The 107,729-nt window shown below is 39.8% G+C and overlaps 1 protein-coding gene across 9 annotated transcripts; it reads right to left on the bottom strand.

Moving 5' to 3' along the window:
• Nucleotides 1-216: 216 nt before the first annotated feature.
• CDON (cell adhesion associated, oncogene regulated) lies at nucleotides 217-102,125 on the bottom strand. 9 transcript variants are annotated; one of them, XM_024255004.3, is made up of 20 exons: nucleotides 101,841-102,125; nucleotides 62,888-63,024; nucleotides 60,734-61,006; nucleotides 59,097-59,243; nucleotides 57,800-57,943; nucleotides 56,554-56,841; nucleotides 54,730-54,999; nucleotides 51,053-51,406; nucleotides 46,477-46,775; nucleotides 44,641-44,815; nucleotides 42,446-42,577; nucleotides 37,905-38,108; nucleotides 35,573-35,754; nucleotides 34,985-35,090; nucleotides 30,270-30,392; nucleotides 24,581-24,802; nucleotides 21,922-22,202; nucleotides 19,155-19,234; nucleotides 2,400-2,743; nucleotides 217-1,857 (listed from the first exon to the last, which is right to left on the bottom strand). In XM_024255004.3, the coding sequence occupies exons 2-20, from the start codon at nucleotides 62,961-62,963 to the stop codon at nucleotides 1,694-1,696; spliced, it is 3,864 nt and encodes a 1,287-aa protein (XP_024110772.1). In that variant the 5' UTR covers nucleotides 62,964-63,024; nucleotides 101,841-102,125; the 3' UTR covers nucleotides 217-1,693. The 9 variants fall into 9 exon arrangements, with proteins under 9 accessions (XP_024110772.1, XP_024110774.1, XP_054381372.1 ...); XM_024255006.3 differs by having other exon boundaries at nucleotides 2,469-2,743; nucleotides 101,841-102,122; XM_054525397.2 differs by having other exon boundaries at nucleotides 2,410-2,743; nucleotides 101,841-102,122.
• Nucleotides 102,126-107,729: the final 5,604 nt, after the last annotated feature.

Genomic DNA, 107,729 nt, shown 5'->3' on the forward strand with positions numbered 1-107,729 from the left:
GTAAGGGAATACTGATGCATTTATACAGAAAGTTAGTTAACATAGTATTATATTCTATTCCACTGCGATTTCTGGGAAACTAACATTTCTTCACTTCTGCTGGAATTGCTTGACTCTATAGAAAGAGAATAATTTTCTGTTTCTTTCCCCAAAGGGATGCATAATGCAAAAAGGAGCAGTGATCCTTGAAAGCTTGACTCAAGCTATGAAACACACTTATATAATTATTATTTTTTAATGTGAAGAGCCTTCCAAAGGCAGCTGCAAACGTCCTTGTCATGCAGAGGCAGCTGTGGTCAGGAGCTCTGCTGACCAACACTTTAGGTGCCTGTTTACAAGGGTGACATTCTGAAAAAGATATCAGGAAATTTCAGAAGAAAAAAAAAACAAAACCCTTTTCTTCCAAAGTAAGTCTTTCTGACACTCAGCCCTGCAGGCCGCTGCCTGTGTTGGAGCTGGGGGATGACTAGTTTCAGCGTCATGGCACCATGAGCATGTCCCTGTGCTAATCCAACAGACTGGAGAGCTCCCGCCAAGACGGGCTCCCTGCAGCCCTCCCCTTTCTTTCTTCTGAAAGTGTGTATCTTTCTCTTCAAGCCACCATTTAATGTCTTATTTTGTTCCTACTCCGAGAAGCAGTCAAAAAGAGCCCATAGTGGCCATTTTATAAATTAATATAATTTTAAAGCAGTGGGACATTAGGCATTATTTGTCTCTCTGGCCTTGGTTCCTTTTCTGCATACTGCCGTAATTCATCAAGACCTCACACTCCACCACGTCCATAACACTATGACTAGTGCCAGGCAAACTGAACATCACCTGTGCCCACGTGCAGATAGAAAGTCAACAGGTCACATTACCACTTTTGTGGAAGGCACTCTTGTAAAATCCGTCAGCCAGGTCTGCTATTATAAACATGGGTCACAACTGCAGTTGATTTCAAAGTGTTCTCAGAAAGTCTGATAATACAGGCTGGGCGTGGTGGCTCACGCCTGTAATCCTCGCACTTTGGGAGGCGGAGGCGGGTGGATCACTTGAGGTCAGGAGTTCAAAACCAGCCTGAAACCTTGTCTCTAATAAAAATACAAGACAATTAGCTGGATGTGGTGGCAGGTGCCTGTAGTCCCAGCTACTCGGGAGGCCGAGGTGGGAGAATTGCTTGAACCTGGGAGGCAGATGTTGCAGTGAGCCGAGATCGAGCCATTGCACTCCAGCCTGGATGACAGCAAGACTCCATCTCAAAAAAAAAAAAAAAAAAAAATCTGAGAATACACTATTGAAAGACCATTTTCCACCTGAAGACCCAGCTGGTGGCAACCTTCAATTGGCCCCTGCATTCCCTCCTAGCCGAAGCAGCCAAGAGATGGGATCCTTTGCATGAGGAGCTCTTGCTGTCACTATGGCTGTTAGAAAACATGGAAGGACCCCTCTGCCCTCCAGGTGACTGAGTACTATGCAAAACAAGGTTGTTTCCTACCGAGGGGGAGGAAGGAATGGGGAAGAAAACATTTAAGGCATAAATAATATAAAAGGGAACACGTTTTAAGATACATTCATATGACATTACTACTACAAAAAAATAAATAATGATTTTCTCTGATTTGAATTAAGGTCCTTCACACAGTTCGCTCCCAGGCCTGTTGTGGGCAGTTACTGGCTTGAAGTTGGAACATGACTGGTTGTTTGCATGTCCTCAGGTTTCCTGGGGCTGCTGAAGGACCTCTGTCGGGCTGTCTAAAGGAATGCCAGGCGGAGACCACGTTGTCTTTTCAGCACAGCCCTCTGGGACAGGTGGCAAAATAAGAGCATTCCAACTTACAATGTTGTTCTCTGTTTCTGAATGGGCACAGCTGTCTCCTGAAACACAGAAAGGTTTGGGAGCATTATCAAATGATAAAGGCTGATTTTTACGAAGCAGTCTAAAAACTTTTTCACACTTTGAGCCAAGAAGAAAGAAAAACGAGCATAAATAGAACCTGGTTTGTGTTTGGTTTGAATTTGAGGGCGACAGAAGGTTTAAAAGGTTTAAAATAAAGTTGAGCTCTCATGAGAAGCTATACAATTCACCTGAGGAATAAAGCAACCCCTTAAAAGCCCTAAAATAACCACCTGAAAGAAAGGTTACAACTCCAGAACCAACTCAAATCAAAAAGGGGCTCATGTTCACAAAATGCATTCTTCCAGCAAGTCTTCTGTTACCCTACGAATGAAATCAAAGCCTATTTCCAAATAGATTTTCCAAAGTGTGATGGGATTGACAGCCTGAGATGAAGGACATGAGTAATGAACAAAGAATCCTTTATCTTGAGTCCTATCTTTTCTTGAAGGACCCAGCACCCCACCCAGTCTCCCAAGAAATATGTAAACTAATCATAGAGGGGAAACTCTAAAAGCATCACCTTCCCATACACAGCTCTTAGCTAACTGAAGATGGTCTGGAATCCTAAGGTTGATCACGCCTTCCTGACCTCTGCTGAACTCTGCTGGATCTTCTGCGCCATCAGAACTGACGTCATTTACAATGTCCTGACAGCAGGTACGCTGAGTAGGGACTGGTTCCACATTGTCCTTGACGCTCTCCTCCGGCAACTGGCCACAATCAGGGACTGCGGAAGTCAGGCATACAGGCACCTTCATGTGACTGAGGGGCTTCATTTCCAAACCATCCTGAGGGTAAGGTGCTACCACAGGGACCACAGGACGAGGGCTGCTGCTGAAAGTGCTGTTGGTTTTGGTGAAACACCTGCAGAGTTTAAACCAAAAGAAACAGACTTGTGTCTAGAGGAACCAATAATTAAAATAAGCCTATTCTGAAATATCATTTGGTATTCTGTATTCACAGACTCTTAAGAAAGACTGACGCTTAAAAACAACTAAATGATTCACTATGATCTGAAATACTGAGAATTTCAAAATCATAGTGAAAATGCCATACAACAGGAGAATACACCAAAAGAATACTTAAGAATGCATCTTTATTCAGTGTCCCGGCACACAGGCTTCCTTTGTCTTAGTCCACTGTCAGAAATCATCTACTTCATTATTAACTGGCTCCCAAAAGTAGCACCCAGAAGGAAAAGGCCATTAGCTACTGGGAAGAATGAAAGAATAAAAGAGGAAGAGGAGGACAGGAAGCTAAGAAATGTATGGCCACATGAAAGAAACAACCTTAGGAAAGTTAACCAAAAACACACTGCTTTGAAATCAGATGATATGTTCCCCCTCATTCTTGGAGGAAATGCTGTAAGGATTAGACATTCAAAATCCAGGAATTTTAAATTTTTCAACTTTTTTCTTCACAGAATTGCTGGAATTTGTTACCACTGAGCATTTCACATCAATTCTGTTCTATTTTTACTTCCTGCCTTTACCTACAATGTGTGTTTTAATTTTTTTCTTTCTGTTCTTCAGACTGGACAATTTCTCCTGATCTATCTTCTTGTCCGTTAACTTGTGGTCTCCAACAGCTGTTAAGCTCATCTAGTAAATTTTCCATTTTAGTTATTGAGCTCTTTAGCTCTAGAATTTCCATTTAGTCTTTCGTACCAGCTCTGTTTATCAGTTGAAATTTCCTATATGTTCATTTATTACATGTATACCTTCCTTTAAATCCTTGAACATATTTATAATGGCTGCTTAAAGTCATTATCTGCTAATTGTGACATCTGGGTCATCTCAGAGTCTGTTTCTATTGACTTTTTTTCCCTTAAGTAATTATCACATTTTCCTGTTTCTTCACATGTATAATAATTTTTTTAAAACTAGATTTTTCTTTTAATTTTCTGGTTGCCCTGTTGGCATCAAACTCAGTTCTCTGATAGCTTCTGCTTGCATCCTTGCCCCAAGATTAGAGAATGCTTTCAGACAAAAACCCATAAACTCATAAATCTCACACATTTTATTTCAAGGGTAGACTCTTATTCAGTTTCTGCCTGCTTCTGCTTATTCTCCAATACTTTCAAATTATCCAGATTTTATCATTATTATCTGTTGATGATCAAGCTATTTCACCATTACTGGAAGTTGGAGCCTCAGAGACACTTTTTTTCCCCCTAAAATTGGGAGTAAGAAAAGTCTGGAGATGACATTGCACTGGGCTTTGATTTGGACATGTTAGGTAGGAAACACGTAGGACTGACCAGTAGTATCCTGGAGCTAGATAATGTTAGGCAATGAAGATAAGAATTATTTGGATTTGCATCCTTTAAACATGGGCTGATATGTTTCTGGGGCAAAGAAAAATCAGTAAAAGTCTAATCAACTGTTGCTAGCAGTTACACTCGTTCAAGTTATTGGAAATACCAAATCTTAAGCATGAAGACAGATATAAACTTGAAAGAGAATAAGATCTCTGTCAGCAAACCAAATCTTTAATTTAAATAACTCCAACTTTAATTTCAAATAGAGAAATATACTCACTATATAGATAATTAAATTCAGAGACCAGTCACCTGGTAAGTAAAGTGTGACAAGTATTCATCTGTGCAGAATAATTTGAGTATGGTATTTTCTAATATGACTCTAATTTTAATGTTTAATTCTATAGCAAAAAAATGCCTGATTCAGATATAACCTATGTGTTTCCACGCATGTCTTCAGTGAATAAATAGTGAAGAAAGCCCTGGTGCAGAAGGACGTTAACTGGAGCCACAATCAGAGCACTGGTCTAGACGTGTCATGACTGCAGAAGAGTACAGCATTCCCAACTTACTCTCTTGTCTATTTTATTCGACCCTGAACTTATAAAAAATGTTCTGGATGCTGGCAAAGGTGAGCACTAATCTGAAACCCACTTAAAAATGTCCATGTGATCAGTGTCTTCGTTTCCTGCATTTTGCTCTTAGTCTCCCAACACTCAGGGAACCCCCAAGTCCCCCTGAATGTATTCAATGCATGGAATCTGCAGACTCTAAACAGGGTGAAATGTGGGGCAAGGTCGGGGGGAGAAAAGCCTTTGTGAATTCAAACTACTACTACTGAGAATTTAATGATTATCCATCTATATAACTAACCTTATCTGAAAGAACCCTTTATTGAGAAAGCATTTGCTAAATATCTTCCTTAGGTCAGACATCGTGGTAAGCAGTGAAAGAGTGAAGAGTGAAGAGTGAAGCAGGAAGAGAGCAGAGAGGGCTTTTACAAAGACTGCAACTCAGGAGCAAATCATTTCAATCCCAGAATGACTTAAAGTGATCTGGCCTTTGTCCAGCTGCCTGCTAAAGGCAGAAGTAAATCCTTTCTAGAGGGGAAAACATCTTCCAGAAACTCTGCAAGTTTGTATATCTGATGTCTAAAATTCAAAGGTAAGTAAAGCAGAGTTCCTGCTCCCAGTCTAGCAAAGGACACAGACCAAAAAAAAAAAAAAAGGTTACAATATAATCAATATAATGTAGTGTTATCTAAGAAAAGATAAAAGACACTGGGAGCAATTAATTTTGAGATAAGTCATAGATGCATGGCTGACAAGAATAGGGCACTTCGCATGTTCTAGCCAGAGACCAGTCCCAGTGTATTCTTCCATATTGCATCAGACTCAATCATCTCATAATCAGGAAAATTACATTAGATAACAATTATGGAATTAGAGAGGAAGAAGGACCCTAATATCAAAAGATCAGAAATATCTTTCGTCGGGGCAACCTATATGGCTGCCACGTTTTGTTGAAAATAATTCTTTTTTTTTTTTTGAGAAGGAGTCTCGCTCCGTTGCCCAGGCTGGAGTGCAATGCAGTGATCTCGGTTCACTGCAACCTCACTGCCTCGGGTTCACTGAATTGGGTTCAAGCAATTCTCCTGCCTCAGCCTCCCAAGTAACTGGGATTATAGGTGCATGCCACCATGCCCAGCTAATTTTTTGTGTGTATTTTAGTAGAGACGGGGTTTCACCGTGTTGCCCAGGCTGGTCTCAAACTCCTGAGTTCAGGCAATCCACTCGTCTCTGCCTCCCAAAGTGCTAGGATTATAGGTGTGAGCCATCACGCCTGGCCAAAAATAATTCTTAAAAATTAAATTCCTGACTTCTGGCTATGGCTGATAAGCTTGTATCAGAACAACTCTGTTCCTGCTAAGAACAACTAGAAAAAATATGGAGGAATTTTGTCTTAAATCTGTTAAAGGCATGTGAGGGCTACCAAAGCACTCGAGGGGCTGAGATTCTGCAGGAAAGGTACAAGTGGCCCTGAGCATCAGCACCACTTTTCTTCTGGAGGCATCTGCCCGATTCAGTGCAGGAGGAAACAAGGAGGTGTCAAGAAGAAAGAGACAGATAAGAAGCTGAGCAGAGCTTTTGGCTGTTTCATGGCACTGGGAGGACAAAAATTGGAGTTCAGAGTCTGCCAAAGAGAAAAGGCCCAGTAAACACCCCAGGCTTTTAAGTGGGACCCTTGAAGGGCTACACCCTAAAAATAAGAGTGAAGCAGAAAGAGAGCAGAGAGGGCTTTTACAAAGACTGCAACTCAGGAGCAAATCATGTCAATCCCAGAATGACTTAAAGTGATCTGGCCTTTGTCCAACTGCCTGCCAAAGGCAGAAGTAAATCCTTTCTAGAGGGGAAAACATCTTCCAGAAACTCTGCAAGTTTGTGTATCTGATATGTAAAATTCAATAAAAAGGCTGGTTGCGGTGGCTCACTTTGGGAGGCCGAGGTGGGCGGATCACCTGAGGTTGGGAGTTAGAGACAAGCCTGACTGACATGGAGAAACCCCGTCTCTACCAAAAAATACAAAAAATTAGCCAGGCGTGGTGGCGCATGCCTGTAATCCCACCTACTCAGGAGGCTGAGGCAGGAGAATCACTTGAACCTGAGAGGCAGAGGTTGTGGTGAGCCAAGATCACACCACTGCACGCCAGCCTGGGCAAGAAGCGCGAAACTCATCTCAAAAAAAATAAAATAAAATTCGATAAAAAGTACTGGGCACATCAGAAGACAAGAACAAGAGAAAAACAAGTGATGTAGATAGTGAGTGAGCAAAGACTTTAAAAACTGGATGAATACATTCAATAAAGTAGATGAGAAGAATTTTAACAGAGAACTAGAATCTAATAATAATAATCACTTAGAAATTCTGAAATTAACAGTAAAGTAACTGAACTTTAAGAACTCAGCACATGGGGATAAGAGCACGCTGGGCACAGGCGAACAGAGGATTGTCCACCACGAAGCACATCGGTTCCCATGACAAAGGATGGAAAACATGAAAGCAGCTGAAGGAACACAGGAGGCACCGTATGGCGAAAAACTCTATGTTTAACTGGAGTCTCTCTGCAGGGGGAAAAGAGAGAATGCAACAGAAGCCGCACTGGAGACACAGAAGCTAAGTTTTCTAAACCTGATGAAAGCTCAAGCCGCAGATCCAAGAAGCTCTGTGGACCCCAGGCAGAATACAAAGAAAATCACACCGATCAATGCCAATAATTAAATGGGTAGAAGCAAAATACAAAGACAAAATAAAAAAAAGCAGCCAGAAGAAAAAGACATATTACCTTAAAAGGGAACAACAATAGCTGTACAGATGATTTTTCAACAGAAATGATGGAAGCAATAAAGTAACAGAATAATGTCTTTAAAGTACAGAAAGACAGTAACTGCCAATCTAGAAGTCAATTAGCGGTTAAAAAAAAGAAAAAAAATCCTTCAAAAAAGAAGACAAATTAAAGATATTCTTAGACAAAAAAGCTGGGAAAATCTGTCACCTTCAGTCTTGTACTATAAGAAATATTAAGGGAAGTTCTTCAAGTTGAAGGAAAATGACTAGCAACAGATTTAAAAAAAAAAAGGAAATACAGAAAGGAATGAGTAGCAACAAAAAAGGAATGCAGGGAATTCTGAATAAACATGGATTGCAAAAGCAGTAATTTTAATATCTTAGAGGATTTTAAATATTTTTAGAATACAAACATATGAAGAAAATAACACAAAACACTGGAGGGGGAAATGGAGTTAAAATGTTCTAAAGTATTTGTATTGTCTGTAAAGTGGTAAAAGTCCTAATTCACATTAAACTCTAACTAATGTCATAATGTCTAGCACCAAGCACATAGAAAATGACACACAATAGGACCTCAAAAATGTTTTTTAAAAATGATAAACATTAGAACACCAGACTTTTTCCTTTTTTAATGATCAGGGAGCAACAATTAAACTAATAGTCAAAGTCCTTTATAGCAGCCCATGCCCAATAGTAAGATGAGACACGTATAGTAAAGTGAGAATGAACGGATACACCTTGAGCTTTCTGTGTCACGATAGTAGTTATTCGTGTCCTAGTTCAATATTGATTCTGTGATGTGTAAGGTCCTCTATTATCTGTCTGCTTCAAAGTTGTCTGACTTACACTTCAATCTCCTGGAGCAAAGGCAACGACAGTTCTCAGTGTCAGATACCTTAGGACACACAGCACAGTCAGGTACTCAATGAAATCCCTCAACAGTGCTGGCCTAAAATACACTAAGTGATCCTCTGCCTTGATGTCACATTGCTCTGCAAGAATCTGGAGATAATAAAAAGCTACTAGAAACCTGTATGTTCTTTACGGGTCTCACTCTGTTGCCCAGGCTGGGTGCGATCATGGCTCACTGCACCCTTGGCCTCCCTGGCTCATGCGATCCTCCCACCTCAGCCTCCAGAGTAGCTGAGGCTATGAGAATAGGGCACTTCCCACATTCTAGGTAGAGACTAGTCCCGGTATATTCTTCCATATTGCATCAGACTCAATCAGACTACAGTCATGTGCTACCATTCCTGAAAAATTTTTACATTTTTTTTTGTAGAGAAGGGGTCTCATTATGTTGCCCAGGCTGGTCTTGAACTCCTAGGCTCAGGCAATCCTCCTACCTCAGCCTCCTAAAGTGCTAGAATTACAGGTGTGGGCCACCACGCCTGGCTAAAACCTATACTTTAAAGATGAAGAAGTATCAGATCAGAAAGAAAAGTTTTCATTTAAAAGAAGTAAAATTAAGATGTAGGAAAAAAAAACACACATACACATATTTGCCAGAATTTGAAAACCTAGGACAGTTCCCTACAAAATATTAGAAATTAATAACTTGTTTATATAGCTCGAACTTGAATGAACTCATAATGTTGATATAACAAAACAATGATGACTCGCCAGACAACGAGATGCCCTTAAAGCCTTCTGCTTCCTTCTGTTTAATTTCTTTTTTTCTGCTCTTGTCTTTAATTTAAAGCCAAGTTACAGAATGAGATTTTTTAATGAAGTCTAAAGGCAGACTAATAGTTTGTAAAGTACTTTTGTCAGAGTGACAGTGAAGCTTTACGTGTGGGGCAGGACTGGAGGAGCGGGCGAGACAGAGGCGCAAGGGCCAACCACAAGTGTGGTCATCAGCATGTCGACACAGGTTTTATGTGCTGGGAGCCAACAGGCGTATGAAATACACACACTTCTTAAAGAAATTACAGATATTTAGCAAGAGAGAAGTACAATTTCCTATTACCTACTCTTTAGCATCTGTTTTTCAGATAAGTAAAACAGGAGATCATAGCAGTGTTTACTTGATTCAACTATGACCCTCAGTCACTAGAGTGGTGTTGACAGCAACATACTTGGGAGTTAGATCTGTAAAGCAACTGTAACCTGAATTTCAGCATAAACCACATTGATTTAAAATTTTCTAGTACACTGAATCTTAACTCATAATCATCAGTAATTAACCAATTAGCTAACCAAATGTAAATGATTCAGTTATATTACTTTTAGTTCAATTCCAGATGTCTACATGTGTCAGCATAAAAATGGCTTTAACTTAGGGGTTTACATGTTGAGATACAGGCATAAAGAACATCGTCTGCTAAAAAGGAATATAGTCTGTTCTGAATATAACCAGATATGACATATGAAAACTATTATTATTATTATTATTATTATTATTATTATTATTGAGATGAAGTTTTGCTCTCATTGCCCAGGCTGGAGTGCAATGGCATGATCTCAGCTCACTGCAACCTCCGCCTCCCAGGTTCAAGTGATTCTCCTGCCTCAGCCTCCCGAGTAGCTGGGATTACAGGCATGCGCCACCACGCTCAGCTAATTTTGTATTTTTAGTAGAGACAGGGTTTCTCCATGTTGGTCAGGCTGGTCTTGAACTCCCGACCTCAGGTGATCTGCCCGCCTTAGTCTCCCAAAATGCTGGGATTACAGGGGTGAGCCACCACTCCCAGCCTGTGAAAACAAATATTTTACTAATAATGCTTTAGTTAAAATTTCCAAAGCAATTAGATGATCACAAAAATCATATCTGTACATATGTAAACTTAAGAGACAAATCTAAGGTAGCAAATAAGAAAACAGGACAAATGTCTGCAAACATATGACATTCAATAAAATGCTCTCACAATGCATATTTTACAGTTTATATAATGCAAATAGTTCGTAACTTCACTATCTTAGGCTTCTCAAATAGTCTTTCAAATGCAGTTATTACTGGCTTAAGGTGGAATAAAAGTTTTTACTGAGTTTTCTCTAGCTCAGTAAAACTCCTTTGTTTAATCTTAAGTTTAAAAACATTGAGTAAATGGAGCTCTCTGCATCTTGCTTAATACAAAAATCTAAGCTGTTCTGTAAAACCTCAGGCGGTCTGGGACCTGTTAGTTTACTAAGATACCTTTCAGTAACACAGGAAAGGCCCGTCTGACCAATCTGAAAGATAGGAAAATGACTCTATTGTGGTATCACAAAAAATAATAAAATATTCTTTAAGCAACACTCTGAATAGCACAGACTAGGAAACAGAAGATTGGAAGAGTAGTGTAGGATTGTGCTTGGAAGAATATTCTTGTAAAACTATACAGCACCTCTGAAATATTTTCTAGAATGTATTCCAAATATTCCACTTCTGATTACACAGTTGAATATTTGTTAAGCATGATTATGTACAGAATTACTCTGATTAGATGATTATATAATTTTTGCATTAAGTTTCCTCTTTTGATTATGCCTAGAGGGAAAAAACTATCTGTGAATTTCTTGGATGTGTGATACTTATTCTCATGCATATATTCTTGAGACTTCTGAAACAGTTACATCTTGGTGGTAGTTTATGTTTGTTTTTTTTTTTTGAGACAGTCTTGCTCTGTCGCCAGGCTGGAGCACAGTGGCACGATCTTGCCTCACCGCAACCTCTGCCTCCCAGATTCAAGCAATTCTCCTGCCTCAGCCTCCAGAGTAGCTGAGATTACAGGTGCGCGCCACCATGCCTGGCTGATTTTTCTATTCTTAGTAGAGATGGGGTTTCACCATGTTGGTCAGGTTGGTCTCGAACTTCTGACCTCGTGATCTGCCTGCTTCAGTCTCCCAAAGTGCTGGGATTACGGACGTGAGCCACCATACCTGGCCGGTAGTTTATCTTAAAATTCCACTCACGTCTGCTGTTTCCACTTGTCACTGTGTCATTTTGCTGACCCAGCTCTTATTTTTGGGAGCTTGTCAGTTACTAACTCAGGAACCCTGATAGCATCGCACCAGGGCCACGGCCATCTTCCCTTCCTGATGTCCGCTCTGTTGGATGCCGCGATGACCGCAGCATTAGCTGGGAGTTTCCTTTCAGGAATAAATTTATCAGCTGCTGTCACATAAAACATGACAGTAAATGTTGAGTGACAACAAATGACTGAGTGTATTCCTGAACATGGTAAGTTGACAGACACACACGAGCTTATAAAGAAAGACAAAAAGCTGGACTCTCTGACTTCCTGACAACAGGCCCTAGGTCTCCATCTTAGAAGCAGGAGACATATAACTTCCCCAAAAGGAAAGCACTGATCAATTTTTAAAATTCAACACAGCACTCTGAATTTCTTAGGGAAATAGGGAGATTACCCTAGATGGAAGAGAAGCTGAATGCCTGTTTTCTGCTTGAAGAAAAAGCTCAGGTGAACTGGATAACTTGTTGTTTTAATACTTAGCAAACCAACCGGGTAGATCAAACCTTAGGCCTGAAAGAACTACTATTATAATTAATGTTCTCCCGTGGCTCACGCCTGTAATCCCAGCACTTTGGGAGGCCAAGGCGGGAGGATCACGAGGTCAGGAGATCGAGACCGTCCTGGCTAACATGGTGAAACCCCATCTCTACTAAAAATATAAAAAATTAGCTGGGTGTGGTGGCGGGCACCGGTAGTCCCAGCAACTCAGGAGGCTGAGGCAGGAGAATGGCGTGAACCTGGGAGGTGGAGCTTGCAGTGAGCCAAGATCGCACCACTGCACTCCAGCCTGGGTGACAGAGCGAGACTCCATCTCAAAATAAATAAGTAAATAAATAAATAAAATAATAATGATAATTAATGTTCTCATATTCATCTCTACATGTTGTTGTCATCAGAGGACATCTGACATCCACGGAGGGTTTCAAGTTGGTGAAAGAGCATTCCCAAATCCAACACACAGACTTTTAAGGTTGTCATTACACAGAACTCTGAAGTCATTTGTAGTATCTTTGTTCTCTAAAGCACTGTTCCCAATAGTTTTACTACTTCTCTTGACTATCAGCCATGTAACTTGTACTTTTTTCCCAGATGAATTATATAATTTTTCCAAGCTGATTTTCGCTGGGAGACTTCCTGTTCATCTCCAGTCTCTCTAAGACCCTTCAGGTTAATTTCTCATTCCTTCCTGATGGGATCTCTCAGTTCGTTCATCTGTGAATTTCATCAGTGTCCTCTCTACTCTCTCTTACAAATTATCAAGGCTGATGCTAAAAAAGACCAGATTTAATGTCAATCCCTTTCCATTAAACTAGCCAAGCAACTAATAAGCCACATTTGATTACATATCCAGAACTGCATTACTGCCTTTTGAATTCAGGAGAAGGGAAGAGAAGGGTAGAAAGTTTTTGATGTTTTTTGATTAAAATCCATTTAACTCTTGAAATGCCCAAATGGCACAAGGATTTCTTGATTAGGTCTCTGGTGTAAGGAACTGGCTCTCTGCAAAGCTGCCTTAAATATGCTTCTTTCTAGGCGTTCATAGTGAGCTTTACATATTACTCTTAAAAACTGCAAAGGGGTCAGGCACGGTAGCTCGTGCCTGTAGTCTCAGAACATTGGGAGGCCGAGGCGGGCAGATCACATGAGGCCAGGAGTGCAAGACCAGCCTAGCCAACATGGCAAAACTCCGTCTCTACTAAAAATACAAAAAAATTAGCCAGCCATGGTGGCACACGCCTGTAATTCCAGCTACTCGGGAGGCTGAGGCATGAGAATCGCTTGAACCCAGGAAGCAGCCTTGCAGTGAGCCAAGACTACACCACTGCACTCCAGCCTGGGTACTGGAGTGAGACTCTGTCAAAAAAACAAAAGAAAATCAAAAGAAACTAAAAAGGATTCAAGGTAATGGAACCCAGTGAGGCAAGCGGTCATTTATAGCATGTCACAAGAGCCCCAGAATCAACTAAAACCTCCCCACAGATCTATACAGTGCACCCTCCCCTCACCTGTTCTCAACTTTTCACATCATACTCTCATTTACATAACAGAGGCAACGTTTTCTCTCCAGATGGTTATTACTAAAATAGATGGGTGATAAAAGGGGTCAAGGGTTGGCAATGTCTTGTTTCTTAAAAGCTCACTCCAAGAAATATGCTTAAGTTTACAACTAAGAAGGCAGAGAAAAAAGAACCTGGAGTGGCAGGGCACAGGGCAGGTAAGAGTCCATATGGAAAAGGCCCCACGCAAGACTTCAACAGTTCTCAGTGTCTGTGGAATAAAGAAGGCGAATTGCAGAGGCACCACCAGATCTCAGAGGACAACTCCCCAGAAGTACACTGTGGGGTAGCAGCTCCTCTTCATCTCCTGCAGTGTTTTCTGCCTCAGTGACTGCGCCCAGACACCCAGACATCATCTTCAACTGCTTCCTCCACTGGCCTCTTCAACCAATTACTTGGTCTTTTTTTTTTTTTTTAATCCCTCAGACTCATCTCTTTCTAAATCCTAAATCTTTCAAAATTCTTCTCTTTCTCTCCCTACAACTATGCTAGTCTACTATTTCTCATCTGGACTACTGCAACTGCCATCTAATTGGTCTCCAGGTATCCTCTCCTGCCCCATCCAATTTAGTCTCCAAACTGCATCCAGAGTGTTCTTTAAAAACTCGAATTCAGCTGGGCGTGGTGGCTCATGCCTGTAATCCCAGCACTTTGGGAGGCCAAGACGGGTGGATCATGAGGTCAAGAGTTCAAGATCAGCCTGACCGACATGGTGAAACCCCGTCTCTACTAAAAACACAAAAAATTAGCCGGGTGTGGTGGCGGGCACCTGTAATCCCAGCTACTTGGGAGGCTGAGGCAGAGAATTGCTTGAACCCGGGAGGTGGAGGTTGCAGTGAGCCAAGATCGTGCCACTGCACTCCAGCCTGGGCAACAGGGTGAGACTCCGTCTCAGAAAAAAAAAAAAAAAAAAGAAAAAACGAATTCCTGCTTAAAACCATCCACAGATGTGCGTGCCATGGCTCTGTGTGATCTGATTTCACTCACCTTTTAATTCCGACTCCTCCACTTACTATGTTTCTGCTATGTTGGCCTTCTTTAAGTTCTTTGAGGATTCAGGCATTTTGTTTTAGAGATTATGTATAAATGGTCCCCTTTGCCTGGAAAGCTCTAAACCTATCTCCTTCCCTTAGACCTAATTTTATAAATCTTCAGAGCTCAGCAAAATGCCACTTGCTTACAGAGGGCTTTCCTCTCTACCACATTCTTTACTTTTCCTTTAAAGCATCCAGATTTAATTACATATTCATTTTTATGATTTATGTCTTTTTTTTTTCTTTTGAGACAGAGTTTCACTCTTGTCGCCCAGCCTGGAGTGCAGTGGCATGATCTTGGCTCACTGCAACCTCCGCCTCCCGGGTTCAAGTGATTCTCCTGCTTCATCCTCCCTTGTAGCTGGGATTACAGACACTTGCCACCACGCCCAGCTAATTTTTGTATTTTTAGTAGAGACGGGGTTTCACCACATTGGCCAGGCTGGTCTCAAACTCCTGACCTCAGGTGATCCGCTTGCCATAGCCTCCCAAAGTGCTGGGATTACAGGCGTGAGCCACCACACCCAGCCGATTTACGTCATTTTCTTAAAAGATATGTCTCTCCTATTAAACTGTAAGCTCCACGCAGGCAGGAGCAATGCCTGTTATGCTCACTGCCATATCCCCAGTACCTAGTTTGGTGCTTGGCCCACTACAGACCTGCAGCAAACATTTGTAGGTAGGAAGGAAGGAAGGAAGGAAGGAAGGGAGGAAGGGAGGGAGGGAGGGAGGGAGGGAGGGAGGGAGGGAATTCTCTTTTTCTTTTTTACTCTCCTTATTTTATCATTCTCCTTTTCCCATCTCTGTTATTCTCTGAAGATGTATTAAGGCAGTAAGAAAAAATAATAAAAGATATGATGTCTTATAAAAAGAATGTCTAATCACTTTAAATACATAAGAAATAAAAGCAAATAAATGGATCAAATAATTAAATATATAAAAATAAGCAATCTGCCAAGGATATTGTCTCCTTTGGGGTCTCATCTGTTTTTAAGTTCTATTACTTGGATAGAGCTTAAAATGGTCCTAAATCTGTATCACAGTTCCATTCTACACCCTGAGCCCAAGACCAGCATTTTCATCTTCCTCCTTAAGACATCAACTCATACTTCAACTCTAAAGCCAAATTCACCACCTTTCCATGATGTGTCATTTTATTAAGCTTCTTATTACTATGACTACCACCCAGGTCGTCCATTTTTGAAACTTCTTACGCATCTGGAATCTTCTGTTTTTCTAATCCCTATCAGTCAATGGCCAAGTCCTAAAGACTCCACGTCTGCAGTCTCACTTATCCCTTCCTCTTCATCCCCATTCCCTCATGAAGGCTGAGGCCTTTGTTCTACCCGTGTCTCACTGGTCCCCTCCCTCCCTTCCCTCCTGTGCACTGCCATCTCTCATCCCGCCTGAGCGTATCTCTGAACAGATCATTCCCGTTCTTAACAAGCTTTGCAACAATTATGATGCTGCTACCCCAGTGTTTCTCAATATTTAACCCATATCCCCTTTTGATTAATATAAAAATTGCATACCCTTGAATACATAGACATTACAGACATAGAGTTTTTTTCTATTCTTTAAATATAAAATTATGAAACTCAACGTGCTTCTTCAAACTCTACTCACTATATCCCTACCTCTATCTGAGAATCACTATTGTTAGACTATGGACTCTCTGAATGCAGGGCCTAGGCCAGTACCTAGTACATGACAGGCACTCAATAAAGGGCCTTGTTTATTAAATAAACTTGCTTATTTAATAAATAGTATTTAATAGGACTTGTTTATTAAATAAACTACTAAACTTGGACGTTCAGGGTTATCCATGATATGAACTCAGTCCAGTTTTCCAATTTCAATATCCTACTATTCTCTAGTTACACTTCACAGCGGGTCAAATTATTCCAGCGGTTCTCAAAGCATGGTCCCAGGACCATGGGCATCAGTACTATCTGGGAACTCATTAGAAATGCAGATTCTCAGGCCCCACCCTAGACCTGCTGAATCGGAAACTCTGGTCTAAGAATAGGAGTAGGAGTAGAGCCTAGTAATTTGCGTTTTTATTAAGTGTTTCAAGTGATGCACGCTAAAGTTTGAGAACCACTGAAGTCGCCTATTCATTCTTATGTAAACATTATCTTTCTACGTCCACGACTGTTCTTACATTCCTTCTACAGGGAAACACCTCAGAACCTAGTCCAGAGCCTGAGTAGTGCTCAGTAAATGTGTGTTTTGTTTTGCTTGACTGAACAGCCAAAAACCCTATGAGGCCCACTTGATAGCCCTCATATAACTTAATTGAAATCATGCTTCTTTTTGTTTATACTATTTCAGCTGACATTCAGAAATGCAAACTCATTCATAGTAACAATGTCAATATTCTAAAAGCATAAATTGACTACAATTTTCTATATTTTGAGAGTAAACCACGTATCATCTACCTTTCAGCATTCACAGCTTTTTACAAATTTTGTCATTTGTAAGATCTTAAGAGGAGATACCTGTTCTCAATTCCAAAGTGAAAAGACTTAAAATCTTTAAATTTAATAATTCAAATTTTCTAGAGCTGAAGGTAGGTACTTATTGATACTTATCTGTCCAATTATTAAGTGTCAAAATCATACAGTTGCTCCTGGGAGCCAGGTGAGACACTGGCTAACCTTGAAGGCAATGCAGGCAAGTAAAGACTTGCGCTAAACAGGTAGATTCTCATGAGGAAGAAAATTTAAACCAGGAAGAAAAAGAATCTGGTGTTCCAAGCTGAAGAGAATTCATCTAAATTCCCAGATAACAGTAAAACCCACACACATGAAATGTAGTAAGTTATTAACTTGAAAATTAATAGAAATACAATTGTCCATTGTCTTAAAGGAAAAAAAAACTGTATAATAAAAACTTTCAAATACTAAAATACTACATACACACGCGCGCACACACACACACAAACACACACACACACACTACACATACAAATAGCCACTAATCCAAGATCATTTAAATGGCAGAGGTCATATAAGTCCTTCTAAGGAAATGGGATGTATTCTTGATATTAAGATGATACTTCATCAAAAAGACATGATTGGCAGGAAATTGCCAGAGACTACCGTCAGATTATGCTGGGAGCAATCTTATATTACCTAGGACAATTTTCCCCTTTTCAGTTAAGGAAATAGCTTCAGAAACATTACGTAACTTTCGCAAGATCACAGGTTTAAGCTATGTCAGAGCCCAGGTCTACTTATTCTTAGACCAGAGATCCTGTCGTTATACCATTCTGTTGTCCAGGAGAATCAAGATCTGCTGATGACCAAGAACCACAAAAGAAAACACGTTAAATTTTTAAGCAAGACCACTTGTAACTAAATCCATCTGATTACTCGCCAGGTACATAACCATCTTTACCAGGTCTTCAGCATGTTCAGCCTAACAAACTATGGTAAGGTCCATGAAAAGCTCAAGACAAAAATGTGGTTTCAATGTTATGAACATTTTCAAAACCAGGGTCATATAGAATCTAAATACGTAACAAGCAAACCTTAGTACATAAAATAAGCAGATGGCTCTTTTATAGACACCCTGAAATGGGTTAAGTAAATGATAACAATCTCCAAGCGGCTTTGTTGCTTTTGTTCTGTAACTCTCAAAACACAGGCTGAAACAATGTACTTTTAATTTGATGGTTGGCCTGATCCTTCTTCAAGTTCTGGTTTCAATAACTCCCAGAGACAACTCTTAACCTGTTAATCCATTTTAAATATATAGGTCAAACATCATTTCAATAATAAAATATCTAAACTCCAACCCATACTCCAGTTATTTTATGTACTAACTATGATATAATCTTTTTGGTTGTAGAGTTTAGGACTGACAAGGAAGGACTTTTGACACCACGTAATTCAATAACATCATTATGTAAAAAGAAAGAACTAAGATTTCTGAAACAACTTTAATACAACAAAAAGCTTGGTAATCCTTTGGGATTAATATAGAGAGAGGTTGTAGGAAAGTGTGCTGAGTATCCTACGTGTTAAATGCACATTGCTCTACATATTTCTATCTTGTTTGAAATATTGTGAGTATATATCACTTTTAAAATTAAAACACAAAATTCAAAGCAAGGGTTTGCTACTTAATCAAGATTTTAAGAATTAAAAAAAAAAACACTGGATAAGCTGGTAGGAAAATTTCAGTAATATTACTATGAAAAAAAATTACTATATACAGAGGGTTCCCCCCTCCCCCCAACACTCAGACACACTGTCATTCATCCTCATAGCATCCCATAACATAGAGTAGAAAATAAAAGGTGAGAAAAGATAGTCTTTATAACAGAGAATGACTCTAATTTAAAATTTTCAAAAACATGAAGCCTTATAATAATATTTCAGTGACAAACAGAGCCTTTAAGATTGTTTCTATATAGCTAAAGAAACCGAGGCACAAAGAGATAAAAATTGGAAAGCAGAGGCAAAAAATTAGTAACAGCTTTAAACTTAAGATTGCAAATCCTGAACTTTATATCCTAGGTAAAATTCCAAGAACTTCCTTTGCTGAAGGGAAAAATAAAAGGATGCATATGCCTTATTCACAACAGCTTGTGCAGGTACATTATTAACATACCTATTGTTGTTTCGACAATTTCGGCAGTTAACACACTCCAGAGGGTCAATCTGAGGCACGGCCGTGTACATTCCACCACCCTGGACAGGAAGGAGCGTCAGAGAAAAAGAAAAGAAGAAGGAATGCTGAAGGTGCCCGCAGACCAGCAGCCAAATAATCACAAATACACATGAGCCATGTCAACCATAAATGGGCACATGGTATATTCTAACCAACTCCCAGAGCAATGTCATTGTGAATATCACTGACCCATATTCACAAAGGAGTGAATGAGAGTCCTGCACTATGCTAAACTGTATTCCAAAAACTTCACTGCCATGTTTTCCTACGTATTTCTGTACTAGACAAAGGTAAATAAATGAAGGGAAAAGTTTAGTCACTTCCCTTCAAATCTAGTGGGCTCAAAATACATTATACGTTATAGCCTCCGTTCATTTTTCCTTTCTCGGCAGTCAGGGAAGAATTTCATGTGATGCCAGTTGGAGAAACAGGGTGTAAAACCTGTGTAGATGATGTCACATGATAAACTCCTCTTCATTTTCCTGTAATTATTTCGATGACGTCTGTTCACTTGACAACGCTAAGTTTTAAAGCATGCTATATTTTTCCAGATGGAGTAGATCTTCATCCAGCAATGACTTGGAGGGGGTGTGTTAATATTTGGATGTTGCTTTTGGCGGAAACTGCCCAGCAATTAAGAAAAATGCCCAGATTAACACATACCTCATTGTAAAATGTTCACTTGACAGATAGCAAGGTTCTTCAAAAATGAAGTTAAAAATTAAACTAGCCTGATAGTCAGAGGCAGAATTCTGCTTTCAGAAGAAAAACAGCAGAACAGCAGAACTGAATTTGATAAAAGGTGGGAGAGGCTGTCTGTCACACTGCACCCAAACCCAAAGCAGGCCTCCAAGGTTAGGAAAAGTTCAGGCAATTGTTTTTCCTAGAATACTTTCCATTTCCATTCATTTCATAACAGCAGCCAGAATCTAAGCAAACCAAAGGTGCTGAAAATTTCCTTCAGTGTTTCTGATCCAACCAGCAACAGGAATTATTCAGAACATATCGAGAGAAAGAACTCTCCTCTACTATATTCCATCTGAGGGCAAACCTGAAAGGCTCAGAAAATGAAGTTCACAACCTGCAGGGTAACGTTGTGGGTTAGGGATTCTCTGAGTCCCTCAACATGTTGAAGTCAGTGCAATGATTTTTAGGGTCACTAACACTTTAAAATTTCTCTATTTCCCCCACCCAGAAAAGTAAGAAAACGAATAGTTTAGAATCACAGATAACTTCTGACATTGTACACCAAATGGGGTGCCTATTATTTAAATACAAATTCATTGTTCAAAAAACCCAAGGTTCCGTGTTCAAACACTAGAGTAAACATTGGCCTTATGTTTTCTTCTTATGGAAACAATGTGTGCTATTCAAACGTTAATGCTCTCTCCTTCAGTTTTCTTGGACAACAGTAGTAGTTTGGACTAGGAATGGTGACCAAAAAAGTTCAGAAAGTCTGAATACATGCTGTATCTTTCCACACAAAACAATGAAATCATGATTCTCTTTTAGTAATGAGATGCATTAAAGCAAATTAATATTTCTTCCGCAACATACAAAAGCTAGGTCACATAAAAGCCATTCAATTTCTAGCTTTAAAATATGAGTATATATTAGTTTTGTTCTCCAAATAGATTTTAACAAATCTTTAATAAACTGAAGATGGGGAAAAAAATCCTCTAATCTTCTTCAAATTGTAGCACATTGTGGGTCATGGTAAATTTATTTGTAATCGGAACAATGACAAAAACTGAATGCCTAATTCCATCAATTAAACGAATTATCTATTTGATCAAAAGTAATATAGATGTGCATCCAGTGTCATAAATCAAACTTTCTAGTGCAGAGAACCCCAGCATAAGTCTAAAATATGCTAGTCATTCTACTCCCATTTCAAAAATTCAACGCTGTCAACTAGTGATCTCCAAAATAAAGTTGTCTTAAGGGTTTATCACTCTTTGTGTGGCTAAAGAATACAACATTGTAAAATGTAAAAAGCTTACCAGCCACAACAACAAAACATATTGGGCAAAACAAACAAAAGAAGCCCATGAAAGGTCAGAAGTCACAACCCGGTGGCCTGCAGAGATGTTTGGCATGGCCTACGTATGTTTTCAAAAATTTGAATTAGGTGCCAGCATGTAAAAATCTGTCAATTTCACTTGGATTTACAGAGGTTTTGAAAAATCAGAAAATTTGGCAACACTGGGCCCGCAGCCCATGACGACTGTAAATGTCAAACTGCAGCTGCTTCCTGAAGACACTGTCTGTGCTCTCCAGATGGCCATCGCCTCCAGTGCTACCATCTCACTCCCAGAATTTCCTGGTCTGCCTGACTCTTCCCGGCATTTGCATTTTCAAGACCCTGCTCTCAATAAATCAAATTTAAAGTATTTGGTCTAGTCTATGTCCAGTGGTATTTCCATTTCACCTAAAGAACTTCCAGTCTGTTCATTGCTCGTATTCCACTTTCAGTGTTAAATAATTTTAAAATGAAACTAAACTGATGAACATAACTATTACCTGGCAATAGAAAACAACTTACAAAGACTACTCTGGATCAAAGGGCTGCCAGTGATCCATGCTGCTTCCATTCAAGGAAACTTGTGAGGTTTCTGTACTGAACAAAGCCAAGCATGCTGTCCCTGTTCTGGTACTTGGCACCCTGAGGGACAGAGGGGCTTTTATTTATAGTTAGATCTCTTACATTCACTAGATGATGAGGATGTTCAAAATCCACGTGTGTCCTGGTTAGAGAGTTGGTGTGCCCGGAGTAAAGCCCTCCATTTAGGCTCCCATTCACAATTCCATTGACTCCATTGGGGACCTTATGGTGAAGGTGGGAATAGCCACTGCTGAGACCGCCATTGGTTAGGAAGCCTCCATGAACATTTCCATTTAGCTGACTTGCTCCTGAGAGAGTGGTGTAGTCCACCATCTGCCCATTAATATCTGATCCTTGGTAGAGATATCCTGGTGGGTCATATTCTGTTAAAAGAGAACAAAAAAGACACACACACACACACACACACAGTAAGACACTAAAAAGGACAATCTTCTTGCTGAGAAGGTCTTACAGGTAAAACCCCTAAGAAACTACAAATAGACTAAAATAAAAACATTTTAAAAATGTTCACTTAAAGCCTACTTGTAAGACATGCTTTAATAAAGTTACTGCTATTATTTTCCATAGAGTGTAGAGATAGCTGTGAACTCTGAGTTAATTATGATTCTGTTAACGGGAACAAAAATTAACTAGGGAGAAATTACTCAAAAGAGAATGAATATATTGGGCAAGCTGAAACTATCAGAGTACTGGCAATACTAGGAAAAAGTGCTTAAACTCCTATATATTATACTTCAAAGTGCTGGAAAAAACTGCATAAAATGACAACAAAAGACTAGCTTTAGGTGGCATATTTTAAGTGCAATAAACAACTCTGTTAAGTAAAAGGATGGAGTTGTATATACAGTCACTGATCATTCATATAGCTCCTTAGGCATTACAGCCAACTTGGAAGGTGTGGAGTACCAAAGGCAAAACGCGATTCTGTTTTCTTTCCTTTTCTTTTTTTTTTTTTTTTTTTTGAGACGGAGTTTCACTCTTGTTGCCCAGGCTGGAGTGCAATGGCACGATCTTGGCTCACTGCAACCTCTGCCTCCCGGGTTCAAGCAATTCTCCTGCTTCAGCCTCCCAAGTAGCTGGCGCGTGCCACCACATCCGGCTAATTTTTTGTATTTTTAGTAGAGACAGGGTTTCACCATGCCAGCCAGGCTGGTTTCGATCTCCTGACCTCGTGATCCACCCACCTGGGTCTCCCAAAGTGCTATGATTACAGGCGTGAGCCACTCTGCCCAGCCTTCTATTTTCTTCTATTAAAAGCATATAAATGACTGCCTCAAAACTCTGATTTCCAGAGGCACATCTACCAGACATATTTAGAAAAAGTAAAATATCTCTGAGAAACTAGAGTGTCCAAACTGTACAGGATTTGTTGTTGGAGTCTGGATAAATTCTTCGAAGGTAGGAGAGCTTGCCAAGGCTGGATTAGGTGTCCCTCCTTTCCTTAGCTGCCTGCGTTACTGTGCGCTCTCGCCCAGGTGTGTAGTCTCAGTACACCTGCTTGTGGTCTCACTAAACTATACACTTTGAGAGGGCAGACGTGGTGTTTATTTTATTTACCATTACATCTCCACTGTCCAGAACAGTGCCTGGTGTACAGAAGACGATGATTATGTTTTGAATAAATGACTGAATGAACACCACCATGAGAATTTTCCATTTTTAAACATATTATCAGGTCACAAAGTAGGACGACTTTAATCTGATTAATATGGCTCGGACGACCAGATTAATACTTGTCTTTTAATGATTCAACACGCACTCACACAATTAAAGGCAATGGCATTAAAACCATTTAGAAAATCAAATGATCACCATCCCTTTCAGCCTGATGCAGTCACCATCTCTCCCCCTATCTCTTGGAAGGCACCATTCAATACAAACAGAGTACTTTCTTCCCCCAGAACTGGTAACTAAAAGGGGAGCGTGCGTGAGAACTGGCTAACAGCCACTGGAAGTGCCTGCTGGGGTCCTCCCTCACTTTTCTTTCATTTCCTTATTCTGGAGCCAAAGGGAAAACCAAAAAACTTCCTCCCACCAAAGACTAAACTCTTCTACTTGATTTGATTATCCTATTTTATAATAGCTGAGATAATAGGAAAAGTAGGACAGTGAGGTGAAGAGAACTGAAGGAAGAGAAAAGAGAAAGGGGGTTCTAGGTTACTTCCCTGTTATTTCAAAGCAGGGCTATCATCAATGTTCAAGCATACATATTCCTAGATACACTCCAGGAAAAGGATGCCACACTGGAGCAGGCTTGAGTCCATAAGGTACAGAAACAGAGCTGCATTATCCTCATTGGTTAAGTGTCATTCAGTGACAGTGACTTAGAGAAGTTTTCACTACCTGCTTTCCATCATGGCTTTTCTATTCCCTGTTGACAAGCTCTGTACCAGTGTAAAGGTGTTCCTACAGCAATTCCAGAGCTCAGGCTTCAAATATGCATCCTCTTTGGTGGTCCAACAAAGCTGGAGTTTCCCAGCAATAAGTCAGCTATTTACTTAGAGACCTGCTTAGTTTTGGCTTTGGTGTTTATGTCTGCTGGGCAATTTAATTTGATGCTCCACTTACTCTGGCTGACAGCTAGAACAGTTTTAAAGTCATCTCCTCTGAATGAAGAGTATCTAATGTGTTTCATACCATGACACTAATACACAACAGTGTTAGAAATCAATATTTATTCTGACAACATTTGTCTACCCATCTTTAGAAAAAGAGAAGGAAATACTTATGAGTGACTTACTTTGTATGGTATTCTGCTGGCGATTCTTCCACAGGCACATTGCAATGAAAACCATCAGAATGAGGACCATGACGCCCAGCACACAGCCAACGATCAGATATAACATGTCACTGCTTCTGGCAGGGCTGGTTGCAGGCCCCACATTTCCTCCACTTCCCAAAGAATTTGGAGGGGTACTCAAGTCTTTGACAGGATATTCAGAAGCTCCAGGAACACGTTTCACTAGTTGAAATATAAAGGAAAACATGATGTCAGAGTGAATACAGATTCCATGAAACGGTTTACTCTCTGAAGGAGGTCTGGTTAGGAATGCAAGCCAGTCTGTTTACTCTTGTTACTGAGATGATCTGACCACCAATGAGTCAGAAAGAGGGCTCCAAAGTTTAAAAACCTGATGTGCCAAAGTTTTAGTCCACAAACTTTAGAGAAATCCTAAGAGCAGAGGAACATATGCACTTGGTCTAATCCAAACTGCTATATGATTATCTGCTTAACTGTACTTGGAGAAAACTCCCAGAGTTGAAATAAAAGTGTTTCCACTTAGGCCGGGCATGGTGGCTCACGCCTGTAATCCCAGCACTCTGGGAGGCTGAGGCGAGCGGACCGTCTGAGCTCAGGAGTTTGCAACTGGCCTGAGCAACACGGGGAAACCCTGTGTCTACTAAAAATACAAAAATTAGCCGGGCGTGGTGGTGGGCGCCTGTAATCCCAGCTACTGGGGAGGATGAGGCAGGAGAATTGCTTGAAGCCGGGAGGAGGAGGTTGCAGTGAGCCCAGATCGCGCCACTGCACTTCAACCTGGACGACAGAGCAAGATTCTGACTCAAAAAAAAAAAGTATTTCTACTTATGGATGGAACAAAAACTCCTTTCTGTCAGATATATTTTGAGCTAAATAAGACTCAGAATTACATATTTTATGCTTCTACCACGTATATAAAATTCACTACCAGTATTAGAAGTTATGGCTTTGGATTACTAGAAAAATGACATTCCAAAACCTCACACATAGTATTAAGCATTCCAAAAACAAAGACTTTGGAGCCCATGTAGGTGCAGTACTTTTACCCGGTTCATCGGTATTCTGGGTAATAGCGATAACGAAAGCTAATAACAGGTGGGACTCAAACCTCATTCTCTCATCCCCAAATCGTATGTTCTTAAGTCTCTAAATATCACAGAAAAGCAGTAGAGCAAAGTGGTTGGCAGCCAGTATCTGGAAGCACACAGCCTATGTTTACACCTCACCTCCACTTATCATTAGCTGTATGATTTTTACCTCCAAAACCTCAGTTTTTATTTATTTTTTGAGACAAAGTCTTGCCCGGTCGCCCAGGCTGGAGTGCAATGGCGTGATCTCTGCTCACTGTAGCCTCCATCTCCCAGGTTCCAGCGATTCTCCTGCCTCAGCCTCCCAGGTAGCTGGGATTACACACACGTGCCCCCATGTGTGGATAATATTTTTTTATATTTTTAGTAGAGACAGGGTCTCACCATATTGGCCAGGCTGGTCTCAAACTCCTGATGACCTCAAGTGATCCGCCCTCCTTGGCCTCTCAAAGTGCTAGGATTACAGGCGTAAGCCACCGTGCCCGGCCAGTTTTTACATTTTGAAACGGGGATATTAGTAAGAGCTCTATCAATTATTTGGTGGTAACCAAGGATAAATGAGTTAAGCCATGGAAAGCACTTAGAGCCTGGCTCAGAGTGGTGGTCAATCAATTCTGCTGTTATTATTGGTTATTATACTGAATCTCCTGTTATGGTGCCAACAAACCATAGAAGCAAAGCAGCTTTTTAAAAATCTACTCAGTTGAACAGACATATGAAAATATGCTCATCATCTCTGGTCATCAAAGAAATGCAAATCAAAACCACAATGAGATACCATCTCACACCAGTTAGAATGGCGATCATTAAAAAGTCAGGAAACAACAGGTGCTGGAGAGGATGTGGAGAAATAGGAACACTTTTACACTGTTGGTGGGAGTGTAAACTAGTTCAACCATTGTGGAAGACAGTGCGGCGATTCCTCAAGGATCCAGAAATAGAAATACCATTTGACCCAGCAACCCCATTACTGGGTATATACCCAAAGGATTATAAATCATTCCACTATAAAGACACATGCACATGTATGTTTATTGTGGCACTATTCACAATAGCAAAGACTTGGAACCAACCCAAATGTCCACTAATGATAGACTGGATTAAGAAAATGTGGCACATATATACCATGGAATACTATGCAGCCATGAAAAAGGATGAGTAAATGTCACTTGTAGCGACATGGATGAAGCTGGAAACCATCATTCTGAGCAAAACCAAACACTGCATGTTCTCACTCATAGGTGGGAATTGAACAATGAGAACCCTCGGACACAGGGCGGGGAACATCCCACACTAGGGCCTGTCATGGGGTGGGGGGATGTGGGAGGGATCGCATTAGGAATGATGAGTTAATGGGTATAGCAAACCAACACGGCACATGCATATGTATGTAACAAACCTGCACGTTGTGCACATGTACCCTAGAACTTAAAAGTATAATTAAAAAAAAAAGAAGAAGAAAAACCAGGAAAGAAAATTAAAAATAAAAATCTACTCGGCTGGGTGCAGTGGCTCACGCCTGTAGTCCCAGCACTTTGGGAGGCGGAGCTGGGCAGATAACGAGGTCAGGAGATCGAGACCATCCTGGCTAACACAGTGAAACCCCGTCTCTACTAAAAATACAAAAAATTAGCCAGGCTTGGTGGCATGTGCCTGTAGTCCCAGCTACTCGGGAGGCTGAGGCCAGAGAATAACTTGAACCCGGGAGGCAGAGATTGCAGTGAGCCAAGATCACACCACTGCACTCCAGCCTGGGCGACAGAGTGAGACTCCATCTCAAAAAAAAAAAAATCTATTCAACAAACAACATTAACTTGGGGTTCAATTTTCTAGCAGCATCAACCACACAAAACAGAGCTGGGAATGAGAAAAGAAGTCATCTTTCAAGAGAAGGTGTTCTGTCTTATTGAAAGCTGGATGAATACTTGGCAGAGATGCTAAAGGAAATTTCTACTTGAGGTGGTATGTTAGATTATACAATTCTATGTCCTGGTCAACCCTAAAGAAAACAAAAGAGTTTCTGAGGCACAATGGATATTCCGTATCATATATTAAAGATCATGATTACTCATAGGGAAGTCCATTAGGTTTAATCACTCTTTCTTTATTCTTAATTCATTTGTAATTCTACCAAGCTTCATGATCTGGTTTCCAACCCCTTGCTAAAGTTAAAAACTGAGGACAGATGGCTTGCATTGAAGGGTGAGTGAGATCCATTAACACTGATAGGAAGAGACAGCTAACAGCCTGAAATAAGAAAGGTGAGATGAAAAACATAAAGAGAAGCAGTCTCTGATCTTTGGTGGGAAGGGAAAACGGCCAGGCTTCAGCACCTGTGTCATCCCTGAAAACCTTCCTCAATTACTCAAGATAAAACCATCATTGTTCACAAGAACCTACAGTCATTTTTTTAAAGGTTGAAGTACACATGAGATCTTCCATCTAAACAGGCTGGGAATTATGTAATACACAATTACGTAAAAGTCATTCAACACGAATAGTTAACATTTCAAAGAAGTTTTTTGTTTTCCACTGACCTAAAAGTCTGTAGGTAGAACCTTTTGATACCCTACTGATGTCAGAAAATGAGGTATACTATTGTAATCACAGCTATACTATTATACTATTATAAATAACAGTTACAATGTTTTATGTTTTGTCTGGCTAGATTCTTAAATGTCCTGGGGACAGAGATGATAAATTTCATTTTTATTTAACTTTACTCCAAGTATCCCATGAACACATCACAGTGTCTGGTACAAAAAGGCACTCAAATATATGCTAAACAAATGAAATTCAAGTTTAAATATGGACTTAAGATGTGAGTATTGCAGCAGAAACACACATGGTTTAGAATTTAAAAGCTGGAACTAAGCCTTGGCTTATCATTCAATCTTTTGGAGCCTCCATTTCCTCATTTTTTAAAAACGTATTTTTCATGTCCTCATTTTTAAAAAGGAATAATAAGATCACCTGTAGAGACCCTGATGGCTGCCCAGCTCACTCAACAGCCTTCTTTACCATGTTATGAGAGCTCCAATTTTGTTTGGGTGTCTACCTCAACCCCACAGAACTCTGGGATAAATGTGGTCAATGGTTTAGGGGCTGTGTGGGGCTGAATTGTGGCTAATGAGACTTGTGGGAAGATCTAGTAGAGGACTTTGGGGGAAATTCTCCTTGTTCCTGAAAATAGACACTGTCAGATGCTACAACACTTTAAAGGTGACACCCAGAACTGTGGCGAGCTATCAGCAGTGCCAGTCTTAGGGCCAAGCTGGCAATGGGAACATGACAAACAGGAAAGACAGAAAAAAATGAACTTTTTTTTTTTTTTTTTGAGACAAGGTCTCACTCTCTCGCCCAGACTGCAGTGCAGTGGCCCGATCTTGGCTCACTGCAACCTCTACCTCCCAGGCTCAAGCGATTCTCCTGTCTCAGCCTCCTGAATTAACAACATTGGAATTAGTTACCTACTTCTGGACTGCTTATTTTTGGGATAACATATTTCCTCACTGTTGAAGCCTACTGAGAGGAGATTTTCGTGTTCCTTGCAGTTGACAGTATCCTCAAAGTTGTTGTGAAGATTAACTGAGACTGTGGACGAGTGGTTTTGCTCGTAAACTTCTACATGAGCTATTTCTATTGTTCCCCTGTGGTGTCTTCTCTTCTTAAAGACGGCAACATTTAACAGTGAATCTACCTATGTAGGCAGAGTTGAGAATGTTCAATTTAGAATTAGCAACTGCTAATTCTAAACTTTACTACACTTAATTAAACAAGTAGATAGAAGTTATATATCTGTCATTCAAGAAACCACCTTAAACATATGTTGCACTTCTCCTTAATATTCTTAAACTTTTGTTAGTATTCTCATTCTCACAGCAATCTAGAAAGTAGTCAACAAATATTTCTAATATCTTTGTAAAGAAAAAGGGAAGGGTTCATGACCAGCCTGGGCAACACAGTGAGATGTCATCTCTAAAAAAAATAAAATAAAATAAAAATAAAGAAAAGGGAAGGGAGGTGATTTTACTTAGAGTCACACAGAAATTAATGAACAGGATTAATGATTATGTAAACTATTTTTTAGACAAGTATTCTAGCCCACATGTTATACATTTGTTGGGACAGTCTAAGTGTATGCACCTAGAAAATGGTCCAAAGCAGAAATTTCCTTAGGCAAATATATCAATAGTCATGTCCAGGCATGGTGGCTCATGCCTGTAATCCTAGCACTTTGGGAAGCCCAGGTGGGTAGATCACCTGAGGCCAGGAGTTCGACACCAGCTTGGCCAACATGGTGAAACCCCATCTCTACTAAAACCACAAAAATTAGCCAGGCGTGGTGGTGCGCACCTGCAGTCCCAGCTACTCAGGAGGCTGAGTCAGGAGAATCGCTTGAACCCAGGAGGTGGAGGTGGCAGTGAGCTGAAATTGTACCACTGCACTCCAGTCTGGGTGACAGTGAGACCGTGTCTCAAAACAAGACAAAACAAAACCCAGAATATATCAGTAGTCAGAAGCAGTAATCCAGGGTTGGAATTCTATCACTGCCCAGGGAAAAGCAAAAATTCTCCTACCTTTAGTCTCGCAGATCATCACATTGCTAAATTCACTTTCTCCTCCTTCATTGAAGCATTGCATTTTAATGTCATAGGAGGTTTCTGGCTGCAGGTGGCCAATCATGTGCCACTGCTTTGAACCTAAAAGGAAAAATAAAAGACTTTACACATCATACAGCCTAAATGATAATGTCAGTATAATTAGTTAATGTTTTCAGGATGAGGCTGGAGCAGCATCCACCACCATCTAGTAGTTTGTGCAATAAAAATATACTTAACAGTAAGTATTTGACTAATGCATCTCAGATAAACAGTATTTCTATTACATGGCATAAAAAAAGGTAAAGAGAGGAGATTAACTGACTTAAAACTATATCTGTATGTTGGCAATAATACCTGTTTCACTAAAAATAATTAGTGAGGAGTCTTTTAAAAATTAAAATACATGTTAATTTTACACATAGGAAAGAAATCTCAAGTCCTTTCATCCCTATCCTAACCCAGCAAGTCAATCTACTATGTTCCCCCAAAAAGCGACAGGACATTTGGGACCAGCAAAAGGTACACTACCCAGAGCAACTGACCAGTTACAAGAATGGCCTTAGCAAAGCTCTCAATTCCATTTTCATGGATGCAACATGAACTGACATATGACCAAATGCCTGAATAAACTGCTGAGAATCACCAAAAAGCAAAATCTACTCTGGGAAACTCTTGGCCACCACCCCCACTCCTGCTTTTCTTTTGAGTCAAGATCTCCAAACCACACAAGTATCTCTAGTAGAATGATTCTGTTATCCGTGGCATACAGCCAATATTTTTAGAAACACTCCTAAACTGAACACTCCAGTAGAAATCACTCTTCATGTTAACTTCCATGGACCTGTGACAATTTTTCATAAGCAGGGACACTATTGCCAGATTAAATTAACTCTTCAAGCATCCTTAATCCCTTGTGGAAACATCTCTTCAGACTGTCTCCACTGTTTCTTAGAAACTCAAGTATACCCCCAACTGATTTAAGAATTAATTAAAGGGGGAGAAAAAAAGCAAAACAAAACCACACATGCAAGTTAAATCTACTTGGCTGACAGGACCAATATCACCAGACTCCTTTCTAACTGAACACAGACAAAAATATTTCAATCTGGAAGTACACGCCTCTTTTCAGGTCAACAGTACAAAACCCTTCACTTGTACAGACCCACGTTTTCTAAGGAAGAAAATCTGCATCTGCTTGTTTTAGGATCGTCTCTGAAAGGCTCAAAAGCGAGGAGTTCTATGCCCCGTTTATAAATGTAAAAAGGACCCCCCAAAAGATGTTGACTCAAAAACTCAAAAAATGGAATAGATCTGTCTCTAAAATCCAAAGGCTTTCCAAAAAACTTCTTTTTTTGTAGCCTTGGGTCTTTCCCAACCCAGCCCTACACTCACCCTACACTTTAAACATTCCCTTGAATAATTACTACACTAGATTTGAAATTTTCCTTTCACAGTGTTCATAAAAATGGCATTAAACTAGGCTTCTGATATGTTACTAATAAGAGAAAAATAGTTAAAATGATACATATCTTGTTAGATTAATATTCCATTGTTATAGTTATTCTTCCACTGGCTAAAATTATAGGAAATATCAGCAAAGAGAAATAATTTTACTGATCATTGATGAATAAGACAAGTACATCATTAGGTTTAAAACTGACCAACCAGCACATATCCTTTGATTAAAAGGCAATTATTTTCCCAAAGGATATTTAGAAAAGGTAAGGATTTACCTCAGAGAGAAACCAACTTAAAGATCAGACTTAAAGATCAGAATGACTGATATTTTACTTGGAATTGACTTAACTTTAGAAGATAAAAATATTCAACAACAAAACACTGGTGTGCTGGAAACATTTATAGTTTATCTAAATGTGGAACCTAATTCAGAAAATAGGATAGCTTAATTGTCCTTCTCTTACTGTATTCTTTTACAATTTGACTTTTAATTTTGTTTTCAAAAGTTTAAATTTTGGGTCAATTCACAGAAGTAACCTAAAACTTAAAAAAAAAACAAAACTTTAAGTACAAAGGATGAATACTTTTGTTCCTGCGTTTTGGAGAACAGACCAATAGTTTCCAACTGCTACAAAAAGAATTTCAAATGCATAAACTTGAAAATATAGAATAAGCAAATTACACAGCATAGTGAAGTCCACTTAAACATCTAACTGCTCAGTATATTCCATTTATAAACAAGTGCTCTGTGAACCTAAGGCAAAACTCACATTTGCAGACACTACTACTAGATATAAAAGCTTCTTAATTTCCAACTTCCATGCTCAATATGCATATTACAGAAGTTTGTAAAAGCTCAAAGATTTGACTAGACAATACAGTTTTAAAACTGTTTATTAGTGGATATTTCTAGAACATAGAACCAAGAAGGGTGATGATGATGAGAGAGAGAAAAACAGAGAGACAAAGACAGATACTCATTTTATTTACATGTCTTGTTTAGAACTATTTTATGGCAAATATTTAGCCTCTGTCAAAAAATTCTTAAAATAAAATTCTGACGTCCCCACTGCCCCAAACCCAGTGAAATAAAAGGAAGACCCAGACAGGCCCCAAATGGAGGACAATCACTATTAGGTTGGTGCAAAAGTAACTGTGGTCCTTGCCATTAAAAGTAATGGCAAAGACCGCAATTACTTTTTACTTTTGCACCAACCTAAATATTATCCTTCCATTTATTTTTTAAAATAGCCTTTTTACTGGCGTAAAGTATGCATACAGAAAAGTCCACATAACTGTACAGCTCAATGAATGTTCACAAGCTGGACATGCTCATGGTACCTGTACCTAAGTCAACAAAGAGAACACAGGAAAGCCCCCCACCCCAAACATCCCCCCATGCCCCTTCCAGGCTCTGCTTTCCCACGAGACAGCTACTATCGTGAGTCCTAAGAGCACAGAATAGTTTTGGCACTAAAAGTTATGGCAGAAAAGAAACAATCATTCCCTCATTCAAAAAATATTTACTGAGCACCTACTACTATGTGCTGAGCATTAAAAACTGGATCACAAATTTCTCATTATATTACAAAAGACATTCCACTGGATAAATATGAAAAGGACTGCTACAATATTTTAAGAAATGTGATACAGCATAATGTAATTTATTATAACACAAACTATATGCAGTATTTCATGTCAAGAAGTCATATGGAAAATAACCTTGGCCTATGGCAATTTGCTGACATAATTGACTAGGACATTTCTTATTTCAAAGAATCAGAATCTTGGAGTGAAAATAAGACCTTGGAAAAAGCCTTCCTCCCAAAGCAAGAATCCCTTCCAAGATATCACTGAGAAGCGGGCATTCAGCTTCTACTGAGCACTTCCAACATTTAGGAGTCTACAACTTTGTGGGGGAACCTATGCTAGAACTGCTATGTTAGAAACTTCTTTCTTACACTGCTTTCTTGCAACTTCCCCTCCCCCAATTGACTCAGCTCCTCTTCCACATAACAGTCCTTAAATATCTGAAGACAGCTATCATGTTGCTTCTGCTAGTCTTTTTCAACCTGAATATTGTTAGAGATTCCCTTGTTCTTTGTGGACTCCATTCATACATGAATTCAATACTGGCCACCTCACCACTGTAGGGGCTGGAGACATAGCAGTGGGAGAAAAGGTCCTATGCTCACAAGGGAGTTAACATCTAGTAGAGGAGACAGACTTTAAGCAAATAGTTTCAAACACACACACAGTCTCTGTCTCTCACACACACATGCATGCATGCGCGCGCACACACACATGTATGCATGCATGCGCGCGCGCACACGCGCGCACACACACACACACACGCGCACACACACACACACACACAAACCATGTACTTAAACTTTGGTAACTGCTATGAAATAAACATAAAGGGTATGGTTAGAAACTACAGCAAGGTACCCTCTCATGCAAATGAGAGGAAGTCACCCGAGGGGAAGTTACGGGGAAGATTTGACTCCCTGTAACTTGACTGTCAAACATTTTGAAAAGTGGGACAATTTTTCTGTGCACACAGCTAGGTAAAGGCAACAGGAACTACCCTGTGCCAAGGTCCTGAGGCAAAAATGTCTTGGTGCACACAAGGAAACTGAAAGAAGGGCCAGAAAGGGAGAGATGCAAGAGACATGGTGTAGGCAGGGGCCAGCCAGGTCAGGTGGGGCCTTCAGGCCATAGGCAAAATTGTGGATTCTATTTAAATGCAGTAAAAAAAGCAGTTTCAACACCCTTCACCATCTTAGCTGTTTTCTCTCTTTTCTACATGCATTCCAATTTCTCAGCATCTCTACAAGTGAGCAAGATGCTTAAGACGTGATCTTTCTAGGACAGACTCCAGTGAAAATGAGTGAGATAATATTTTTTTAAAGTAGCTAAACATGATAATGGATTTTTATACTCAGGTTACTGTTCATTTAAATGAAACAGAAATCAAAATTTTCTTTCAGATGAACTACTACTGATTAATCATATTTCCCCCAAATGTTTGTACAAGTTTCTGCAACCAGAATATAAGGTGCTGCATATATTAAGCAGGAAAAGGTGGCTTTCTTTGGGACAAATTCAACAGCAATAACACATACACCATTCCATTTTGCTGTCTTAACTTGGGATGATGCATTTTATATTCATAAATCTTCTTTCTCCAAAGCGCCTTTACAGGGACTCCAGTGTACCAGGGGACTTACCTTCTACAACATCCCTCTTGTAATCACTGTCATTGTCACTATCTGTTGGTCGGTAATAGATATAAAATCCTTGAATGGGAGTGTTATTGTTACTTGATGGAATGTACTAAAAAACAGAAGCAAAGACTTGTCAAAGAGAAAAATAAATGTAACCTTCTCATTCATTAAGCTTTCTTTATCTACTTGATCACATTTTTCTAGTTTCATTTTGCAAACATACTAATAATGGCCATTTTTAATTTACTTCAAAGGTATTAAAAGCATTTAGCTTATTGCGAGGTTAAACACAAATAAGGCAGTACGTTTCCCTGGGTTCAAAAGCATAAAAGCACATTTGGTTCAAAATGAACCACGATGGCAATTAAGTTAACAACATTTGGATAAGAGCCAAGGAAACAACAATTTTCCTTTTAACCCTGCCCCTCCTCAAAATGTGTGCTCTTATTTAGACAAATATGGGCGCCCTTGCACTTCCCCTCAATTAAAAGTTCAAAATTTGCTCTTTACTGTATTGTGTCCTGAGAATATTAAATTGATTGTTAACATGACCAAACCACAAAATCTCATTCCAGAAGATGTTTTACTGACCGTCCACTTTAGCATGATCTGAGTATCGCTCACAGCCTCTGTGTATGCAATGTGAGGTCCAGTTATTGGACGGTTGGAAAAGCGATTGGGGAACCCAGCCACCTGATAAGGACGAGATGCTGAACTCCGAAAACTCTCACCATAATGGTTGATGGCAATAACCCTAAATTTGTATGTTGAACCTTTGAGGGAAAACAAAAACAAACAAACAACAACAACAAAAAACATAACTAAGAAAAGCTATAATAAGACAACTAAAGGCAGAATAGTCAAAATATGGCAATTGTGCTTAAGTAACTATCTATACTAAAGTATCTAAAGCCTGTATGGTAAATAGATTTCAACCCAATTGACAATCTCAATCAACTGGGAGTGGCTGCTCCGTGCATGGGGTTCAAGATCCCAAGACCTTCTTAGCAGTCACCAAGAAAGAGGGCTGCACAAGATTCATGACATCTCAGGGAAGAAGCAGGTAGAGAATAGGAAAGAGGACATTTGCTCTTTTCACCATCCTGTTCTAAGTCATACCCGTCAATGACAGTATTAGTTGAACTATCTGTTTCCAAATCTGGGTTCTTTTCACTTTAAAAGAAACAACTGAAGCACGGTTTAATACGGTGAATACACTCATAAAGAGGCACTGTGTGGGAGGCCGCAGATGTCACTCTGGTTTCACTGCTAACAGGTTAAGAGGGAGCAGGTTTAACTACTGTGGAAGGAATTATTTGAATTAGATATTAAGAACTTAAAAAAATGTAGAGGATTGTGAATTTCTGAAAATCTGAACCTAAAGAATAAATTAAATCCTAAAGCAAGTTTCCTGATAGCTCAAAAATAATTACTGAGCTTCTGAAGACAGTGTTTTCAATCTATGGAATGTTTCTTAGCTTCACCCACATTTAAAACTGATGTTTCTCCCAACTATACCTACACGATCCTATGCTGCGCATGTTGCTTGTATTGACAGCCACAGGCATTTGCTACTAATGTACATTTAAAAGTCCAGAAAAAATTGCCATGAAACCTAAACGAATGAGAGTACAGAAAGTTTATTTATGCTTTTTGTCTTTTATGGTTTAATTTCTCTCATATAGCCTCAAGATTCTTGTAGGGAGGGGAGGGTTCCTCTGCTGAAACAAAACTTAAAGAACAAACGCGTGTTCATCATTGACTCATGTCCATAACACTAAGCACTGAGTATTACAACTGTGCTGAAATTCAGCATCAGATCAAATAATTTTTGTCAAATAACAAGCAATTTTCCTTATTCAGTCACAGCAAAACACACACACACACACACACACACACACACACACATATAAGATGTACACCACAGTATTTCTAACTGTAAATAAACAGAAATAATCTAAAGCCCAGAAATAAAGAAGAGCTAACTGGATTATGGTATATTTATTTATATGAAAGGGAAATCTCTACTAAAAGTTGAGTTTGTGAAGAATTTTTAATGATACTGGAAAACATGTATGATAAAATACAGGGAACATGGGATAATAAAACAATATTTATGGCATGATCCTGTGGAGGCTCATGCCTGTAATCCCAGCACTTTGGGAGGCTGAGGCAGGCAGATCACCTGAGGCCAGGAGTTTGAGACCAGCCTGACTAGTATGGTGAAACCCCATCTCTACTAAAAAATACAAAAATTAGCTGGGCGTAGTGGCAGGTGCCTGTAATCCCAGCTACTCGGGAGGCTGAGGCAGGAGAATCGCTTGAACATGGGAGGCGGAGGTTGCAGTGAGCCGAGATCACGCCATTGCACTCCAGCCTGGGCGACAGAGGGAGACTCCAACTCAAAAAAAAACAAAAAACAAAAAACAAGAGAGAGAAAAATGGCTAAGAAAAAATACAATGAAATATAAACAATGATTATCTCTGAATGGGTGGATTTTAGGTGACTTATTCTCTTCTTTATATTTTCTTTATTTTCACATTTTTATACAATAAGCATGAATACTTTAACAATTAGAAAAAAAATAAGACTACTAAAAATATGCATCTGCCAGGTGCTATGGCTCACGCCTGTAATCCTGGCACTTTAGTAGGAGACGAAGGGTGGCAAATTCCATGAGCCCGGGAGTTCAAGATCAGCCTGGGCAACATGGCAAAACCCTGTCTGTACAAAAAACACAAAAATTAGCCAGGCACGGTGGTGAGTGCCTGTAGTCTCAGCTACTCGGGAGGCTGAGGTAAGCCACGATTATGCCACTGCACTCCAGCCTGGGCTAAAAGAGTGAGACCCCGTCTCAAAATATATAAATATATGTATCTAAAGTTCACACCGATGGTAAAAGGAAACGTTTGAATATTCTACCTGGTTCTAAACTACGAACTTCCACTGAAAGTTTGGAAGGAGGGATGTCTTCAGCTGCCACCAGCCAATTGCTGGTCCTCATCCGTTTATATTCGACTTTGAAGGCAGTGATTGGAGAACCCCCATTTGCCCGAGGAATCCAAGTGACATAGACTGACGTCTCTGATGCAGTGGAGACGGTAGGCCGATCTGGTGCCTCTGGAACTAAACACGGAAACGTTCATTTCAATAACCCACCATGTCAGAGACAAGAATAACATAGATAAATTAAAGGGATAAGTCCCAAACTTCATGTTATTAAAGGTTCTTCACCAAACTTTTTGCCAGAGTTTAGAACATTTACAGCAGTCTTCCTGTCCTCTGTGAAAAGCTAATGGGAATACAGGAAATAAAGAGAAAGTAAAATAATCTATAAATTTGATAATTAGCTCTGAAAAACTGAAAGCTAACAAGTATCATTTTGACCATGCTATTCAGATTCATGGGTAAAATAATATGTAAGTATTATTTGGTGCTTCAAGTTTGATTGTGGTTAAAATTTATAATACATTTTCATAATTATGTGTTATCTTATTTAAATGTTTTTCTTCATCTATCCAAGCTACACAATATGCACTCAGCAATCTACTAATTCTTATACTACTACTATTCCCTATTATCTTAATATACCTCAAGGCTATAGGAAGGTTACTCCAAAATACAGACTGTAAGTGGCAAATAGAGATAAAATCTGACTGATAAAATCAATACTGTTAATAAAGGGGAGAGAGAATGCTGCTCAGGATGAATACGGGAAGACAGGATATGTCATTAAATAAAAGTGCTAGCAGAAAACATGATCCACGTGAACATGTAGAAAAGGGGGTCAGGGAGCTAGGGTCTAGCAGTTTTCACTTAGCACTGCCAAGGAAAGGGGATGCCCTAACACACCAGGTAGATGGTCTAGACTCTGCAGGAGGTGAAAACATGAGGAGTAAGCTCATCAGCCATTGAGACCATGTATCTAACTCTTCTTGATGACCAAGTGATATGGCTTGGATACTTATTCCCTCCAAATCTCATGTTAAAAAGTGATCCCCAGTGTTGGAGGTGGGGCCTGCTGGGAGGTGTTTGTGTCATGGGGGCGGTTCCCTCATGATGGCCTGGTGCCCTCCCCCTGGTAGTAAGCGAGTTCTCGCTCTGTTGATTCACACGAGAGCTGGTGATTTAAAAGCATGTGGCGTCTCTCTTGCTTCCTTTCCCACCATGTGATGTGCCTGCCCTCGCTTCACTTCCCACCATGACTGTAACCTGAGGCCTCACCAGAAGCCAAGTGATGCTGGTGCCATGCCTGCATAGCCTGTAGAACTATGAGCCAAATAAATCGCTTTTCTTTATAAATTACCCAGCCTCAGGTATTCCTTTACATCAACACCAACAGACTAACACAACAAGCAATCTTGTTTGTGTTGGCTTCCCACTTGGTTCCTACCAGAAAGAATGCTGATAGAAATAATCCGGTCTGAATGACAGTGACATTGCAAACTTGTAATTGCCATTCTGGTTTGCCCTGATCATCTGTGAACTGTATAGACATGAGCCGGTTTTTGAGAGACCAGTGATCTTTTGGCATGCTGACAATCAAGTTTCTAGAGCTGGAATGTGGAGGGCCAACTCTGGGCCATGGTGACACTAGTTACTTTGAGAAAGCCACTAGGGAGCCCCATCTCTAGCCTATGCCATGCCCCTCAATTGAGCAACACCCTTCCACCTCAACATGTCTTCAACCCACCATACAAATACGTAAGAAAGAAGAAAATAAAGTTGAATGTGGTATTTGTATGGAGAAAACTGTAGCATTTAAAAAAAATAAATTGCTTAAGGGATAAAAGAGGAATATATTCAAAGCAGGCAATGCTGAGTGATACTTACTGTATTCCTTTCAAGTTAGAAAGCAATGAAAACAGAATGAATAGTATGGTTAGTGAATCTTTTTTAATACTAGAAAAACCAAACAACTTCCTTATGTTGACTCGTCTGAAATCAAAGCTCACCAAACACCACAGATCAAATAGGAAAAAGAAAGTTATTGGGGAAAATGTCTGTACAGAAAATAATATCTTCAATATCTAAAAGAAATAGCATGTGACTGTTAACAAGGTATAAAAGAAAGACGGCACTTGGAGTTAGAAACGGACTTGGATAGCAAGCGGTTTCTCCACTTTCTGGATGATCTGAGGCATCGTGCATGGTTAACTTCCTCACGTGTCAGTTTCCTATCTGTGAAACACATGTGGAAATCTGTTCCTCATTAGGTTGTTATGAATATTAAATAAATCTTTTCTTGTGGTTATCTCTTCTTGGACAACTCCAAACTCATGAGTTCCAAAACTGAATCCATAATCTTCACCTAAAAACTCTTATTACTTATCTTGGTAAATGGTCTTCTGGCACCCACACCCAATCCATCATCTTTCTCCTTTTCATTCAGTGTGGATTCCATTCCCCTAATCTCTCATACAGGTCCTCCCCCTCCTCCATCCACACTGTCACTCCCCTTATTTCTCTAGCCTTTTCTTTTGCTATTCCTCCCTTCTCCTTCTCTAAAATCCTTTAGGGTTCATTACAGCTTTCAAGGAAAGATCCAACTTTGAAGCGTATCACACAAGGCACCTACCTGCCTGCCCACTATAGCATCATTCCCCACAGTAACCAGTCACACTAAATAAAATCTCTAACCTCTCAATCTCTAAACAAAATAGAAACATGTCAGCCACTTGTTGAGATGTCTTTGCTAGAAACTCTTCTGCTGTTTCATCTGTCTGTATCGTCGTTGTCCTTTGAGGCTTAGCTTATGATGCAGAGAAGCCTCTCTTATCTACTCACCCTTGTCTACACTGAGTGACTGACTTAGATATTTCTCGTGAAACCATAACACCACGGGTATAGTCTCGAGCATAAGCAATCAAAATTGTTATTAGTTTGTCTATATTATCCACATATTGTTATGGGTTTAGCTATCTATATCATCCACTATACTGTAATTTAAAAAAAAAAAATAGAAACAGGATCTCACTCTGTCACCCAGGCTGGAGTGCAGTGGAACAATCATAGTTCACTGCAGCCTCAAATTCCTGGGCTCAAGCGATCTGCCTGCCTCAGCCTCCTGAGTAGGAGGGCTACAGGTGCACCCCACCACACATGGCTACTTTTTAAATTTTTTGTAGATACTGGGTCTCACTATGTTGCCCAAGCAGTTCTCAAACTCCTGGACTCAAGCGATCCTCCTGTCTCAGCCTCCCAAAGCACTAGCATTACAGGCGTGAGCCACCGTGCACCACCATGCTAGGCCTATATTGTAAACTTCTTAAAGGCAAAGATTATTTTATCTTTGCTGTTCCAGCATTTTATACAGTATCTGCCAGAGGGTGTGTAAAATAAATGGTAAGGTTTTTGTTTTTCAGACATTACTTTTATTCACATGAAATTAATACTCATGTACATAATCTGCTTAAGGTAGCTGAAACGTGCCTCAGAGATAAGAGCACTCAAGTAAAAGAGATCCATGATATTGAAGATACAGAGGTGCTTCGGAGGGAGTTCAAAGTGTTATAACCTGCTTTTGTCTGACATCAATTCATGGAAAACTGTAAAAATATGGAAGAGAAGTCTAAAAATTCTTAGAGCTTAGCAATGAAATTTTAAGTTTTCCCTAGATGTCCTGACGTTTTAGGACAATCACAGAAAAGCACACCTGGCCATAAGTGTAGAGTTCATATAAGTGTGAAATTTAAATACTAAAAAAGTCTTTTGAAAATTATACAGCTAAGACCTTTAAAAACCATAAGATTAACTAGATATAGCAAAAAAAAAAAAAAAAAAGTGAATGTAACATGTCATCCTTCAGTAAAATAACTTACCACAGGTACCACTATACATTTTGATGAGTCACACACACGAAAAGTGAGATTTTCAGAGTTTAAAATATAAATTTCCTTCTCGTACCAGAGAGGAAACAGAAAACTCCTTTCTTTTTTTTTTTTTTTCTGAGACCGGGTCTCACTCTGTCATCCAGGCTGGAGTGCAGTGGTGCGATCTCAGCTCACTGCAACATCTTTCCTCCCAGGCTCAAGCGATCCTCCCACCTTGGCCTCCTGAGTAGCTGGGACTACAGGTGTGTGCCACCACACCCGGCTAATTTTTTTGAAGTTTTAGTAGAGACAGGGTCTCCCCCTATGTTGCCCAGGCTAGTCTCAAACTCCTAGTCTCAAGTGATCTGCCCACCTCAGCCTCCCACAATGCCTAGCCACAAAACTCCTTTCTTGAGTTCTAAAAACTTAGTACCAGAACATTTTGAGCCAGAGTTAACGAAGTTAAGTACTAATCATGACACTGAGATGCCAAAGTTTAAATATAGGACATTAAAATGGTTGAAATAGAACCTAAAAGACCTGTATGGTAAGACATGAAAATAAACAAACACCCTATTCCACCCTATCTCCCAAAATCTGAAGCAGGTCAGTTATATTTGTAAAGAAACTATAAAATATTCTTCTTTTTACCTCCACTGTGCCTAGAAGAATCTGTAAGTACCACTCCAAAATTGTTGTTTGCAGCCTCTGAAACAACAGGATACTTAGGGATGCCCACGGGTGGCGAGGATGCCTGGGTGTTTTTTGATGATGCTGTTTTTTCTAGAAAGGTAAATAAACATATACAGTAACATAAGCTTATATGTATGTAAAGTGGGAAAAAAAAAGAGTACTGTGAAACTTACCTGGTATGTGGTTATAAATTTATGAACTTCTCTGCCACAGCATCTAAATGTAAGACCTACTTCATAAATACTTAGCTGATCTGAGGAACTGACCAAAAATTACTTTGTCTTTTTCTAGTATCTTTAAAGTAAAGCTAAAATATGTCTTTCTTCATTCTAACTTTACGTATGCAAGAAAATAGGTGAAAAAGCCAAATGACTAAGTGTTCAAACTATTAGTCCATTTTTCTTTTTACTGTATATATTTCTTAATTCTAAGCTACAAAACTCACCATTAAAGAGCTTCTGCTAAGTTTTCTAAGGAAAAGTGTCACATCGTTTTAATATTTCAAGAGGCAAAAAGTGAAACTGAGTGATCTGTTAAAAACTAAAATGCACGATTACTCAGTATTTATAGGTCAGACTCCATGAACACCTAATGACTGATTATGAAAATTAACTCAAGATACATTTAAAATAGAAAGTACTCGTTATTTTTCTGGCCAGACTTAGTAATTAGATGAAAGGGTCTTTTTCAAAAGCCACTAGTTGGTTTCTTCTCAATCTTCATACCTCCTTTTCGTTACAGTGCCATACTAAAATACTCTTCCACCCAGTTCCCTTCTCTACCCACTAACGTCTCTGTTCATTTACAGCCAAGCCACGATGGCATCTATTTTATCAAGCCTTCCCTCATAAGCTGCCCTGCAGAAAGAATATCCTTCCTTTGTGCTCTCCCAGCACTGTCCTTGGGAATCTCCTGTGGTATCTGACATATTCTGGTCTCTTTGCCTACAATCCTGCCCGCCTCCACTGTATCCAGACTCCAGCCAGCTCGAATGCTCTAGCTCTTCTCAGCTCACTCAGAGGTAAAGTCAAAGTCCTCCCAAGGTGGATGGTGTGCTGTGTGATGTGGACACCCCGTTGTTCCCTGGGATCTCTCCCCTACAGCCTCCTCACCCATCACAGCAGACCCCTCACAGCAGCCCCCTCGTGCTCCTAGTGAACACCATGCACACCCAACCTTGGGCCCAGGCACTTGCTATCTCTGCTAGGAATGTTCTTTCTCTAGAGAGACACGTGGCTTTCTACTTCCCCTCCTTCATGTCACTGCTCTGATGTCGACCGCTCATTGAGGACTTTTCTGGCCGCCTGCTTAAACTGTTAACAACTCCTATCCCATATACTTCCTATATCCACCTCCTAACTTATATCTCTGTTAACACCTTCTAATGTACTTACAACTTATGTATAAGTCTCTCTCAACTAGAATGTAAGCTCTATGAGGCCACAAGTTTTGTCTATTTTGCTTCTTGCCTAACACGTAAAAGGCATTCAATAAATATTAGCTGAACTGAATACTGTCTGGTAGTTGGTATTAAGTTACACATCTTAGCTTTCTTATCAAAGTATAAGCTCTGTCGGGATGGATCTCATCTTGACCATCTTCATTTTCCCTATATCATCTATCCTCAATGCCTTGTATAATATAAGCTTTCAAAAACATCTGTGGAATATTCTATAGAATAGGACAATACAACCACGTAAATGTGACCCCAAAATGGAAGGGGGAGGCTATAATAGGGTCGTTTAGTGAATTTATATATACGAATTTCTACTATCCAAAAGAATTCTGGTTGGGCACAGTGGCTCACACCTATAATCCCAGCACTTTGGGAGGCTGAGGTGGGCGGATCATGAGGTCAGGAGATCGAGACCATCCTGGCTAACACTGTGAAACCCTGTCTCTACTAAAAATACGAAAAATTAGCCAGGCATGGTGGCATGCGCCTGTAGTCACAGCTACTCAGGAGGCTGAGGCTGGAGAACTGCTTGAACCTGGGAGGCAGAGGTCGCAGTGAGCTGAGATTGTGCTACTGCACTCCAGCCTGCGTGACAGAGCAAGACTCCGTCTCAAAAAAATAAATACATAAATAATTCTTACTAATAAATTGACATCAGGGCAGCCGGCTCATTCCTCCAAAGGAAGCCCTCACTCACCTTTGCTGGTTCGGAAGGTAAGCATGGCAGGTTGGCCTTCACCTGCTGCGTTTCTTGCTACCATCAAGACTTCATAAAGACTAGATGGCTCCAGCTCAGCTAAATGGAGCTCATTTTCACTTCCTGGGACTCGAACCGTGTGCCAGCTTCCCACCATGCCAACCCCATCGTCCAGCTGCCCAAGAGAAAACATACCAGAAAAGAAAAGCAGGAGATGGAGGATAGGAAATCTTTCAGTCACATTTGATCAAAACTAGGGTTCATTTAATTCTAGAAGAGTTTTAAGAAGTAATACACCATGGTAAGTAAAAAAGACACAATACTTCTTCATATTAAGAAATAGAAGATCTGTTGCAAGAACGCTGCAATTCTCACTGTAGAAAGACTCCTGGCTCTGCATCTGACCACTAATGTGGGGCCTCAAGCAAGTTACTGCCCTCCCAGACTCTGTTTCCTTTACTTGTAATGGAAACAATACCTTCTTTCTTCCTGGGCTAATGAAGAATAAAATAAGTATAAAATAATAGGTATCACTGGTAATTATATAATATACATAATAGATATATGGTAAATTAAGATGATATTATGTTATAGGTATATGAATTATATAATTATGTATTCTATATTTCCAGCATTCTTGCTTCATGTCTTGACACTGTTCAATATGTGTTAGAGGAAATAAAAAGATCTAATCAGTTATTTCTTGATTAATGGAACCAAGAAACAATATTGCATGGAGGTTTTAGGGTAGATGAGATTACTAGCAAAACTTCTTCATCTAGAATCATTCATTAGGTTAGAAATAGTACATAAACCTTAAAATATCATCATATTAAAATATCATCATGTTATTTTTCCTAGTCATTAAAAACATTACCATTCAACAATGTATACTAAAATTTCTTGAACAAAGAAAATGATTTTAAATATGGAATGCATCCCTCCCATTTCATTCATTTACTGGTCTCATTAAACAGAGAGGAGCTTTTCCATTCTGCTCCAACACAAGCCCATGGGGAAAATAATATTTGAGGAGTTAACTGAGAGAGGCCCAAGGTTTACCACCAAAAATGACCAAACAATGTATGACTTTAATACAATTAAAAAGGCAACTTGAAGCTGGGCACAGTGGCTCATGCCTGTAATCCCAGCACTTTGGGAGGATTAGGTGGTGGATCACTTGAGGTCAGGAGTTCAAGACCAGTCTGGCTAATATGGCAAAACCCCACCTCTACTAAAAATACAAAAAAATTAGCCAGGTGTGGTAGTGCATGCCTGCAATCCCAGCTACTTGGGAGGCTAAGGCACAAGAATTGCTGGAACCCGGGAGGCAGCAGTTGCAGTGAGATGAGATCACACCACTGTACTCTAGCCTGAGTAAGAGCAAAACCCTGTTTCAAAAAAAAAAAACAAAAAACTTGAAATGCAAACAATTGGCATAAATTATGCCAGAGACTCTGTTCAAACAGTTGTTTTTAATAAGAAACTGCTTTATTTGCTACATAAATGGTATTCCACTACCTTAGAGAGGGAAGGAATTTGTGTTTTAAAAGTGGTTATAGAGCTTTATTTTGAAGGGTTAAAACACTTGAATAAACATGTAAAGACATCATTGGGTTCCTAGAATTCCAATTTGGGGAGAAATTATACTTCATTCTCAGTGCTTTCCTAGGATTGGTAAATCCAGCATGACTGGGATCTCTCTGACAAACTCATCAGTCTGGAAGACTCTTGTTCTGTTTCCTGCCACTCTACAAATGGAAAAGGCAACGATATGTGTCATACAAAGAATGTTCAGGTGTGAGCAGAGAAAGATGATAAACGACAAGACATTACCTTTCGATACTTCACAAAGTAAGCATTGATGGGCAGCCCACCATCCTTGCCTGCCCTCCATACCAGGTTGTACGTGTCTGGTGTGTGCGTCTGTGGGGGGCTCAGTATAATGGGGGCGTCAGGAACAGAGATGCCGCTGGCATTTTTCTCTGGTGCTGATTCTACTGCACTGGGATGGACCTTCACTGGAAATGAGCTCAGTAACCCAGTTTCTGAACCATCTCTCTTATTTCTTTCATCATTCTGAGCAGCATCAGGAAGTGTGGCTGTCTCTGCTTTTGTATTTGTTTCAAAAGGAACTGCAGGGAGAGAGAGAGGAGACAGCTTGAAGAAACTCCTCATTTCAGTGTCTTCTACTCAGTTTGTGACGTGACTGCCCTCACTTATATTGTTAGCACAATTTGAGCCCTGGAAGTTAAAACGGGTAACACTGCCATTTATAATTCATGGAAACGTTTAACCTCTAATCGCAATCTTTTCTCATGGTGGAGCAAATGAATTGCTTGAAAAATTATATGATGCAATAGTTTAGCAGTTAAATGTTTTTATTTTTTCCTTGTTCTCTAAGAGTATTCTTTTTAGTAATAATCATTTGCTAGTTTAACCTCAGAAGATTCCAAGCTGGCCGGGCATGGTGGCTCACACCTGTAATCCCAGCACTTTGGGAGGCCAAGGTGGGTGGATCACCTGAGCCCACCAGTTCGAGACCAGCCTGAGCAACATGGTGAAACCCATCTCTACAAAAAACAACAAAATTAACCAGGCGTGGTGGCGCATACCTGTAGTCCCAGCTACTTGGGAGGCTGAGGTGGGAGGATCACTTGAGCCTGGGAAGGTTGAGGCTGCAGTGAGCCATGATCATGCCACTGCACTCCAGCCTGGGCAATAGGCCAGCTAACTTCTACCTGAGGGGATCCTGCAACTACACCTGTCTTAAAAAAATTTAAAAAAGACAAAACAAGCAGGCAGCCTTAACACTTACTACTAACAGCATACAGAATATATAGAGGAAGACAAAAATAATTTATTTTCACTGAAAAAATAAATAGGTTGCATACAGTCAAAGATAATTACTGAGCACATATTATGTGCCAAGCATTGTACTAGCTATCTTATAAACATAATCTCATTTAATTCTCCAAACATTCTTAGGTAGATGGTAATACTCCTATGTTATAGATGAAGAAATTAAGGTTCAGAGAGACTAAGTGAAGGCTGCCAGAAGAATGTTAATGGTGCTGCTGTGAAAAAAAAGTAATAAGAAAGAACAATTTACGAAAACAAATATACTGCCAGCACAATAAAACCTAAGGAGTGACAGCTTGGTTTCTCTAAAGTGCTATTAATACTGGCAACAGAAAATTCTATTTTTCACTCCTTTTGTGGAGGAAGAGTGCAGAGGAAACAACATACTACTTTTATTTCCAAAATGAAGTCAGATTCCTGGTAAAAGATGGGTGTGTTTTTGGGAGAAGGGCTGCACTGCAGTAGAGAACCAACAGAAAACAGGACTAACGGTGTAAGGTTAGTTCTCTGTTAGTTTAAAAGAGAGAAAGGGTGTCCCAGAAGCATCCTCCATCAGAGAAAACAAGAAGCTAGTGAGGAAATAATGTAGAAGAAAACCAGTTAAGTTCACTGACACAACTTCAAAATATTGCTCCTGGAACAGCAGTGTTTATCTAGTGAGTCAGACTGTGGACTGATGTTCAGGGTGTGATCTGGTGCCTGCTAATGCAGAGAGACGGACTCGGCAAGTGGAGGTAATTAACTGTGGCTTGAGGTAGTGGAGAAGGACCTTTTTATCATTAGAAGTTTAGTGGATCCACCGGGCAGCTTTCCACTGGGAAGTGGGATCTGGCTGTAAAAGAGTTTAAATGCCACATGCCTCATACAGAAGCATGAGAAAAACGTTATGCTGCAGCTTCTCCACGTCTGAGTATCAAAATTCCATTTCTGTGAGACTTAAGATGCAATGAGACCTCTCCAGAACTTTTATTAAAAGGGGGATTCAATTAACTTTCTTCTTCTGTTTCAATGATATAATCTGGGCACTTCGGAGATACGCTCAATACAACTGAAAAGACCTTACCAGTACTTCCCCAGTGTTTCTGCATGTATTATCTCAACTTAAGAACTCTATGAAATGGGTAACAGGTATCTAGCATCTTTTAAGGTGGAATGTTTTTCTGAATCGGAAAAGAGATTGATGCAACTATGGCAATGTAAATAAATTTAATGACTCTAAGTGGAAACTAATTAAATAGGGAGGGAGTACAACCATATCTGTGACCGCTGCTGCCAGCAACTCACAACCCAAACTATTTAGGAAACCCACACCAACTCCCACTATAGTTTTAAACAGTACCACACACTCTACAAATATTTGTACATCCAGGACCTCAAAAACCCAAGGTCTCTGGAAAAAACAAAAGGCTGGGGAGAGAGTTCTTTCTGCAACCTAGCTTGCTCTCCCCTTTACAGTACAGCAGTCGAAGTAAATGACTTGTCAGGATGCTAGAATTTCATAAGGCTCAGATTCCTATGCAAAGAAGTGAGTTGTTATGTATTGTTTTGAGTTTTAATAAACTCAGTTGGATCTTAATAATTATACTAGAAAATTTAAAAAAGACAATGTAGGACCTCTTTGGTAGAATATAGCTGATGGGGTTACCATACATAAAAGTAGTATTTATCAAGACATAAAATCCTGGAGCACAGGGGAATCTTAAAGATCTTCTAAAGTTAGTTCACATAACCTCAAAGGGCTTCCGATTTCTCATATTTAAGGTGAGGAAGTTAGACAAAATATCTAGTTCCATCAGCCATAACTATGACATCTGTCTCTCTACGCCCTGTATTCACATAATCCCTTCAGCTAAATTCTACCCAAGGAGCTCCTGCAACTACACCTGTCATGCAGTTAACAATTTCGAGCAGAGCCACTCTTATTTTTGCCTAGAGGAATAGAAATATAAACACACACACATATTCATTCATAGGTGCAAATTTATGTAACACTGGACTACTTTCTTCATTTAAGGATTCTCAATGTTTCTACAATCAGTAACTATTTCTTCCTTCCCTTAACGCTGCCACAAGAGATCACTATAATTTAACAATAATTAGACAGTAAAAATCATAACTTTATACTTAGTATCAGTGGAGGGCTTTCTATTGCCAGACACCATTCTAAGCACTTACTATGCATTAACTCCTTGGATTCTCACATCAACCCTATGAGTGGGGCACCTTCACTATACCTGTTACACAGATGAGGAAACAGAACAGAGAAGTGCAGTGATCTGCCCTCGGGTTACAAAGCTGCTAAGTGGCAGAGCCAGGATTCTGACACAGCTCACGTGCTCAGCCTCCACATGCACAAGAGGATAAGGGGAAGTCCCTGGTCTCCACTTCTCCGCCTCCAGCTTCATTCAGAGCAAGGGCATCCTTGTTCGCATGTGACAGGAAATCATATGTGCACATACAAATTCTTTTTTATTTCAACCATCACTCCTCTGCCAAGGACCCCCCGCTGGCCACTGCTCTGGCTAAGGGTGCCCACACACTGGTCGTGCGGTCCAGACTGTGGTGGATGGGCCATGGGAAAGAAACTGTGGGGACCAGACTGTGAACTCACTAAAGCAGGAAATGATGGATCCCCAGACCTGTCTAGAAGGAGGAACGTGGGCTCTGAGCTCAGCATAAGCACTGCTCCTCGACCCTATGGGCTCTTTGACCTGTGGGACCACGGTCCCAGGCAGAAGAGTGCCACGCTAAGCCCCTTAAAGCAGAGGCCAGGGTCAGAGACCTCAGTTACCCAAGACTAAAGGCAGTACTGCCTTTGATGCTGGGCCTCTCACAAGACAAATAAGGTGACAATCTATACCCAACTGACTAGTTGTTGGGGAAAGCTGCTCTAAATGCCTACTGATGGAAGGTCTGAATTTGAATTAAGTCAAGTTTGAGTCCACTTTCATGAATATTAATAGTCTATATACCAGTACATCAAAAATCATATATAGTTTTTAAGTCATCATCACAAAAAATCAGTACAATATGAAGAATTAATATTATGCATCCCATTAGAAAATAACTTTGGATAAGATACAGGGAATATATACATACATTAGAAAATAACTTTGGCTAAGACACAGGGAATATATACATACAGGTATTACTTAATAGTACCACAACTCCACATTCTCAACGAAGGCCAGTCTTTCAGACCCAATACTGTAGTTACCAAGGGCATAAAAAATGTCTGCAATATCATTTTCGGTAGCTTAGAAAACCAAAAGCATTAATCTCAAAGACAGGTTATATTCTGGGCCTGCTCCCAAATGAGAGCTTTCTATATTGCACCTACAATCTTAACAAACACAGCAGAAACAGAGACCAAAATTCATGTGATTCACATAAGACTAAATACCAAGAAATACAGTTCTACATTTCACTGTCATCAGGAAAAAATAGAGAGAGATTGCTGGATTCATTAAAATAACATATTTCAAATCACGTTATCTTCTCTTATAAAAGGAAATTACTCAACTAAAAATAAATAATAATGGCAACTCACCAACCATGAGAGATGCTTCTGCCTGTGTGGTACCATGTTCATTTGTAGCTTCGCAGATGTATTTCCCTGCATGTTCCTGAGTCACATCCTGAATATGGAGAGAGCTTGCACCAGCTTGGGACATGATGAAGTACACAGGCTCCAGGTTCAAGCCCTCAGGTCTTGATAACTGTGATTTTCGGGATTTCGATCTCAGGACTTGAGATGGATGGCTGGTTATCAATCCATGGCTGTCATACCAACGAATGACCGGAACCGGCAGCCCACTGGCATTGCAGGACAGAGTGACAAAGTCTCCGTCTGCCACCTTTGCACTTACTGGTGCCGTAATTATAACTGGCTTGAATCCACTGTCTATTAAAAAAGTAATTCACATATGAAAAATTAAGAACATTGGAGTATCTACGATGCAAAACAATTTCATCCTATCACGTAAATGTGGGAGTAATGATTAAAACCAAGATAGCTACCTCCTTGTTAGTTCCCTTCTCAACTTTTACCAAGTAAAACTGTCAATAAATGGTAGAGTTGTTTCATAGCTGTGGGCTCCTAAACATTTCCTACGTAAATTTCCTGTCCTTCAGAAAGAAAGGAATATATATAAAGTAATCTTTTGAGAGTTTTCTGAAGGTACACTACACATATTTGACCACTGCAGATATAGAACATAGGAGGTTGAAACCTCAGACCTTAACAGGAAAAATGTGTAAATAAGTATAAAAGTAGACAATTTTCCTTCAAGAAAATGGTCAATTTTGTGGGGTAGGGTGGGAAGGGAGGCAGGAATCTGATTATAAAAAGCCTGGGAGAAAAAAACCTGTTCTGAATAAAAGTTGATACTGATGATACCTGTATTTTTTTTCCCATAGGCATGAACAGCATTTTTGTTTCTAAATTAAAGTGGCACCGAATCTTTCCTTTTGGTCCTGGTATTCTCTGGAGGTATTTTGAAGAGAGCTTACAATGGAATATTGATCAAAGTAAATGACATTTTCTCTAGCATGTCTGTCTTTTTCTCCAGTCCTCCTTCCCATGTCTGACAAAACCAACCAACAACTGATATCGGATTTCTGGATTTTTGCCAAGCTACTGAGTGTAAAATGCTATCTCACTGATCAGAACATGCATTTTCCTGAGGTCTAATGAGGCTGAACATCTTTGCATGTGATTATGTGACATTATTAATTTTCCTCCTCTGTGAAATGCCTTTGTCAGTTTTTCAAGTGGGTCGTGAATCTTCTCTGCAGTGATTCGGAGTTCTCTGTATATACTAGATTCTGTTCCTTTGTTTAGGTATGTATGTGACTAGTATCTCCTTCCTAATGTACTGCTTTTATTTTCAGTTTTTAACAGTATCTATTAGGAAGATGTTTTCATTTCAATGTGGTCATCTTTTAAAATGAGCCTTTTAAAATGTCTTATTAAAAAGTTTTACCCACAGATCATACATCCTTCAATGTTTTCTTGCAAACTTTTTTCATCTTGTCTTTCATATTTAGATCTTTAATCCACTGAGAATGTATCTTTTATACAATGTGAGTAAGACACTGAGTTTCACTTTTACCTCCATGCTGATAACAATTATCCCACATCAAAATGCGAAATGGGTCTCCTCCCTGCTGATCTGCAATGCCGGCTCAGTCAAGCCCTTACATGCAAATGTCTTTTTGAAAGTCTCTGTCTTGTTCCAAGAGTCTATCTGTTTCTGTACCAATATAATATTTTCTTAATTACTACAGATATTTTAGATGTTTAAGGAAAGTCTCCCATGTTCTTTTTCTCCTTCCTTTAGAGTGTCTTTGCCATTCTTGGGCCTTGGGTTATGCATATAAATTTTAGAATCAGTTTGTCAAGGTCCTTAAAATATTATGATGGGATTTTAATTAGAATTGCATAAATCCACAGAAAATTTTTAGAAAGACCAGATAACTATATAATACTGATTACAATATATAATATTGAGGAACTGATATATCTTCCTATATAACTGGCTGTGCTTTACTGCTGTGATATAAAAAAGGTGGTTTTTAAATTATACTTTCTGTTTGTTGCTGGTATACAGAAAGGCAACTGATTTTTTTTTTTTTTAAGAGATGTAGTCTCACTCTGTCGCCCAGGCTGGAGTGCAGTGGTGCGATCTCAGCTCACTGCAATCTCCACCTCCCGGGTTCTAGAAATTCTCCTGCCTCAGCATCCTGAGTAGCTGGGACTACAGGTTCACCCCGCCATGCCTGGCTTTTTTTTTTTTTTTTTCTTTTTGTATTTTAGTAGAGACGGGGTTTCACCGTGTTGCCCAGGCTGGTCTTGAACTCCTGAGCTCAGGCAATCCACCCACCTCGACCTCCAAAAGTGCTAGGATTACAGGCGTGAGCCACCGCACCTGGCCAAGGCAACTGATTTTTGTTCACTGGTCTTCATCCATCCACCTTGCTAAATGCTATTATTTATCATAATAGGTCATAATAGGACATACAACAGCCATCATAATGGCCAGCAAACTATTTGGGATAGTCCATGTTAACAATCATATCCGGCTGCAAATGAACAACAATCTGGGGTCTTTCCTTCTTTCTCATGTCTTTCTGTGCTGCTTAGGGTCTCTAGTATAATGATGGTCAGAAGACATTTTCAAAGGGAGTGCTTCTTATATTTCACCATTAAATGCAATGTTTCCTGTAAGTCCTTGTTAGACACTCTTTATTGAGAAAGTTCAACGCTATTTCTACTTTACTAAGTGTCTAACATGGATACTTAAATACGTCCAGTGTTTTTCCATCTCTAGTGAGATAATCATATTGTTTTTCTCCTTTATTCAGTAAATAGGGTGAATGACACTCTACATTTTCAAGTGGATTCCTGGGATAACTGTTTGGAAATGACGTATTTTCTTTTTTACACTGTCCTGGCTTGCTAATATATTATTTAGGACTTTTACACCTATGCTCATAAATGAGATTGGCCTTTGATTTTCCTTTCTTGCACTATCTTATTGTGGTTCTGGAATCAAGACGGGAGAGTTTCCATCTTTTCCTCTTCTCTGGAACAGTCTGTATAATATTTGAAATGGTCTATCACTTTGAAGTTTGGTAGAACCTCCATAAAATCATCTGGCCCCTCATTTTCTTTGCAAGTTGTGACCACTAAGCAGCAACTTTTTAAAAAGGGATGAAAATACTTTTTATGTACCATATGAGAAGATATCCCAACATGTTAAGTAAAAAATTTATGGTAAAGAATGCTACCACTATTTAGGTAAAAAAAACCAAAAACAGATATTGTTATAAAATGCACACACACTCTCTCATGTTGTGTGAAACCACTTGTATGTGCACTACATACAAGGCTGCTCAAGAAACTGACAAAACTAATTATTTCTAAAGAGAGGAACTGACTGTCTAGGAAGAAGAGTAAGACAGAGATTGTACCATATAGATTTTTAAAGTATGCAGAATCTGTTGAAAATGTTTTAAAAACTTTTTTTAATGAGCTTGATTAAATAAGATTACTTCTTCATGGAAATGCCTACCTGTCACTAGCCAGGAACATGGAAAATGAACACCGTTCTTGTACGGTGCTAGGGTTATTTTCTTTTAGTAAAAATAATTTCATTTTTGACCACAACAAAAGCCCATCTGTAAAATAAAAGTTCTTATGACTGGCATGACCTAAAAGCCTACCATTTTCAATTTCAAGTCTTCCAGTAGAGTGCATAAATCCAATCCCATTATCTGCTACACACTGATACATCCCAACATCTTCCACGGTAACCCCACTGATTTTCAGTCCGTTTCCTGCAGTTAGATGTCGTGCGGAAGGATGAATAGGCTGTGCATTGTGAAACCAGGTACAGTTGGGGGCTGGGTTCCCACGAACGTCACAGGTAAAGTGTACTGTGGCACCCAGAGACGTTATCTGATCCTGTAGTCCTTTAGAAATGGAAGCATGTTCTGAAAATAAAACACACAAATTAAACTCTAGCCCTCAAAATGTACTTCTTAAATTATCACTCAAGTGATAAAAATCTCTCTACCAATAACCAGTTGAAACAAAGTTGCATTGTTTATTCACATTCTTCTGTCTTCTGTGGTAATCAAGAAAATTAGAAATGTTCCACTAATAGGATAAACCATATGTTACTAATAAGATATAGTCTCCTTTCATAGATTACTCCACCCACTTAACTCCCCACAACATATGCCAATACACACATATATACAAATAGTTTCTAATCCTGGGCTTCTCTTAGCATTTATTTCAGGTGATTAGTTTGAAATACAATTTCCCTGGATTTCACACTAAACAGGAGCCAAAACAGAAGAATGTTTTACTCAGAGGTTAAATTATTTTTATGGTCAATTCAACTTTGAGGTTAGATGTATAATAGGCAAAAACAAAAAAACTTCATTTAGGGATCCTTAAAGTCACTTATTACCCAAAAGTAAATCATTTATCAGAATTTGTAGCCTAAGTCTGAATTATGCACATTAATCCAGTCGTAATCACTGAATTCCAAAGCCCACTTGTCATACACTTATGTTAATTCCAGTGTTGCTACCCTATAGCAGGCCACGGTTATAAATATTATAAATACATGCAAAGAGTTTACAAAATTTTATTCACTATGAAACCACTTTCCACCTTTTTTTTTCATGAAAATCTGTTTCAATAAAGGAAAACATTTTCTGCAGCTACACGATAGTGAGGTAGGTAGCTGGTTAGAAACAAAGGAATAGCTTTGAAATAAAGTATACATAGAAATGTGGGTGGAAATAATTCAATTTTATCACCCAGGCATTGGTAAGAGCATCCAAAAAAAGAAAATTAAATTAAATAGATTGATTTCTTTTTGAGATGACATTTTCCTTTTTGAGACAGGGTCTGGCTCCGTCGCCCAGACTGGAGTGCGATGGCATGATCTCAGCTCACTGCAACTTCCACCTCTGGGGTTCAAACCACCCTCCCACCTCAGCCTCCCAAGTAGCTGGGATTACAAGCCTGTGCCACCACACCCAGCTAATTTTTGTATTTTTGGTAGAGATGGGGTTTCGCCATATTGCCCAAGATAGTTTTGGACTCCTGGGCTCAAGTATTCTGCCCTCCTCAGCCTCCCAAAGTGTGAGTTACCGTGCCTGGCCTGACATTTTCTCATCAGTACTCTGTCTTAGTTACTACTACTGGATACTACACACAGATATAGGCTAGATTCTTCCATTCTCCTGATTTCCAGTTTTTTCCTCCAGGTTACAAAGAAGGGAGAATAATCTCTCTATTGTACAACGAGGTTGGGGGTGAGGTTCCTAAGAATATTCCATGTGAAATGCTCTATGCCACCCAGAAAAATGGCCTAATTCAGTAGTCCATTATAAAAATGAAACTTGTTCTGGCTAGGGTATAGATATTTCTAGATATTCCCTATTTCAATTTCACAAGTAGATTTTTCCTTCAGATATCAGACCAGAAAAATGGCTTCATTTGAAAAAAATTAAAAACTAACATCTTACCAAGTACATTAACCATGTAAGTCACATATTTAACATCTCCAGACTTGTTTCCCGCCATGCAGGAATAGTTTCCGGAGTCCGCTGGGTCAATGCTATCTGTGGCAAGATGAGAATACAACCTTCTCCAGTTGCTTCCTGGTGCAATGTCCTGCCCGTCCTTTAGCCAATACACTTGAGGAGCCGGGACCCCACTCACCACACACTCCAAGGTTACGGGGCTACGAGAAAGAACAGCTAATGCCTGTGAATGGGTGGGGTGAAGAATGTGAAAATCATCTGAAGAAGGACCTGGAAAAGGAAAGGAGACGAGAGATTATTAGTAAGTCTTCACTTCTAATCTCTTGCTTAGCAAAGCTGTGGGCATCACCATTTTCCCAAGTATTCTTTATACTACAAGGTCCTATTTCGCAGTTGAATCCTTTTTAGTTGAGGATTAAAAGATTTTTGTGGTCCTTTAGGGCTACTTCTGAATTGGCAGTTCGGAAATGCAGAATTCCCAACAAGTTCAGAAGCCATGCCTCTACTATGCTCTAACTATTGGTGCTACCTCAACTCAACTGCCATAACCTAAAAATCAACAGTGATTTTCATTACATCTGAAAGAAAGAGGACAGACATATCTCTTTTTTGTTTTTTTCAAAATTCACAGACATCAATTTAATGACCACTACTATAAAGTTGTATCTCCTCTATTTCTTCTTGTTTGAACAAAGGGCAAAATTCTCCACATGTATTCACTCTGCCACCTTGGCCAAAATTCCCTTCTGTAAGTTACATTTTTAAAGCATGTACGGTACTCTTCTATAATGCATTAATGTATTCACTTTTTTTTTTTTTTAAGACACAGTCTCATTCTGTCACCCAGGCTGGAGTGCAGTGGCGCAATCTCAGCTCACTGCAACCTCTGCCTCCCACATTCAAGCGATTCTACTGCCTCAGCCTCCCAAGTAGCTGGGATTACAGGCACTTGCTGCCACACCCGGCTAATTTTTGTATTTTTAGTAGAGACAGAGTTTCGCCATGATGGTCAGGCTGGTCTCAAACTCCTGACCTCAGGTGATCCACCTGCCTCAGCCTCCCAAAGTGCTGAGACAGGGGTGACCCACCACACCCAGCCTGTATTTACTTTTTTGGTAAGGCTTTTTATGATAAACAAACAGGATTTGAAAAAAAATGAACTATCATTGCCCAACTTTTTATGAGGACTCTTCCTCTTCCAGTTACCATTATTCTCCCAAATACTTACGACTCACAAGGAGCTTTCGGCCAATAGGTTCAACTTTTAATTGATGTGTGACAGGATTATAAGCTGCACATTTGTATGATCCCTTGTCCTCTAAGGATACATTCAAAATCTGAAGATTTCCTGATGGAAGGATTAAGTAATTCTCTGAGGAAGGAAGGGAGTGCAATTAGGCCTCTCCCTTTATGAAGGACACCACAGCACAACTAAAACTCACAAAGGTTGATCATTATGCTTTATTCCATCTTATTTTATTTTATTTTAGAGATGGGGGGTCTCATTCTGTCACCTAGGCTGTAGTACAGTGGCATAAGTACGGCTCGCTACAGCCTGGAACTCCTGGACTCAATCGGTCCTGCCACCTAAGCCTCCCGAGTAGCTGGGACTACAGGTGCACGCCACCACACCCAGTTAATTTTTAAATTTTTTGTAGAGATGGGGTCTCACTATATTGCCCAGGCTAGTCTTGAACTCCTGGCTTCAAGTGATCTTCCTGCCTCAACTTCCCAAAGTGCTGGGATTACAGGCGTGAGCCACCAGCCAGCCTGCATTACATTTAGACATGAGATTAGTGGCAAAGAAGCAATCAAGGAAAATTTCTTAAATGAAGGAAAGGGAAAGTCAAGGCAGAATAGAAAAAAAAGTCAACAGAACTAGCATAGCAAATCAAACCCAGCAGAAGCATTTCAATGACAGTGAATCTCAAAGCACAAGAAACATGCTTCGACTTTGGCAAACCTCTACCTACAGCACTGGCCACATGGTGTTCCTGCACCGTCTAGTCATTCATTTTTTTTCCACAAATACATATTAAGGGGCTACTTTCTGCCAACAATGGCCAGACACAAGTGCTACGGCAAGGAAAAGAGCAGACAAAAACCCTGCATGCATGCAGCCGGCATTCCAGTAGGGGTATGTGTGGAGGTCAGAGGAAAAGACACACAATAATAAACTAACAGAAATATGAATAACACAGTATCAGGTGTGATCAATTCTATGAAGAAAAGCAAAACTAAATAAAGGGGCCAGAGAGCACCAGGTATATTATTTTAGATAGGACCATGAGGGCTATCTTTTCCAAGGAAGTGAAATCTGATGGGGGTCTGAAGGAACTGAGGGAGTGAGGCCTCAGGGTATGGGGCCGTAATTATTTATATATTGTAACCATTTGTTTTAGTCATCTCCACTCATGCCTTCTTGTATCCACAGTTCATCCCTAGCACACAGAGCTTAGAAGCAGCTTATTTAATGAACATTTGTTCTGTGTGTGCCACCACCAGCTTTTCACAAAAGGTCTCACCTGTGGAATGTTTCAGCCATTTTCCTCGGATTTTATAGCGCACCTCAGCTTTGGGGTTACTCTCTGGTACCCTGCAGCCAATGAAACCAGCACTTTTTTCTTCTGCTGTAATAACATGCTTTGTGGATGAACCAAAATCACCAAGAACTGAAATATATAAGGAAACATAAATAAATAAATAAATAAATGCAAATTTGAATTCTTTTTCCCAAAGGAAATTTAAAAATTAGAAACAACATCTGCAGCATGGCCTTTTGTGGCAGCTGACCCCAGTCCAAAGGGCTGCATGATCTTTTCATCTCAGAAAGCAGCTGGGGCAAGCTACTCTGGAGGCTGAGGTAGGAGGATCGCTTGAGCCCAGGAGGTTCAGGCTGCAGTGAGCCAAGATCGTGCCACTGCACTCCAGCCTGGGTAACAGAGTGAGACCCTGTCTCAAGAAAAAAAAAAAAAGAAAAAAAGAAAAGAAAAGAAAAAAGAAAGCAGCTGGGGCAGATATGCATGGTTGAGGGCTAAGACCTAAGTCATGGCACCCTTTTTCATAAGTCACTGCTTCTAGGGAATAAACATAAACTGCTCCTAAGACATCTAGAACTATAAAGCATAATTATTCCCATTCAGTCAAGATAAATCCTTTTCAATCCAGTGCCCCATCAAAACTCACTTTCCCTACGGATCTTTAATCTGTTTGTAGCTATTCACACTGCAATAAAATGATTTCTGGAATGAACCTAGGACATCAGAAAAATAAGGAAGGATATCATTATTTAGATTATCTGAATCTACTAACTTGGTTTCAATTCCTCTCAGTCTCAGTTCACTACGGATGGAGCCTGCGGGGGAACTCTACGATCTCCAGGGGTCAAAGCACTCAGCAGCCTGCCACGAGGAATTCAGCCCTCCAGTGTGTGGCTTACAGCTGTCCATGGGTCACAGCTCTACAAAAACATTTACTCTTCTCAGTTATGACAAACTCACTACTCCTGGGGAATCCAGATTTGTTCTGTAAATAGGGGTGCCCTTACAAAGACGTTTTCCATTACTGGAAGCTATCACCGTTTGAAAGGCAGATGGCTCCAACTTACTAAGAAAAACCACGCATTCCAGATTTTCCGTAAGTTCCATATTCAACATTCCTTTCTTTACAGTTACTTTTTTCCTACTTTTTAACCATGGCTTCAATTAAATACATTAAAATCACTCAGTAATCAAGGCAAATAAAACGATTAGATGTGAAAGAAAGACAAAGGACTCCAGGAAATAAGTAAGTGTCAGAGTAGACAACAGCTTTTGTTGTTAATGATATCAAGTACTCACAAAGAAATTGTTCAGAATTCACATTAGAAAAGTGTCCTTCCCTGGCAAAGCTGCAGAGATTATAAAGAAAAAAAAAACTGTCCTAACTGTGTAACTTTAAAAAAATCATTTCCATATCATTGTTACTGATGAGGACATGAGGCCAGGCTCACAGAGGTCTAAGTGCACTTGCACAAGTTATACTCACAGCAAGAGTCAAGGCTGAGATAAAAACTCCTATATGCTTTACACCAAAGCCCATGGTCTTTCCCCTCTTCAGAAATGCAAGCACTAACAGTAATTTCAAGAAAACCCATACCTAACAAGGACAAAATTAAACTCACCTGCTGCAGATACTGTCGCAGGGCCACTCACAATGGCACCGATGCTATTGTTGGCAAGGCACTGGTAGTAACCCAAGAGGGAGGAGTTGAGAGAAAGAATTGTCAAAGTCCCCTGATGAATCTTAATATGTTCCAGGTTTCCATCCAATTTTTTTCCATTATGCAACCATGAGATACGAGTGGTCACAGGTTTAGCAGAACAATGTAGTACTACAGGTCCACCAAGTTTCTGGACGGCAGAGAGTGGCTCAGAAGTAAAATAAGGTGCCAAGTCTACAAGGGAATATTCCCCATATGCAAAGAAAGCAAGGGAAATAAGAGGAGAGAGAAAGAAGTTTACATTAAACACATTTCATCTGTATCTTTATAACTAAAGGGAATCTCTTATTTTATATATGTTATGGTTCTTGATGCTTGTAAAAGTTCTAGCAAAATTCTTATAAGCCTATTTGTTGGAAGTAAAAAAGAGCAACATGTTAGCCTAGGACCTAACAATTAGGGTACAAAAGACAAGAATGCTGATGATATAAATCAGATACAATACCAATCCGATTAATAAGAAATAGCAAAGTGCAGCTGGCTGGGCCCTGGGGCCCCCGCCTATAATCCCAGCACTTTGGGAGGCCAAGGCGGGTGAATCCTTGAGCTCAGGAGATCAAGACCAACCTGGGCAACATGGCAAAACCCTGTCTCTACAAAAAATATAAAAATTAGCCAATGTGGTGGTGTACACCTGTAGTTCTAACTACTCCAGAGGCTGAGGTGGGAGGATTGCTTGAGCCGAGGAGGTGGAGGCTGCAGTGAGCTATGACTGCACCACTGCACTCCAGCCTGGGTGACAGCAGGAGATCCTGTCTCAAAAAAAAAAAAAAAAAGAAAGAAAGAAGGAAATGGCAAACACCTCTTTTAATAAAGTGACTTGGAAGAATTGGAAGTTAAGAACCTGAAAAAGTGAAGATGACTTTCCAAATAAAAATAATTCTCCCCTATTTCACCAACAGGATTTGATTTACGAGAGCAAGTTTTTCTACAAATGAGGGCTGTGGTACTTCCTTACTACTTCCCTTCAATATAAAATAATGTTTCAGTTTTAAGAAAACAGAAATAGAAAGTTACGAAGCCACAACTGAAATACAAAGGCTATCCTTTCTTAAACATAGGGCTTAGTGTTTTTATTTGGGATTTGAAATTGTTTCGTCTGTGATTTCTATTACTCCAGGAACATGGGAAGGCGGGGTGTTCTCGCACTAAAGTATGCATGCAGATCCTTCTGTTCCAACCCGAGAGTGGGAAGGGGGAAGAAATAGTTGTTAATTTGGTGGAATAAAACACTTAAGAGAAAAAAATCAATAAATTGCTGAATCTACTTCTATAGAATATTTACTCAGAAATGAAGTTAAGGGGAAGTATCTCTTTTGGCTGAATCTGGGGTGGTTGTTTAGCGAAACAGAAATAAAACCACAAAACCAGTTTTCCCCTTATTAAATTTAATACATCTATACAGTATTTTTAGCAGATATTAAAAATAAACAGTACTCAATGAATAAACATCACTGTATTTGTATCTACTTATATATTCATCTTTACACAAGTCTAAAATAAAAAGAAATGCACGTGAACCATGTCTTAGGCATGGGGCTTACATACACATTTAACAACAAACACATTTATGCTTCTCAGTAACCCAAAGAGGTAGACAACAAATCAGGCAAGGTCATAAGAGAAAGTGGCAGACCTGGGATTTGAACCAAGTTCTCTCACTCCCAATTGAACATAGTATCATGCTGACTCTAAAACTTCTCTTTGGTATATTTAGTCCGTGTTTTATTCCTGTTCTTTCCAAATTCAGAAATTAGTAACATATCCCCTTATTTTAAAAAAGCATGATTGGAAAATATGTATTTTTTAAAAAAAACAAAAGGGATAAATTACAAGGGTCAGGACAGGAAGGCCCGCTAATGCCCAAAGCACTACCAAGAGATCCTTAAATTGCTTAATTTATCCAGTTTTTAAATCACGTAGTTGGCTAAACCAATCTTAGAAACATCTTTAGATACCACCATTACCACAAAGCATTGAAGTACAAATTTATGTTTTATAGGATTAAGATGAGTAAAGGCCAAACCACCCCCTCCCCAATTCTTCTACTCTTACCTGAACTCACAGAAGAGCACAGAATTATAAGAGTAACATACAGCAGTGTACGTAAGGGTCCAAGATCCGGATGCATAGCGCCAGATTACAGAAGCAGGCAGGACAGGCTTCCAGAGCAAAACCCAGGCCTTGGTTCACTAAAAAAGAAAAAGGAAAGAAAATCTAAACCATTGAAATCTTTCGTCTGAGCAGCTGGAGTTGTGAGCATGATGGCGGACATCTCTTTTGAAAGCTCTGTGTAGAGTACATCAAATACTAGGCACTTAACGATCCAGATCTTCCCAATTCACAGACTGATCTCTAGACACTAGAGCTAGAAGTTTTGCTCATTCTTCCAAGGTCCTAGGATAAGTCTTACTACACAGAACTAATCACTCCGAATGAATACATTCAACTGCCTATAATGCATTTCTACTTACACATCTCACAAACATATAAAACTCAACGCAACCAACATGTATTCCTCCTCCACATCCCCTAAAATAGTAACTATAAGGAAAACAACAAAATAATGGCTAACATTTACGTAGTGCTTACTATGTGCCAGACACCATTTCGGTGCTTTAATACACGAATTTAATCTTCACAACAACCCTGTGAGATAGGTACTACTGGATTTTGTCCCTTTTTTCAGATGGAGGACTCCTGGCTCATGGATTGATCAAGCACAGAGAATATCAAGGTCAGGCCTGTGTTGGGATTGGGCTTGGCACTATTGTGAGAGTGGGATAAGCCAAGAAAAGGATAGTAATGGATGAAGCCAGAGAGGAAGGCTGGACCAGATCACATTCAGCTTTGAAGGCCATAGTAAAGATTGTGGGATTTATTCTAAACGCAAGAGCAAACCCTTAGAGGACAAAGAGAAGGGGAATGATGTAATTTTATTTATGCTTTAAAAAGATCACTGGCTGAAGTGGAAAAGGGAGACTAAGCAGGATATACTGTAACCACCCTGGAGACAGATGAGGACACAGTGGTTAGAGCAGTGAGTCAATCATGGAGGTGGAGAAAAGTAGTTGGATTCAGAATTTATTATAAAGGTCAACCCAATAGGACATGTCAAAGGCTTGGATATAGAGTGTGGGACAGAGGTGTGTGAAGGATAACTCTTGGGTTTTGGTGACACAAAATAAATAATAGCCCTGTTTACTGAAATGGGGAAGACTAGAGAAGGAGAGACAGAAGAGAGGGTTCATCACTGGTTCTGTTTTGGCCAAGGTAAGTCTAAGCTATCTATTAGACATCCAAGTACTACTGTCAAGTCAACAGTTGCATGTGTGAGTGTGGAGCTGTATGAAGAAGCCAGAGCTGGAAATGTAGATCTTAAATGTATGAACACTTTGGCACTAGATGAGCTCTCTCTGAGGAAAATATGTTTAGAGGACTGAGGAGAGAAGAAGAGATAAAACAGAAGAGCCTTGGACTACTCCAACCTTTAGAGACGGGAAGTAGCCAAGGACACGCAGCAGAGGTAGTTAATGAAATAGAAATCTATTTGTCCAGGGGGAACATAAGAAATATTTCTAGGCTGGGCACGGTGGCTCACATTTGTAATCCCAGCACTTTGGGAGGCTGAGAAAGGCGGATCACTTGAGGTCAGGAGTTTGAAACCAGCCTGGCCAACATGGTGAAACCCCGGTTCTACTAAAAATACAAAAATTAGCCGAGCCTGGTGGCATGCACCTGTAATCCCAGCTACTCGGGAGGCTGAGGCAGGACAATCGCTCAAACCTGGAAGGTGGAGGTTGCAGTGAGCCAAGATCGTGCCACTGCACTCCAGGCTGGGCAACAGAGCCAGACTCCATATCAAGAAAAAATAAAAATAAATTGAAAAGGTAAGAAAAAGAAATATTTCTAGAAGAAGAGTGTGATCTAGAAGAAGAGTGTGGCCATATCTGGAGAATGGCATGGACATTGTTAGTTTTACTAGTTTTATTTATCTTTTATATTGTCCATCTCTCCTACTTGAATATATGGTATACATTTTTTGTCTGTTACTTAGTTTTATGTATACATATTTAATTGCTCAATTCCCACCTCTTACGATAGTCTTAGCATATGATAAGCATTCAGTATTTGTTGCGTGAATGATTTTTGATAGAAATAGCAGACTGCCTCCAAAAAATATGTACTGATTTTGTTTCCACCAGCAATATATGATAATGATTTTTGCTCACATTCTTGCCAGTGCTGGGTTTTGTGAAACTTTTTTAGTTTTACCAAATGTGCTATACTGTCTCTATAGTAAAATACACACACACACACATGCACACACACACACACCACAAACAAACCATCCCTTGACTACCATTTGTCTTCAGCAATTCTCCCTGTTTTTCTGCTGCCTTTGTGTAGCAGAACCCTGGAAGGAACTGTCTGCGCCTGCTGTTTCCTGTCTTCCCATTCTACCGTGAGCCACCATCATGCTTTTGTCTTTTCTCCATTGAAACCACTCTTGTCAATATCACCAATGACCTTCAGTAGTCCTTTCTGATGGTGTCTTATCTTACTCTGCTTCTCATCGATGTTTGAGACAATATATTCTAGCTATATTGTTTATTCCTTCACTGACTTATTCATTCATATGTATAATTTTAAAAATCAACAAAAAATACAGTAAGTGCCTACTATATGCCAGGCACTATGTTAGACTAGGCTACTATGTCTGCGAAACCTGCCCCATGTTCCTGCTTAGCCAGGGCTAGACACTGGACCTGCGACTATAGAATACAACAAAATCTAATGACAGTGCTACATTAATGACATTTTAGAAATGAGAATTTTATGTGCATTTTCATTTATGCAAAGAAAGGTTAATGCTAACCATTAATAAAATTAGGTAGTAATACAGAGGAAGGCACCTTAAGTACAGCTTTTAATAAATCAAATAGTATCTCCCAGAATCTGCTCACCTTCTCTATGCCAAGTACTCTAAAATCTAAAAGGTGCAAACTCAAGTTTCTCTAGCTCATGGATGTCAGGTTATGAATCTGCTTTTCCAGTTTTTTCTTGCTGACCTCCTTTAAAAAGTGGGAGAGGGACTACTGGCAATGACTCATCGGCAGAAGAGTCCAGCTGTGTGAAAACTTTTTTGGTTTATTTGAATTTTCACTTGGTTCAAGGGTAAGAACTGACACACCACTGGAAAGCAGTCAAGGCAAAGTAAACATTCAAATAACTTGTTAACAGGAGACATTTTCCTGAGAGAATGAGGACAAGAAGGATTGTTTCTTCCTTTTGCCAAATCTTTCAGCTATTTATTTATTAAAAAGCAGTGAAACAAATTTCAGAGTCAACTTTAACCGTAGTGCATGACCTACTGAGTGACTTTATAGCTGTCCTTGAAAGTTTCACAGCTCATTACAGCTACCTAAATATTATCAACAGGAATCTTCTTTATTAAGTCTATCTTTCTATTGGGTTACTCTCTACATGCTCTCAGTTGATTTTGGAAGTTGGAAAGAACCTATGCCCAGAAAAGGCATTTACTAAACACTTGTTGGCTTGGTTTACATGTATCCAAGGCAAGCCTGCTCAGTTTGTTATAGAACTGTGATAATGACAACAAAGAGTTGGATTCTGCTGTTTTATGGAGTTGGGTAGCTCGACATTATAGTCAACAGCCAGTAACAGCACCCCAGGCCCAACCTCACAAATAAACATTACTGACCACACAAAGTTTAGATACGCATAAATTACAGTATATCCATTAGTACTACTGGAAAATCTTTCAATGGTACATCATTTTCAAAAGCAATATCTTTATCAAAAAAGAAATCCTTAATATTAGTGTTATGGTTATTTAACTAGTAAGTTATTAGAAAACCAAATATACAATTTATTCATGTGTGCATATATACATGCAAATACGTGTGTGTGTGTGTGTGTGTGTGTGTGTGTGTATTTAAGTTCCCCTACATTGCTCTGGTAAATAAACACAATTTTGTTTGACAAAGTTTACCATAACTAAACAAGGTTTCTGCCATCTTCTTATTCACAAGTCAGTGGCCTTAATGTATAAGTTATTTTTCTCACCTACAGAAATTGACCTTGGCAAGGGAGACAATAACCCTAATTTCCTCTACATAGTTGTTATCCCATCCTCCTCATCTTTTCTTTCAATCTGAAAATAATGACCAGCAGAGAAAAAAATCCATGATAAGGACAACCATCCTACTCTACACCACACATAACATGGGCACATTACTTGCCAAAGGTGCTTAACCTCTGTTCTAGTGAACATAACATTCAAATCTCCTCATGTAAAAATTAAAAACAGAATTCTGGTTTAAATCATGTCAGATAGAATAGAATTCTGATTTAAATCACACCGCCTTTTTTTTTTTTTTTTTTTTTTTTACTTCAGGGTTTCTTTTATTTTGAAAATTTTTAAAGCACTCTATGTTGTCAACATAATGCCTGGTGATATTTTAAACAAAATATTCAAGTTTTCTTCGCATATTTTATATGTCGGTTTTACAAGAATTGCTAAATTTCTACGAATACTCGTCCGAAAAAAGTACACATTCAATATAGAATGTGCAGAAAATACATAAACGTATAAAAAGGAAAGTAAACACGACAATCTCGCTACCTATAGATAGCATGTCAACATTCTGATGCACTTCCGTCTCATCTTTTCATATATGTGGTGTACGGTATTTACATAATTGTGATAATACATGTTAGGGTTTTAAATGCTTTAATTTATTATTTAGTGATCATTTTTCCTTATTAAAATTCTTTTTTTTTTTTTTTGAGATGGAATCTTGCTGTCACCCAGGCTGGAGTGCAGTGGCGTGATCTTGGCTCACTGCAGCCTCCGCCTCCCAGGTTCAAGCGACTCTCTGCCTCAGCCTCCCAAGTAGCTGGGATTACAGGCACATGCCACCATGCCCGGTTAATTTTTGTATTTTTAGTAGAGATGGGGTTTCGCCACGTTGGCCAGGTTGGTCTCGAACTCCTGGCCTCAAGTAATCCGCCCGCCTCAGCCTCCCAAAGTGTTAGGATTACAGGCATGAGCCACTGCCACTGGCCCTTATTAAAATTCTTCATAAATAAAACTTTTAGCTGCAGAGAATTTATTTATTTATTTATTATGTCTTGTATTTTAGTCTACTTAACCATTCTCTTTTGGATAGTTAGGCTACATTTTTATATATGTGTGTATATATATAACATATATAATACATATATGTTATATATAACATATGTTATATAATATATATGTTACATATAACATATGTTATATATAACATATATGTTATGTGTTATATATAATATATGTTATATGTTATATATAACATATATGTTATATATAACATATATGTTATATGTTATATATGTTGTTATATAACATATATGTTATATGTTATATATGTTGTTATATAACATATATGTTATATGTTATATATGTTGTTATATAACATATATGTTATATGTTATATATGTTATATGTTTTATATAATATATGTTATATATAACATATATGTCATATGGTTTATATATGTCATATATGTTATATATGTCATATATGTTATATATAACATATATGTCTTATATGTTATATATGTCATATGTTATATATTATATATGTTATATATGTTATATAAAACATATATATGTGTTACTTTTTTGCTATTCTAGATAATACTGCTATGACTATTTTGTCCATAAATCTTAAACCACGCTTCTAATTATGCCCTTAGGACATTTTTAGGAGTAGAATTATTGGCTCAGGGAGTACAAACATTTTCAAGACTCTTAATACATATTGTCAAGTTGTGTTCCAAAAAGAGGCCCCCAATAGCCAACCCCATCCCTCACAACCCAAATCGGCACATGAAGGTAACTCCCCATCACCAGCATATGGTTTAGATCCTCACACTGTGGTAAGCAAAGCGTGGATATAAATCATGACTTTGAGTAATGAACTAAAACGCTTGCTAAGGCATAAAACAACTTTCACTCTCTATTAGGGATTTTTTAAAACAATCTTCTAAAGTGACATAAAAGTAACTGGAAAAAGAATGTAAGGCACGGACATTGCAGGCCATACTCATCAAACCTGGTCAATCCGTGAACTTCCAATGACAAAAAACAACGTGGACACAAAATCTCTGCTTTTTACCCATAATCTATTATATAGTAGAATAAGGAGCTACCATTGTTACACTGTGTGGTTTTAACTCATTACACGTATTTCTCAAAATAAATTTGTATGCAAAAACTGCTGACACTCTAAGGGAATATTTGCTGACATTCAAAACAGTAAATTGCCATCCATTTCAAAACTGTATTCTCCCTTTCTTACTGCTTTTCTTGTCCGTGTAACATATATATATATATTTCCCTAATCTACTAGAGGTAATAAAATCAGTGAAGAGGTTAGAATTTGAATTTGATTCCTTATGTGAAAAACAGAAGCGATGGGCTCATCGAACCCAGTGGTCTCAAATGGAATTAGCATGACCACGAGAAAGTTCTTCCATCTCCTTCCCATCTTCATATAAAGCTAGTGGCCAACATAATTCCATTCTTTTCACCGACATTCTGAGTGGGTGATTTGTCCGAGAAGATGCTTAGTGGTCACTTTGCTCTCAGGAAAGTGCCTGGTAGTACAGTCTCTCCAGAAAAAGATTGTAGAACATGCACACACACAAAGACACAAAATGCAGCTAAGTGTAGTAAAACCATCAAACCATCTACAAAGCAGGACAACTTATTGTTCAATGCTGTAAAAATCTCTGGAGGCTCCCCAGTCTCGTGTGGCACAAGTACTGCTCCCAAAGTCCAAATGTCACTAAACAACAGCTGGTGTTTGCTAAGTTATAGGGCTTTCTTTAAGCCTTTCTCCCACATCCACATAGAAGGCAATCTGTCCTATAAGCTCTACTTTATATGCCATGCCAAGCTTAGAGCATTTCTGTGGGCAGAGGTAAGCTAAAGGTATACCTCATCTTAGAATAAGAAAGGAAATACTTTCCTAACGTTTACTTAACTTATTGTTCAGGTTGTGAACTTATTGCTTTTATAACCCCTTTTCAACATGCTGCTAGAATAATCCTTTGGGAAAAGTCTTTCCTGAATTTCTAGATTTGATTACTTTGTTTTTGAAGCAACGCCTTTGCTTTCATAAGGATGATTAAGGCTGTCTTTCTGAATCATTCTTCTTCCTAGCCTCCTATTTCAAACTTTCTTGTAGTTTTCTTTCAAGCTTAGGAAATAACCGTGATTAATTTGTGAACAAAAACTTGGCTTTGAAATCAGTTATAGTTCTTCAAAATAAGAAATTATTTAAGTTAGATTCCGTTTTTTAAAAAGAATCTTATTCTGTATGAAACACGGTAATTTCCTTTTTTAAAACAATGATTGATCTCGATTTTCAAACAATCTATCTCAAAATACGCTATTGATCAACTAAGAAAAAATTATTTTCAGAACCACAAAGAAAAACTAAAACATGTCTACTTAAAAATTCTTGATTAAGTGCTATCAAGATTAGTGCAGTCCAATTTCAATTATGGAAGTCAAATATAGTATATACTGTTTTTTAACCCATTGGGCTACCTTGACCTTAACCACAGGCAACTTTAAATCTCCTGTCAGTTTTCTTCATTCTGAATATTTAATTTATCTAAGAAGTTAACATCATTTCCTACACAAACTTCTCAAATAACTCTACTTTTCAAGTAAGTATTCATTCAATCAAACCATTTAATACATAGAACATCTACTTTGGGCAAGAACCTATGAGGGGTGCAAAGATGTACCAAACTGAAGGAAACTGCTCAACTGAGAAAGAAGGGCATGAACATAATTATCTCCAGAATAAAGAAAAAAGTCTTAAATGCAATAAGAGAGTAAAAAGTATTTAAGGAGTTCAAAGCAGAGGAATTCATCTTTTATTCAGTAAACACTTGTGCATGCTTACTATATACCAGGCACTGAGCTATCCTGGAAACTCAACCATGAATAAAAGAGACATAGTGTCTGCCCACATGATGCTTACAACCAGGTAAGGAAACGTGACAAGTAAGGAAGCAATTAAAATACAGACTCGTCTAACATAGGAATGGCTCAGATAGCAACTTTTTGCAATAATGGCTCTTAGAAAGTTATTCCACTTTTTTTAAAATACAGCTTCGTTTTATTCAGTACAACTTTTTCAATCAGAAACTAAAGAAAAACACTCTAAAAAGTGATATTATAGCTTCAGGCAAAGCTGCACACACGAATTTATATAATACCACAGTTTTCAGACTTTATACCACGTCACGTAGAAAAAAGTGAATTGCTTGCTATGTTTGGCTGACCCCAAACATTGCGCTTTGTGTTCAGATGCCAACTGAGGGGGAGGACAGTGGGCATTCTCCTGATCTTCTGTGAGATTCCACTAATTAGTGAGATTCTACTAATCTTCTGTCTGCAGTGTGTGTGCACCATTTCCGCGAGTTGTGAAACACTCTTGTGTTGAGCTTTTGTGTTGCCATAAGGTGATTTTAGTTGCTTTTATTTTCTAAGTGCAGTTTGAATGCGAGGTAACTACAAGCCTTAAGACTTCCAGTGTCCAAAAATTCATTTCCTGACTCTACACCACCCGTGAAGGAATTCCTCACCATTCCTCTTTCACCAGCCTCAAGGCTTCTCTTCCTCCTTTGACAAGCATAATAAACTCAGTGCATTTTATTTAAGAACAAACTGGATTTATTTACTTTTAAAGTATCTTTTACCATCTCTACAAATGTGCTTTCACTGCTCCATTGACATGTTTTTCTATCTGTGAAATCTGGCTATCTTGGATTGGGACAGAACATATCATGACTCTTTCCATGAAAAGCAATAGACATGCTTTACACTAAAAGGCAAAATTTTTAGGAAATAAAGGTTTTCAGAGATTAAAACAGTTACATGAGAAAAGGACAGGTGAGCAACAGAATAAAGCAAATACAGGTGCTCCAGGAAAAAGAGAAGGCTCACTTAACCTAGGTTTGGACTTGGAGAGGTGAAGGCTTCTCAGAGGAAACAACTGACAAGGTGAAATCAGATGGATACATTTGGGGGATGGAGTAGAGGAAGGGAGGAAGAGAAGAAAGGAAGCATCCCAGGCAGAAGGAACAGTGTGTTCGCAGAATCAGAGTAAGGATGTCTGGGCTGGAGAATACAGTAAGAAGAGAAGGATAAGACACAGTGAGGGGAAAGCAGCATAAATGAGCAGAAACAAGAGTGTAAAGAACAATATAAATCATATTAAAGTGCTTGGCTTTTATTCTGAGAGGAGGGTGTCAAAGGCTTTTAAGCAGGCAAGGACATGATCAGTCCCATACCTTTGAAAAATCACCGACACTGCAATGTGGAAAATGGCTGAGGATAAGAGAAGTTAGAAGGCTGTTGTGAAAGATACGGGGACCTGTACTGGAGAAATATCACGGGATAAATTGGAAAGGTTTTTCAAAAAATTTTAAGACACGGTCATATTTAAAGGACGTAAGAGGCCAGGAGCGGTGGCATACACCTATAATCCCAGCACTTTGGGAGGCCAAGGTGGGTGGATCACTTGAGCACAGAAATTCCAAGACCAGCCTGGGCAACATAGGGAGATCCCATCTCTGCCAAAAATACAAAAATTATCCAGGCATGGTGGTGCACACCTGTAGTCCCAGCTACTCGGGAGGATGAGGTGGGAGGATCCCTGGAGCCCAGGAGGTTGAGGCTGCAGTGAGCTATGATCGCACCACTGTACTCCAGCCTGGGTGACAGAGTGAGGCCCTGTGATCAACAGGACTTGGATAATGAATGAGTTGGACTGGAAAAGAATAGACCACTAGGACCTAGGACATCTTTTTAATCCATTTATCTGTCCACTGCTCTGTTTCCCCACTGCTGTGACTGTAAATAAGGAATCGAGGCTGCTGTCCAGACTTCTGACTTAGACAAGTGAGTGAGTGGATGATGTGCATTTACTGAGATGGGAGCAGCAGGGTCTTCTGTGGTCTGCTACTGCTGTTTGAGGTGGTGGAGGGAATGGAGAGCGTCTGAAGGTGTGGAGATAACAAGATGAGCTGGACGTAAGTGGGGTTCTAAGGAAGGTCGGGCAGGCAAGCAGAAAGAAGCCTGAAGCTCTTAAGAGATGAGGGTCGCAGAGGACACTCTGGTGGGCAACAGCAGACACATGGAACTACGGCTCAGGCTGAATCCCAAAACTACCATGCTTGAAGGGTAGGGACTCCTCATTCAAAATAAACCACACTATCAATACTACTCATGAAAAAGTTTTAAAACAAAAACAGGAAAAGACAGAAATGATATTCCAGGGATGGAGTCAAACAGTCAGACTTTAAACATGAGTTTCTTAACGTGATTTAATTTCACATCTCACACTGTTATACCTTTCCAAGGTATTACAGTGTAGGGTAATCAGACACATTCCTTCATGCTTACTAAAGGCTTTGATTAGGGACGGTCTTCATGCTGTCCACAGGGGGTCTCCCAGAATGAGAGTAACAGCTGGCATACATCTTCCATGATTCTACAGGAGGAAAAGAGAGGCAAACAGAGTGCTACAAGTCTAGTCGCAACAAACATACTATCTAATAGCATGCTACTCTCTGGGGCTTATGGGGGTTCTTTTAGAAACTAAAGAATTTCTTAAAGCAGTCATGTGCAATTAACAATGATGTATCTTCTGACCTGCTGCATCGCTCCCAGTCCATAGGAGGAACATATAAATCTTACCAAAGTAAAGTTGCAGGATCTCAGACACCAAGGCCCCCTGCCAATCACTGGAGAGCTCTCTTCCTGCCAGGATGAAGCCCCTGGGTGTGAAATGCAGCTTTCCATAGTACTCACTTTATAAGCACTTATTAATGATCGTGCAATCATTCAGATCAACTTAAAAAAAAAAAAGTTCACACCTACAGACTTCGCAACCCTTCCCCCACTTCTCCCAAGTCTCAATCAAGTCAGCCAAGCATACAAACGATCCTGCTGCCTGCGAAAGCATTTCCTTTCACTGTGGACTGCCAAAAGTAGAAGAAGAAAATGGAAGTGACTTGGAGTTATGGCACCAAAAAGGCCAAATGAGCAAAGAAATAATCAACTCCACATGAGCCACTTCAGCTCCAACACAATGAAAAGGGCCCAGGACGAACCCCAGGAAAGGTCACTGAGATCAAGGGTCACACGCAGAAAAAGGCAACAGTGAGGGGCTGCCAGCTGCAACAGGAATCAATGTGGTCCTAATTACACCAAAGGAGAGGGGGCAAAAGCTCAGTTAGGTTCTATTCACAATATTTGCGTGTTTAAAAAAAAAAGTCAAGTGTTCCTGTTCCACTCTCTTTCTAAGAGACTATTTCTTCCTGCCACTAGAGCAGAGGAAGCCAAGAATTGTGAAGATAATCCTAGCATCCACAGTGGGCTGTACAGGAGCATTATAAATATTTAAAAGCATAGCTGCACACAAATGGTGAAATTCTAAAAAGCAGCATGAGAGAGATGATTAAAAAGACAAAATACAGAAAATTTCAAGGGGATTATTTTGCAAGTCCCATGGAGTCAACACTTCCACAAATCCAGCACTTGGTAGCTTTTCAAGTTTGTCACTGGAATTGGCTTTATGGGAAAAAATAACCGTTATGGTAACCACAAAACAAATGCTAAAAGCTAAGTTTGCTAAGAACTAGCTATTGCAAAGATGCAGACACACATTTGACTAACTCCTGCTGGAGGATGAGGAGGAGGAATATGGAAACATTTGAAAAAGAGCCCCATATAGGTGTTAGGTAATATAATTAACATAGTTGTTAACAGATCCAGCGCTTTGCTTAGACCTTACTGACTTATGCACTGGACTAACCTAAGTATAAGAGTTTCCCTGGCAGTTACAAAAGATTCACCCTCATGGGGTTTGGCTTAGATTCCATTTTAATAACAAGGAAAAAATCCTCAAGGAGAAACTCATTTCCATGAAGTACATTATTCAAATGTACACAGTCAAGCATTGAAAAGGCAGACAAGAAAAAAACAAATCTTGGAAAAGGATCTTTGCTGCAAATAAACTTGAATCAACGCTGGCTGAACACTGGGTCTCTGCCACGATGACTTTTACATTATCTTACTGTCAAGTTATGAGTTTCCTAGAGACCTAGAACATATTAATACTAGTTTCCAAGTACCTTATTCCATCTTTAAACTTGGCCACATAAAATAATGGAAGAAATCTAGATTTCTTATCAGCCCCTGCTTTGTTCAAACTGGTCATGGGAATTAGGTCAGACACAGCTTCATCAAAGCTGTCATCCTACCAGGGAAGAGAGGCTGTGCATTGATAAAGGGGTTCTTCAAGCACATTCATAAGCTGACATACAAGTCAATCACAGATTACTATGCAGTTAGTACATAATTGGCACCAATTGACTGATAAGTCTAAAATTAAGTAAAAACACAAATTGGCCTATGTCAGGAAAACGTGCATCCTTGAAAACTTAAAATCAGTGCCAGGCAGTTAAAACCAAAGTAACAATCAGGATACAATGCCCTGATGAACTAGAAAATAGAAAAATAAATCAATTAGGATCACAATATCTTTGTAAACATAACACTACATAGCATGAAGTTTTAGTCCAAGCAGAAAAGCCCGAGAAGTGGCCTTTGGCATCAGGTCCGGCCTGACTATCAAAAATAAAGCAAAGTTTGTTGGAACAACTCTGCTAGGCCACATATGCATGAAGCAGCAGTGGCTAGATTGTAACACAACACTGGCAGGATGGTCAAAGAAATAATTCACAGACTGATACAGAAAAGGTACATACACACACATATAAATACACACATATGTATACATACTACTAAAAAAACACAGCCGCAGATAGACCCAACCTGGAACCCAGATAAACTTATTCCAATGATGCTTCTCTGTGCAAAACATAATCCCTTATTAATTATTTTTGGTATCAATGTATAAAGCAGCCATGAATATTCTCATTATGATTACATCTGATTTTTAAACACATACAGTCTTAACTCCAACATTATGACCCAATTTATTCATTAATGACTATATCCAAAAAATCAAGAACATCAAACACTTTCTTTAATGTACCACAACCAATAAAGGTAATTTTAAAAGAACTCCAAATTTCTCGGCACAATAACAGTAACATGAGATTAAATATGCAGTTTCCCAAGGTAACTGACTTCTTTAAAGAAACAATTCTCATGTATAAGTTTTGGCATAGTTCTTAAAGCTTTTGTATTATACTATACTCATACTTCATAGTTAAACAATAACAGACCTTATGTTTACAGAAACATTTCTACCTGTATATACCCTTGTAGGCCTCACTCTTCTTTTGAAGGACTTGTCATTGTTGACTTCTGTGCACAACATGAGGGTTTCTTTTGTTTTTAGTGAGTTTTCTTAAAACGTACAACTTTACTCATGTTTTTTTTTTTTGAGACAGGGTCTCACTCTGCTGCTCGGACTGGAGCGCAGTGGTGCAATCATGGCTCACTGCAACCTCTGCCTCCTGGGCTTAAGTGATCCTCTCACCTTAACCTCCCAAGTGGCTGGCACCACAGGCGCAAGCCATCACGCCCAGCTAATTCTTCTACTTTTTGTAGAGACAGGGTCTCACATGTTGCCCAAGCTGGTCTCAAACTCCTGGCCTCAATCGATCTGCCTGCCTCAGCTGCCCAAAGTGCTGGGATTACAGGCATGTGAGCCACCACACCCAGCCTACAACTTTATTCTTTATATAACATCATATAACTAATTTGAGTCTGAGGATTATAAGAATGCTGGGGGATGGATCCTTAATTTTCTAAAATCTCTTCATTCAACCCATTTTCTTTCTTTTTTTTTTTTTGGAAGATGGAGTCTCTCTCTGTTGCCCAGGCTGGAGTGCAGTGACACAATTATGGCTCACTGCAGCTTTGACCTCCCTGGGCTCAGGTGACCCTCCCACCTCAGCCTCCGAGTAGCTGGGACCGCAGCTGTGCACCACCATGCTCAGCTAATTTTTGTATTTTTAGTAGAAATGGGCTTCACCATGTTGGCCAGGCTGGTCTTGAACTTCTGACCTCAAGGGATCTGCCCGCCTTAGCCTCCCAAAGTGCTAGGATTACAGGCGTGACCCACTGCACCCAGCCCATTCAACCCATTTTCTAAGGACAGACTATGAGTGGGGCTGGAATCTACAACCTAAAACTGCAAAGAGCAGTTTTTCATTCATTTATACAGCAAAAATATATTGAGTACCTATATTCAAAGTAGTTAGGGAACAAATATGGGTGGGAGGATAAAGCAGAATAAAATAACAGAGACCTTGACCTCATTTCTTAAAACACTCAATCTCTGACATCTTCAACTCTTGTATAGCAATTCATAAGCAATTGAATTTAAAACTTTTTTGGTATAAAAAAGTTTCAAAACATGACAGGATCCATAATTTTTTAAAACAATATATTTAAAACAAAATTATTAGTTGGTGGTTTAAATGGATTTATCTCCTTTTCCTAGAGAATGTTAGGCAGAACACTTACTTAGTATGGCTTAGGTTCTGTCCGCAAAAGGAAAAAAAACTCCACAGTTTTTTTCCAGCTTTGGAATTCTATGACAAATATTTACAACTGCTATGTGTAAATGAAAAAACACACAAACACTTAAAAGTTTATTTTACACTATAGTTTTGCCTCATCTATGGCAGGCTCCAAAAAATGACTGCACTAAGAGGAAAGGGGGAAAAAACAGCAAAGATATCCAAAATCAATAAAATTTCAGCTCTAAACATTTAAGTTCATCACTTCAGTTTGCAAGCAAAAAGAGTGTTCATGTTCAGTCAAAAAAATCAAAAAGCTAAGTTGAAAAGAAAAAAACAGTAGCAGACGTGAAGTTCAGTTTCATTCTAAGAACCTGGAGAGGCAGGCCTTTCACTTTATATTCAGGTAAAGAATTTGGAGAAATTTCCCTAGCCAACTTTACTTTGTGAACGTCACAGCCACTGTCAAACAATCATTGAGGTATCCGTAGAATTCTGGAAAGACTGTCAGAAATATGTATACAGTAGAAGAGAGAGGTTTTCTCATGAAGACTCAGTATTCATCTTAAAAAAAGAATCTCAGGCTTGACATGGTGGCTCACGCCTGCAATCCCAGCAATTAGGGGGGCCGAGGCAGGAGGATCACCTGAGGTCAGGAGTTCGAGACCAGCCTGGCCAACATGGTGAAAACCTGTCTCTACTAAAAATACAAAAATTAGCTGGGCATGGTGGCGGGCACCTGTAATCCCAGCTACTCGGGAGGCTGAGGCAGGAGAATCGCTTGAACCCAGGAGGCAGAGGTTGCAGTGAGCTGAGACCGTCCCACTGCACTCCAGCCTGGGCAACAGGAGCGAAACTCCGTCTCAAAATAAAAAAAAAAAAAAAGAATCTCTGGTTATGAACAAAAGAGCATTTCCAATTTGAAAACTATTTAGTTGCAAAGTGTTCCAAGAACTTACGTTTTAAGATGTTTCATAACTCCACATAAACATCTTTTTCTCTTCCTAGCTTCCCTGCCAACATAAGTAAGTACCTCAGGAGTAAAGGATCAGATGGCAAGTGTAGGTATTCCAAAACATAAGAAATGATTTTGTTGATTTAAATTACCTTCTTTGCTTGAACAGCCTCGGGGTGCAAATAAAACATACTACTAATTAAGAGAGCCAACAGTAGTACTAATAAAACGTCTACAAAGCAGCTTTTATATAGACAGAGACTTTTAGGTACTTGCCTCCTAACCTCAGTACATGGAACAACGAATGTGTCCCTAAAACGAAGTGAGCTATTTCCATTTCTGTTGGAGAAGAATAAAAAGCCAACTTAAGTCTATGGCTGGAGAGAAAGAACCCTACTTGATACTGAGGCATCATAAAAACTTGGGCATAAATCTTACAGATGAAGAAGCATCTAGTATGAGAAACAGCACAGAAACCATTTTCCAAGACAGATAATTGTACATAGGTCATTTTACTCAATGGAAACTACAGCAATGGTTCCCAAACTTTGGGATTTCAATAGACAGAAAATTTACAAACAAAACACCTGTATATCCTACGTAAACTTTCCAAAATCTGCCCTAAAAACATTTTTAAAAAATTAGTCACTGCCATCTACTTTGGTATTTCATTAGAAAACAAAGTAGTAGGCAAGAAGTAATTTCAGTATAAATGCAGCTTATGTCTTCTGGTTAGCTGCTTCTCATTTTACTCCAGACGAATATAAAATCTTCACTAAAGATCACGCTGGTTCAAAGATCAGTGTCAAAAAACAACTCATCTAGAGACTTAACGTTTTCACTGTCTTAAATCAGTAGGATTATGCTACAACTGCTCAACACCACACATTTGGCTATGAAAGAGGCTGAGTCATCTGTAAACACAGGTATTCCTCAGCTCTTCATCCTCAGTGTCAGCAGTCTCCCTAAAGCAGCATTATCACTCTTCTCAGCAGTGACAGGTTTCTGCCACTCAAAAAGACCCAAGGTGTCCCAGAGTCCCATCCTTGTCTTCTTGATTAAGCTTCCCCTCCAAAATAAGCCGAAGTCTTAGACCTTGCTGGGAAGCTGATGTCTCAGAGGCAGGACCCTCATCACAAGCAGCCCTACATTCCACTCGAAACCCCCTATTGCCCCCTTGCTCGCTCTCAGCACACTGCTCTCCAACGTCATGTTTTAAAACTGTTTTCCTTCCGCACTCACGGCCTTCACTTTCATTTTAATCTGATTTCCCCCGTGTAAAAATCATAGCCAAGGAAGGGTCATGAACGGACCGAGCAGATGATCCTACCTGACTCACTATACTCAAATAAATAAATAAATAAATAAAAGAGCTAGACTAGCTTATTCACAGGTCACATAAATGCAAAAAAGGTCTTTGGAAACAGAGGGCTGGGGGGGTATATGGGATATCCCTGTACCTTCCACTCAGTTTTGCCGTGAATCTAAAATTGCTCTAAAAAATAATTTTTTAAAAAATTTCTAGAGGAACTAGATTAACCACCACTTTGTCAGTTCCATGAGAAAAGGGACCTTGTCTATTTTGCTCATCACTGTACAGACACCACCTGGGAAATACCTTGCACAAAATGAGTGCTTAGTAAATTGTGATAAATGAAAGAACTTACACTGTGAGAAACCCAGCAATGTTTTCTGGGAATTATGAATTTACTTAACAACCACAATGACTTATGCTTTACTACAACAATTTTTAAAAAGTGATTATAGGATATATAATTAAAAACAGGTACTAAAGTCAAGGCGACTAACCAAGAGCATGGTGCAGCGCTACAGTAAAAACTTGGGCAGGCTGGACACGGTGGCTCACACCTGTAATCCCAGCACTTTAGGAGGCCGAGGCAGGCGGATCACGAGGTCAGGAGTTCGAGACCAGCCTGATCAACATGGTGAAAACCTGTCTCCACTAAAAATACAAAAATTAGCCGGGCATGGTGGTGCACGCCTATAATCCCAGCTACTCAGGAGGCTGAGGCAGGAGAATCGCTTGAACCTGGGAGGCAGAGGAGGTTGCAGTGAGCCAAGATCGCACCACTACACTCCAGCCTGGGCAACAGACTGAGACTCTGTCTAAAAAAAAAAAAAGGGCAAAAATTAAAATAGTTTAACAAAAGGGTCCCTTTAAACCTAAGGGAAAAAGACCACAAACAACACCAAAGGCACTATTATTTTGTTCACAAATAGAAGTGACTTGGTGGGCTGCAAAACATTTACTATGATCTTAAAAGCTCTAAAAGGCATATGACCAAGTGTGGGTAAATGGAAATCTCTACATTTAGGATGCTCTAAGGATCTGTAGCCAAAACAGACAAAACAGACTCTCTTCACACACTTATGACACAGATGGGCATTACTGGCTAAACTATCAAGTTTTTATTGTACATAGTTGGGCTTCCTGCAACATATGAACTTCTGTATAGTCAAAACCACGTAATAGCAAACTATGTTAAAACAAAATTCTACAACATAATGCTAGTACTAAATAGGATAACTTCTTAGGATAAATTATAAGTAGATTTTAACATTATTGGACAAACTAACTGGGTCAAACCACAAATAGTTTAATAAATCTTCTTAAAACCATCAGGTCAATCTATCCTGCCTCTTGCCAACACATTTTAAGTCTTAAATTTGGTAAATATCTAAAGAAAATCAATACACTTTTTAAACAATCTGCCACAATGCTAATTTAACCTACACATACACGTGAGGTTAATCCAGCTTGCATGTGAGTTGTTCCCTGTCAATATTAGGCAATATCAATTTGCTGTTTTATTTTTTTTGAGATGGAGTTTTGCTCTTGCTGCCCAGGCTGGAGTGCAATGGCGTGATCTCGGCTCACCACAACTTCCGCCTCCCAGGTTCAAGCGATTCTCCTGCGTCGGCCTCCCGAGTAGCTGGAATTACAGGCATGAGCCACCATGCCCAGCTAATTTTGTATTTTTAGTAAAAACGGTGTTTCTCCATGTTGGTCAGACTGGTCTCGAACTCCCGACCTTAGGTGATCCACCTGCCTTGGCCTCCCAAAGTGCTGGGATTACAGGCGTGAGCCACCGAGCCTGGCCAATTTGCTGATTTATTTACATAAATTCATCTTCATATGCAATTATAAAATTAGGATTTTAAAATATTGTACAAGTGCTTATATCAGAGCTGCCCAAGAAAGACTCAACTGTTTTTAGTCGATAGTACTCATTTTTCTGCCTCAGCACAGCAGAGTTATGCCACATTCCCAGTGGTAACTGTGGGTCACCTGTAAGTGATAAGAAGGTGGGACACATGCAGTATGAAAAATCTTGCCAAATAATTCTGATAATCTAATCCACCCCAGCCTCTTGCTTCCACAAAGCAGACAAGAATTGGTTTGTGCAGAAACATATTTTTTATGCATCCTATTAAACAACTGTTTTACGAGATTATTCAAAGAATAATAACAGCTACCAATTATTAGGTTTGTAACTACTAATTATTAAGTTTATGGTTCAAAGATTTTATTTTATTTATTTACTTTTTTATTTTTTTTTTTGAGATGGGAGTCTCGCTCTGCAATGGCACAATCTCGGTTCACTGCAACCTCCACCTCCCCAGTTCAAGTGATTCTCCTGCCTCAGCCTCCAAAGTAGCTGGGATTACAGGCACACGCTGCCATGCCCGGCTTCTTTTTTTGTATTTTAGTAGAGACCAGGTTTCACCGTGTTGCGAAGGCTGGTCTCGAACTCCTGAGCTCGGGCAATCCACCTGCCTCGGCCTCCCAAAGTGCTAGGATTACAGGCGTGAGCCACCTCGCCTGGCCGATTTTACATATATTATTGAGGCAGGAGAATAGGGTCTGGAGGCAGGGAACCTAAGGCTGTTTCACACTGACTTCCTAGAACTAAATTGAAAGGAAAACCCTAACTTTCGACACCTAAGTAACAAAAGGACTAGAGGCTACTCGCTTTGACCTTTTCTGCATGGCAGGTGGGAAACTGGCTGTCCACAACAAATCAGACTGATTGTGGGCTGAGTCTTCGTTTGCACAGAAGTATAACTTTGCAAAAAGCAACCAATCAGATGTTTGCACAAAAGTGTTACCTTTGTAACTTCACTTGGGCCTCTGGTTGGCTCCTTCCTGCAACCAATCAGACCGATTGCGGGCTACCACTTAACTGACATGAGATGAGCATGAAGTGGCCAACGGGAAACTTCTAGTGGGTATTGGTACCCAAGAAGATTCTGTATCCGGGCCCTTGAGCCGCTGCTTGGCCCACTCCCACACTGTGGAGTGTACTTTCATTTTCAATAAATCCCTACTTTCGTTCTTTTGTTGCTTCATTCTTTCTTAGCTTTGCTGGGCGTTTTGTCCAATCCTTTGTTCAAAATGTCAAGAACCTGGACAACTTGCAGTCATGACCCTCTACCAGTGACATTGTTACCAATCCTCAAACTTAAGGATAGGTATTATTTCCATTTTACAAATGAGGAAACAAAGAACACTCAGATAGCCTCCCCAAGGGACCACAGCAAACAAAGACAGGGTGAGGTTTGCACCCAGGGCAACCCCAGGCCTAAGCCTTCCCGCTCCGTACACAGCTTCCTAAGCAAAAGAAAGGCCTTGAGTACACAGTTGCACTTACATCCACTCACTTCAATGTGAATCGATGGCCATGTCTCATTCTGGAAGATTCTCTAACCTACCAGGTTTTAGTTCTTTTTCTCTATTCTAATCTGCAGATGGATTTCAAGAGGTATGAAATTCACTGAAAAAAAAAGGTCACTGTGGTTATGCATTGCTGATAAATAAATTATGGTGATAATTTGATCCAGTGAAGTCTGGAGCATCAACCAAAGACAGGTCCCAAAATTTCAGTGCCCAATTGCATTTGCATTTTTGGATCACAGAGATGACAACTGAAAGTCACATGACATTATAGAATGCTGTACAAACAAAGTTTGAAACAGGTAAAAAGAAACATGGGAGATTTATCTTCTGGTTCATGGCAGCACTGGTGTGCCAAACTTGAAAAGCACGACATAGGAGACGACCTTACACAAAGTAGGAATACACATACTGCACAGATCCCATGTTAATATGGTTCATCAACAAAAAGTAATTAATACATAACAAAAAGTTTTCATTGAATGGGTTTTCTTCATACTTTGGTATTATATATTGGGGTGTACTTTTAAAGTGGCTGCCCTGCAAAATAATGGATTGTTAAAAATAAATTCACTGTTAACGGACTATGGTAAGATCTAGCAATGACACTGCTGGACATATATCCAAAAAAAAGAAATCAGTATAATATATCAAAGGGATATATGCATCCCCACATTTATTGCAGCACTATTCACAATTGCCAAAATATGGAATTAACCTAAGTGTCCACCAACGGGTGAATGGATAAAGAAAATGTAGTATATACACAAAATGGAATACTATTCAGCCATAAAAAGAATGAAATCTTGTCATTTGCAAAAACATGGATGGCACCAGAGGACACTATGATAAGTGAAATAAGCCAGGCACAGAAAGACAAATTTCACATGTTCTCATTCATACGTGGGAGCTAAAAACTTTTTAAAATTGAACTCAGGGGGACAGAGAATAGAATGATGGTTATCAGAGGCTCAGAAGGGCAGCAGGGAGGTGGGGTAAAGTGGGGATGGCTAATGGGTACAAAAATAATTAGATAGAATGAATAAAATCTAGTATTCAATAGTACAACAGGGTGACTATAGTTAACAATAATTTATTGTATATTTTTAAATAACTAAAAGAGTGGAATTGAAATGTTCCTAACATAAAGAAAACCTAATTACCCTGATTTGATCACTACACACTGTACGCCTTCATCAAAACATTACATGTACTACATAAACACATACAACTATTATGTACCTATAATAATTTAAAATATATATATATATATATATTTTTTTTTTTTTTTTGAGATGGAGTCTTGCTCCGTTGCCCAGGCTGGGGTGCAGTGGCGCAATCTCGGCTCATGGCAACCTCTGCCTCCAGGGTACAAGCTATTCTCCTGCCTCAGCCTCCCAAGTAGCTGGGATTAGAGGCACACGCCACCATGTCCAGCTAATTTTTTTGTATTTTTAGTAGAGACAGGGTTTCACCATGTTGGCCAGGATGATCTCGATTTCTTGACCTCGTGATCCGACCACCTCGGCCTCCCAAAGTGCTGGGATTACAGGCGTGAGCCACCGCGCCTGGCCAATAATTTAAAATGTTTAAAGCCCTTAAATTTGTGGGAAAATTGTTAAAGAAAAAATAATGGCAATCATGCTGAATATGAAAAGAATCAAAAAACAAAGGAAGTATAAAATAAACAAAAATAGTTCTCAATCATCAAACTCAACAATAGCAATCTAAATGTTTTTAAAATATTATTTTAAATTTTTGAATTGTGTTGATTTTGGAGCCAGTATTTACTTTGCAAATTTGTTTTAGTTTTATAAGATGTTTCCATTTAGTTTATTTTATACATAATTATATGAGATTAAAAATAAGAATTATTTAATCAACATTAGGATTTTATAATAATTTTTCCTTTTCAAAAAAGTCACACATTTGGCTGGGCACAGTGGCTCACCTCTGTAATCCCAGCACTTTGGGAGGCCCAGGTGGGCAGATCACCTGAGGTGGGGAGTTTGAGACCAGCCTGACCAACATAGAGAAACCCCATCTCTACTAAAAATACAAAATTAGCCGGGCGTGGTGGCACATGCCTATAATCCCAGCTACTTGGGAGGCTGAGGCAGGATAATTGCTTAAACGTGGCAGGCAGAGGATGCGGTGAGCCGGGATCATGCCACGGCACTCCAGCCTGGGCAACAAGAGCGAAACTCCACCTCAAAAAAAAAAAAAAAAAAAAAAAAGTCACACATTCGAGGTTAAGTGCTACCCCCTTTTTAGCAAAATACAGAATATTATCATCTCAATTAAGACATATTCACTTAAATGGCATTATAACTAGCCAAACATATAGCTGTTGCCTTGATCACACATCTTCACAAATCTGGACTAAGAATGGTGTTGGGATGGTAGGATAAGAATTGTAGTTTCAAATACAAGATTCCCATTCCCTAGAATCAAAAAAGTTGTAAGAATCTTATAAATACTACCCTAGCCATGAAGACCATTACCCTAATAAAATTCTATAAATGCAATGCAATAAACTTATCCTCTATTTTAGGGGACCCACAGAGTATCGTAAAGTCCAGGCATTTCCAGAGCTGTGGTACAATGTTTTCTCCTGCATACATGTTCAATATTGCTACAAAAATTACTGTGCTGCTCTGAAAACCTGTAGACCAGTGACAAAAATTCAGTAATTAGGCCAATCTGTGGGGTCAAAGAAAAGAATGAAATTCTCAAGACTTATCTAAATAATATTTTTAAAAAATATTTAAGACAAGCATCTACTTTCTGAAGCATTGTTACTGTCATTGCTGAAAACAGAAAGGCAAGAGCCAGCTGAAAAAGGGCAACGGTGGCCCCCCTTGTCATTTTCCGATTCTACAACACCTTCTGGCTCCAGTTTTTTGGATCTCCCTCCATTACTAAATCCCAATCTTCAACGGCCACTTGAGGTCAACTTCTACTGTACTTATCCTGGCCAGCTAGAAACAAAATGGGAGTGTCTGGGTGGGGCTGACAGTGTGCACACTGGTCTATCTCCAGGCAAATCTCCGCTCTGGTGACCCCACTTCTACTCTATTTGTTTTTGTGAGGCACCTTGAGGATGGTACTTTATTGGTGGTTTTAATACTACCAATCACAGTTAAGGGTTTATCTGCTCCAAACATATGTAAGCCCAAAAGAAAAGTAGGAAACCTGAAAGAACAGATGTAACAATCATGCTCAGTATTTAAGTATACATCTAAAAATTCTAGGAAGTACTGAGATTTCCCATCGATGACAACACTCATACTTTTGGGGGAAAACTATTACCAGAAAAGTTAGCAGAGAATTCCAACAATAGCTATCCCCTTGCTTCATACCTAGCCTAGTAAAGCTAGGTATGAAGTACATCTCTTATAAAAATCAGTGTTATTTACCTGGTATTAAACTGAAGAATGTTTACATTGAGCTTCAGGAGATGGAGGGGGAAACGGAGAGTAACAAAATTGAAAATTTAAAGCAAGAAAATCAAGATGGTGTTCAGTTGCTTGAAGATATGGGAATTTACCCAAACTTTCACCATTACATATTACAGCACTACCCTAACTGCTCTCTTTCCCAGGAGCCATGTCCTCACCAACCCAAGCACATACAATCAATTCTAGTTATTCCCACGGCAAGAGCTCCTTAAAGTTTAATCCTACTCATTTTATTTTGATTTGACAGTCTCTCAGTAAGCTGTACCACAATAACATCACATTTTGTCAATAAAAGCACTCCATCTCAAACAGAACAACAACAGGAACAGCAACAGCAACTGCTCACATGCAGTAAGTACCGAGCAAGTGCCAATCACTAGCCCAAGCTATCGTGTCCTCATTTTGCCTGTAAAGACTAAATGGGATGATCCCATAGCCCCATGGACCATCATATAGAGATGGGGAAATCAAGGCACAGAGGGCTCACATCACTAGAATATGGTGGAGCCTGGCTTTGACCCCAGGCTGACTCCAGGACCTACCCTAGTCTAAACTGCTATAATACACTGCCCAAAAATGCCTAGGTTAAAGCTCCCATCTATGTAACACAAATTCATTCTAAATTCAATCATTTCATTAATCTACAAATTCCACATGCTACATTTATATAAAATAAGGATGTGGATGTCTTTCAATCCCATATCTACTTCCAGAGAGTAGTACATGAATGACATAAACGATAAAAATCAAGAAATGGTCTTCAGCCGTCGTGGTGGCTCCTGCCTGTAATCCCAGCACTTTGGGAGGCTGAGGCCGGTGGATCACTTGAGGTCAGAAGTTCAAGACCAGCCTGGCCAACATGGAGAAACCTCGTCTTTACTAAAAATACAAAAATTAGCCAGGCATGGTGGCACACACCTGTAGTCCCAGCTACTCTAATTGGGAGGCTGAGGCATGAGAATCGCTTGAGCCCTGGGAGGTGGAGTTTGCAGTGAGCCAACATTGCACCACTGCACTCCAGCCTGTGCAACAGAGTGAGACTCTGTCTCAAAAAAAAAAAAAAGAAAAGAAATGGTCTTCTTCAGTTGGACTCAACAGTGTAGACTAATGATTTACAGTGTTGCCAAGAACATCTGGCACATTCCCATCACACATTGTATTAATCTGTTGGTAATGGGAATGAGATAAGGAACAATCGAGCAAAGAGGTCAGCAGCAACATTCAATGCCCCAGATATGCTATTACAATCATCCAAATCATTTTTTATAGTTAGAAGGCAAAGCGTCAAAAATCCCTTAAGTTAAAGCCAAAGACATCCAAATAATTCAATTTCATTAGAGAATGAAGAGGAAAATTTCCTACAGGTTAAAAAATTCTACTATATAAAGAATATATAGCATCAAAGAAAACCATGTTAAGAAAGATACTAAGATATGAAGCAGGTTCTCTAAAATTTCAACAATTTAGTTATTTTTTTTTTTTTCTTTTCTGAGATGGAGTTTCACTCTTGTTGCCCAGGCTGGAATGCAATGCGGCAATCTCAGCTCACTGCCACCTATGCCTCCCAGGTTCAAGCGATTCTCCTGCCTCAGCCTCCCGAGTAGCTGGGATTACAGGCATGCACCACCACGCCTGGCTAATTTTGTATTTTTAGTAGAGACGGAGTTTCTCCATGTTGGTCAGGCTGGTCTCGAACTCCCAATCTCAGGTGATCTGCCCACCTCGGCCTTCCAAAATGCTGGGATTACAGGTGTAAGCCAACAGGCGTGAGCCACCGCGCCCAGCCCAATTTAATTCTTTAAAAGCCAAGTTAACCTGCAGACCTGAAAAATTATTATTTTTAAGCCATTTAATTATAACCTAAAAAACAGCATACAAATTAATGCATATTGCTCACTATAGATAAAAATACTACAGACAGTTTATACTGGGCAATTAGAGATCTGAACAAGTAGTCTTTCTTGTTCAATTTTTCTCTTTTCAAATTAAAAAAAGAAAAACTTACAGACAAGCATCATCAATCATTAAGAGGGCCTGGTTCTGATATTATATGAGCTCTGTCAACCTTAATCAAATTGCTTGACAGATCGTAGATAAGTAATGACTTGCTTAGGTTAAGCAAGGCCAGAGTTTTCCTTCTGTAGTATATACATCTCCAGAGTGAAAATAAACAGCCTCACACCTCTTACTGGGAGCTGCACTCCACTGCTATTACAACTCAGTCTTCATTTCAACAGAGGAGGAACATCTATTTTTCTTTCCTTCCTTCTCAATATGGTCATCAAAAGTCATCAAAGCCATTTTTAAACTATCTCATTAAACAGTTCACAATTAATCTACACCAAAATAACACCAATTAGCTATCATTAAATGCCAAAACATTTGCTTTGGCCTGCATTATACAGTGATATAAAACAAAATAGAAATAGTTAACAACTGACAAAAGCAATACTAAAGGAATCACTTCAAACTGCAAAGCTTGAATTCATGTTGTAACACATCCAAGAAATTGAAAAATTTTGTTTCAATATAATCAGTCGCATTTTGGGTGCGGGGGCACCATGGAACAACAGTTAAAATAAGAGAAAGAGCATCCCAATTCAGATTTTGTATTCATTCTATAACCAAGACACAAATAACGAACTAAAACATCCTCCTTGTTAACTTCTTCACATATGATTGGAAAGGGCTTTCATACTTCATATTCAGCCAGGATATACTGTTAAAGAATTTCTAAGCATCCAAGTATTCTGCCTGCTCTAAAGAAAAGTGTTAAAAAGCAAGGATCCCAGTGGCTAGGGGAAAAGAAAATGAAATGACTTCTTTAGAAGAACTTTAGAAGAATGAGTTTAAAAATATAAGATACCAGGGAGTCAATTTTACCTTAGGCAAAATGCGCTTCAATGTTTTCCATTAGGTCAATAGTATCTAGAATGCAGAGCTTGTGGTTTAGAAATGTCAAAGATCAAAAAAGCAAAAAAGCAAAAAAAAGCACCCTTAGAATTTAGCTATTTTAATCTATTCCTAAACACATGCAACTGTGCAATTATAACCTAAAATAAACCTAAAAAGAAAGACTAAAGTTCCAAATAACGCTTTTCTCCAACATGCGAAAGAGGTATTTTAAAGAACACCTAACTTTGAACTAGATTAAAACTTTTATATGATATCAATGCTCGATCATTTAGTCTTCACGATTTCCATTCTAACAAAGATTTTACAATCTCATACATTTCCTGTAAGTAGCAAAAAAAAAAACACACACACACACACACAAACAAAAAAAGTCTGTAAAATACTCCAAAATACAAAGGGCTCTATAAAAGTTATTTAAGAAATGATCATTATCAGAAACAGGAAAGGAGAAAATTATTCTGTATACAGAATAAAAAGAACCACAAAACAAGATTTGTAATTGCCGAAATACAAACTCCTCAGCAGGGGACCAAGGACCGGGTGTGCCGTGGCTCCTCCTAAGCCTGTCTGTGCACGCAACGCACAGCCTGGGTCAGGACTTTTCTTTCTCAATCCCCTGGAGGCTCCATTCTTATAGTCTGCAGGGCACACAAACAGACAAGAGCCCGGCTCTGCAAAAAGCAATACTTCACTCCTTTGACACCATATTAGTTATTGTGAAATTGCCCAAGTACACGTGCAGCATACATTCACTCTAGGTGAATCGGAAACAAAAGACACTAGGATTTCTCAGTGAATGAGAAAGAACCTTTATAAGCGAATGGGGACTTTGCCTACTCAATGTAAATTTTTTTTTTTCCAGAAAACTCACATTTCAACATGAAGGAAAAAAAATCCTTAATTGCACAAATGAAAAACTCAAAAATCAGTTTCTCATTCTTGGTTGTTAAAGGCCTGTAGCACTTGAGATGTGGTGGCTGCTGCTTTGACTCCAGGGCCAGCTGACACCTCTAATCACAATGAATTCAGTGTCCCGTATACATGTACAGCTAAGGAAACGTGAATCCAACCAAGCGTTATAGTTTCTGCTTTATAAGGGTAATCACTTCCTTATCTTTTCCCTAACAATCTACCTATCTGGGAAGAGACACCCTAAAATAACAAGTAAAACACGGACAGTGTTTTCTTTAAGATAATTTTGGATATTACTTTCAAGGGAGGTGGAATGCATTAGCCTGGATTTACCAAGGTTCACGTTTAGAAATCCACTTTGGGAGTTAGCTACAAGACTCCTATTAACATTATTAAGATGCATGCAGTCCAAACCCTGAGCTAACGTTTATCTGATACCACAAAATACTGATATGAAATCTCTGCACAAGCTGTATTGTATAATTAAAACCCCCACTGCGACTGCTGTCATAATAACAAATGTGAAATTATCGTAAGACCTAATCGTTATAACAATAGCTTTTTTTTTTTCTTTTCTTTTTTTTCTTCCAGACAGAGTCTCGCTCTTGTTGCTCAGGCTGGAGTGCAATGGTGCAATCTTGGCTCCCTGCAACCTCTGCCTCCCGAGTTCAAGCGATTCTCCTGCCTCAGCCTCCCAAGTAACTGGGATTACAGGCACCCACCACTACGCCCAGCTAATTTTTTGTATTTTTAGTAGAGACAAGGTTTCACAATGTTGGCCAGGCTGGTCTCGAACTCCTGACCTCTGGTGATCCACCCACCTCAGCCTCCCAAAGTTCTGGGATTACAGGCATGAACCACCGCACCTGGCTAACAATAGCTCTTTTAAAATGCATCCTCAAACACAAAAGAAATAACAAATAACATCAATTGTGTTTGCTAGCCTAATAGGAGACCACAGTTAACAGTCAATCTCATAATGACTCAAAATTGGCTTTAGTTAGCCATGGGATTAAAACAAAACAAAAAAAACTTTAGCTCTAAATGTATTACGAAAATTATACAAAAGGCCTATATACAGTCAAAACATGATTACTGCAATTTCTTTTAAGAGAGAAACCCAACCAAAATATAAAATAATTTAAAACATGGTGACTAGAGCTTGGAATTGGGAACTCAGGGTAGAAATCTGATCTATTTATTTTTATTGTAACCTTAAAAAGGACTCATACTATAAAAAAGAAAGTATGCCTAATTTTCAATAAATAGAAATCAAACTACTGATTTAGAGATCAGAACAATTCTAATCAAATTATAATATGACTTGAAAATATGTTAAGTAGAGGTATACACACTCGACACTTGGTATCCACAGTTCCTCATCCACGGATTCAACCAACTACAGACCAAAAATATTTGGAAAATAAAAATAATAAATAATACAGGCCAGGCATGGTGGCTCACGCCTGTAATCCCAGCACTTTGGGAGGACAAGGTGGGTGGATCACTTGAGGTCAGGAGTTCAAGACCAGCCTGGCCAACATGGCGAAACCCCGTCCCTACTAAAACTACAAAAACTAGCCGGGCATGGTGGCAGGTGCCTGTAATCCCAGCTACTTGGGAGGCTGAGGCAGGAGAATTGCTTGAACCCAGGAGGTGGAGGTTGCAGTGAGCCGAGATCACACCACTGCACTCCATCCTGGGCAACAGAGCAAGACTCCGTCTCAAAAAAAAAAAAAAAAAAAAAAAACCAATTTAAAATATACAGTATAACAGCTATTTACATAGCATTTACATTGTGTTAGGTATTATAAGTAATCTCGAGGTGATTTAAACAGGAAGATGTGCATAAGTTATATGCAAATACAGGCAATTTTAGCATCTAAGAATTTGGATAGCCACAGGCAATAGGGGGTGTCATGTCCTGGCATGGATCCCCCATGGGTATTGAGGGACGATTGTATTTACAATTAGGTTTAAAATATACTTTCACCCACCAGAACCAACTCAGCAGAACCTCACTATAATTCCTATTACTGTAGAAGAAAACCTGCCATTTCCTTTTGGATGAACATCCAAGATTTAATGGAAGAAACAATAAAATGACCCCATTTAAAAAGGCGATCACACAGTAAGATGCACCCAGGAGGTAAATCATGGGTACAACATAGCAGTTAAGACTCCAGTGTGGCTCTACTCAGGAGTTTAATCATCTGTTAACAACTATAAAAATACCTCCTCCAGATTTAGTAGTCCCAAGGTTTACTGCAACTACTCCTCGGATGCTAGGACACCAAACCGAAATCCTCATAATGAGTTGTCATTAAATCATGGTAACATCAAGAAATCTGATTGCACAATAAGAGTGCATAGGATGAAATGGGAAGGAGGAAACGCTAAATCAAATCAAACCGCTCTGATTGGTAATCTGATATTATTTGACTGGTGTTTTTACACAGAGGGATAAATGGCACCTTTCCGGCAAAACTGTACTGTCACATACATAATCACATTCAGACATTCAGCCACATGATCATTTTATGAGCCAGTATCAGATGTTTTCAATACATTGCAAGCTATGTAATATCAAGCCAAACTGTGAGGTTTAACCCCGTTTTATAAACGAGGATTCCCCATACCCACTCTCATACTCTCATAGTCACCAACAGGAGAGGGACAGTTAGAATGACGGAAACAGAGGTTAGTGATGAACCCTATGTCCATTCCAGCTGAAACCACGCTCACTCCCTAATTCTTACTGCCTGTTATTCACCGTGTTGTTGTTTTGTTATACCCACACCCTAAGGCCAAAATCATGAAAAGAAGCCAAATTAAATGGGCAGGAAAAATGTCTTATCCCCAGCTTGCAATGCTATTTTTCTTTTTATTGGAGTAAGAGACTGCCAAGTTCTGATGTCACTACAATAATTTCATGGCGTGATAAAAGCAGTATTTTATCCATTAAACATTCGTTCCCCTTGCCAATTTTACCTCTAACCAGGCAGTGTGTGCAATTACTCACTGAACAGACACCAAACTATAGTAAAATAAAGAATTCTAATTACTTTTATTCTGATACTGTAAAAAGCCAGTAACTATCAGAAATTTCCCTGGCAAGAGACACAATCCAGAATTTTTTTTTTTAGTACCTATATACCCAGGAGAACCCCTGCAAAATACAGAAAGACAAAACATGACATCGGCTCTCTGGGCACTGAATAATGTTGCACAGAACAACTATATACATTTTAAATATATAAAATTGTTAAAATATTCAAAATATTTGACAAGGATTCCAGTCATAGCGTGATAATGCACGTCCCAGCATCTTCAACATGTAACTCTTTTTTTCTTTATCTAAAGCTTTCGTTCGTCTTCATTACTTGAAGCTGTGGTATCACTCCCTGAACTTGACAGTCATTGATGTCACTGAATTTTTAAGAGCAAAATCGTGTGTTGAAATCATTCATGGATCTAGAGAAGACGGTTCAGCATCTTTCTACTCGGTGTGTTCCACCCAGCTCATCAGTATTATCTGGAAACTTGTTAGAAAGGGAGAATATTGGGCCCCACCCCAGACCTGCTGAATCAGAATATGCAGTTGAACACACTCCCTCACCCAGAAATTCAAATGCATATTAATGCCATCCAGGATATCTGAGTGTTTAGTACTTGTTCAGCAGAGTGCAAAGAAAGGGGTAGGTGGGCCAGTGGTATATAGGGGAAAATCACATTGTCCTTAAGGAATAAGGGGGACACCGAAATGTATGCAATTATGATACCGTATCGGTGCCAGGAGAGACGCGTTTCCAGCCTGCGAGAAAGCATGGTATATTCATGGAAGGCAAAGTAGCTGGGATGGCAGAAGCTTCCAGTAGGCATATAACACTGTATATCCAATTAAAGACCTGGGCTTCAATAAGTGAGCAATTCAGGGACTTTAAACGATTTTAATGAAAGCAGTCACATGATCACATATTTACATTTCAGAAAGATCATTACTCAGGCAAAATGTAAGAAAAATCAATGATCTGGAAGGGGGCAAACCAAGACTGAAGACAAGGGGATGAGTTAGTAGCAGTTTAAGCAGGAGTTGCAAAGGCATTTTTTTCATCTCACGTGCTGAATCTCCTCTGTCCCTCTCCCAAAGTTTGAGAAGGAGGATGGAGGGGAAAGGTAATGGTAACAGAGAAGAGATAAAGAAGGCCCACTTCTAAGCTACAGGGAGGATGGAATTGGTATTGATGGGCATACATAAATATAAAACAGTAAAGACTCAATATACTTTTCTGTTTTATAAAATGGAGAAAATATTATTTTGGTGATTCAGGATCCCACAGTTCCTTCCATCATTTTAAATATCAATGATTAACATAAAGTACTATATTTACAGATACAAGATGTATACATGATTAAATATCTATGGATCCCAAAAAATATCTTGAACATGGTTTTGATACTTGGAGACATCACTGATATCGGCCTTTCTCCTCCTATACGAGTTATTTATCTCTCTTGTAACTCAAGTTCAGAAAAGTCGCAGTGGAGGAGGGACAGGAGGGACATTTATTAATGTTTACACATAATTTGTTGTAGGAATGAATAAATAACTGGGCCAACAAATGGCTTCAGATGTGTACCTATATAAAAAGGTAGTATATGCTATACTTTTAAGTATTATCATTTCGGATACCAATACACTTAGAATATTGAAAAAGTCCCTATTTAAGTAAGGAAGAAAGAATATTTGACATTCACTTGTTAGTGATAAACTAAGGATTACATTTCAAGTGAAAAGAGCCAGCAAGTCGAGGCAATCTCCAACTTTAAACTGGAGCTGGTTTAAAAAATGTATTTATCCAATGGCTGTTTGGAACTTTGAACATATTTCCTACCTCCAAGATCATGTACGTGGTGGGTATGTAGCCTAGGCACACCATAAAAGCCTATTTCATGGAACCTCAGTCCTACAAACACCCTAGAGGTTATTTGGTTCAATGTCGCACCCAAGGAAGAGATTCTTCCCACAGTACCCTTTGCAAATGCCACTACAACACTCTCAGGAATCAGGAGTCCATGCCCCCTCCAAACAGCACTGCTTCACATGAGGCAGCTCTATTTGTTGGATAGTTCTTCTTTCTTCTGAAACATAATCTGCATCTTTGAGTATGACTATAGATCAAAACATGAATCATGTATCACTATTTCAATGCTCCCAACCCCCAATGAAATCCTGACCAAGGATGGTCTGATTTAGGAAGAAAAGGGGACAATTTGCCCCTCTCCAGTCCAGAGGAACCTATCCCTGCATATGGCTGTATGTGAAGAATGACCTTGTGTCAAGAGCTATGAACAGTCAGATTTAATAAAATTATAAATGTTGAAAAATACAATGTCTCCTGAGAGAAAAATGGCTAGTGTTCAAGCAGAACACCCAGAAAATCCTTAATCAACATTTCCAATAACAGAAATACAAGCTATTAACTGCAGCCAAAGTCCCTTCCAAAATTTAAAACAAACAAACAAAAACCCTTCTGATTTCATCTACTGAATCATCTTGTCTGTCTGTGAAATAAATTTTACTTAGCATATTAGAGAATTTCAACAATACAAACAGAAATTCTGAATGTACAGGCATAGCCTGACCACAATTGTTAATAGGTTAGTGGCCAAAACTCTTCTTCCTGATATAAGTGCTTGGTCCTGTTCTTCAAAATCTTCCTGCAGTATAACATCCTAGCTCCACTTTCTTCCTTTTATGGTGGACTTTTTTTTTTTCTTCAGAAAAGCGTTGTACTGTTTCATTTTAAACTCAAAGAATATTATACTAATGCTGGACTGGTGGTTACTTCTGTACAACGCTAAGTGTTGATTATGGCATTTAGTCCTAAGCATGAAGGATATAAGCTACCTTAGATAGTCCTTTTCCCCTATTTTGAGGCTCCCTCCTAAAAACACATGCATAAAAATGAATATAATTTTCAAAATATTTGGTTTATGGAATTGTAACTGAAGGTAATTATACCTTCAAGTAGTGAATAAACCCAGTTCTGTGAATAAAAATGATGCCATGGTTGTTTTCCTAAGATAGCCATTGGGATCTGATTTTCTAGTAATGTAGGAAGAAGTGCTATTTTCTTTTTTCCCCCAAAGACTGTGTATCCAATGTGCCAATAAAATGAATTATTATGAATTTCAAACCGCACAAAAGACTCTACAACAATTTACAAAGCATGAATTAGTACTGTATACATAAATAAATGTTATTCAATAACATGAATAAATCTCACAGGCTTATGTCTATTTTAATGCTCATTATTGAGCAGTGCAAGAACTCCAACATAAGACTACATACTGTAGGAGTCCATGTTCATACGGTTCACGAACAGGCAAAACTCATCTATTCTAACTTGTCAGAATAGCTGCTGCCTGCTAGCAAGACGGAGGGCTGCCTGGGATGGGCACCAGGGAGCCTTCTAAGGCCAAGGAAATGTTCTATATCTCAGTCTGGGTACTGGTTACCACAGACATGTGCATATGTAACAATTCATCTAGCTGTTCACTTAGTGTACATTAGCTGTACACTTGTGATATTACTATGTTACACCTCAACTGGAAAAAAATTACACACGATGTCCAAGTGCCTTCTAAGTTTCAGCTGCAAATTTAAGAAAGCTGTATTGTTCCACGTGTCTGCACTATTACCAGCTTCTGAGAAATACATGTACACTTACATATACAGGAGGAGTTAATAAAAATAACAGCAGCTATAACATTTACAGACGCTTCACTATACGCCAAGTGCTTGACTTTCATTATCTCATTTAATCCCATAACAGTGCTAAGACATAATTTCTGTTATTATACCCATTTTACAGATAAAGACCCCCAAGGTTTAAGTCAAGATCATTGCCCGGGCTCACATAAAAAACAAGAGGTGAGCTGGTCTAGAACAAGAATAGCTGAAAAGCAAGCTCTATGTCAGCGTCCAAATTCTCTGTTTGTATTAGGGTAATATAAAAATAAAATTGGCCTCACAGTTCCAAGTAACAAAACATAAACAAAATATGTAACCTAAGTTCAGTAATATAACCCATATATTTTTGCTCGAGTAAGATTAAAGGCACATCAGTGGCTCTTAAGCATTGGAGTCCCTACTCACACTCCAACAGATATACAGCAGAAAAAATGTTCTTTGGGCTTGTTTTTTATTCTCTCTGGCCATCAAAATACACCGCACAGCAAAGCGACTACACAGCTGTGAATGCGGACAGGCACAAACTGCAGTGTTTACTCCAATTCATTCAAGGGTCCTTTCAATCTGGCCATAGTAGTAGGAGAAATGCCCAGGATTAAGGTGGAAAAAAGCTAAACATATCTTCAAAAAGGCTTCTTTATTTTCTGAACACACTGTATTGTGAGGAGAACTTGGTAGAGGGGGGCTACATGGGAGTAGGACGGAAAAGACTGTGCACTATTTACAACACGACTTTACTTGGAAACAAAATACATCAAATGAACCATCAAATATGCTACTGCTTTCTGCATTAGCTGAAAACTAGGAGCACTGGAATTCACATTCTTGGTAGATGAAAACCAATTAACTACACCATCCACCATTCAGAACTGGTCTTCCTTGAAAAGTACACAAGAAACAAACTGGGCTAATATTCTGAAAAAAAGTTTGTGCCCAAACATTATTTGAGGCAGGGGAAAAGGGACTTGGGAAGGAAGACACACTAATGTTTCTCAAAAATTTTGCTCCAAAGATTTTACAGAACGTTTTTGGCAGATAGATTTTCATTTACTTGGCGCTGCTAGCAAGTCTGCAAAGTAATGCCTCAGAAACACTAGAAATTATAGAATTCTTAAAAAGACAACAGAAAAGACATAATCTAAATTAGAACTCTATAATAATAATAATGTAACAGAAACAATCAAATTCTATCAAGAGTAAACTAAAATATGCCTATTAAAACAAGTATTTCATCACTGCAAAACAATTTGTTTCACATGAAGTCTGATTTTGCTCTCAGTTTGAAAGTTATTAAAACGATACATCAGCATTTACAGGCAAGACCAAACAGTAAGATAATTTTACATATTTATCAAAAGATCATTCAAAGAAAACTTACCAAGTCCGCAACGTGTATATGCTTGTGCTTCAGAGGGAAAGCAGAGACGCCACTTTCTGTACTTACACTGGAGTTCACTTCAGTGCTAAAAACACATCACTGTAGTCCTGCTTGTAATAAAGTCCGGACTAGCAATCTGCCTTTGGGTTGGGCTTTTCTCTTACAAGATAAGCTGTTAAGTCATGCCTTGATTTTAGATCTGCCAACATATGGAGTCTTCTAATGTAGCCTTCCCTCCACCCCCTCAACCCCCACTGCCCGCATCCCCCCAATCCCCGCTCTGCTCCACTCCCTCTGCACACACACACATACACACATACAAAAAAGGCACTGCAGGGCAGAAATTCCTCAGGTGCTCGCTAATGGAATTCCCAGGGTCTTGGAGCCGCTTCGGGGATCAAGAGATCTCATAGCCCCCGCTGGGGTAAGGAGCAGTGAGTCTGTTCCATTTAATCAAATACAGAATGAATTTTCAGCTCTATTCACTAGCTTGTCTCCAGGGCTCTCAAAAGGCACCAGGCAGCTAGAATCACACACATGTGGCTCTTTTAGGCAAGTATAATTAGCTTGATTTTAAAAAGCCACATTAATAATATCACCTCAGGACCATTATTCAGGAGACAGATGACAATGATACTGTATGTTTTAAGCCTGACAATGGGGGAAAGAGCACAAACAATGAGGGAAAACTTGAAGGATTAAAAAAAAAAAACCAACAAACCAGTTTTTCATTTAATTGTAATCCAATATTTTTCAAGTGACATTAAGAATATTCCATACACCATCCCTTATTTTTAACAAAAAAGAATCAAGTAAAGCCCTTCCCTGTGCTGTTGAAAGTGAGTTAGTGCCAAATACACAACAAAAACTTATTACATGGAATGTTTACATACAATATAAAAATTTAAGTAAAAATAAAACATTCTCGAATTCAAGTTCACGAAATTTCTTGAAAAAATTCACCATTAAAAAAATACTGTAAAAAAGCAAGTCCTTCAAAGCAACATATTTGGCAACCATACTCCAAATTCTGTTTCTAATCTAATTAGTTTGTATTAAGTTCATTTACTTAAAGGGGGGCTACCAAGTACGCAGCTCATCTACAGCTCCACTGTATTGTCTTACCCATACTTCTACATCATGCCATAGCTGATCACAAGGCGCTGGCTCATATCATTACACGTTAAAGCAACACATTTTTCAATTCATTATTTATTTTCTAACCCTTCCCTGATTTTTACTACGATAATATTTAATTCCCGAAATCACTTCCCTAGCATTTAACTTAGAAACAATCACCAATTTTTAGTCTAAACGTTCGCAAAAAAAAAAAAATTCTACAGAAGGAAAACTTTACTTCAACTTACATTTTGACAAAACCATACATGAAATTATCTACAAAGTCATGAAGGCAGACGGGCAAAGTGAGAAAAGAAGAAGAAAGCCCAAGAAATAGTCAACACATTTTTACGTGCCCTCTTTAGAGCAAAGCCCTAGGACATTAGTTCCTATTCCTACCTACTGCCTTCATCTGTATATACCCTGACGATCTGGAGGAGAAAGTCCTATCTTAAAGCGAACTTAATTCTTTTCCTGCAAAGTCAAACCACCTGCAAAGAAAGCGAGGCGTAAGGTAGATTTAGAAGCCAAGCTACACAAGCTAGATCAGTATCCAAGTCCTAAGGGTTCTTTGTACTTGAAGGCTTGAGAGTCAGAGCTGTTTAAGTACTTTGCACAGAAGAGGAGGTTGATGAGAACCATGGCAATCAATCAAAGCATCCCAAGTGAGTTATTACACAAACAACAGCACAGTACCTCTAGTAACTGATTCTCCTGGTTGACTAAACTATTCAAACAAAGACAGATTTCCCAAACACTGGGAAGTTTTTGCATGAAAGTTAAACAATATACATTTGTGTGTTTCTTAATAGAAATATAAATGTTTCTGTTCTACACACTGCCAAACACACACCCAGGGCACGTCTTTACAAAATGAAACAGGTTTTCTCCATCCTTCTCATATAACTTCAAGTACGAGGCAGTTCATTTCAACACGTGCATAACAGAGACTGCAGTATTTGGCGCTTCTCGGGTTCCGAAGAATGCCTTCTAGTTAAGCACTAATTTAAAATTTCCAGAAAATTTTTTGAAGGTTTTCTTTCATCTTATCTTAAAAGTTGAACTATCCCCAAATTTTCAGCTAAAAATAGACTGAGGGTGGGGGAGAACTATAAAATGTCATAGAATGTTTAGAATTATGCTGACAATAAACTCATTTCATTTTCTAACACCCTCCCCACCTTCCTCTCCTTGGAGACACTGTCCACTAGGTATGCCAAGTGTCAGTTGGGAATGTGAGGGTTATGTTATCAGCGCCGAAAGGAATCAGAATTCACTCACTTGGCCTCTTTCATCTTTACTAGCATAGGGAAAATAAATCTCATGTGAGCTTTTAGTCCAACCTCCTGTTTTTCAAGGTGTCTGGTTTGGGACACAAAGGCTGACTTTCTGTTGATGAGGTTCTCTAAATTCTGTATTCCCACTGGAAAGCAGTCTGCCCTTAAAGCACCTGCCACCCTCTGTCGTCCTGATGAGGAAGGGCAGGCATTCTGGAAACAGCTCCTTTTGGAGAGCCTTCCACCTGATTTGGTGGGGTTAGGGAGAACAATGAAGGGAAGGGCAAGAGAGTCTATCTATCCCCCTCAGTGATTTATTGCTGAAATTCCTAGATGTGGAGAGAAAGCAACAAAGGTCTGGAAGCTGCCGACTGAAATAAATAGCGAGCTGTAATGTATTTAGCAAATGATAATGCAATCCACAGAAAGCTTTACAGAGGAGAAGGAAAAATACACTCCCTGGGGCTGGGAAGTCACTGAGTCTTGTGAAGGCAGAGAGATACATTGTGCAGGAAATTTCTCTTGTTTCTCCCTACACATAAATCACTGTCTCTCGCGGGCGCTCCGCAGGGATGGAGATTGAGAGAGGCCAGGGACCCGGCTCCCTTGGGAAAACGCGCGGGCGCCCTAGCTCCCCGCTCTGCGGCATCTCACCTGCCCCCGAGGACCATCGTCAAGAAGAGGTTTCGTCGTGTCACTGACACCTCACCCCGCCTCCTCCCGCGAGGTGCCTCCGAGCCCCCGAGGACGCGGAACGCCGGGGCTCCCCGCCGGGCAGGCATCAGCATCCAGACCCCGCACGCAGCCCTGGACCCCCACGCCCTCCGGGGAACGCCGGCCTGCCCGTCCCCGGGACCTCCTGTCCCCTAAGCCAAGGCCCCCCAAGCCCAGTGCCCGCGCGCCACCCCTCCATCGAACCCTGCGGCGGGACCCCGGCCTCCGCACCTCTCCGCGGGGCTGGCTGAGCCTCCAGACCTCCTGCACTGCAGCCGGCTCGGAAAGCCACCCCCAGGTCATCCCCCCGCGCGCGCGCGCGGCGGCGGCTACGGTGGCGGCAGCTGCGATCTGAACGGGCCCCTCCATGCACCGCGCAGGGCAGAGGAGGGAGCGGCGCCTCGCACGCCGGGGCGGGGGCGCTGGGCAGGGCGGGCGGGCGTGGGGTCCCGGGTCTCCTCGCACCTAGCCGCGCGAGCCGGGCTCCCGGGCTCAGGGGAGGGGAGCTGGGGGGCGGAGTCACCGGGGCGCGCCCCCGCGGCTGCGCTCCTCCCCGCCGGGGAGCGCGGGCACGTAACTCGGCGGGTGCTGGGCCGGCCCGGAGCACGCGAGCAGCGGGAGGAGGGACCGGGAAAAGACAGACGGAGGCGGGCCGCAGAGGCCACCGCGCCCCGCCGGCCCGCGCCCGGCCGGAGGGTGCGCGCGCAGCCTGCCAGATCAGCGGCGGGGGCACGGGCCGTACCAAGTGATGGAGGGGGGCACGCTCTGGGCAGGACCCTCTCCTCGTCATTGACCTGCCTACTCTGCCAGAGAGTTACCCCAAGAGAGCATAGAAGAGGCTCTTCTTGGGTGTAGGACAGGTGAGGATGAGTTGCCTTAGCAAGTCACGGAGATTCCCATCATGCCTGCACTCACGCTCCCCTCACCTTTCATTCCCTTGGAGAGGCGGCTCTTCTGGCAGGTCTCCAAATGGTCGACTCTGTCCCCGAGGCCCCGCCCTAGCCTTGCTCCGGCCCCGCCCCTCTCCCCGCCCCGCCCCTCGCCTCTCTACCTAAGTTCTCTGAGCCGCCAACGGGTGCATCCTTTCTCCCGGTTCTTGCCTGGTCTCTCTTAGGGTTCCAGCGGCCCACCGCTTATACCTCCTTCGCCTTTCCACCACTTTCCATGTTTAGTTCCTTAGGCAGCTTCATCTGATTCCCCCACCACCACCCACCCTCCCTGTCTGCACATACACGCAAGCAGGTAGCAAAACTCAGGGGCTAGGAGAGGCGTGGTGTGGCCTGGTGGCCTTTGGCCCCAGAGTCTTTCCAACTCGTCCGTTGGACCTGCCCCAAGTTATCTGAGCTCAATGAACTTCAGTTGTTCAAACAGAAAAAGGAAAAATAAATTTCTATTCAAAAGGTTGCTGTGAAGCATAAATACGATACTTTGTGAAAAGCATCTGCCACTCAGTGGGCATTCAAGGACTGTAACTTCTTTATAAATTGTTATTATTAGCAGTTAGCTCTTTTTTTCCCATCATCGTTACTTACTATTAGTTTAACTGCAAAAGGAGCCCTAATAATAGTTAAGTTTATAAATACTCAGTACTCAACTTCAGGAGAAATATGCCAGTCCTCCCTTACTTTCTTACGTGAATTTTAAAAAGAAAGGCTTTGAAAGTGTGGTATTGTTTAAGCAGGTTAGCTTTCTGCATTAGCTAGATTCAGGGTTTTTGTAAAGCCCCTGGAAAGAAAGTCAGTACAGGAGGGGGAAAAAAAAAAACACAACTTTTTTTTAAGACAGAGTCTCACTCTGTCGCCCAGGCTGGGGTGCAGTGGCACGATGTGGGTTCACTGCAACCTCCGTCTCCCGGGTGCAAGCGATTCTCCTGCCTCAGCCTCCCAAGTAGCTGGGATTACAGCACATGCCACCACACCCGGCTAATTTTTGTATTTTTAATAGAAACGCGGTTTTGCCATGTTGGCCAGGCTGGTCTTGAACTCCTGACCTCAGATGATCCGCCCACCTTGGCCTCCCAAAGTGTTGGGATTACAGGCGTGAGCCACCACACCCAGCTGGAAAAAAGCTCTTAGTTTTGTCTAGTTTGTCTGACAAACTAGTTTGTCCTCTACTTTGTCCTCTAGTTTGTCCTCCACTGTTTCATTGTTCACTTATTGAGACCAAGAATCTATATGTTATTAACAAGGTATAGTAAACGATTTTTCATTCGGCAAGTAAGACTTTCTATAGAGGATTTAACTGAAATGAGAGTTTTGTATGGATGTAATAGAAGTCTTGCAAATTTATTGTGGCTACAGAGAATTCCAGGTTCTTCTCCTGGGACATAATGCACTTTGTGCACCTCCAGATCTTACAGTGCCATTTGAATTCACTATGCCTACTGTTACTCATAGTCAAACTGAGAAATAATCGCAATGTTTGTTGATATTAATTGCTTCCTCTCCCCCTTTTTTTGTAAAGCAGAGAAATCATTTCAGGTGTTAAACAGTTTTTCGTTAATGAATCATTCATCCATTTGTTCAACATTAAGAAACAATGTGCAGTCCCAAGCTTCAAAGAGCTCACAGTCTAACTGTGATACAGACACACACTTGGATAAGTACAAGGAGACATCTTCAGTGCAATGAACAGGGAGCTGTGTGAACACAAGGTCAGTGTTGCCTACCCTCTATGGAGCTTGCGAGAAAGGCTTGCCAAGAAAGTCTTACCAAAAGAAGTGCCCCATGAACTAAGTCTTAAAGAAGAGTAGGAGTTGGCTAGATAAAGGTAAAGGAGTGGAAAGATGGACTAGGCAGAGGGGACATTAGTAACAGAGGCGTAGCCAGGCATGGTGGCTCACGCCTGTAATCCCAGCACTTTGGGAGGCTGAGGCGGTCGGATCACGAGGACAGGAGTTTCAGACCAGCCTGGCCAATACGGTGAAACCCCATCTCTACTAAAAACGCACCACCCGAGCGTGGTGGCGGGTGCCTGTAATCCCAGCTACTCTGGAGACTGAGGCAGGAGAATCACTTGAACCCGGGAGGCAAAGGTTGCAGTGAGCCGACGTCGCGCCATTGCACTCCAGCCTGGGCGACAGAGCGAGACACTGTCTCAAAAAAAAAAAAAGTAATAGAGGCATAGAGGCAAGCAATTATGAATACATTGTTGATCAAGGGAACTGCAAGCTCTTCTTTGTGGCCTAAGTGTAAAGGGTCAGGTAGGGATTGGTAAGTGAAGGCACTGCAGAAAGAAGCTGAAGCCAGGTCACAGATGGCCGTGTATGTCATGCCAAGAAGCTTGGACTTCATCCTGCAGGTAATGGGGAGTCTATGCAGGGTTTTAAGTGGGAATGTGTTATAGTCAGATTTGTGCTTAGAAAGATCGCCTAGCAACAGTGATCTTTTACAGATAGATTTGAGGGAGCCAAGCCTGAAGTCAAAAAATTTGGAAGCTTTGAAGCAGTGCAGGCAGTTTAATTCAATCAAGAGACTGCACTAGGAAGATAGTAATAAGGACAGAGAAGTGGGGATAAACTTCAAGAACACGAGGAAATTTTGGCAGGACTTGAAACTGATTGCATGTGGAAGGTAAAGAAGAGAAGGGACTCAAGGATGAGCCCAGACTGCTAGTTTTGATGGAGAGTGGTTACTCTCCCTACCCCCAAAGTACCTAGAAAGAGAGTTATGTCCTGCAGAACATACAGGTTTCAGGGAAACAATCACATGTTCAATTTGGAGCCTTTTGAATTTGAGGTACCTGTATGCTATTATCTGAATGTGTTCCCCCAAATTCATATGTTGAAACTTAATTGTCAGCCAGTGCAGTGGCTCATGCCTGTAATCCCAGCACTTTGGGAAGCTGAGGTGGGCAGATCACTTGAGGTCAGGAGTTCAAGACTAGCCTGGCCAACATGGTGAAACCCCATCTCTACTAAAAATACAACAAGTTAGCCAGGCATGGTGGCGCACGCCTATAGTCCTAGCTACTCAGGAGGCTGAGGCAGGAGAATCACTGAACCCAGGAGGCAGAGGTTTCTATGAGCTAAGATTGTGCCACTGCACTCTAGCCTGGGTGACAGAGTGAGACTCCATCTAAAAAAAAGAAAGAAACTTAATTGTCAGTATGATAGTATTAAGAGGTGGAGGCTTTAGAAGCTGACTAAGTCATGAGGACCACCCTCATGTGCAAGATTCATGACCTTATAAAAGGGCTTCAAGGAGCTAGCTAGCCCCTTCTGTCCCTTCTGCCATGGGAGGACACAGAGAGGTCATCATCTGTACGGAGCAGGCACTTACCAGACCCTGAATCTGCAGGCACCTTGATCTTGGATTTCCCAACCTCCAGAACTATGAGAAATAAATTTCTGTTGCTTAAAGAGTACCCAATCTAAGGCATTTTGTTATAGCAGCAGAAACAGACTAAGACACTATGGGGCCTCCAACCACAGATGTCCACTAGGTAGAGAACTCCAAGTGGAAATACGGATTTAAACGTCATCAGCATAAAGTAGTGTTTATACCATTAAAGGGGAAGCGATCTCTCAGGAAGAATATGGAACCAGAAAGTTGTAGCCAAGGATGGATCTCTAAAACTCCAATAACTAAAGCCCCCAATTATCTTGGTGAATTTGGAGCAAAGGCTGTTTACTGAACTCAAGGTATGGGACTTGAAAAGGATGCTTGAAGAAGGTGGTGAAGGTTTGGAATAGTCATTAGGAAAAATGAGACTTGAAAAATGAAGTAGAAAATCAATCAGAGAATTGATAAGTGATGCTGAGGGCCTGGCTGAGGTTGGAGATCATTAATGTATAGTGATGGAGCTTGCATGATTATGTGGTTTTCTCCATCAAAATTTCATCAATCAGGTAGAAGGGGAAAAGCATAACACCAACCCAATTTTGAAGTTTTTCTGGAAGTTGTACAAGAAGGAAAATAACACATGGTATTGGTAAGGAAATTTTTAAAACAGCAATCATAGAATCCAGGCAGTGGAAAAGGTGTAAGAAGTTTGAGAAGAATAATAGACTGGAAAAATTACAGATTAAAGAAAAGGAGATATGTATGAGATTAAAGAGGTGTTGTTACAAGATTGAGTAAGAAAGAACCAAGAGGTCTTTGGTAATAACCAGAGTTTACCATTTCAGAAGTAGAACAGTTCCAGGTAGTGATTAGATCTAGTATGTTTACCGGTGCTGGTGGACGATGTGGTATAGATATTTATGCCATCAGGGGACATATTGAAGGAACTGAGAGGCTGATAAGTGAAATACCATGAGCCAAGTACTCAAGTCCTCAGGGATGAGGTGGGAAGGTTGTTAGATACTAAGTGACATTTAATACATTCCAGGCCTGAAGTGGGTGCTTTTATAATACTAAATACATGTTAAAACTGGTTCTCCAAGGCTGGGGGCGGTGGCTCACACCTGTAATCCCAGCACTTTGAGAGGCCGAGGTGGGTGGATCATGAGGTCAGGAGATCGAGACCATCCTGGCTGACATGGTGAAACCCCGTCTCTACTAAAAATACAAACAATCAGCCAGGCGTGATGGTGGGTGCCTATAGTCCCAGCTACTCGGGAGGCTGAGGCAGGAGAATGGCGTGAACCCAGGAGGCAGAGCTTGCAGTAAGCCGAGATCCCATCACTGCACTCCAGCCTGGGCGACAGAGCGAGACGCCGTCTCAAAAACAAAACAAAAAAATGATTCTCCAAGAATAACATAATAGAGTGACTAGAGTCCATAAACTTGTATCACATTCTGACTGTACCTTATTTGATCTTGGTCAAATAACTTAAACTCTTGGAGTCTTGATTTCATCATTTGTAAAGTAGTAAATGACTTCATCATTTGTACAGAGTAATAATACCTCATATAGAGTTGTTAATAGGACCTACTTCAGTGGTTTGCTAGGAGGATTAATTGAGATGATACACACAAAGCACTTAATACGGTGATTGGCAAGTAGCAAACACTGGATAAAAGTGTTTTTAATATAAATAAAAGCTATTTATAATAATAATAGTTAATGCTTATATAGTTCCTTCTGTGCGCCAAGTATTATTTTAAGCATTAGTCCCATATTACAAATGAGAAAACTGAGACATGAAGTGCCTTGACTATAGTCACACAGCTAGTC

The sequence above is a fragment of the Pongo abelii genome, chromosome 9, assembly GCF_028885655.2.
Source record: "Pongo abelii isolate AG06213 chromosome 9, NHGRI_mPonAbe1-v2.0_pri, whole genome shotgun sequence".
Classification (NCBI taxonomy): domain Eukaryota; kingdom Metazoa; phylum Chordata; class Mammalia; order Primates; family Hominidae; genus Pongo; species Pongo abelii.

Bases quoted from the DNA above. Each gene is read 5' to 3' on its own strand.
- CDON (XM_024255004.3), bottom strand. From the start codon at position 62,963: ATGCATCCGGATCTTGGACCCTTACGTACACTGCTGTATGTTACTCTT. The intron at 22,203-24,580 runs GTAAGTCACTCA...CTCTTTTAACAG, and splicing joins CCAGCAGAATACCATACAAA to AATATGACCCACCAGGATAT. The intron at 1,858-2,399 runs GTGATGCTTTTA...TCTGTGTTTCAG, and splicing joins TAAGAGCTGTGTATGGGAAG to GAGACAGCTGTGCCCATTCA.